At 38.9% G+C, this 112,296-nt stretch overlaps 2 protein-coding genes across 4 annotated transcripts; one reads left to right on the top strand and one right to left on the bottom strand.

Moving 5' to 3' along the window:
- Positions 1–1,698: 1,698 nt before the first annotated feature.
- Positions 1,699–60,592, top strand: LOC102221116 (dedicator of cytokinesis protein 3-like). Of its 3 annotated transcripts, none has more exons than XM_023335471.1 (54): positions 1,699–2,361; positions 10,406–10,489; positions 13,312–13,352; positions 15,356–15,411; positions 19,066–19,162; positions 21,575–21,723; positions 22,566–22,650; positions 23,894–23,935; positions 25,414–25,568; positions 25,748–25,829; positions 26,654–26,714; positions 26,801–26,948; positions 27,947–28,035; positions 29,566–29,691; positions 31,638–31,762; positions 31,861–32,023; positions 32,128–32,234; positions 33,442–33,613; positions 33,696–33,793; positions 34,819–34,902; positions 35,005–35,105; positions 35,214–35,295; positions 35,707–35,877; positions 37,177–37,369; positions 37,470–37,597; positions 38,374–38,520; positions 38,636–38,734; positions 38,875–38,969; positions 39,145–39,220; positions 39,349–39,449; positions 39,551–39,609; positions 40,304–40,452; positions 40,563–40,648; positions 40,747–40,773; positions 40,867–40,962; positions 41,041–41,101; positions 41,182–41,275; positions 44,897–45,045; positions 46,643–46,729; positions 46,982–47,086; positions 48,186–48,327; positions 48,586–48,752; positions 53,574–53,660; positions 53,743–53,922; positions 54,023–54,106; positions 54,192–54,308; positions 55,142–55,263; positions 55,864–55,999; positions 56,147–56,228; positions 56,719–56,834; positions 56,966–57,056; positions 57,153–57,275; positions 57,467–57,549; positions 57,858–60,592. In XM_023335471.1, exons 1-54 carry the CDS (start codon positions 2,325–2,327, stop codon positions 58,464–58,466), a joined length of 6,246 nt encoding a protein of 2,081 aa, XP_023191239.1. In that variant the 5' UTR covers positions 1,699–2,324; the 3' UTR covers positions 58,467–60,592. The 3 variants fall into 3 exon arrangements, with proteins under 3 accessions (XP_023191239.1, XP_023191231.1, XP_023191228.1); XM_023335463.1 differs by having other exon boundaries at positions 55,139–55,263; XM_023335460.1 differs by having other exon boundaries at positions 55,121–55,263.
- Positions 60,593–62,988: 2,396 nt separating this feature from the next.
- Positions 62,989–105,566, bottom strand: LOC102235564 (poly(rC)-binding protein 4-like). The gene is made up of 14 exons (XM_005801675.2): positions 105,145–105,566; positions 88,530–88,719; positions 88,356–88,379; positions 86,364–86,396; positions 84,781–84,897; positions 79,834–79,965; positions 78,598–78,726; positions 77,161–77,235; positions 74,104–74,175; positions 70,649–70,690; positions 69,742–69,817; positions 69,239–69,288; positions 64,913–65,082; positions 62,989–63,919 (listed from the first exon to the last, which is right to left on the bottom strand). Exons 2-14 carry the CDS (start codon positions 88,635–88,637, stop codon positions 63,574–63,576), a joined length of 1,374 nt encoding a protein of 457 aa, XP_005801732.2. The 5' UTR covers positions 88,638–88,719; positions 105,145–105,566; the 3' UTR covers positions 62,989–63,573.
- Between the last annotated feature and the right edge of the window lie 6,730 nt (positions 105,567–112,296).

The raw sequence follows: 112,296 nt of genomic DNA, 5'->3' as shown, positions 1-112,296 counted from the left end.
TTCCCTGAGCCTTATCTATAGGACGAGCGCGCAGGGGTTTGCAACTTTTACAAGTCACGACTCCATGGATTAATCAGGTTTCGGTTGTACTTCTCATCACAGGGAGCTGCCCACAAAAACACAAATTACAAACTGTTCCAGTACAACGTTTATCAGAAGAGCAAGGTGAAGTAACTTACAGAGAATTCCCCACTCTGAAAAAGGGCCAACTCGTGGCCTTTTGTATTATTATTTATTTTTTTATTAGTACAACCCGACACCTATCAAGTAATGAATGAGATTTAGGTCTAAAATGTTCCTTCTTGTGACTATCCTGTCCTGAAATTAGCCTAAATGCATATTTCTGTAGTGGATGAAGAACATCAAGTCTTGCCACTGATCCTCATTTGGATTTGTGTCTTGACTTTGAATGTGCCATTTTAACAAATAAATGTGGTTTTACCTAAACAGCACCATCGTAGCTCTTTAAGTTTCAGTTCAGTCCAGCTGGAAGATGCCCTAATATCAAATCTTTTGTAAACTTATAACAGGTTTTCTTCCAAAATTGCCCCCTTTTTTTTTCTTTTTTAACCTAGATTCAACTGAGCAGCTTTCCTGTCTTTGCTGAAGATAGAGATACCCTCAGCATGATAACACTACCACCATGATTCACCAGGGGGATATTTTATTTAGTGTTAGTGTTGAGTCATAAAAATTTCAATTGTGGTTTCATCTTTCTTTCACTTATTTGCTGTGTCATATACTTGGCTTGTGGCAAACTGCAAGCCATCCCTCACAGCTATCTCTCTCATCACTCTCAATACTAAAACGGCATTGGTCCATCCTTAGTGGATTAGCTATTACTCTTAATTTTTTTTTTTGATGAATACCAAATGTGAGATCAAACACTGATGTTGGATGAGAAAGTCCAGTTTGCACTCTGTGTTCTAATTTATCTTGGTAGTATTCTGTCAGTCAGAGGGCAGAACTTTGTGCAGACCTGTCCTTCTCCTGACTGATACCTTTGTACAGTGTGGACTGTCTGAAGTAGTGTAACCTCTACTGAAAACTATTAATTTGGTGGAAAGACAGAATCGAGAAATGTCAGAAAAATATTCAAAGGATTTTAAGTGTTTATGATGATGATGATTATTATTATTGTTGTTATTTATGAAAGTAACAACAACATTATTACATTTTTGATCTAACATTGTTTTTTCTCTCTTGGTTGAATTAAGGACTTGTCATGCCTTTTGTCACATTTTGGATTTTACATGTTGCACAAACTAAGACATTGAAAAAATATCTAATAATAAATGCTAATATAGATTATTTATTACAAGTGGCACCTTAAGGAGAATTGAAAATGATGTTGTGAATAGTTTCGTGCGAAATTCATCCTCACAAATCATTAAATCGAACTTGTCCTTAGAAATGAGTTGCACCCCATCAGTGTGTGTGTGTGTGTGTGTGGAGGGGGGGTGACTGCACTATGACAAAGCATGGCTGCTATATAGTGGCTCTGCTTTTTGGAAATGACTCAACCAGGAGGTGTTTCCCCACATGGTGGTCTGGCCTGATGTTTAACACCGGGAGCTACTTTATGGCCAAGCAGCTGCCAAAGTAACAAGTCCAGTCAGTCACACAAAAGGCAGACTGCCAGCCAGTATCCCTCCCCGCTAGAAGAAAAAGCGGTTTGTGATGGACGGATAGAAGGGGCGCACAGGGAGGAAAAGAGGAGGCGCATACATTTGCAAAAGCTTGACACATCAGTGTTGACAAAACAAGTCATGTGACGACCATGAAGATGGCGCAGCTTATGGTATTTTTGCTGTTTTCTCAGTAATTTCCTGCCGCAGCTCTTCGCTACATCCAATATGTTATAATTACCGAGCGATTAGGCCAATTGTCGCTGCGCGGAAGCCCCAGCCGAGCAGCAGCCGAGGAGGAAGCGCGAAGGAACGACGCGAAGAGGCTGCGAGGAGAGCCGAAACCCCTTAAAACAGCGGCTGCAGTAACACCTTTTTGTGGCAAACAGAAAACCGATCACCGTGTGCGTACGTGCGTGTGCGTGCCTGCGTGTCTCTGTGTGTGTCTGTGCGCGTTGCATGAGGTGGACAGGGAGACTGCATCAGACTGGAGACACACGCCGGGACATAATAGAGCAGAGACACTGAGCCTTTCAGCCTTTTCCCCAGCGCATATTCCGCTCGAAACATGTAGTCTGGACAACCACAGGATTAGCCGAGTCTATTTCATTTGTAGCTTTTTTCCCCCCTCCAGCAGCATCATCTCACGATAACGACATAATGTGGCTTGCTCTACCAGAGGGGAAATAATCAAATATGTGGATACCAACAGAAGAGGAGAAAATCGGAGTTGGTGAGTTAATGGCACTTTTTCCTCATCGTTATAGCTCATTAAATAGCTTTGGTTTTCTATAAAGCTTCCCATATACGTCGCTCCGCTAGTTGTTGCAGAAAGAAGCGCATAATTTGCCTGTTCTTATCTTGAACTGACTATGGAGCGCGTTATTTTTCATATTAGTAAGCCAATTACATCCAGTAATAAAAATGATAATAATAATAATAATAATAATACAAACACAGCCACTTATAATGGCTGATATACGCGGCAGTGACTGCATTGGAAGGGAAATTGCGTGGGATGATACAGATTACAGACCCCACCACCTTAAAGATGCCGTCGCAGGCTGAAGGCAGCTTCAGGTGGGGCTGAACTCCTGTTTATTAGATTTTGTGATTTTGCAGTAAAAGAAAAAAAAAAAAAAGGCGTGAGCTTGGCATCTCAACCCCCCCCCCAACCCCTCGTTCTTCTCTCAGACGAGTACAGTAGCGATGTAGACGAGAGACGCGATTCGTGTTGAAACCACAAGGGGGCATCGTGACTGCGTCCCTCCAACAGGTGTAGGCAGGAGTGATGCTGGAGTCTACCTGTAGACTGGGGGGGAAAGCTGCTTTTCTGCTACTGCGGCTGCTGCGACACTGTTTTACAATCAACACGCACCAGGAAATGGATCTATAGGAGAACATTTATTCCTATAGATGAGCTGCGGGGCCTCACGTTTAAAAGGAAGATCTTAAATCCACCTATTTATAACTGACGATGCCTCCGTGTCTTTATAAATCGCCTGCGTGGCCTCGCTATCGCAGCAAAGCTGTGCAGAGTGTGTGATTACACTATAGAGGGTTTTCATTAGGAGAATGAGTCATGTCCAGATGCTCCACAGCTTGTTAGGGCTACTCACGCTGGCTCACACATGATACTCCCCCTTACATGCACACGCCCACGTATGAGCACTTTTCTTTTTCTTCTGGAGGCATCGCATTCGTCATGAGCGCTTTATAAAGAGCCTCCAAACACCACGTAGAGCCGCCACTCCCGATCCTACGTGTCATTTTATGTGTTCGTCCATCTGTCACTGAGGCACTGCGGCTCATTTCCCGAGCAAAGATATATTTACGTGGGCTTTATTGAAGCAAAAGGCAGCAGCAGTGCGTGTTTGTGTTAACGTGTGGGGAGGGAAGCAACAGTTCGGCGCAGCCTCCGCATCAGTCTGCGCGGAGTGACCTGGCGCTCTCCGCGGTGCTGAAACCGTGGATGGAGATGACGCTGTCCGCGGTGCTGAAATGCGGGGAAGTGAAGTGAAGCCCGCCACGCAGAGAAGTACACACTGTACTTTGCAAAAGGCAGCACGAATCACCGCTGAATTCCCCTCCTCTGCTCGGGTAACATGTTTGACACAGGATCAATATTTTCCCAGTATCACTGCAGAAGACAGCCCACACAGGTGGATGGGTAGCATGCGCCGGCACTGTCACCGGCCTGTTATCAGTTCCCTCTCCTACCTCACCTCTGATATCATTGGCACCATTCTGCACACCTCCACAGCTTATTTGCTGATTTTGTCATTGCCTGTTTATTGCCTTTCACACAAAATGCCCAGCACAGACAACCAACAGAGCTGTGGTTCTGCCAGCGGCCTTGCTAAAAATTCCTTGTTCTCCTACTTTTCCGGTATAGTCCCGCTTCCGAGTAAAAAAAAATCTGTACTACGCTTTTGATTCTTCTCAGTTTATGGCGAAACATTTGACCAGGGGTCTGCAACCTGCTGCTCCAGACCCACATGTGGCTGTTTGGCTCTTCTACTATGGTTCTTCCAAATCCAAAAAGGAAATGTTTTTGATTTTGGACGCAGTGTATTTTAGGAGTTTTTAATTTTCTTTTTTTTTCAGTAAATTCTTTTGCAAAATCTGCATACAATATTCACAACAGGCTTTTAAAACCAACTAGCTTCAAACTATGGTGCCTATCTTTCTTCATTTTCCATATTTCTACAATAGGCTCACTTCATTGTACAAAATTGTTATTTTTTCCTCTTGTTTTAGACAATTTATTTTGTTCTAAAATCTAAAAGTAGAGATGCATTTTAGTGCAATTTTCACAGTAAAACATTTGATTCTGTACATAGCCTATTTAGGAAATAGTTTTTTGCAGCTCTTGGCAAGTTTTATTTTGTAAAAGTGGCTCTTTGAACGTAAAAGGCTGCTGACCCCTGAGACAGACTATCATAATCTTCAGTTTATCTCATGGTTTGTGTTTTTATCCCATCTATTTCACACTGATGAGACGTAACATTTTGACCACTGACAGGTGAAGTGAGCAACACATTTTATCTTTTCATCATGACACCTGTGAGTGGGTGAGATATTCCATGCACACCTTAAGATTTTTTTCCTGCTTTTGCTTATTTGCTACATAAAGATAATAATAACCCGATGAATTACATAAAGTATCCGTGACAACCTGGAACATTAAAAAACAAAGAAGCAAACAAAAAAACAAAATTGTGCGGCACTCTTGATAGAATCGACCACAACAAGCACTTGAGAAAACAGGCAACGACTCTTTTATATCATAGTGGAGAAATTTTGACCCTCAGCCTTTCTTGAGCATTGAGGTTTCATAGCTGCTCACCAGTTGGAGTGGAAGTTGTATGCCCTAATAGCTGTGGCATTTTTCAAGAGAACAATGATGTAAAGCAAACTTGGTTGGCTCCAAATTCCCCAGATCTCAATCCAATTGCATCTCTACAGGATTCCTGGACAGAAGATCTGATCTATATTGGACTACTTCACAATTTACAGGACTTAAAGGTTCTTCTCCAAATATCTTGGTGCCAGACACCACAGCCCACAGTTGCCAGAAACTCCAATGGAGCCCAGGCCTTGACACTGTAGGGCTGCTTTGGCAGCTAAAACCAACACCCCATTAGTCGAGTGTTCATACTGTTATTCTTCATCCTAATGTTATTCATTTTAAAACTCAGATTCTTTACCTCAACTGGGGTGTGTTTTTGATTCTGAACCACCTATAAGCATCAACATTTCTTACAGCTTACATTAGATAAATATTTGTCTTTAATTCAACGGCCTCCCACATGAGAGACTGAAATGAATCAGATGACTTTGGCTTCTGCCACACAGATATCACTTGAGCAGCGTCATCACAATCGATGCAGTCGATGTGGCATTTTATGAAATTAGCGAATCACAATAATGCCATTCTTGCATAAACTATAACACTGAAATACAAACTGTAGGTACTGCTGAATATTGTTCTTCTGAGAATTTGAAAAGAAAAACAATCTTAAATTTTCTTCCACAACTTGTCAGTATTAATTGGCAGACTTCTTTAGCTCAAACCTCATATGTTGAAGCATGTTGCAAATGTCACAAAAATTGTATTACAGACATGCAGCTCTAAGGGGTCAGCAGTGTGACAAGCATATAAAGATTTGATAGATTATAATGTTGTGCTGGACATAATAAACTGACCAAGACTGAATCAAGGTTAATGGATACATTTCTGACAACTTTTAATTGTGAAATTTCAAGAAAATAGTACTCAGTACATTAACTGAGCAGTTTTTTAAATTTATTTTGGTTTATTCAAAGACAGCTGCAGGTCCAACTTAAATTTCAGACCTGACATTGTAGAAAACAAGGTAGTTGGAGTGCAGCCCTTTTTTTTGGGAATATTTTTGGAAAGGTTTTTTTGCAAATAAATTTATTGAGAACAAAAATTAGTAATCAGTTATGCATGTCAGTAAATTTCTGTACAGCATTGAAAAGATTGACAGGCCAAGATTTGGACTGATCAGCTTTTAAAGGTTGAATGAGGACATGAGATTTAAGAAGAAATAATGTTTATCTTCAAATAATATTAAAATATAAAATCAATTTTCTTGGTAAACAAAAATGAGTGTCTCTGTCATGCTTATGTCCTGGGACACCAGACAGTTGTGGATTTTTTAATTGTCTAATATTCAAAATGTTAATCAACTTAAAAAATCAAACAGGAGTTAGTTACATAGATTTAAGAAAAGTTCCTAGAAATACAAACAGCTGAGCAAGTAGTGATTTAGTTAAAAGAAAGCATCAAATATTTTTTCTCAAATTAAAGATTGGATTTTTGTCAAGATTTTGGTGTGAGATTATATCTCTGAAAATAAAGATAAATGAGTTTAAAACTTTTTACACATCTTTATCAAGAGTGCCAACGAATTTGTGTTCTTCGGGATGTTTGGTTGTAATTTCTACCAAGATTTTTTCAGGAGATTTTTTTAATATGCTAAATGCTAATTTTAAACTTGTAAAGCTGGGCTAAAAATGCTTATATCCTGTGACGACTTTCATTTAATATTTAAGAGAAAAATTGTTTCAAAATTAAATGATTCTTCCTGTTTTAGGTTCTTGTTTTGCTCTCGAAAACATCACATGTTATAATTATTAGATGCTTTCCAGCTTTTATGTTTAACAGAGAAGGAAAACTGGGATTGGCAGATATTTTCTGTCAACCCAATTTTTTTTCACGGCCACTGCTATTATTCAAAATTGACGGCCAATATTCAGCACTCTGTATTTGGCAGATCATTTTATTTATCTATTTATTTATTTTCTTTAAAAAAAAAACATTTTAGATTTCTTTCCAATGGTGAAATCTGGGATCAGAATTTTGCCATCTTCTCCTGTTCAAACATTGCTTAGAGGCAGAAATAATCTGACTGAAGCAGCAGCTTCTTCCTCCTTCTCTGCCTCTACAGAGGTCTGGTAGTGGAGATATTTAAGGTGACTTATGTGAATCACACTGGCACATCAGCCCTGTTTGCACACAGTCAAAAAACGTTTCTGCATGCTAAGCACTTTATTTTACTGTTTTGTTGTGCTAAAACAGTTTTTTTCATCACCTATTTTTTTTTTTCCTCTAATATGCACCAGATGGATAAGCAGTGCTACAAATCTTATTCTAAGCTCCAGCTTCAGTGACAATAAAGACAGCAAATTTGGTACCACTTCCAACTGGAATTTGCATAAAAAATTGGTGCCTTGCACTTTTGCTTTCTCCTACATAGGAGCAGCAATAAAGTCATACTCATAGGTAGATGTTTTTGTTTAACAAATCAAAGTTTATTTATATATCACCTTCTAATGACGCCTCACATTGACTAAAGTGCTTTGCAAAGTAAAAACGATTAAAAAAACAGTATAAAACAGAAATAGTGCTAAGTGAAAGTTAAAAAATGCAACCATGTTAAAAGAAAGGAAAGAAAATATAAATATACAAAAAGTTAAACAACAAAAACAATTTAAATAAATGGGCCTTAATGTTGGCTTTAATCCAAACAAGTCAGGGGTGGCGTGCAGCCTATTCCAGGCTGTTGCACCAGCAACAAGATAAGACCGCTCCCCCCTCTGATAACCTAGACTGAGGCACTTCCAGCAGATAGTGACTGGCAGACCATAAACCTTTGCTGCTGCTGGTGCGAGACCATTGAGTGCTGTAAAATCAAACAGCAACAGCCTAAACTGTGTCCTAAACTGAACCAGGCGCTGGTGCAGAGAGGGGGGAGCTTTATTAACTAATTACACTCAAATCGGTAATAAACAGGAGACCCGAGACATCCCTCTCCCTAGCAACATCCAGTTCATCCTGAGGCTTCCCAAGTGCTTCCTAGACCAGACATGATATATCAGCCCTTCAGCAAGTTCTGGGTCTTCCCCGGCGTCTGAACCCAGTGGGACCTAAGGGAAGCGGCTTTAAGAGGCTTCCTGATCAGATTTACATTTGGATGGTTACAGTAAATCAGTGCAGATGTTCACATACTTACCGCTGTTGATGGAGAGCCAGCCAGTGCCTTGCAAATGTTTTCATATTCCATAAGCCAAAAAACCTGAAACATTTAGAGTTCATTTGTATTCAGTTTTTCTTTATCTGGATTAATAAATATAAACTAAAGCTAGCAACTGCTAATTATATATTTGATAGAGTCTACCTATGAGTAAGTAGTGAACAAATACCTTATAAAGAGCTAGAAACACCACAGACAGGTAGATAAGTTGAAAGCAGAGTTTAATTAGCACCGTTCAGTCCATCACCTGAAAATACGAATATATCTACAAACCTACCAGGAGTTCACCTAAGTACACCATACTGTCAGTGGAACATGGTGCTGGCAGCATCATGCTGTGGGGTTACTGATTCTCATCAGAGACAGAGAAGCTGGTCTGCAGTCAAAGTTATGATGGATTGGTTTAGATTAAAACATATTCATGTGTTTGGATGGCCTAGTCAAAGTCCAGACCTACATCCATCTGAGAATCTGTGGAAATGCCCATACTCTTTCAAATTGCAATATGACTACAGTACTATTTCCACTCTGTCACCACAGTTTTTTCTATCCATCTCTCTGTCCATCCATTATCTTCTGCTTATAAAACAAAACAAAACATTAAACTCCATGGATATTAATATTTTGCATGACAACATTTTGTGATGGCCACAGAGGGAGCAGTTGAGCACGGGAGGTTCCTCTTTCTGTGCTCAGATCCCAAAGCTCACTTTAGTCAGTTGCCGGTTACACAACAGTAGCCATTGGATCCCATGTGACCGTCAAGTTCAGCTAAATGCAGCGACAGTCTGGACTGGAACGCTGTTGCTCAGTAGAAATGTTTGCTTTTGCCAACATTTTTTTTTTTTTAACTCCATGTCCCATCAGTCCTTCCAACATCCTACGTTCAACATGTTGAAGACTAATGAAGAAATTTGTTGGTTTTTGTAAATCTCCATAGGCAAAATTAGCTGTGTGTGTGGCTGTGTGCTCGTACACAAATTGTAGTGATAAAAGCACGAAGCCCATATGGTGTTTGAAAGCTCTCTTAAATGTCTCATCTTCTCCTGGTGTGACCTGTATTGGAGAGTGTTCAGATGGTGTGCGTGAAGGTTTTCAGTTCTAATGAAATAAAGGTCACTGTAGAGCAGGGCTCTCAAATAGGAACTATTCAGTCATGGCTGGTAAAACGACTGGTGCAGAATGGAAAAGGTGACGAGATCCTTCGTAAGGACATTTTTACCTCTCTTCCTTTAACACATGCCCGTCTAAAGTCAAGGGACAGGCAACGTTCGTAAGCTTGCCGTCTTGATTTGTAAAATGCCCAGATCCCTGCAGCGGTTACAGTGAAGAAAGCCCTCCAGTTTGTGGACGATCTGTTCCCATAGTTACCCGAGCACAGGAACTGAACACTTGTTCCCCTCAAACAAGCAAACAGAGCCGAGGCAAGCCCCTCCTCCTTCTCCTCCCCCTCACTAAATCCCCTGGCTAGTTTGTTGCCATAATGATTCACACCAAACTTTCCTTTAAGGGCCTCCATTTGTAGGTTTTTTTTTTTTTTAAATCATCAGTGGCACAGCATCCTTGTCAAACACGCCTGTCTTTACTGAGGCTTCTGTGGCGTTTTGTTGCGTAGCTCATGTTTCCCGAGCCGCAGTGCTGCACAGATAAAGGCAGACTCCAGAGGCAGTGCAGTTGTCAAGGCCTTTACTGTAGCATCTATCCTCTGAAGAATAATCATGTCGTCAGCATTTCAGTCACAGGATGCTTCTTTATATGGTCAGAGGCTGCAGGATGCCACAAAACGAGGTGTCATGGAGGATTTATGCTAATACCATCCTGTGAATAATCACCGTTAAGCCTGATAATCTAGCACTTTGTGTGGGCTCTATTTTGGGAGGTAGTTAATTTAACGTAACATGGCTCAAAATCAGGTTTCTTAACAATTAATTACCTTGTAAAGTGGCAGTTTGTTTACAGTTCACCGAGGACTGGCTTCAATGTGGCACCGGGTGTGTTTATATTTTTGGATGGATCGGTTTAATAAAAAGCTGCACCGACTGCATTGCTGCAATTTAAAAAAGAAAAAAACAAACACTTAAAGACAAAGTTCTTTCTCAGTTAAGCTAAAAGCAAGATTTAGCCTATTACCAGTAGAGTTACTGATATTGGCTGCACAAAGTTTTCTCACCAGTTTTGTCTGTCCTGTTTCTCCTGCCCCCCCACTCTGCACAGTGATCTGCAACTTCCGGTCACCAATATGTCAGGCTCTCGTCCTGGAGCTGGGAGAAACCGTCCAGATCCTGGAGAAGTTTGACGGTAAAAGCATTCAAATATTCAGTGAAAGCATTTGAGTTTATGAGATAATTTAACTCTGACTGTGTGCACTAATAAACAGCTGAGTGAATTACCTTATCCCCCTCAACATTTTTCACATTCTATCGTAGTAAAAACACCACTTGCTGATAGAAAAGCACGAAGTGTAATCATGAAGAAAAAATATACAAGTTTGGCATTCATTTATATTCAGCCGCCTTGGTGCTGATGCCTCTAATTTAATGGCAATGCAACCAACTGTATTCAGACATTATCTGGTTAGTGAACAGAATCAATCTGTGTGTTATTCTAAATATATCTATCCTGCGAAGTCCTCACATGTTCTGTGGAGAGCATTTGTAAACAAAACAGCATAGGAATCCCGTGTGCAGTTTGCTACATGCAAGCAAATATGGGGAAAAGAGTCCAAAGGTCAGGTGAGACCAAAACATTATTTATGGTAGAAAACCAAAATCTGAACGCCACCCTGAACGCACTTTCCCCGCAGTGGTGGCAGCATTATGTTGTGTGGAGACAAATGAAAAAGCAGTGAGTCACTCTTTACATTTTGAATTGCCAAAAACATTCAAAATGCATCATTTTCTTTCCTCTTCATAATTATTTCCTCTTCATAATTATTTGATATTGGCCCGTCACATAAAATACCAGTTCAGAACATTGAAAAAAAAAAATGTATTCATTTATATGTTAAAGGCTTATGCCTCAATATTTATGAGTATTATTTTCATCAGTCTAAGGTCCAGCTTTAGAGCCTTTTTAAAGTCTGGACAGTTAGACACTGCTTATTTCATATGAATGGGATTATGTGTCAAAATATTGCACTTGTACCCAGATCAAGTTTACTCTGTGCATCCAACTCACCTTCCAGGGCCTATTCTCGGTATCTTTCAACCAAATTACTAATACATTTACTTTAGGGTCTATTTCCAAATAGGATTTTCTTTTCAAAGTTTATCATTTAGCAATAAAAAGATAATAACCTTCATTAAAAATATGTTGTTTTTTTTTCGCTTGTTTGGTGTGTATAGTACTCATCCAAATAAGCCAGTTCACTGCAGGTAGTATCACACAAGTCATGATGACTAACCGAAAGTCATACTCTTTTTGTCCCAACTCTGCCAATGCTTCAAATGATGCGCAGAGTGTTTTTTTTTTTTTTAACAGTGAACTGGAAACACTGCTCTCTAGTGATGAGTCACCTTTTGGCAGGAACAGCAATTACTTGGAAGAATCAGACACTACTGGGAAAACAGAATCACTTCTTTCAAGGAACAGGACAAAAGACATGCTGGCCCACATAGTGGCTACTCAGATTCATGCACATCAAACCCTTAAAGCCTTGTTTTATTAAGTCATTCCTCGTTCAAACGTGGACCAACACAGTCCAGTTCAACACAGCAGAGTCGGGTTATGAGTTTGACCCAGCTCAAAGAAAAAAATAATAAACATTCTCAAAGAAAATTACAAAGAAATATAAAGACAATAAAAATAGTCTGTTTATGTTGACGTTAGATCAATATTTTGGTCAAAGTAAATGTTTGACATAGCTAGCACTATGTTGTGCTTACTACTTAGCAGGTAAAATGCTAATGCTAATGAACAAACACATTCTCTATTGTCATCTAAAGTCATTCACACAACTGACTCACATTAACATTGCGCAGCATTCTGTGGAAAAGATTCACTAAAGTTTCACCAGCTTGTTGTATCATTTAGGATGACCACCTGAAAAGTCGAATGAAACCCCTTTAAATTTCACCTCTAACCCAGCAGACTGAATCACAGCTTTTGACCCAATGTTTCATTATAAATAATAGACCTTATGTTCCAGCTGCATTTGGACTAAAGAAATAATATTAATTTTTTAGCGTATGAGCTAAGAGAATAAGTCTTTCCAAAATTTGACCACCTTATTTCCACTAGTTATAAACGTAACAAGTTGCAGCTGTTTCATGTAGAATCTGTTTAATTCCACACAAAACTGCAAACTCCAAATTACTACTATGATTGAATTATTTTCAAATGTGTAAATAATAGTGCAATGTTTGTGTAAAGTACAATACATGGGTCAAGTTAAAAAAAAAGTATTTCAAGACATGTGGGACTTGGAGTCATGTTCTCTTTGTCAGTTTAGAAGAAAAATAAATCTACATTTGATGGCACAACTCAAAGCAGACAAATGTTGCAGTATTAAAAAGAACTAATGGAGCAGTCTTAAAAACCAGGGCTGTCAAGTCTCACACATTTCACACTTTTTACACTCTGTCACGTCGCACATCCATTTTCTCCCACAGTGAAGAACAAATTCACAACCAAAATCATTTTGTGGGATTTAAAAGAAGAGACTGACACTACTTTCTACCCAACAACTGTGAACCATCCGGCAAAGGCAACACATCAACTAAATAGCTCAAAAACAAAGAACGGAAGTCAAAACATTAATAGTACTACTTAATGCTGCTGAAACGCTACACAGCCAGAATATGAAGACATGCATGCTGTTAACGGCTGTGTTTTAGATACGACAGATTAAAGTGTGAAACTGCAAGAAGCATCTAGAAAGCTATTACACTTAATGAAGCTTTGCTAACAGATGACATAGCATATGTTAGGGATCTGTCTGTTCTGTCTATGTTTTAAGAAAACTTAGCCGCCTGTAGAAAAAAGTACAATAATATAACTTATATCTTCCAAGAAATAAACTTTTTCTTTGACTGTGAAAAAAAATCAGTAGAATATTTTCAGTTTCATTTTCCTCTCAACAAACTTGCTTCATGTTTGTCATGCTTCTCCCTTTTTCTTAGGTTGGTACAGAGGCTTTTCCACCAAGAAGCCATCCATCAAGGTAATTAAACCACAATCTGTTTTAAATTTCAATTTCAACTATATTTTGCAAATAATAATTAATTGTTTAATCACTTCTAATTATAAAGGCTGGGTTTTTCTGCTTAGGCCGCTGCCCCTAGGACCCGATCCCAGATTAAGTGGAAGATAATGATTGGGTTGATGGAAATATTTCTCAGATACGACACTTATTGTGTTTAGATTGTCAGCAGCAACAACAGTCGTTGGACCAATGATTCTGTGGAAAGCATTTATTTCTTAAAGTAGGGTTTTGTTTTTCATGTCTGCTAAAATTTGAGTTCAAGTGTCGAATTTTCTAAAAATTTACAGTATGACATTATAGTTCTGCAATAATAGATGAATTTATTTAGTAAGAGTTTTTTTCTGCACTTTGAAGGGGGTTGCAAGTAAATGTGGAAGACTTTGTATCATTAATATATTAATAATGCTCACTTTCCTAGTAAAATGTAATTTTCTTCTGTGACACTGTGATGTAGGGACTTGAAGCACAGAAATAAATCTGTCTTTACCACAGAGACCTTGTGACCAGATATATTACACTGTAAAAAAATCTCTTAATTTCCCGCAGCTGTGGTTGCCAAAGTTTTACTGTACGAATATGGTAAAATTTTACTGTATGTATGCGGTAAAATTCTGGCAGCCAGAGCTGTATTTTACTGAAAATTAGAAACATTTTTTACAGTGTAAAGAATGTAGCTTTCATTTGACAAAAATAGAAGTTTCCTAAACCACACTTCAAAAGTTGCATTTACAAAAGCATAATTTTAATCACCAGCCTTTGATGTTATATTTCAATGCAAAGAATACATTTCTTTTTCATATTGGTATAGATTAAGAAAAAAAATGCTTGCTTTAGGAAGAATAAGAAAAACACAGACATTTTAGCATATTTTTCTGGTGCTAACATGGGCTGTCGTGGGGAAAAATATTTACCTCTGAAATTTGAAATTCTACCACAGAATTGGTTTTATAGGGGGGCAAAAGAAAAAAGAATGAGCTTCTTTTCCTTAGTGACTGCTGCAATCCAGATGCAACAATATCTGTTGCATTGTCATGTCTTTGATCAAGCAAAAATAAGGTTTGAATACAAAGGAGCCCACATTCAATTCTTGTTGTTCTCTAATTGTGAATATAATAGTTTGACAGAGGCAGAGCAGTTTGGTGCTTTAATGTTCAATATGAAGACATTGATAAAGAGTTTAATGTGAAACCCAAATAGCAGGTTTTTTAAATCCATCGAAGGGCTACATACGTACATTTTTTTCTGTCTGTACGTACTTGGCTTGAGTCTAAAATGGTAGAGGCTGAGCTGTTCTGTTATGTGCTGGACTGTTTTAAAGACAGCATAAAAACTGTCAGGTCCTGGTAAATGTAGGTGTTAGCAGCCACATGCTGTCCTTCTTTACTCCCATCAGCTATTTACAGTTCTCACCAACACCCGTCCATTTTGTTATGTACTCTGCCCACATCCATTCGCCTGTGTGGTTTCACTGTTCTGAGAGAATTTTTCTCCTTTTTTTTGTTCTCACTTTGGCCAACTCTTCACATCTGGCAGATTAGAATACAAAAAAATAAAAGCATGAACTTCAGCATCTGCAGCTGGGAACACTCAATCTCTGAGGCCTTTCCCCCGCTAAGCTGAACCACAATAGGAATCCTGCAGGCTGCTCTCCCTCCTGTTTCTGCGATTTGTAAAAGCAGTTTGAGCTTTTCATGTGTTTCCTTTTGTGCAGAAAATGTAAACAGGCAGGAGAAAATGTCAGAATATAGAAAAAAAAGAGCTGGAAACCCGAACTCTTCTCATATGTTTTGGGTCATTAGCTAAAATCAAAAAATCCATTATTGTTTCTTTTTACCAGTGCAGCACAAAGCACATTAAGCTATGACTCTAACATAATAAATGACTATTTTGGTTTTATAAAGCAGGGGCATTAATGTAGGCCTGTCACTCTATAACAGCTCTGCTCTTTTATCCATCCACAGGGTATTTTTCCTGTCAGCTATGTCCACTTAAAGAAATCTACTGTGACAAATAGAGGGTAAGTCGCTTCATTCATATAAATCTTTAGAAGAGGGCATGCAAACGTCAAACCTCTTGGTTTGTGCTTTGTTTTCTCTTTTTGGTCAAAACTGCTTCTGAAAAGTTATAGAGCTTTTCTCTGCTAACCAAAAGAAAGAAAGGCCAGATTTCCAGGTTTTCAGGTTCTCAATTTATCAAGTGACTAAATCCGCACAATAAAACATGTCTCAAAAAATGTGTCTGAAAACCACACAAGGCCAGTTTTGGACAGAAGATGAAAATTGAACTCTAACATCAAGAAGAACCAGACCAGCTGCTGATAATGAGTGTGGATAGTTCATGTTTCTGGTTTGTTTTGCTTCTAAAGACACATGGGACATTTTATGGGTTCCACCAATCAGAGTTAAGCAAAAAGTAAATATAATGTGTTGTACGTCAAACTGAGATTAGTAATCCACTTTTAATCATAAGAAACCATATCTTTATTATATATTCTTGAATATCATTATGAGGAAAGTCACTGGTTTGCAGATAATTTTAGTCATTCAACACTTCAGAGACCCATGCAATTCATTTGATTTATATAGCAACAAATTCACAATTGATGTAGTGTCAAGGCACTTTACAAAAAAAAAAAATAAAAAATTCAATTCAATCACACATACAATTGATTCCAGTTGAACAGAACATCAGCTGTCAGTTCCACCAGTGTCAGCTCATTTTTGACATATGTTACAGACAAGCTAGTATATAGATGCTTTTGTTTTTGCTGGTCACCTGCAGGAACTCTTACTGGCTCAGTATATGTGGGGTGAAATACAGTACAGACCAAAAGTCTGGACACACCGTTTAATTCAATGAGTTTCCTTTATTTCATGACTATTGACATTGTAGATTCACACTGAAGGCATCAAACTATGAATAACACATGTGGAAATATGCACTAAACAAAAAAGTGTAAAATAACTGAAAATACCCCTTATATTCTAGTTTCTTCAAAGTAGCAACCTTTTGCTGTGATTACTGCTTTGCACACACTCTGCATTTTCTTGATGAGCTTCAAGAGGTAGTCACCTGAAATGGTTTTCACTTCATAGGTGTGCCCTGTCAGGTTAATAAGTGGGATTTCTTGCCTTATAAATAGTCATGAAAATAAAGAAAACCCATTGAATTAGGAGGTGTGTCCAAACTTTTGGTCTGTACTGTAGGTCCATCACATTGCATCTACTGTATATTCTCTCTTTGCTTTCTGATTTGTAGATAGTTACCACCTCATTGATGTTGGCATGACTATGGGCAGGCCTTTTCATTCTTTGACTTAATTTGACATCACTTAACAATCTGAGACTGGGTGTTCTCTGGGACGTTTGACTTTGTAGAAGTTTCACGTCACCTTGACGCCACAAAGGAGTATCCACACTTTGTGTTCAAGGGGTAGGAACACTTTACAAGGCACTGTAACTTTGTCCTCTAATTATGCTGCAACAAAGGAAGACTTCTCACTCAAACAAGTAAAAGTGCAGACTTTTAGATACACATTATACTTCCTCGCTGCGGGAGCAGTTCTTTGGGAAATCTGCTCTTTGGGAAATTTGCTTCACTGTTTAATGAAGTTAATGAGGTGACGCACCTACTGCATCTGCGTAGTTTTCCCAAAGCATCCCTGCCAAAGACAATCAGCCACCCACACTGTGTTACAGATGGAGATGCTCGCCTGGTACCATAAACTTTATGCAGTGCTACATTTCATTCTCTGCAGCACACTCAAGAGTTTTGCGAGCAAAGTGCAAAGCACCACAAGAGATCTGACCTTTACTGATGTGTTTCCTGTTACCAAATTACTCATACTTTCTAGAAAATAAATGAACCAAACATTTGGAGAAGTCTCCTCTTTGTCACATCATCATATCAGAAAAGTGAAAGATGCAAGCTAAGGATGAATGTTTGCTGTGGTCAGTATTCTGAGCGATCACGTGATAAATGTGGAAACACGGAAAGGACGCAATATATGTTTTTTTTTTTTTTTTTGTTTAGCGCATTGTTAAATATTCTGTCTGTAATCAGACTAATTAATATTTCTGTCTAGCGATATAAGGTTTTGCAGCATTTGTATTGGAATACTAGGTTTTATTGTTTGATAGGTTACACAGAAAGCCTTTTATAGATTTCATGAGACCACAGTGGTCACATTGGTTCAGAAAGAAGAGCAGCTAGTGCTGTAATGAAAATGATTTAGACACCTCTTGCCTTCTTAATCTGCATTCCAGTTGAATATCATTATGATAATGTTAACATTTCAGGCAATGGCGAACTCCACAATTTCATGATCATTGTGTGTGCATATGTTAGAAATTATACCATACAATGAAGGTTGAGACTTAAGTCGCATTTTTATGCAGGATCATGTTTTGACTTTTTTCTCTTTTAACAATAAACACCTTCATTTAGGAACTGCATTTTGTGTACTTATGTTGTCCTTTAGTTATATTTAAAATGGTATGACGATGTGATGTGACCTTTTTACATCACTCTATGTTTTAGCTTATTGATTAGACTGTAGCTCTGGCTGTATGTTTAGCATAATTGTCCTTAAGGAAGGTAAACATTTTAATATGGCAGATGAAAAAAAAGCTCTGTGAGTTGGTCAAAACCTACGATATTGTTGTTATGGATTTAATAAAAGTTGAGATATTTTGCATTTGCACAGTATCAATTGTAGTCGTTCTGTCTGCGGATTCACTAAGTAGGGTAAGGAGGCATTAGCAGTGCATAGGTAGATAACTTTTACAACAATGTAACTACTGGAGAGTAATCAGTGTTGATTAAAAAAAATGTTTAAGCAAGATTGTGTCCATGTATTACAATAATACACCTTTAAATCAAATTGTCTTAAATGTACCTGAATGTAGGTAATGTAGCTGTGAGAAAAATCTCTTTTCCTCTAAGTTGCATTTTATGTAATGTTTGGACGCTACAGGTAGAAAATCAGTCATCAGCTCATTTCTTTACTGTACCAGAGATGTTTGTTGATGTTGTTTAAAGTTTGTAATTCAGTTAAGTGTAAAGCAAACCATATGCCTTTAAGCTGAGAATCCTCCCTGTATTGTTATCACTTCATAAGGTTGTACTTCAGAGTGTTCCCCATATAAACAAATGTACTGAAGTTTGTATTGTAGCAAAAGTGGAGAAGCTTAAGGACTATAACTTGTAAGTTACTGTATCTCGACACACACACACACACACACACACACACACACACACACACACACACACACACACACACACACACACACACACACACACACACACACACACACACACACACACACACACACACACACACACACCTAAGGGGAATTAACAGTCTAAAACATTCATGGTTTTAGACTGTGGGAGGCAGCCGAAATCCTTGGAGAAAATCTAATCATGCATGGGGAGAACATGCAAACTCCATGCAGAAAGATCCCAGGGTCTCGGTCCCGCGGGTTTGAACCCAGGACATTCTTGCTGCAAAGCAACATTTCTACCAGCTTTTCCACTGTGCAGCCCTATTTCTTCACCAATTATTACCATTTATGCATATTTTATTGGAATACTTGGAGTCATCACACACAGCATGTGAAAAGCAATGTGTAATTTAACAGATTGTTTTTCTTCTCCATTTTCACTCCAGGCTGTGTGAGACAGTGGTGCCTCTGGAGGATCCCATCATCACAGAGACCACCGCTACGCTGCAGGAATGGGGCATTCTGTGGAAGCAGCTCTATGTGGTCAGTAGCTATGTGTTACAGCACATTTTGCTAAAGAAAACACATAAAACAATAACAGTGAGTTCGGTTTTAACTCTACTCAGATATCCAAGGGAGCTAAAACATCAAGGGCAAGGAAACTGCATAAATTGTTGTGTAATTTGCATTTCTAGGCAGGATAAGGGGTTCTGATGGAGGCGTTTTGCTTTACTTAAACTGCAGAATTAGGTATTTACATAAAATATGACAGTGGAAGTCCCTTAAGTTTCCATCTCACAGCATATTGATCTGACCAACGCGCTGAACTTTCTTTACAATAAATACCTGAAAAATATGTATCTATATTTACAACATGGGAGTAGAGATCATGTTTGGGCAGATAATGGCCGCCGTGTCCTATTTCATGCTGCGTCTTTCCGACATTGATTGATCCTGGGCTGCTTCGTGCAGTTACTGCATCCTCTTAAGATCCACTGACTCTAGTCAGGCTTTACTTGTTGGGGAAAAAGTGATTACTGGGAAACCAAAGCATCTTTAATCCCACTAAGTGTCGAGGGGGCAGGCAGATGTGGTTGGTGGGGTTTAGAGATTGGAGCTGAGTGGCTACGTTGCAGAGCTGGCTCTGGGTTTTTACATAACCTTTCACTGAGGACTGCTCATGCTTTGAGCAGCTAAGCAGCCGGAGGCATTGGTGTGATGATGTAACTTCCACTGAAGCCTGACTAATGTGAAGCCTTGATTTAACTGTGCTTGTTTTGTGCCCATCCCCTGAGTAGAATGGGTCATGTTGCTACAATTCCATCCATAATAATAGGATGTTGCACTGGGTAGATGTTTGTAGGTTTCACCTCACTGTTGCCTATTAGGTTTGATGGTATTACTTCAGGGAGCAATGACCTAAGCATAACTGTGTATTTCTTACAATGTGCGTAATTAGCCCTACAGAAACAAGGTCCAAAAGGACTCATCAACCCTGACAATTTTCTTTGTTTTCACCAGCTAGCAGCCTATGAGAACATGCAGTGTTTATCCTCATTAAACTTACATGGCCATTGTGGAGCACTTAATCTTTGCATTTATGTAAACAAACCTGGGTGGTAATGTGGCTTGACGTACCATTAGGGAAAACAGAACATAAAGAAATTAAAAGTGTTGTCCTTGGTTTATGAGAAACGATGATGAAATTATGTTGAGGTCAGAGCAGACATGTAAGGGAAGTTTGTTCTGCTTAATTAGTTCATTAGCAAAACCTGTGGGCTCAAAACACAGTTATACGACTTATAGGACTTACATAGCCTGGCAGAGGAGTGGATGAGAGCATCTTAAATGAGGCTTTATTGTCTTGATTGTGGACACAGGCCTACTTAGATACAGACATGTTGTTGCCAGTAACAGCTTCATTCATACATGCAAAAAAGGACTCTTCCCATCTACTTAGAAGCTATCACCTGTAAGTTAAACAACAGAGACCTAACTATAAATATACAGTCTCTTTAAATATGGCATTCTATGGAACAACAAAAAACTTTAAATACCTGCATATTTTATTGCAGAATTATGATCACAGAAAACATTAACATGACAGAAGTTTGATTTTGTGTTTGTTGAGTTGTTGAGACTTTTGGTGTCGATTTGCACATGTGAATTAATATTCAGCAGCTTTAAATGTTTGCTAAATATCTTAAATATCTACATTAGTCTCATTTGAACAAAACACATGGTTACAGTGTAAATCCCATTTTTAGCAAACTCCACAGGTTGCAGTTTGTGATATTTTGACAAAAAGTAATTTTTTCTAGTATGCCTTGGAAAATGCTGAAAAACTATCTGATGTGGCTGAAACAATTTAGCAAATGATTTACCAAATGGTGGGCTAAGTTCTTCCAAAGTGATGCGAAAAGGATTCCATTTTTGCAGGTTATCTTGGTCTAACACATTTGTTTCACGGTCTAGAGCACATATTTCAAACTCAAGGTTCGGGGTCCAAATCCAGCCTGCCATAAGTTTTTCTGTGGCCCTTTAGTCTCAAGACAGCCACATAAATAGAAATTTCAAGATTATAGTTTAGTGCCTAAACACTATCTGTATACTGCCAAATTACATCAATATTAAAATACCATTCAATACCATTCAATTTTAAGATGTACTCATCAGATGCAGAGTAGTCTATTAATATTTTAACAGTTTGCTTTTAACAATACATTCTGTCCATTGAGGACATTCGTGATCTTGACATGGCCCAAAAATAAAATAAGTGACACCTCTGGTCGAAAGCATTTAAGTGTGGCAAAAAAGTAAAAACTTCTTTGGGTAAATTTACATTATATAGTGATCCTGCTGCTGTTACATAATTACAGTTTTCCTGCTACCATTCTTTAGCTTAGTTTAGCTTAGTTTATGTCTTAACTGAGCCGTCTTTGGCTTCTTTAATAGAAACACAAGGTGGATCTGTTTCATAAACTGCGCCATGTGATGAACGAGCTCATCGACCTGCGTCGGCAGCTCATCCAGGGCCACCTCGCTCAGGACCAGACTCGCGAGATCAAGAGGCACATCACCGTACGGCTGGACTGGGGAAACGAGTGAGTAATAATTTAACCACGGTGTTTAATCAAGTGAGTGGCAAATTGACGGCATCCTCGACTGTAAACATTTGTTTCTAGTTGTTGGCTCCAGAAGAATCAGTTTTTATATTTTGGCAGCAGGGTGATGTACAGCACAGGATGTGGGTGTACGGCGGTACCTCACTGATGGAATTTCATGGTCATTTAGAAGATCAGTGACTCTGAAGCTGCTTATAGTCAAAGCAAATCCGCCTGCAGGAACTTTACAGTCATCTTCTTCAAACTCCAACTGAGCTTTCTCAGGATTCTGTAAGAGAAAAAAAGATATGAGGGATTCAGCTCAGGAGCATTAGTTTGAATAAGATTGTACATTAATACACTCTTTTGTCCAACTGAAGTGCCTGGAAGAGCAGAAAAAGTCACAAAGTCTGTGATGTGTCATACTTTGCTTGTAGCATCGCTGTAGTATGCAATGAACAGGGATCAGAGAATAGTTATGATCTGATTTTATGGTTAAGAAAGGTAATGTCTATATAGATATTATTTAAGCCTTTGAAGCTACAGGAACTTGCTTACTTTAGGAAATTCATTATGCTGTATAAACTTAGACTGTATGTGAATGTTAATGCACCATAAAATTTACATACGGTTCCAGGTTTATTTCCATGAAGTCTTAAGTTGTTCACTTCACCAGACACTACAGCACACTTCTGGGATGTTAGTCTAGCTTTTACTGTAAAAGAGGGACTAACACACAATTAGCCTGGTGGTCACAATGTCATGCCTGATCAGTGAACATGTTCTCTAACACCTGCAATGGGCTTTTTTTTCTCTCGCTTGTTTTTTTTTTTTTCCATCAGGCACCTCGGCCTGGACCTCGTTCCCAGAAAAGAGTTTGAAATGGTGGATCCAGATCAGATCAGTGTGTCGGAGTTATACAAACTGGTAAAAATTACTGCTCATCTTTCACTTTTCAAATACGTGTCCTCTTCTTGGACTGTGAAATGGTGGTAAAGTGTCCCTGCCGCTTGCATTAAGTGTATTTATAGCAATGACTAAGTGACTAGCACACTATGAGCTCTTGTACCTACAGTGTACCTTTGTGCTATTGCACCACTGGGATTTTCAGACAGGAAAGTGTTGTTGGATGTGTATGGATGTGTGAATGTACTAATTATCAAATCATCCATAAGAAGATGACTCAAAAACAAACAAAAAAAAAACAGAGAGTGAGAGAGCATGATTTTGCTGTCGGAACCATCTCATGTTCTGTCAGCTTGTCCCTTTATTGCATGCATGTGATTCTCGCAAGTTTGATGGTTTGCTATGAATACAAACATAATGCAAAGTGACAGTTCCAAGTGGAGCTATAGGAAAGCCCACACAAACATTTTTAAACATACATTACATATTTTCCAAGCTAACAGCTGCTTGAGAAACACGCTTCTATAAATAAATAACGGCTCAAATGTAGTTTGGTTGTAGTGATGTGGGACTTCCAAACCTATACACAGACAGGGAGAGAAGACTTACTGAAGCAGATCCAATTTTAGAAACATTACAGCACAGATGTTATGAAATCTAATGTAATTCTGCTGGAGACTGTTATCTAGGAGGGAGATCCTTTCTGGTCAGTAGCTGCAGCTCCATATGCTGGTGAAAACATTGTCCAACTGCCCTGCAGCCTTCCATTATCCCATTGCCATGTTTCTCAGCTTTACACGCAGAATGTTTGTGCACTAAATGCTCTGTGCAGAAACAACAGTGTAGCTGCTCATTGCCAGAAAGCCTCCTGACTCTGGTGATGAAAGTGAGCTTGTCTTTGGCAGGGCACAAGGCCTTGGCGCCTCTTCGGATATGGGTGTTCTCTCAGGCTGCCGAGCAGAGAGCGCTTTGCCTGTGAGTGTATGTGTGGGGGCGATGCCGGCTTTGTCCTATTCCCCTGCCCACATGCTCACGTTTCGCCTCGTGTGGGCTTCTCTTTGCTCTGCAGGAACACTAGTGTAGCCGTTGTGCAGCATACGTAGGTGAAATCTTGTCAGATATGAAGAATCGAGAGAGGCATCATCAGGCCCTTATAGTGCTTCTGAGGCTGCTGTAATGTAAATAAGTTTAGGGCTGTGTGGGATGTGTAAAAACTGAATAGAGGGATCTAACACTTCTTCCCTTTGAAATGTACTCTTTTTAGCATGTATCCAGCAGACACTGTGGTCAACAAAGCACAAACCAGGTACAGTTGTTTTAACGCTCTTTATCAAATTATCACACTTTTTATCCTCTTCATCTCTTCTCAACTTCCATTTTAAATCTGTTTTCCTAAAGAATATGCAACAAAAGAATATCCATATCACTTCTAGACTTCAGTTTTGGTTTTCCTACAGTATATTACTAGTGGCCTCTGAGTTACTCAGACCAAAGGGTGAGGGCATGGATTCCCACTGGGATCACATATGCCCCAGTTCATGCCCCCAACTATGAATAGTTTGTCCACTAAATTTTTCTGGTGTGTGACCATTTTGTGGCAATATGCAGCATTGTGATCTCAGTTTTCTGTTTTTGCTACACGTTTTGTGTACGCAAATCAAACATGATGCAATATTTTAACCTGTTATGTGTTTTTCCTTAAATCTACCTTATACTGTGAAATGAAAGTAAAATTAAGAAAACTTTATCATTTATGATTGTTATTGTTTATAAAATCAAAGTAATACAGAAAACAAAACTGGAGATGCACCAGTCAGCCTTGTCCATCAATTTACAACTTTAATCTGTTAAAATTTTCTTTTTATGTTCTGTATGCATGTAAAAATATGTTTAATTTTAATTATTAAATGTAACGAACACTGATGATAAAAAGTAAAAATAGATGCTCCAGGTTCTTAGTTCATTAGCACTAAGTACCAGTGCTAATGCTAATAAAAATGCCCCAAAGAATAAGCTACTTCTTCATATATTTTTTTTATATATATGTAGAAGCCTAAACTTTAATCATGTGTGTAGGACATTAAAACTTCATGTCTATATCTTTCCAGTCTGGAAAATGGACAGATTATGATGTCATTACTTACAGTATGTAATGACAAACTGTATATATGAATCTCAATGCATAAAAACTTAACAAAACAGTTTGCTTAACGAAAGCAATGCGTTCTTCAAAAACAGAACAGGGCTTATTGTTGCACAAAATGTTATTTTTTCAATATTTAGACCTACATCTGTTGGTTGTGTTCTTTAAGAAGTACAAACTAACTTGTAAAATGAAAAAACTGCCTGATTATCACCACTTATTCATCAAAGCATGTTTTTCTAACCTTCATGTGGTTTTTACTGATCTCAAATCAAAGCGAACCAAAGAACAAGGAGTTTGATGATGCATTTACAAACCATATGAGGTTGAATTTTTCCGTTTTTCTGCATTCATTTAACAGGAAAAAGAGGCTGATTGTTCCATCAGGAATAGCTGATCAAGGGAAAACTTTCTGACTGATTGGTGCATCGCTGCTCAAACAAGTCCTTAATCAGAGCGTATCATGTTTCCATGAGTAGCTGCTTAATTAAATGACTAATTTGGGTAAAACTCAGTGTACAGTATGGCAGAAAAGAAAATACACATATATTTATTTATTTCATCATATAAAAAGGACAAATGTGTGACTGTCTTTGGCATAAACTTGACTTGTTAGCGGTCACTTTCCGCTTAATTACCAGGGTGACAGCATGAGGCAGCGTCATGGCGATGGTTGTCGCATCCCAGTGTCACACCACCTCTTCATTAATCTGAAGAGCTTCACCTACAACAGCATCAGTGAAGATGCAGACGTCTTCTTCTCTCTATATGACTCTCGTGAAGCCAAACAAATCAGGTACACATACCAATCCCAATTCTAATAGAGCAGCCTCCAATGGTCCCACAGTACATACTGTATGTGTGCATAAGCTGACAGACACAGTTAGACACACACACTGTCTCAGTCCAGCAGATTGACTTAGGCATTTCGTGGCTGACAGACTCTCTGAAACTGTGAACTGGCTTCTCTTGTAGTGAGAAGTTCATGGTGAAACTGAATAAAAATGGAGGACCAAAGAATCCAGAGAAGGTTGATCGCCTTTGTGCACTCTTTACGGTGAGAAACTTGATATTTTTACATTTGATGACTTTTGAAAAATGTTCACAGACTTTGAAATTGATCATATTTTGTCATGGCATATTTACATGCCATATTTTTTTTTCATTCAAAAGGTGGCTGAGGAGATAAGTGAACATGTTTAGTTAGGGCCTCCGGACCAGTAGAGGGCCTCGGAGCTCTTAATTTTCTTAGACAATGTGTATCTCAGAATTTTGAGTTAAAGTTAGCAAGAATGAGCAAATTTTGACTTTAAATTAACATGAACTTGTACAGCATGTTGAAAACACGGTTCACTGGGTATGACTACAACATCAAATGAGTAAGTGGGAAATAACCCAATCCCTAAAATACATTTTCAACTTTTACCGTCGAAACATGTCGCTATACAGTCTGTAGAGAATTCATTGTTCGTCTACTTGTTAAATCTATAGATAATATTTGCAGGTGGGTCCTCCAAATCAAATTCTGCTGCAATTCACATAAAATGTATTGTTTTTGTAATGTGATTAAATGTGAAAAGTTCAAGGTATATTTTTTTCCCTTTCTTGTTCTAATAATCCAATATACACTGCTCAAAAAATAAAGGGAACACTCAAATAACACATCCTAGATCTGAATGAAAGAAATATTCTCATTGAATACTTTGTTCTGTACAAAGTTCCATTTGCACAACAGGAGGTGAAATTGATTGTCAATCAGTGTTGCTTCCTAAGTGGACAGTTTGATTTCACAGAAGTTTGATGTACTTGGAGTTATATTGTGTTGTTTAAGTGTTCCCTTTATTTTTTTGAGCAGTATATTATATTATTTTTCTTCCATAGGACCTAAGCAGTAAAGACTTGAAGAGGGACCTATATATTGTTGCACATGTAATAAGAACTGGTAAATACAAAGAACAAAGTCAATTTCTGAAGGATTAAGATCTTGTTGTATTCCTCTCAGGCACTGTCTCCTCGTTTGGTTTCCAGGTCGCATGCTGCTGAATGACTCAAAGAAAGGCCCGCCACACGTCCAGTATAGACGACCTTATGGATGTGCCGTGCTTGCCATGAGCGATGTTTTCCACACCATTACAGACCTCAAAGAGGAGAAGGACTTTGTACTCAAAGTTTACACGTGAGTATGCCGCTGAAGCTACTTGTCTGCTTTTATTTTTCTCTGATATCCCTGATGAAAATGTTGTTCCTCTCAACTTTGCTTGGCTCACTTTGCAGTTTGGCTGTGTGTCCTTTTGGAAATAAAAGTTATAAACTCTCCGCAGTAATTAATGCATAAATGTGGATTTTTTTTGTGCGTGAAAGCCTGTTTCTTCAGTGTTGGTGCTGGTGTGTTTTGACCGGAATGATAATGAAGTGTCCTTTGGAAAATCAATAGCTTCTCGCCCTGGGTTGGGTATAGGGCACCTGGCATGTTGTGAATCTGGCTTCTGCTGTTAGGCTACGCCACAGATAGCTGTTCCTTTCCACCGGCCAAGAAAGTGGAGGAGGGAGATAGAGAGGAAGAGGCAAAGAGATGGAATGGGATGACAGAATGATAATTGAGCAAAGTTGGAGGACAAAGCAACATAACACCAAGCTCAGCATATTTTCTCATGAGTCAACAGCTTAAATGTCTCCTTGTTGCCTCCTCTGTGGGTCAGAGGTCATTCATGCACTTATTCCATTTAGTTGCATTAGGACAACACCACAGCTCCGCATGAAAGAAAGATTTCTTGAACAGAGAGCTTATGTCTTTATTGGATTTCTCCAGCAACATGAAGAGCTCCTCCTTTTAAAAAAGTAAGCAGTGATTCAGTGCTGCTGCCTCCAAACTGTCGGCTCCTATAAGGCTCCAGTCTGTGCATTTCCTCGTGCCTTTCCCAGGGGCCTTTGGGCCCTCAGTAATGAAAAAGGCTGGTAGAGAGCTGGCTGTCAGGTTTGCTTAGTGAGCTGTGCATTTAGGCTAATGTGCTGCTTGATAGCAACTCCCCCTGCTGCTACCTTTTCTCCAAGAGGAAATCTGCTCTGGGACACATGCTGTTCATGTGGTCCCCATGCACCCAGTCCTAAAACCTCCATCTGGATTTAGAAGTGGGTGAGCTGTAAACAGCCCTGTCCGACTCTTTTTCTCCCCAGTTGCAACAACGAAAATGAGTGGTACCAGGTCCACGAGAACATCATCCGCAAGTCCAACACCAAGTACTCAGCTCCCAGCACCAATTATGGTAAATGTGTTTTCTGATCACAGACCTTCTAGGTTATTGTTAGGAAACACTTCTTGACTCATCACTTATGTACTATGCACATTTTTCCATCTATAGGTTTAGTCTTAGATTATCACACTGTAAAAATACAGAAGAGATTAATATTGATTTAAATATGATTATCATATTTATAGAGAAAAAACTGAATTTATACATTTGTGAAACTGTAAATCTTTTCTTTTATTACAACCACCCTGACAACTACCACTGTAGTAGTTACTTAGAAAAACAGCTGTCCTAATAAAAACAACTAGTTTGCTGACATAGCGGATATTTGATTAACAGCCAAGTATTGACATCTAAAAACATGAAATAATAGAGTTTATGTTGGAGATGGACACAGTTGAGCGTTTTGGAGCCAGTGTAAGAGTTCATTGACCCTACGCTCTTTCTAATTACCAGCAGGGGGTTATTCTGCTGGTAGCAAAAATAAGTCAGAACACATCTGCTGCATTGGCATGACTTTAAATCACAAACCAGCTTGATATTATAAATAGTTGTGCCTGGGTTTATTATTTGCTCTATATTACCATTTTAAAATGTTCTTTATAGGTGTAATTAGTTTTCCCATTTAGAGTAAAAGTGGTAATAAAAAATTTGGTTTCCTTGACTTTGACAAGAAGTTGCCATGTGTGCATCATGGAGACTATCTGGGATCAGTTGCAAATATTCAATGATTTCAAATTTTAATTAATATTTATAATTAAATTCCTTCTAAGTCAAATGAAAATTAGAAATTATATCCAAGAATAAATTCAAATTTACATGCCTGCTGATCCTTTTCACAACCTGAACAGGACCCCAGACTTTCACAGGACTCAACTTCAACTTTAAGCAAAGAAAAAAACACACACTCTTAATTCAAGGTCAAAAATCTAATTCTAATTTTTGATTTAGATTTCCAATTGTATTACTTATACATAAATTTAAACTTCAATCAACATTAAATGTCAAATTCCAACGTTATTTCTGAATTCCAAAATTACATTCAATTTGAAATTTAAGGTGCAGCTTGATAGTTTTGATTCTACATATTTTTTTTCAACTACAGCTTATATAATATCTCTCAACATATAATTCAATGTAACTGTACATTAAACTGATCGACCTATGTAAAATGCCAGTCTTAAGTGTCCTTGATGTAAAATAATGTTTCATTGATAAATATTAAAAATGGCGTTTCTAAAACAAGGGATTTTAAAATGTTTTATTAAAATTATGATTCAAACTAGACAAGAATATGGCAATAATTGATAATAACTTAGCATTTTCCCCTCTCTTTGTTCTGGCTCTGATCGTATCTCTATAGCCGTTTCTTCTCTACCCTGACTGATGTCCTTTAAAAATTCCACCTCTTTCTTCTTTTCTGTTTTTGTTTTATCTTCCTCAATTTTTTACTTTATCTTTATTTGTCCTCTTTCCTCAACCCTCCTATTCACCCTCCCACATCCACATGTGGCCACTAAAACCCCCTGCTGCCACTTTCTGCAGGCCTCATCATTTCGCTGCAGCTGCTGCGAGGTGAGCTGGAGCAGATCAGACGGGAGAACCAGGCTGTGTTCAACAGGGCGTTGGCACTCACACGCAAACTGGGTTTCCCAGATGTCATCTTGCCAGGTAAAGAGGCAAAGAGCAGTAGGGGTAGGGGCAGCAGACAGGAGGGGGAGCCCAAAGGCCAGATGGCTCAGAGGAAAGGAAGGAGGGGAAGGTCACAGATGCTGGTAAACAGGAAGCACTTGAATGTCGAAGTGGATAGAGCAGGAGAGATGTAAGACAGAATGGGGGAAAACAGCAGGAAACAGAGGTCCGCAGAGAGGAACGCATAATTGGAAACAGTAACTTAAATTGTTTGGTTTAGATTTATGGAGATTTTGTTCTAACAATGCATGAGATTAAAAGCTATAGCTCAGCTGCTAAGCATATTTACAGAGCTGTGAAAAGTATTTGATCCCCAAACTCAACAATTGCTTGTTGTAACAACTGTCTTCAGGTCTTTACAATAAATCTTTCATAAGGCCCAGACCACCATACAATCACCACTATGTTAGACTGTAGATATGATACTTTAGGCTCTTTTTCCTGTTGTTGTCTCCCATACTCTCTCAATCCCTTGCTCTATCAGCTTCCTCCAATGATGTTCTTTTTCTGAAGTGCTGTGCCAGATGCAAAATTTTGAAAAAGGTTACACTTTCCTTGTTTTGTCAGTCAACGTAATAATATTTCCAAAGTTTTGAAAGGTCATCACAATATATTTTTTTTTTTTGGCAAATATTAGACAGAGACAAAGCCAAGGTTTTTGCTTTTGATATCTCTTATGGAGGCCATTTTTGTACAGTCTCCTCTTTAAAATTACAATGTAACTTGTCAATGTCATGAACATTGACCTTAAATAACTGGAGCAATTGCAGCCTCCAGTTCTTCAGATGTCCTCGGTTCTTTTGTAATATCCTGGATTAGTTGTCAATGCACTAATGTTGGTAGGTCAAGCACTCCTGGGGAAGGCTCACCTCTTTTCTATGATTTCTCTTACTAGAATAATAGCCTTTTGTATCTTACAGCCTTCATAGCTTTGTAATCCTTTCCGGACTGATAGTTATTCATGACATTGTCATCTTTTCTTGACGTTCTTTAGATTGGGGCATGATGTGCTGTTGTTTTTAGATATCTTAGCCTACTTCATGTTGTCAGACAGGTTCTATTTAGGTGAATATTCATGCCTGAGTGTGGCTTGTGAAACTGGACCTAACTTAAACAAATGTGGTTTATCACAATTAATTGATGATGTAACATGAGTAAACTAACACTGATATTTTCAACTACGTTACAGATTTTCTAAGGTTATAAAGTTATTTCGGTCATCCAAAACACGTGTGACCAATAAATAAAAACAAAGAAAATCTGTAAAGAGGCACAAAGGGAACCGGTCCTCAAGCTCAAAGACAGTGAGGCTTGAGTTTATTTAATACAACATTCGTTCACTATGTAGTTCTTTGTTTCTACTGACCATCTATAATTTGTTCCTTTCCTCTCCACTCCAGCTTCTCTCTGCTTCACTTGAAATACCTGCCCAATATCTCTCCTTGTGAGTCATCTGTCCCAAAGGAAATGACTTGGATATAAATAACAATAATCTGATTTTATAAATAACAGCAATATCTTTCTCCAGTGTTGCCTCTGATGTTTGTCTCAATAAACACTGACCTTACAAAAGGTGCTGAGACAGTCATGAGTCTGTGCGTGCTTCAACTCAGCAGGGTCATCTTGAATTAAGAAGAACAGTGGCGTAGAATGTAATTCACAAATATTATTTATTTATGTTGACCGCACGGAGTTCATGTGTGGAGCAGATGAAGGAGACATTTTCACGGTCTACTTTTTTTAGGAAAGGTTCTACTTCCCTAATGTAGCTTTAATCCAGTTTACTTTTTAATTACATCTTCTAAAAAAAGAACATCAGTTGTAGCTCCCTCTGGAGCTATAAGAGGCTCAACATTATGGGATAAATGTGTAAAATTAGTGCAGTTGCCTTTAAACAAAGCATCTCCAAACTTTAATTGCCTCAGGTGATACACGCAATGACCTGTATCTGACCCTGGAACGAGGAGAGTTTGAAAGGGGTGGCAAGAGTGTCCAGAAGAACATTGAAGTCACCCTGTATGTTCTCTACGCTGACGGGGACACGCTCAAAGTATGACACACACATGCATCACTTCTCATGTCCCATATTATCAGTATATGAGTAAGAGTGAGCTTGACCTTCTTCTCATGCTTCTTTTTCTTCTACAGGACTGCATCAGCTTGGGCACTGGTGAGCCGAACACCTCAGAGTATCGCTCGTTTGTTCTTTACCACAACAACAGCCCTCGCTGGAGCGAGATGGTCAAGCTGCCCATCCCTATCGACCGTTTCAGGGGGTCTCACCTTCGCTTTGAGTTCAGACACTGTTCAAGTGAGCCACAACTATAGCTCTGTCACAATCAAACCCTCTGAAAAAGCAAAATTGGCGCTATCCAAATATGTGCATGAGGCATGATATCATGTTCTTCTTTTCAGCTAAAGACAAAGGAGAGAAAAAATTGTTTGGTTTTGCCTTCACTCCTCTGATGAGAGAGGATGGGACCACACTCTCAGATGAGGTCCATGAGCTGTATGTGTACAAGGTACGGTAATGCCATAACACTCACATTGGATGTATATTTAGCTTGAATGAACTTGTATCGTCTTCACATCTTATACTTTTTAAATCACGCTTTGTAATGGGAAATATGAACTTTTTTAAAAATCAACTTCAGATCCTTTCTGCTCTTCCCTGTGTGAACTCAACAGCCATGAATGACTGATCCAAAAATATCTCACAACAAGCTTGGCCTAGAGCTGTTGTCTGTCATTTTCTTGTGTTATCCGTCTTCCCTTGTGTAGTTTGATCTCTCTCAACTCTGGACACTTTGTTCTGATACTAAAGATTGCTAAGAATGCTCAGAGAGACGGGGAAGGTGCTAACATGCTACAGTGTATGTATTGTGGCTCTAAGAAGTGGTTCAAAAACATGCTGAAGCAATAAAATAAATAATTGTATATCTATAGTAGTTGCTGTGTAATTACTAACACTATGAGTATTCAAGTGATTAATATCTACGTTTTAGGTACCAAATACTTCCAATTTGTTTTGCTTGTTTTTTGGAATCCTAAATGATAAATATTTAAACGGTGTACTTACTTGAAAATGTGTGCATTGCTTTTTCTACAGTTAGTCTGTGGCAACCCACCAGTTTTCTGCTGAAATTATCTGGTTCATTGAATAAACTAAATGTTTTTGAACTCACATGCAACTCACAAAGGTTTATTGACTTTATGGCCAAAACCAGAGAACCTGTTACTTAATAACTGCTAGAACCAAATATGTCACGAACAATTACCTGCTTATTTTATTTTTGTGTATATAAATGAAAGTACATTGTTGCTTCTATTTCTGAATTAATAACAGATAACGTACAGGTTCTTGGTCTATTGAGTGTAAGTATTCTTTACACTCTTTCAATGTGTGCATATATTAGGATTTTAGATTAATATCTATTTCTTTTCTAAAAATGTTAAGTCTTTATTCAATTCATGTTTAAAATATATTTCAATGTCACATTTCAAATTACTTTCAAATTAATCATTTATTTTTTTAGTTTTTCAGTGGCACACTACTAATACTACTACTTGTAGGGTACTACGAATTTGCCCTACAAGCAACTATGAAGCACATAAATAAAAACATTCAGAGCTCTGATTCATGAAGTTCCTATAAAGGTCATTTTGCTGTGAAATTTCTCCAATTTTTCCAAACATGAGTAATCCTTTTCTGTGTCTGTCCTTCATTAGTGTGATGAAAATGCCACATTCAGTAACCAGGGGCTGTACCTGAGCCTCCCCTGCTGCAAGGAGGACTTCAACAGCTGCCCCAACATGCCAACCAACCTGCCTTTCCAGAGGAGCCCTAAAGAAACATTCTGGGTCTCCACCATCCTCTGCTCCACAAAACTCACTCAAAATGGTAATTTACCAGCTACCACACCAGTCCTCTATATTTCATACTTGATTCAACTCAGCAAATGTTGGTTTACTTTAATTTTTAGTGGATCTCCTGGCTCTTCTGAACTGGAAGGCCCATCCGGACAGGGTGTTGGACATCCTCGGTCGACTGCGACAGATCAGCGGAGAGGAGATTGTGAAGGTCATCACACCATTATTTCTGACATAATGAGGAATGAATGGATTATTTACCTTCTTTCTTAATTTTATACAGCGGTTCTAGCCATCACTGGCATTCCTGGTAAACATGTTACAACCTGGAGAAACACGTTTGTCGGTTTTACTGTCAAATAATCTTGAGCAGAAAAAAAAAAAATCAAACTTTTGAGTACAGTGGGAAATTTTACATTAAATAAAATGTAATACATAGAATTATTGACATTATTGCTATTTATGTCTTGAAATCTCCTTTTGTCAATAGAAGAGAGCTTAGACCAATCTTTAACATTTCTCAAGAAAGTAATCACTCACCTTTTGTCTTTGCACAAACTCTCTCAATCATGCAGAGATTTTCTCTCATACTGCTTTCTCTTCAACTCCGCTCACAGGTTTTCTATGAGATTTATATCTGGGGGCTGTGAAGCCAATTGAAAAAGGTTAATTTTGTGCCCGGTGAACCATTCGTGATCTGAATTGGCCATATGATTTAGATCGTGATCCACCTGAAAGACCCAGTGAAGACCCATTTCCAGTTTTCAAATACAGTAGAGTCGACCACATCTTTATGTAAAAAGTCGTCTTACCCTCCAGCAGCCTTAGCGTGACACTCAGGAAGAGAGCGGGAAATACAGCAGGGAAGCGGGGGGCTTGTCCCTGCGGACCGTCAATTTCCAAAACCACGCAGAAAATTTTGTAAAAGCACACTCAGGGTCAGTACGACGAATGGCTACGAGAAAATTAACATCAACATTCAATGACTACTGATTGGAAACTCACGGACACTGATGGGATTAAAAAAAGTGTTTTCTACATCTTTTATATTCTGAATACATGGGTTTCTAAAGGAAATGCATTTAAGACTCCTATTAGGTCATATTATAATTTCAGAATAAATTAAAACATGTTACATTTTTAACCAAAGGGCCTATAATTTTTTTAGGTTCCTTTGATTCTGTTTTAGATCATGCCACAGTTGTTTTGACATTATTATTTTTCTTCCCATCGCAGTTCCTGAGAGATGTCCTGGATACACTTTTCTGTCTTTTAGACGACAACACGGATAAATACGGACCACTCGTTTTCCAGTCTCTGGTAGGGGCATTCAAAGAATGCAGCTGCGCTCACATATTAAATCATGTCTTGCGACTTTTCTGCAGAGGAGATGGGATGTAACATGTGTATATGTGTGCTCAGGTGTTCATCATTAACCTGCTCAGGGACAGCCGGTTCTACCACTTCAGACCAGTAATAGACTCTTACATCCAAAACCACTTTGCCGGCGCTTTGGCCTACAAGTAAAGCAAATCTGACTCTATTCTTCTCCGAATGTGCAGCTTGTTTAAAACTTTTTTCTTCATTTATGATGTCTGTGAAGTTTCTTAACTCAGCTAATTTGTCTGCAGAGAATTGATTCGATGCCTGAAGTGGTACATGGACCGCTCGGCTGAGGTAGTCCGACAGGACCACATACAGGAAGCGATGAGGGTAAAGTATCACACTCACTTCCTCCTTCTTCTGATATGGCTCCTTCACTGGGGATTAATTAGCTCCGAAAGAGGAAATGGTCAAACAGAAACAGAGCTGATAAGAAGTAATGCAACACCACAGGAGGAACTCGGGAGTAAATTCCCTGCACAAATTATTTGAAAGGAAGTCATTGGGTATTGATGGGAAGAGTGTGGCCTTTTCATGTGGCCTTTGTGACAAGATAATGGTAAAAGATATTTCACTGCACTGCCTGATTGCAATCATTTCTTTCATATATTGACTTTTAACCTTAAACTGATTTGGTGGTCAGGCCTGCTTCCTCTGCTGGGGAACTAAAAGTATGAGATGACATGTAAGGTACAATCTGATTGTTTGTTTCCATCTGTATCCTGCACTTAATCACCTCAGGCACTGGAGTATCTGTTCAAGTTCATAGTCCAGTCTCGCATCCTGTACTCGAGGGCCACCTGTGGGATGGAGGAGGAGCAGTTCAGGGCCAGCATCCAGGAGCTTTTCCAGTCCATCCGCTTTGTCCTGAGTCTGGACAGCCGCAGCTCAGAGAATCTTGTCTTCACACAGGTTAGACAGATCCTGTCAAACATTTTTACTGTTTGGGGTTCAAAATACACACGGTACAAATGTATAACAGCTTCGGAGATGACAATATTATTACAAGCACAGTGGTACATGTCAAGTGTTTGCATTTCATGTTTCCGACTGATTTATCATTGAGTATTGCAAATAGAAACATATTCTTATGAAGGTTGCTTTATTTATAACAGCATCCAGTTTGTCCAGATTAATTGGTCTATCATTCCTCTTGACTGTGATGCTCATCTGAAAACATGATGTTAGATCTCTGAACAATAGTGTAGTCCTTTTTCTTCTTAGCTCAGGTACAGTGTTTCTGACTTTGTCTCTAGTTCAGGAGTGGTTTGACATGAGGATGGTGACAATCGTGTCATACTTTTTCCTTCCAGTCAATTTTCCAACAAGACTTAGTAATCTTATTATCTTATTATTAACTTATTATCAATGACATGTTGTTGCTTAGCCTCCTTGTGAAGGATCTCAATGACTGTGAAGGAAGCACACTTCTCCATAATTATGTTGACCATAACATGACATTTATGTTTAAATGCTTTTGATTGATATTCTAGTAAACTTTTTTTAATTCGATCTAAACCCTAATCAGCACTTGAAGTATATCACTCTATGTGTAATAAGTCTTATAAAATGTATTTTTTTCCTTCTCTACCATAAATGATCTTTTCAGTGATGTTCTAATTTCACAAAAAGTCCTATTCCTCTTTTGCCAGTTGTCATTTTGTTGTATATTTCCTTTGGTTATGGTCTTGTTATTGAATGATCTTTGTTAATGTATGTTTTGTCATATATGTGTTGGTTTAATTTTTATTTTATGTATTATTTTAACTGAGGCTTCATTGCCTTACTGTCACTGTTGCTCCATCCATGGCTTGATCCTGGACACCTTAGAGTTGTGACCAGCTGCATGCTTTTCTGTGGTCATAATTCTTGACTCTCCTCCTTTTTGGTAAGTTACAGCGCCCCCCTGTGTTGGATTAACAATGCAGCAGTTGGTGAGAAGGCATCAGCCCTCTCCAACAGGATGTTTATTTTTCAGAAACTGGTTTTATTTGAAACAATATGGATAAACTACAATTTTGACTTTTATTGAAGAAAAGTAATGTAGAATCGATCTGCTTGTTTTGCTTTTTTTAAGTATTATAATGTTGCTGTATATTTTATATCTTTTTAAATGTTAAGTGTCATTGTTAGAGTGTTCATACAGACACTTTTTCATATTTGTGTGCTGTAAATTATTTCTTTGTGTGTCCCCACCTCTTCCCCCCATAGGCAGCACTGTTGAACAGTTTCCCAGACATCTTCGATGAGCTGCTGCAGATGTTCACCGTTCAGGAGGTAGCTGAATATGTCAGGGGCACACTAGGGAGCATGCCCAGCACAGTGGACATTGGTCAGTCCATGGACGTGGTCAAACTTCAGTCGATTGCTCGTACAGTTGAAAGCCGACTCTTCTTCTTTCCTGGTGAGACAAACATAAATGATTTTGAATCTTTTTTTACCCCCCAATAATCTTGTTTTTCGCTTCATCTCTGCTTGCTTTCCCCCCCTGCTTGTTGCCTCAGAGTCCCGGAGTATTCTGCTGCCAGTCGTCCTGCATCACATCCATCTACATCTGCGCCAGCAGAGGGAGCTGCTCATTTGTTCTGGGATCCTGAGCAGCATCTTTTCAATAATCAAGACCAGCTCCATGGTGCAGTACTCTTTACTAAGTTCATAATTACAGGGTTACTTAGTTCTACTAAGTTTAGTATTCCAGTGTGTGAAAGTACAGAAAACTATTGGACTTTATCTAAAGATTTTCGAGGTCCAAATATTATGACACATTTTTATTTCCATACTCTATTTTTTATCCTACTGTCTTAATCTGCTATCCTTCCTTCCTTCACTTCCATTTGCGATACTAAATTAAATACGTAGTACATGCATACATGGTTTTCAAAGCATCTGCAGTCAGAACGATCAGGTTGCATTTATCTGACCTTTACGTCATCTGACTACATTTCCAAATAGACTTCTCTACAGAAGTTGACACCAGTGCTCCACAAAAGGCCATTGCTATTAGTTATACTTTTATTTTCTCTCAGTTTCTTCATTCTTTTCATGATCTTGTGACAATACTGTTGGCTCCCGTTGTTCAACAGCTTTAAAATTGATCAAATTAATCGATCCATTATTACTTTTGTAAAATGTGCACTGCTGTATGACGTCTCTGTTCTTCTTTGGAGAATGCGGGTTGCTTTGGGGTCATAAATTGTTCACACAGAAGTGTGATTGCAGTCGCAATAAACTATTAGTCTGATTGCCCATCCAAAAAAAAAAAAGGATTTCAGCAAAAAATCGGAACTGACACTAAAGACGTGCTGTGTGAATGTAAGCCAAGTTCCATACTTAAATTTTTTGTCAATCACATACTTCATGGTGGTTTAATGTTTTCCTCATCTTCTTTTAATTTGTCTGTCTCTTCAGGAGTCCTCTGTTCAGGAAGAAGTGGAAATGATGGTGGAGAGCCTTCTGGATGTGCTGTTGCAGACTCTGCTGTCCATCATGAGCAAATCTCATTCTGTGGAGACATCCAGAGGACAACGCTGTCCCCAGTGCACCGCGGAGATAACGGTAAGCCTTCACTCGATCTGCCCCTTTGAAGGATGATAACAAAACTCTGCAAACTTTAGTCATTATTTTGAGCAGGTTTATTTATGTGTTTTTGTACTTGTTCTTCTCTCTGCAGGGGGAGTACGTTTCCTGCCTCCTTTCTCTCCTCAGACAGATGACAGAGATCCACTTCCACCATCTTCTCAACAGTTTCCATAGCAAGGAGGAACTAAAGGCGAGAGAGTCTAAAAGTCTGATAACGTCTTTGCTCAGTTCTCAGTTTCAGTCCTGAGCTGACATCAGGGAAAGTTTGTACTGCCGTCTGTTAGCTGTACACTTGGACTGAGCAGATTTTTGTTGCATCTTTTCCTGCAGGAGTTTCTGTTGAAGATTTTCTGTGTTTTTCGAAACTTGATGAAGCTGACTATCTTCCCCAGAGACTGGAGCGTCATGCGTCTTCTAACCAGCCAGTAAGTCTGCTTCTTTGCTTCTGTTATACGGTTTTTATCCCGCAGATGGTGAGTGAGCAAAGCCAGCTCTCTAATCCAGGGACTTATCTGAAGGTGATGCTTGTGTTGCAAGTTTTTAAGTAAAATGTTTGGCAGCCGGCTAGTTTTTACTTTACAATGTGTTGTATTTCTGCAGCATCATCGTAGTGACGACTCAGTTTCTGTCTCCGGCGCTGCACAAAAACTTCTCTGAGGGAGATTTTGATTTCAAGGTGTGTCTGTGCATTTGCAAACGATGAAAACCTTCAACTCCATAAAACCACTAGATATTTTATGCTTTTTGTGTAATCATTTAAATGATATTACTAGCTAATTATGTGGATTTCTCTTTGTATTTTAGGTGTGGAACTCCTTCTTCAGCCTCACTGTCCTCTATATCAACCAACCCAGTCTGCAGCTGGAAGCACTCCCTCCTGCCAAGAGAAAGAAAACCCTGGACAAGTAAAAGCCTCCCTCAAATTCTAAAAATAAATGTGCATTTTTTTTTTTTTTATCAGATAAATGTATCTTATTACTCACTTCTAAATCTTCTCCTTTTGTAGGCATGGCGATTTGAGAGTAATAATGGCATACGAGCTCTTCAGCATGTGGCAGAAATTAGGTGGGTCAGCCGTCACTCCCTTCATCAATAATCATTTAAGTGAAGTATTTGCAGTACATTACAAATGTATTATGATTTATTTAAATATTTTGCTTCCAAAGTTAGCTTAATCACAAATTTGGAGCAACATTTCTCTGTTTTTTAAATTTTTCACTACTTCATGTTGAAATAGGAGTCACTCAGTGGTTACAAAAGGCTAATAAATTGAAAGAGTGAAGCTGTTTCCTGTCAATACAGAAATATTAATGTGAGAGAAACTTTAAGCAGCATCTTTAGGCATTTTGTTTGCAGCAGTCTTTGACAAAAGCACCATTTAAGACAAATTCTTTAGGAGCTTTCACATTGCTTCACAACAATGGGAAGCAATGCAAAGTCTTAGGCGTGACGTTTCTTCTTTTCTTATTTGGTGCTTTTGTTCTCCACCTATTTACATATTTAATTAAGCGTACGCATGTTGTACTGAATTCTGTTATAGGCACAGAGAAATTATAACTCTGAAATTATAACATTAAGGGATTTTCAAAACCCCTTAAAGAGCTTAAGGATCAGTATCATTTTAAAAAGTCTTGAGGCCTCATAAGAACGGTTTAAAGAAATTCAATGTGGCTTAAAACACCATTGTGTGTGTATCCTGTATATATTTAACGGAGTTGTTCAACAAACACTTCTGTCTGTATCAATCAATTTCAACCAGGTGACAACAAGCCACACTTCATCCCAGGAATGATGGGACCCTTCCTTGGTGTCACCTTAGTTCCTCAGACTGAGGTCCGGAATATTATGATCCCAATTTTTCATGATATGATGGACTGGGAGCAAAGGAAAAATGGCAATTTCAAACAGGTTAGTATAAAATGTATTTGTTATAAAATCCAGAGTGTGTGCCTCATCCATATGGCCCACATAGCTCTTTGTCACAAAATGTGCCTGTTCCTGGACGTTCATACCTTCAGGTGGAGGCAGAGCTGATGGATAAGCTGGACAGCATGGTGTCGGATGGGAAAGGCGATGACAACCACAGAGAGCTCTTCAGCTTGTTGTGAGTGTCAAACAAATGCTTAGTGAGTCTATGAAGGAAATATTCTGTTTCTTTAAGATCTTGCAAATTGTTTCCCTGTTGTTTTTCCATCACAACAGAACACAGCTGTTTGGTCCTTATCCAAGGTGAAGAATAATCTTTGCATTTTCAAAAGCTGAAAAATTGTGGTATTTGCTTCCTGTACTTAATATCTGTGGTCAATGTGTGTTTTCCTCCAGCTTGCTGGAGAAGATTGAGCAGGAGACATGGAGGGAAACTGGAATCTCATTTGTGACATCAGTAACAAGACTTGTTGAGAGAATACTTGATTACAGGTATGCTAACGTAAAGCATACCGATATGCTATAATGATGTTGTTTTCAGGGCTTTAAAAAGTCAACTTGTACTTTTAGGGACTGCATGAAAGGGGACGAGATGGAGAACAAGAAGATCGGTGGTTCAGTCAACCTTATGGTGAGATATTCATTACACTTCCGGTCTTATGTGATCATTTTGTAACCTACTTTTTATTTCTTGTTCTATTGCAACATCAGAACTTCTATAAATCAGAGGTGAACAAGGAGGACATGTACATCCGCTACATCCACAAACTATGTGACCTGCATCTTCAGGCGGAGGATTTCACAGGTAACTTTCAGACTGCAAGTACATTTATATCACATAGTTTGGTACGACTCAACGCTCACTTTGATACTGTAGAACCTTTTAGCAGCGGATTTTTAAAGTACAACTACGTTGTTTCATTTTGATTGAAGGTGATCTCTGTTTTATTGACCCTAAAAATATTGTGTCTGTTGATATCAAAAATAACATAGCCGAAAACAAAAGCAAAACAAAGTAAAATAAAAACATTCTAAGACAGGTGTAACTTTTTTTACTCGAACGTGGGTATCGGATAGATTTCTTTCTTTATTTTCTTCTTTCTTTCTGTGTGCCTCTCTCTTTCGTTGTCTCTGTTTTTTTTCTCTCTTCATGCAAAAGGAAGATGGAGCATCAAATTATAAAACCTGGTTTAAAACCCCCATTTTATTATTTGCTCCCACGCAGATGAGCATGTTAATAGATAGGAGACTTCCAACCTTAAAAATCAAACAAGAGTACAGAGACTCCCTTGATTAAATTCATGGTCTAAATGTCAGGTAGATAATTATGTGCTTCTGGCATTTACTCTTTTATTCTTGGATTTATTATTTATTATTGCTTCTTAGAAAAAGATTTACTGTGCATTTTGTATTTTAAAGTTCCCCTTTCAGTCCTGTAAGCAGAAAATCAGGGGAACTTTGAAGATTATATCCAACAGGCTGAGTAAGTGGCATTAAAGAGTGTTACTCACAAACTATAGCTGCTTCATTATGTATAAGTATCCATATGAGTCATTAAAAACACGTTGGTCTGTTACACAGCTCAAATATTATCAACACTGTATATACTCGTTGACAAATATAACATTATGACCGTGAATTTATTGATGCTTATTTTGTGAAATACAGTTATTACGGTGATAACACATGACATAATGAATTTTGTAATATTTTCCTGTTTATTTTCAGAGATTAGCATAATAATAGTAAACAGTGTAGTTTATATTATTTTTCTCTACTACAATTAAATAAATTTGTGCTTCACAGTTGCAAAGGGTACCGTTAAAAGGCGGGCATCTCAAATGATAAAGATTAAAAAGAATCTGCTGGTAATCAGATTGACTGGCCCAGACCAGTGTCCAGCAATTTGGAAAATCCCACCTTTTTCCAATTATTGAATTCACCATACCCAAGCATTACAGATGTAATGCTTTAGACCTGAAAATTGCCATGTGAAATACCCTCAAAGTTACTTATTTTTAACATTATTGAGATATTTGAAAGTAAAATCATAGATTTATTTAAAAAATTAAATTTCCTTTATTTAATCAGGTAAACCCCGTTGAGATCTAGATCTCATTTTCAAGAGGGACCTGAAACAAACTTCACTCCCCGTCGGGGAATTTATAAAAGCTATTAAAAAAACAAATACTATCTCCTACGTGTTGAAAATTCAATAGGCTCATATCATGAGAGAGCAAGACTTTCAGCAGATAACAGGGAGGACTGATCATAGTATATTCAATCAGGGAAATGATGGCAGCCTGTTGGAAATGTCAGATTGAATGTAAAAATACAAATTCCTTGAAGAAATTAGATAAAGCTTTTCTGATCCCAGTTCACAAAATAACAGTGAATCAGATGTCAGACGTACAAGTAAGTTAAACATTTGCATATACCAGTATAGCAACCAATATATTTATTTTACCTGTTACTATTTTTTAATCTGTTGTAACATTTAGAGCACAAACATTGACTAACTGTTATAAGTTTTGTTATTTGGTTTGATTTTTTTGGACTGTAGGATATTGATTTTTAAAAAAATGACTAAACCCCTGTTTGTACGGCAAGCTCTCTCTCACACAAATGGCATAACAGCCTATTTGTTCTGATATAAAAACCCATGACTCCTCACCGGATAAGAAAGGCTAAGAAAGAAGTCGTGAATCCTTTTATCTTTAATCAGCTGAAATTCATGTTGGCAGGTCAATTCTTACCAGAACCAACCACAAAATTCTGTTTGCTCCTTTCCTACCAGAGATGTTGCTCTTCCTCCTCTCTTTTGCATGTGTTAGTTGTGGCTCTGCTGACTTGATTTTGCTGCAATCTGCACTTCTCAACTTCACTCTAATGGCGTGTGCTTTTACCTTGCGACTCTAAAGCTGTTCCAGGGTGCCTTACTTGATGTGTCAACACACTAAATGACACTCATGCAGTTTTCCTCATGACTGGGCCTGATTTTCTTTTTCCGTGTCACTGCTTGAAACACACATCAAGGGGTCCAGGGCACAAACACAGCCAGAAGTAAGCCACATGGCGAACAGTAAGAGACACAATGGTGGGGGATGGAAGCTATTCCCTTAAGTGAACAGTGTGTGTCATGGAGGGTGGCTAACAAAATACATTCCAGGCTTGTAACACAACAGCACTGGATTATTTATAGTAGGTTATATTTTTTATGACTGCGTATTTTATGCATTGAACCAATGACCAAGGCGGATCACAGTCTCTCACTCTGAACTAAAACAACATGAGGACTCTTAATCAACTTGACACCACGCTACCAATTTAAAGCTAATTCTAACACAAAACATTTTGAATGGAAACTCTTTCGAACAGATGGCATTTAATCATGTAATTCACCAGAATAGAAATGTTGGTGGACGTTTTTTTTTTTTTTTTCTATGAGATGCTGATCTGCAGAGTAGGCACTCATGTTCTTAGATTAAAAATAGACCTTTGGTTCTAATTTAAGCACAAGCAGTTCTATTGTGTTGAAACAGCTGAACAGACCTCCTCCCACCTGGGCGACAGAAAGGAAAGCTTCAATTGTGTGCCTTGATTGGTTCATTCAGATATTTCCTACAAGTAAAGGGGGCAAATGTTTATTTTTAGAGACACCAAATTATGTCTAGTTTCATCTTTCAAGCCCTTGGTGTGTGCATAGAGGAATGTTAACCAAGATCTGGCAGCACAGATGTACAGTGTTACGGTTGTTTTTACTGCTGCTTTGTTTAAAGCATGAATGTTCTTGGTTCATATCAAAGCTTTTCAGGCTAAAGTTTGCATATTATCATTGAATCTTTCTGATTTCAATGTACTGGTTTCCTCATGTTAGGTGTTCATAGAAGCAAAAAGAAGCTTTTAAGACATAAATAATGTGCATTTAGTGCACTGCTATATGAGACATAAAGAGATGTAACAAAAGGTATGTAAAAATATAAATAAATGGTAGAATATTTTAATTGGACCTTTGGAACTCTACAGAAAATCTCCAGTCTTGGAAGAAGTGGTTATTGAGATCTTGTGTGCTAATGCAAGTTTAAATGACCATTTAAAAAAAAAGTCTGATTTTGTTTTGTGTTTTGAAACATTTTTTACATTTTAACAACTTTCTGAGCCTGGAAATGAAGGATTTAAACATCCTTAATGTTCTTTCCACCTCTAGTTACCGTCTTGCCAGCATACAGTCACGATGCTCAGGCCATCTTGTGTATTTTTGCCACTGACTGTGTTTCATGTCATACGCCATCTGTTCCTGAAATAAATGCTAATTATACATTTCTGCTTCTCTTTAAGGCTTAGTCTCTAAAAAAGATCATCCCTTCATGTTACTTTGCTATATCAAGCATTGTTATGTATTTGTTCATTTGTTATTCGTTTACAGAGGCAGCGTTCACTCTGCTGCTGTACTGGGAGCTGCTGCAGTGGGAGGACCGGTCTCTGAGGGATTTTCTCCACTACCCCTGTCAGAGCGAGTGGCAACGCAAAGAAAACCTGAGTCGTAAAATCCTCCACTACTTCAACAAGGGAAAGGCAAGTGATTTTTGTTTTGTTTTTTACAGCTGTTTCTTTTATATTTTACATTTCCTATTGATTTAATTACTTTTCAGTCTGAGTCATTTTACTGTCTCTTTTTGTGAGGAAAGGGAAAAATTGCGGTGAAATAAATTTGATCTTTTTCCAAATAAAACTTGATTTGTGTGTTTAAACAGAAAGGAGAAGGTTGAAACTCAGGGGTGCCTCAGTCCAATCTTTGAAAGTTATCATCCTGCAACTTCTCCAGCACCTGAATCAAATGAACTACTTGTTAGCAGAACTTTGCAGAGCTGAATTACTGCTGCTGAGGGAATTCAGCTATCTGACTCAGGTGTATTGGAGCAGGGATTGCAGGCTGGTAAGTCTCAAGGAATGGACTTGAGAACCCTTGTTCCTGGTACCATTTCTGTTTAAGATTCTTTGTCTCTGTTGTTGAAGGGTTGTTAAATTTTCATCATGAACGTGCAGCTGATTAATTAATCACTTATTAACTTTTTCATTCTTCTTCCTTAATCATTTCCAAAGGGTTTGCATGTTACTAAAACAACATTTCTTAGTGGATTATATGCTGCAGAATTGCATAGTTTACACAAGTTAAAGAATCTTTTAAAGTAAGTTAAATTTCTTAGTATGAAACTTACAAATATCTAATCATATAAACAACTACTTAATGTATGATTTTAATGTTTTAACAGATCGATATGGAGCTAATTTCTGATGTATTTGTATATTTTGTAGGGAGCTATATAAATAACTCATGTAAAAGTTTTGCACAAATCCAGTGCTTCATACTGAGGAAGAGCAATCAGTTCAAATGTAATTTTCTTTCCCAAGTCTCTCCTCCCTGGCCGGTGTTCATCCGAAAAATTAAATTAGTTGACCGGCCCATATGCTCTGCAGAGGAAAATGCCCAGTGGACAAAGGTAGCAGCTGAAAAGAAATAAAACCGTCATCTTTCATTAATTTATTGCTTTCTCCTGCAGTTATTGCTATATATGAAGGGAAAAAATATAGAGCCTCCTCAAGCAGTGAGTGTTAAACTTTTTTTCCGGATAAAAATAGCCCAATTGGTGGTTAAAAAGCACCTGGCAAGTTGGTACCAGAAGTAATGTAAAGATTTGGAAATTAACCCTGCTGCTTTCCCTTGGCACAAATTAGAAACTGCTATTTGATGAAATTATGGAGAGTAAAGAGTTAAAACACCAAGATATCATTGGTTCTGGTATTTTTGTGAAAATACACCATCCACAGCCAACCCCAATGGAGGTCAATTTACAATTTTAGAATACACAACTCTAATTACTTCCCTCCTAATAAGATGACCTCTTTTGCCATGAACAAAGATGTTTCTTAGATTGCCAGTTAAAACATCTTTGTTCTTCATTCAGTCAACCTCCTAACAATGGGTGGAGTATCCCGAAATTTTACTCAAGTAAACGCTTCTGTACGATCAAAACCAACTTCCTCAATCCTTACACGCAATAGACAAATATAATAACAAAATTGATCATTTTAATGGTGGTTTTTGGCCAATGCAAACTAAAATTTTAGATTCATTTCTCATTCTTCCATTATCTCTTTTATATGTCTACAGTGCTGGGAATATGGGATCTCTCTCTGCCGGGAGCTGGCTTTCCAGTATGAGACTTTATATGATTATCAGAGTCTCAGCTGGATACGGGTAGGTAAAGTGCCGCACGCAACGCATTTCTGCTGCTGCCATCAAACAAGAATTCTCTGTGATGCTGTAAAGGAAAGATTTTCAGCTCCCTCTGTCACTGTGATGCTCTGTTGTGGGGTGTGAAGTGCAAACACAACGTCCCAATTACCTGAGCACGCCCACGCTCCTCTGGAAGCGCAGGGGATTCAGTAAAGTGTGTGATTAAATTATTATTCATCATGGCTCCGCTGCTTGTTTGTCTTTGTGTCACAGAAAATGGAGGCAGCATATTATGACAACATCATCGAACAGCAGAGGATCGAGCCGGAGTTCTTTAAGATGGGCTTCTACGGGAGGAAGTTTCCTTTCTTCCTCCGGGTAAGAGACTGCAGTGATCGGAAATTGGCAGGAGACCATGTCTGTTATTCCCACATGTAACTATTGGGATAGCGGACATTTCTTGTGTAGAAAAGATGGACTGCAACTTGTTTAAATGTAATGTTAAACTTGTCTGCCGCTGGTACAAAATGCTGCTGTGCGTATTTTAGCAGAAACACATAAAGGAAAATCCTACTATTTGTTTTTAAGGTCTTTAACAACCTCGCCCCGCCTTATTTAATAGAATTTTTCCACTGCTATGCTCTCACTCGGTCACTTGGTTCTGCTGACCAGCTTCTTCTGGTCATTCCGAGTGGAAGCTTTGACGGATCAAGACCTTCGATATCGAGACCCCTAAGTTAAAGAATGCTTATAAATTTGACAGGTCCTTTCACTGTCCAGTTTTAAAACTCGTCTAAATATATTTTACTCATTTGCCTTCAACTCAAATGAGAATAGAGTTTACTTTATTTTGATAAAAAATAAAGCTTTGTTTTATTATATTTGGAACGTTTTTGTTTTTTATAGTAATTTTTATTGTTGAGTGTTAAGCTTTGTCATTTTCTTTTAACGTTTTCTTTTATCTATCTCTCATGTTCAGCACTTTTTTTCAGCTGTGGCTGGTGTTTATGTGCTTTGTAAATAAAGTTGTTGTTGATGTTTATGGTTGGGGTTTGGCTGCAGCCAGTTCAGTGGAGGATTGGAAAAAAGTAATTGTTTTAAATTTGATGCATACAGTCATTAATAGCTGCTTCTTAACTGCTCTAGAGAAAAGGATTTTCATTTTAAAACTACAACCTTAGTGTAAAATATATTATATTATGTTAATGTAATATTAATATTAAGCTTTAAAAATTAAATCATATCCAGATTCTTTCACACCCTGTGAATCACAGTGGAGTCTTTTGGCTGTTTTTCTTTTCATAGTAAAAAACTGGAATTGTGAGTATTACCATCACTGCAGCTTGTGCTGTTGGTGCTGAAACGGTAAAAAAAGATGAGGTTAAGTTATTTTCAGATCCAGCAGGCTTGTGCTACAGATTTTAAACTGAGTGAGAGGTACAGTGAGGTTTGAACACTTCCCTGCTTTTTTCTGCAGAATAAGGAGTTTGTCTGCCGTGGTTACGACTACGAACGGCTCGAGGATTTCCAGCAAAGGATGCTGGGAGAATTTCCACAAGCCATTGCAATGCAGCACACAAACCAGCCTGATGACACCATCCTGCAGAGCGACGCCCAGTGTATCCTTATAACTTTCCTACTGCTGGTGCCGCCACTCAGAGATAAAGATGTTTTGTATTAATAGAACAAGTTAATGATGACTGAAAAATGTTGCATATTAAATAAAAAAGCCCCAACTAAACCTCAATCTGTCATTGTTCTTTCCAAGTGAGGCAGTAAAAGCATTTCCCTTCCATCTCCCTCCTTCTCTTCCCCCTCTGTGAACATGTACCAACATTTGTCTCGTCTGTCTCTTCCTTGACATGTGGCTTCCCTAGACTTGCAGATCTACGCAGTGACTCCAGTTTCAGACATCTCTGATGTGCCTCAGCTGGAGCGTGTGCCTGAGAGGATCAAGAGTTTCTACCGCATAAACAATGTCAGCCGCTTCCACTATGACAGGCCTTTCCACAAGGGGCCTAAGGACCGGGAGAATGAGTTCAGGGTATGAACAGGATTGACACTCTCAGCTCAACTCAGCCTTTACTCAAAAGAGTAATAGTCCAGGTGTAGCCTTTTAACACTTGAAATGGATCCAAGTGTTGAAACAGCAGGTAATTAAAGCAGCAGTGATAAACGTCTCAATTGATTTAGGTTGGTGTAATGCCCCCTGGTGGCCACAGCGGAAGCCACCAGCTTTTTTTTTTTCTTCTTCACTTAGTTTATCCCTGTTTTTCAGTTAAGCCACTATATTAACAAGCATTTAAGATATGCAGTTTTGGAGGTGAACTGTGTTGGATGTTTTTTTATTCAGTGTTTGAAAAATAAAGACGTCTTCATTAAAATAGAGTTCAAATGCAAAATTGTTTTGATTATTCTGGACAAACCTAATTTCTGTAGCATCTAATTGGATTCAGTTTACTTAAGCAGTGTCAATTCACAACAAACATCATTTAACATTACAAGACAAACAGGCACAATTAATATCCAATCATAATCTAACATATAACCTAGCCAATCCAATTTTTGCCTTTAAAATCCAGTCATTTAATCACATTCCTCTATATGTTGTATAAATATAGAGTACAGTTGTAAAACTGTACAATCAATTGGCTTGGGACCATGATTCACAACAGGGCTGTAAAGGGTGCAGGACTTATAGATGTTCAATTGAAACTTCAATGAAACAATACTTCATCTAGCAAAGCCTAGTTTGAAGTTGTTACATTATCAAATAAATGAGTCAGTTTGCTTGTGAAATTAAAGACTAGAACTGAAAGCCAATGAGAAGTGGTTTGTCAAGCTATATCACAAACCAAAGAATTGTAGTCAAGGATCATTTTACTTTAGTTATCAGGTATTTTGGTCTTCCTTGCTTAAGCACTGGCTTTAAAAATATCGTCAGACATTTATGAAATGCAAACCATATATGTGTATATTTTACCTCAGTATGTTTGAAAGTTTTTCTTTTACTATTAGCTGATATTTCTGATGTTTTTCCCAGAACTAACTGAGTTGTTATAGGAACATTCATACCTTTATAGTAATTTTCACAGCCTTTGGACACTGATTTTGGTTCAGAGATGAAGAGTGGCATTAGCGGATTTCACAAACATCTGTAGAAACATTTAATCTGTAAAATATAGTTAGAATCTTAGTTCTTTCAAAACTGTAAATAGTGTTTACTACAGATGCCATCCATCCATCCATCTTCTTCCGCTTATCCGAGGTCGGGTCGCGGGGGTAGCAGCTTCAGAAGGGAGGCCCAGACTTCCCTCTCCCCAGCCACTTCTTCTAGTTCCTCCGGGGGAATCCCGAGGCGTTCCCAGGCCAGCCGAGAGACATAGTCCCTCCAGCGTGTCCTGGGTCTTCCCCGGGGCCTCCTCCCGGTGGGACGTGCCCGGAACACCTCACCAGGGAGGCGTCCAGGAGGCATCTTGACCAGATGCTCGAGCCACCTCAACTGGCTCCTCTCGATGTGAAGGAGCAGCGGCTCTACTCTGAGTCCCTCCCGGATGACTGAGCTTCTCACCCTATCTCTAAGGGAGAGCCCAGCCACCCTACGGAGAAAACCCATTTCGGCCGCTTGTATCCGCGATCTCGTTCTTTCGGTCATGACCCAAAGCTCATGACCATAGATGAGGGTGGGAACGTAGATCGACCGGTAAATCGAGAGCCTCGCTTTTTGGCTCAGCTCTCTCTTCACCACGACGGACCGGTACAGCGCCCGCTTGACAGCAGACGCTGCGCCAATCCGCCTGTCGACCTCCCGCTCCCTTCTTCCCCCATTCGTGAACAAGATCCCGAGATACTTAAACTCCTCCACTTGGGGCAGGACACCCCCCCTGACCCGGAGAAGGCACTCTACCCTTTTCCGGCTCAAGACCATGGCCTCGGATTTGGAGGCACTGATCCCCATCCCGGCCGCTTCACACTCGTCTGCGAACCGCTCCAGCGAGAGCTGCAGATCACGATCTGATGAAGCCAAAAGGACCACATCGTCTGCGAAAAGCAGAGATGAGATCCTAAGGCCACCAAATCGGATCCCCTCAACACCTTGGCTGCGCCTAGAAATTCTGTCCATGAAAGTGATGAACAGAATCGGTGACAAAGGGCAGCCCTGGCGGAGTCCAACTCTCACCGGAAACGAGCCCGACTTACTGCCGGCAATGCGGACCAGACTCTGACACCGGTCATACAGGGACCTGACAGCCCGTATCAAAGGGCCCGGTACCCCATACTCCCGGAGAACCCCCCACAGGGCTCCCCGAGGGACACGGTCGAACGCCTTCTCCAAGTCCACAAAACACATGTAGACTGGTTGGGCGAACTCCCATGCACCCTCCAGGACCCTGCCGAGGGTGTAGAGCTGGTCCAGCGTTCCACGACCAGGACGAAAACCACACTGCTCTTCCTGAATCCGAGGTTCGACTATCCGACGGACCCTCCTCTCCAGGACCCTTGAATAGACCTTGCCAGGGAGGCTTAAGAGTGTGACCCCTGTATAATTGGAGCACACCCTCCGGTCCCCCTTTTTGAACAGGGGGACCACCACCCCAGTCTGCCAATCCAGGGGAACTGCCCCCGATGTCCATGCGACATTGCAGAGTCGCGTCAACCAACACAACCCTACAACATCCAGAGCCTTAAGGAACTCCGGGCGGATCTCATCCACCCCCGGGGCCCTGCCACCGAGGAGCTTTTTAACCACCTCGGCGACCTCGCCCCCAGAGATTGGAGAGCCCAACCCAGAGTCCCCAGGCTCCGCTTCCTCAGTGGAAGGCATGTTGGTGGGATTGAGGAGGTCCTCGAAGTACTCTGCCCACCGGCCCACAACGTCCCGAGTAGAGGTCAGCAGCACACCATCCCCACTATAAACAGTGTTGGTGCTGCACCGCTTCCCCCCCCTGAGACGCCGGATGGTGGACCAGAATCGCCTCGAAGCCGTACGGAAGTCTTTCTCCATGGCCTCTCCAAACTCCTTCCACGCCCGGGTTTTTGCCTCAGCAACCGCCCGAGCCGCATGCCGCTTCGCCCGCTGGTACCCATCAGCTGCTTCCGGAGTCCCACAGGCCAAAAAGGCCCGATAGGACTCCTTCTTCAGCCTGACGGCATCCCTCACCGAAGGTGTCCACCAGCGGGTTCGAGGGTTGCCGCCGCGACAGGCACCGACAACCTTGCGGCCACAGCTCCGATCGGCCGCCTCGACAATGGAGGCACGGAACACGGTCCACTCAGACTCCATGTCCCCCACCTCCCCCGGGACGTGTTCGAAGTTTTGCCGGAGATGGGAGTTAAAGCTCCGTCTCACAGGGGATTCCGCCAGACGTTCCCAGCAGACCCTCACAACACGTTTGGGCCTGCCAGGTCTGACCGGCTTTCGCCCCCACCACCGGAGCCAACTCACCACCAGGTAGTGGTCAGTGGACAGCTCCGCACCTCTCTTCACCCGAGTGTCCAAGACATACGGCCGCAGATCCGATGAAACGATGACAAAGTCGATCATCGAACTGCGGCCTAGGGTGTCCTGGTGCCAAGTGCACATATGGACACCCTTATGCTCGAACATGGTGTTCGTTATGGACAATCCATGGCGAGCACAGAAGTCCAGCAACAGAACACCGCTCGAGTTCAGGTCGGGCGGGCCGTTCCTCCCAACCACGCCCCTCCAGGTCTCACTGTCATTGCCCACGTGAGCGTTGAAGTCCCCCAGCAGAACAAGGGAGTCCCCAGGAGGAGCACTCTCCAGTACCCCCTCTAAGGACTCCAAAAAGGGTGGGTAATCTGAACTGTCGTTCGGCCCGTAAGCACAAACGACAGTCAGAACCCGTCCCCCCACCCGTAGGCGGAGGGATGCTACCCTCTCGTTCACCGGGGTAAACCCCAACGTACAGGCGCCGAGATGGGGAGCAACAAGTATGCCCACTCCTGCCCGACGCCTCTCACCCTGGGCAACTCCAGAGTGGAAGTATGTCCAGCCCCTCTCAAGGAGACTGGTTCCAGAACCAGAGCCGTGCGTCGAGGTGAGACCGACTATTTCTAGCCGGAACCTCTCGACCTCACGCACTAGCTCCGGCTCCTTCCCCACCAGAGAGGTGACATTCCACGTCCCAAGAGCCAGTTTCTGCAACCGAGGATCGGACCGCCAGGGTCCCCTCCCTCTGCTGCCACCCATCCCACACTGCACCCGACCCCTTTGGCCCCTCCCACGGGTGGTGGGCCCATGGGAGGGGGGGCCCATGTTTCCTCTTCGGGCTGAGCCCGGCCGGGCTCCATGGGTAAAAGCCCGGCCACCAGACGCTCGCCATCGTGCCCCCCCTCCAGGCCTGGCTCCAGAGTGGGGCTCCGGTGACCCGCGTCCGGGCGAGGGAACACCAAGTCCAAAGTTTTCCTTCATCATTGGGGTCTTTGGGCTGCTCTTTGTCTGGTCCCTCACCTAGGACCTGTCTGCCTTGGGTGACCCTACCAGGGGCATGAAGCCCCAGACAGCATAGCTCCTAGGATCATTGGGACACTCAAACCCCTCCACCACGATAAGGTGGCAGCCCATGGAGGAGTTACAGATGAAATGTAAAAAACAAAAACAGCCTGGGGCACTTCAGAGACTTGCTTATGCATAATATTGTAGTTTTGTGTGACACAGTAACCCAGATTTAAAATCAAACCACACAAAGTGTTAAGCATGTAGGTCACCAGTCTACAACTGTGTTTCTGCCTGCCAGGTTTTTTTTTTATCTGCAAAACACAGTCAGATGCCCACTGGGTTTAACTAATATTAGACGATGCCGTTAGAATAACCGCAGCTTTTTATCTGCATGTTCAACAGAGTCTGTGGATTGAGAGAACAACCCTGATTCTGGCTCGTCCTCTCCCTGGGATCGCCCGCTGGGCAGAGGTGGAGAGGAGAGAACTGGTGGGCTCATATCAAACGTGTAACACATCGCTTCGTTCAGACATGTAAGCAGCTTTAACATCGGCTTTATCTGTGTTTTCAGGTGGAGGTGAGCCCACTTGAGAATGCCATTTATGTTGTGGAGAATAAGACCCAGGAGCTGCGAACTTTGATCAGCCAGTACCAACACAGGCAGCATCACGGCAACATCAACCCGCTCAGCATGTGTCTCAACGGCGTCATAGATGCTGCTGTGAACGGCGGCATCGCCAGATATCAGGAGGTAGAGCTTCAGGGCAGAGACGAAGGGGAAGCAAGTGAGAAAGTGAGGCGTGTTGAGTTGTTGCTGTGAGAAATCTTTATCTTTTGATTTTCTGCAAAAGGCCTTCTTCGATAAAGACTACATCAGCAGTCACCCCGAAGACACAGAGAGAATCACGCATCTGAAGGATCTCATGCAGGAGCAGGTCAGATTCAATTTAAATACTTTAGTAGATTTAAGAATGCTTTGGAAATAGAAACATCTTGTTTTCTTTTCTTTTCTGATGTCAGGTGCATATTCTTGGAGTGGGGCTGGCAGTTCATGAGAAACTGGTGCATCCAGAAATGCGTCCTCTGCACAAAAAGCTTGTGGACCAGTTCCACATGATGAGGACAGGTTTACACCATGTGAGTTTTGATTTTTCTTTTTTAAATATACTTAACATGCTTTGTAAAAAAAAAAAAAAGAAAAAGAAAAAAGACTTTTAAACTTTTCCACATTTTGTTTTGTTACAATCACAAACTTCAATGTATTTATTAAAAATGGGAACAGGGAACAAAATGATATCTGGCTCTCAAAATTGTTTACCAAGAAAAACTGAAAAGTGTGGCATATGTATGTTTTCAGCCTTCTTGAGTAAATACTATCTATATAATATCTTTCTCTACATGTGAAGCCCCAAATCTTTTGAGGCATATTTCTATAAGCTTTGCACAGCAGGAGATCAAATTGTTTGTCTTGCAAAATAGGGTATGCTCAGTTAAAATAGATGGAGAAGATTTGTAGTTGTCAGGTTTTACTTGGGTTTAAGTTTAAACTTTGACTAGGCCATTCAAACATTCAGTTTTTTTCAGGATGTCATGTATTTAGTTCTATTAATTTTCCCATCAGCTCTTGCCAACTTCCCCATTCCTGCTGAAGTAAAACATTAACACATCACGATGCTGCCACCACCATGTTTCAATGCGAGGGTGATTTGTTGTGCACTTTTAGTTTTCTGCCACGCGCTTTTGTATATACATCAAAAACTTCAAGGCATTGAAGTTTGTGGTTGAAGCATGAGAAAATGTAAAAGGACTTTCACTCTATCAACATTCTGTGTTCAGTTGGGGGTTCCTGCTGGCACACAGACATCTTTTCATATAAATATTATGCTTTTCCCTCGATCCAGCATGTTTGTGCTCATTGCTTGTGTGAGCAGTGTAAATATTCAGAGTAGTATGTGATTGGCTCCCAGCAGTGTGTGCCCGGCATGGATCGATTCGGCCCTGCAGGCTGCCCAGGGGTCAATTCTCCCAGAGGTATCCTCTCCTCGCACAACCACATGAGCCCTGAGAGCGTCCGGCTGATGCACAGACACAGGTCAGTCACTCAAACTTTCATCCTTTCATTTGCGCCGCATCGCTAATTTTAATCTGGGATCGACACTTCTAGGTGTGGTCTGGCTTTTTAAATTGTTTCTATCTACCAATTTTCTAAGCTATTAATCTAAGAATCGATCCCAGAGCAAACAATGTTTACAAGTATTTTTCCACTTCAACTGGGTTACATGTTGAAGGGATTGGTTCAACTATAAATAATTATTAATACACGCCAAAGGCAAGTATCAGCTAAATTTGTAATATAGAAAAAAGTACCAAGTTGGAGCACCATTTGGTTATCAGGGAATAATAGCCAAATAGATTTTAGTCTTGGTTATTGTTTGTAAATACCTGCCTATTAAGGCTAAGATTAAACACAATATAAGATTTCATTACCACAAATAATTCAACCTTCAAAAGGAGGCCAAATTAACATTGAACTAATTGTGAATCTGGGATTAATAGTTTTATAAATACATTTTTCAAACTTTTATAAACCAATGACTTCAATGAATCTTAAAATGTTTGAGACCTCTGAAGAAAAGCAACATTTACAGTAAATGTCATTTTTATGTTCTCAAACAACATGTTGGTCCTGCAGCCCTCTGAATTTGCAAGGCTCGATCCGTCACTCATCCTCCTCCCTGTCCTCTCACACATCGAGTGAGGCAGGAAACCTGGTCATCATGACTGACGGCCTGATGGGGGAGCACCCAGAGGAGTCCATGCACATGCAGGCAAGACTTCTTAATCTCATTGAGATTGTGTGCGGAATTACCCATAATTTCTCATCTATCTGTGGTTTAGAAATGCACATAAACTGTCTATTGTTTTCTCACGTTACAGTTCAGTTTTTTAATCTTTAGAACATAACTTTTTTTCAGCCGAGCCCGTCGTCTTCTAGTTTGAGTTCAATCCGCTCCAACTCCTCCCAGATTATAAACTCCGCTCCATCAAGTGCCAGAGGTGAGAGGCATAAATCCAGAAGGTCATGCAAGAAAATTATTCACTCACAGATCTGTTCACCAAACTTCTAATATTTCTTTAAATTGGTGACGTTTGTGGCATGAGTAGGATCTTGGACACACACTCACCCCCTCGAGACACGTACCTCTCTACTAATAATTGCTGTAGGAATATCAATTAAAATTTCAATTTCATTAAAATCACATGTTGAAAATTATCTGTACCTTTATTAATCAATAGAAAAGTTTTTATTTACATCAAAGCTGTCTAACTTTTTGCATGTTCCTATTGGAACAGCGAGGCATGTTGCCCATATAAAAAATGCCCACTGCTTTTAAATATACAAAATAACAATAGTTCAGCATAGATTTAATCCATATGTTTATAACTCATTAACAATGTGGGTCAATGAGTAATTAACAGGGTAATTTTTTCTGTTTTAGTAGAGAGATGTTGATTAACACTTTTTAAAAAATAATTTTCTGTGTAGGCTCTCCGTCTCTGCCCGATAAGTCTAAACACAACCGAGAAGTGATGATGCTTCTGCCGTCTCACCGTGAGAGGGCCAACAACTCGATGTATTACAACGTGGCAGAGAATGGACAGGTATGGACGATCAACGCTACCCTGAAAAACATAATGCGTTACAACACTGCCTGTGAGATCCTCTTGACTTTCTGATGCAACAGAAAAGAATATATATGTTTTTTTTTCTCTCTTTTAATTTCTCATCTTAGCAACAGAATAACCACATGCAGCGTGCCTTACTTCAGCAAGTTAGCCCCTGTAAGCCTTGTGCTGATCCTCACATGAATCTACCAGAGAAAGGTAAGTCAAACAAAGCGAAATCTTACAGCATAGCTGAGTTGCTGGTGGTGTGTGTTTTTTCTTTCATGCGAGGCCTTGATGTCGTTCTTCCTCCAGTGTTTTCCAATGCTTCCAGCAACTGGAGTCTGGATGGAGAGAACCGGGAGCAGATGAACTATGTCCCGTCTTCTACCGGAGGAGTGATCATGCCCCCTGTTCCTCCCAGATCCTTCCCATCAGGTACCGTCTCACTGCATCTCAGAATTTAGTTTTTAACATCTCGTTTTCAGTTGGGATTGAATATTCTGTGTGCTATGATGGCTGCCAGCAAATACAGACCTTATTGACTTTAGAAATGCTCATAAATTTCTTTTTTTTCTTCACATCAGTGTAATTTCTTCCTAAATTCATATATTTGTTTTTATTTCCAGGACATTTCATGATGCACTGTGATGCATTTCACCACCAAAACACTGATCCTCCTCCGGCTTTGCCAGTTCGATCTCTCCGAAAGGTATCAGCGACTTTTGCTTCAGAATTTAAATACATCCAGTAATGTTGGTGGTTGAAGATTGCAGTAGATTCACAGTGGCAGATTCTTTTTCTTATATTTTTTATTTGTACGTTTCACCTGCTCTATAGTGTGTCTGGCTCTTTTCACCCTCCAACGTGTTTGATTGAAAGAAGGATGTCTAGTGTATGATAGAGAGAAGGAAAAATGTATATATTTGTGTCTGGAAAAGTCTAGAAGTCAAAAATTGCTAATAATTTTTGCTATGCAGAACCTCACTCCTGACAGCTGCTGCTTTTTTGTCTCCCCAGTCTCCTCTCCACCCTATCCCTGGTTCCCCCACTAGCCCTCAGTCAGCTTTAGGTGGAAGTAACTCCACGCTGTCAGGCAGCGCCAGCAGCGGCGTTTCGTCTCTCAGCGAGAGTAACTTCGGCGGCCAGTATCCCGATCCTGGTCCCATCAGGAACGACGCCTTGGAGCCACTTCCCAGCCATCTGTGGTCCCCCCCTGATGAGTACATGCCTTCTCCCTACCTTCACATCCACTACGGTGGCACAGAAATTGACTCCATTGACCCCGTTCGACCTTTTCATTACCGCAACCCCGCTTCACACCCACACGGCCACCCTCACAGTCACCCTCACTCCCACCCTGGGCTTGAGAGCCACTCCCATGGCCCCTCCCAGCACCACCACGTTCCCACTCACGTTCCCCATCACATCCCCTACCGCAGGCCACAGCCTCCAGCCGTGCCGCCCAAACCCTACCTGAGAGAGGGCTGCATCCCCGAGGAGGAGCTAACTCCTCAGCCCATCCCACTGCCTCGCAGGATCTTCCACTCCCCCCACGGCCACAGGGAGGACCCAGGAAAACATCCTTGGGAGCAGTGCATCAGTGAGGAGCACGAGGAGAACCAATGAGGGGGAGGCTCCAATCAGGGCGATCTTGTCTTTATCTCTTCATCTGCACTGAGCCATGACTGCAGTACCAGAGCGTTTTGTGTGAAGCATGTGTGTGTACCGGGTTGATCCCTATCACCGTGTATTTTATCGCCAGTGCACATGAAGGGATGAGGAGTGAAAATCCACCAAGCTGCAGTCCGAGGCACAAACTACCTTCGCCGCTCCACATGGCCTCCGAGGCAGGATTCAAAGAAGAATCTGCAGAACAATAACACAAAAGTACTCTGTTCAAAAATTGATATTGATTGTACACAGCTGTACAATTCGTCTGTGAGCATGTTTTTTCATTTGACAATTATATGATTCAACGGTTTTTGTGGAACATTGCAACCAACACGGTGCAGTATTAGCTCTGAGCGACCTTAATTTTGCTTTCCATGCCAGTTTTCACAGCAAATAAACTGTTACTCACAGTGGATTGACTTCTGTTGTTTAAACGCTTCATAAATATGAATAATTTTTTTGATAAATTTGCTACATTGTAGTGTTTTTGAAGGCTTAAACCCATTATGTTTTTTTCAGACAACACTGTTAAGTGCTCCTTAATAGTGAATCATATCAGATGGTGCGCCGCTATGTGTGTTGCTGCTGGACTCCCATAAATCTCAGCTCATTGAAACTGAGCCTGCAGCTCTCCGTTTGGACATGAGCTACCAATCTCCCATCCGTACCACGTGTATGGACAACTACGTGAATGTATTCAGATGAGATGTTCTTCTTGTAACCGCACAAGCTGCAAATCCCAGTTTTCTGTTCAAGTGCTTCAAGTCCAGTTCTTATCTTAAGTCTTCGTTAGTTCGTTAGTCCTATGTACGTGGCAAAGATATCTACAGATGAACAAGGGACTGCTGGGAAAATGGAGGACAGAGGCAAACTCGTCTCGCGCCTGTCGGCTTTCATGTTCATGGCGAATACAGGAGGAAGACTCCTCTTCACCCCCCCTCCCCCGACACTCGTCTCTGCTGGACTCCAGTCACTAACCTTCCTCTCCACTTTTTTCCTTCTGCGTTTGCCGTCAGGTCAGCGGTGAGGTTTGAACCCGCACAGCTGCTGTGGCACCATCAGGTCTCTCCTGATGGTGTTGGAATCGCCTACCTGCCTTAAGTGCACTCTAATGCAGTCTGACCTCTCACCGTTTAGCGGCAGCCATGTTTTTTTTTCACTCTGTCCTCTCGCTGAAGGAGAAAACAAAAACAGAGCAGATATCGACCTAGTGATGTTTTTCTATGGTTTCATTCTGCTTTGGTTTCAGATTGCTGTTTGTTTTGTTGTGCTGATACTTCTGCCCTGCCTGAAGCTCTTTCTCATTCACCTTCTGCTGTTTGACTCTGATGAGGGAGAAGGCTGAAGATCAACAAGGTGGAGAGCAATGCTCCTTTTTTTATTTATTTTTTTGCTTTATTTTTGTGAAGTAGGAGAAACTGCGTTGTTTTTTGTTCCTTTGTTGGTTGGAAGGATATAGCTAATATTTTACTAATTCCTTGTTTTCCTGGCTGATTTTTGCAGGTGGATGCTTTGTGTTTGTGTACATCAAGTTGTCAGCTGACTAGACAAGATCTATTTTTGTATGTGAGATCATCAGTTGTGTGTGCATATCACAGGAACTGACAGAAGGTATCAGACAGGCTGCTGTAGTTTGTATGGATTTGAGGTTACTAGTTAAATGCGGCTTTGAGGATAACAGGCGACTGAAGTGATACTCAAATAGGATTTTTCAATGTACATTCTGTTATTGTACATACAGCAGTATTGTGAAATATTTTTTTGAGATTTATTGCAAAAGCCCTAAAAAAAAAGATTTATTGTTGTTTTGTGTATATACATGTACTCAAGAGATCAATGTAATTGATAAATATCTATAATCGGTGTTTGGGAAAGGACAAATTCATTAGACTGTGGCCTGTCTCCACCATACTTCTCATATAAATACTTTATACACTTTTCAATGTGCTTTCCTGTACATATGGTGTTAGCATGATCAAAAAGTGTTTGGTTGTAAAAGTGGTTTTCCTACTCCCATAACTGCTGTGGTATGGAATTCATTAACAATGCCAAACATTAAAGACAATCTTTTATCAGCTCTACCTGCTTTCCGATACTCTTTCTTCTGTGCTGTGCTTGGAGGGCGCAGTGTGGCCAGCAGAGGGCGCTGCTTGTTGTTGGTTGGCTGGTACCATCCTGCCAGCCAAGCCCGGATTTGACATGCGTTTCTTATTCTGCATTCAAACTGTTATTTCACAGTCAGTAAACACACAGGAATGCTGAAAGGTGAAGTTATTTTAGGTAAAAAGGTTCCTTCAGTCTCACCCAGGTCTGATAAATGATACTAATTTTATCTAGAAAATAAAAATTTTAGTTAACAGGTAGTTTTCAGCATTAAGCCTTCATATTTTTTGCTCACACTTAACACACAATTTTTCTACCAGATACAAATTTAGACATGTATGTGCTTTCTTCAGCGCTTTTCCAGGCAGAAATAAAAAAAGATTTGTGGCTGAGTCGTAAAGGGAGAGGAGCCAATTTTAGAGCAAATTTACATAATCTAAAACAACTGAAATCAAATTTTTTTTTCTTTTTTTGGACTGCTGCAGGTGCTTTGTTGCCCAATTTTACACCACAGTGCTTTTCCATCAGATTTTTTTTTTTTACACTAAAATCTGTGTGCTACAGAAACACTGTTACAATTTAAAACATGACAAGTGCTTCTTGTGAAATGTCAAAAACACACCCCACAGTATTCATCTGACAAACCTCTGTTAGCATCACAATTATAGATCTTCATCATGTAAATGTGCTGTGTGACCAATGGAGACAATGAATGTAGAGCCTTAGAAAAGTATTCAAACCCGTTGAAATTCTGGCAATGTTTTTATACACTAAAGCATAACTTCAATATACCTGATTTGTGTTCTAAATATACCAATGTAAGGTAAAGCATAATTGGGAAGTGGAATGAAAATTACAAATTGTTTTCAACGTCTTCCAAAAAAAAAATTAATCTGAAAAGTGTGTTGTTGTTTTGTTTTTAAAATTTGATTAAAATAATTTCATTGGATCTGTCTAGTTTAGGATTGTTGTCCTTCTAGAACCTTCATTCCAATCTGAAAACTTTTTTAAAAACCTGTAACAGGATTTCTTAAAAGATTTCCCTGGACCTCGCTCCATCCATCTTCCATTAATGCTGATTAATGAGACAACTTCTGAAGGCAATGCACTCAATTTTATTCAAGGATTTCAGGTAGAAAAGGGGCTTTTTATTTGCAAAGAAATTATAAAGTTTGCATCAGTCAGTTTTGGATGAAGAATAAAAAAATAGATTTTGGTCACATCTCACTTATGCAACTTCTTCCACATTGTTTGTGTCCCCTGGATTCTGACAAAAAAAAAATCATTTGTTCAACAACTTCTTTATTTTTGTATGTCTCTGACAAAAGTTGGCATTTGACTGACAGTTGCTACGTCAACAAATTCTCCCACCTGAGTTGTGCCTTGCTGTAGCTTGTCCAGAGTTGCCACGAGCCCCTCGGCTGCTTCTCTGATTAATTCTCTCCTTACCTGTCATTTCAAGTGGACAACCATGTCTTGCTAGATTTGCAGTTGTGCCACACTGTTTCAATTTTTGGATCATTGATTTAATGTAGGCCCAATAAACAACCGAAAAACCCAAAAATAGTAGGAAACACAACAAAAGAAACCAAACACATAATTTCAGAAAGGAAAATCTTGTAGCAGTAGTTCCCTTTTAGTGTTTGAGTTAGTGTATCTCCTTATTAGCTATTGTATGGAGGGAACTGTTTTCTGAAAAACCTTAACATTTAGTAATAGAAACTTAATTTATTCACTGACGTTTTGAATTATGATGTACTGTTTTTTATGTCCAACATTGTTGACACCCTTTCAGTTTGACTTGTTATCTTCCAAGATATGTGTGTTTTTTGGTCAAGCAAGGATTGTAACCCCAGTGTTTCATACATTTGTGATGCAGGCACAAGAAGAAAAAGAAGAAAGGAGAGTTCGGATAAAAGGCAGCCAGTTCCTTCTCCTGAGGATTATGTTGCTGCAGCACATGCAGATACTTCATGTTTACAGCAGCAATGTTCCCCCCCTCCCTCATTTCTCTGTCTTGGATTGTGCTTTTTTTTTTTTTTGCTTGAAAACTCCTCTGCCTTGGACTCTGACTATATTTTGTCCTAAGGGACCTGAAGAGCGAGTTGCACATAAAAGAGGATTCTGAGCATTCGTACATTAATATCATGGCGGCTGAGATATTTTCTATTTTGGTGTTTATTCTGCAGTCATTGTTAGGGGCATGCGAGCCCCATGATGAAAAGCCCCTCTCATGTGTTTGTCAACAAAAACAACAAACTGAGCAACCTCAAATCTGATCTTGCATCCTCTGTTTCCTAAAATATACTCTATTGCATTTATTCTGAAATAGGATCGCCTACTTGAATGAATTTGGAGACAGATGCACCTGACGTATCAGAAAAAAAAGACTTTTAATAAATGAAACAATACTAATAAATAAAGATTAGCCAAGTTTTACGTTCAAAGTGAAATCCAACAAAACAGACATAACACCGAAGTAAAGTACAGTACCAGAGCAGAAATTATATATATAAAAAAAGACACCCTGGGACATTTACAATTTTTTTTAAAAACCTCTGGAGGCAAACAGACATTGTATAAAAGCATCAAACAGTAGACAGTAATTTGATTCTGATTACAATTTACAAATTTATTGAAGGATAAATACTTTGCTGATATTTTTTACTTGAGGTGCACATGTAAACCTTTTAAACACGTGTCCTTGTGGTGAGTTTTTTTTTTTTTTTCTTTTCCCCAAAATGATCAATAACACTAATGAGGCAATGATGAAACCAGTCCATAAATTCACGGAAAAATGACAAATTATAATTGTAAATAAACCTTTAATGGCATCCTCCAATGCTCTCCATTGCTGCATCATGGAGTTAAAATCCGGAGGATCTCTTCAGGTGGATATGGCTACATCAGGCGTTTTTTCTGTGGAGGAGCACTGCAGCTGTCTTTCAGCCGACTCTTGTCAGTAAGGAGCAAACTTCTGTCTCTCTGGCTTTTTGATGCAGTTTGCTGAGGAGATCTTGGCGGTGTAGGCGGCAAGGGTGGTGTGAGTGGGTGCCGCGGTGGCGGCCACAGTGGGGGCGGGGCCAGACAGAGTCAGAAAGGGGACGGATTTCATCCCCAGGAGGCCAGAGAGCGGCACGGCACCGTATGGGGTGCCAAGCATGTGAGTGGGGGTCAGCGTGCTGACAGCGGCCAGAGTGGGTGCAGGAGAGGCGGTGGGGGAGGTGGGCTGGGTGAAGGCCATGTTGAGGTCAACTGGAGAGGCCATGGTGGCTGCTTGGGCTGTGGATTTCGCTGTCTCTAAGCTGAGACGGTAAGAATAAAGAGACATAAAGATGGGAAAATGGATTACTGGATTGAACTGTATCACTATTCTGCATTTAAAGGCAGAGCAGATGTGTTTTATGATTCCAGCATAGATGGTATTCTCAGTCAGTATCTTAGCAGTAGATAGCATTCTGCTTCGTCTCAGTTTTTGTTAACAAAAATAAACTTAAACCAGCAAAAGCAAAAGTTTTGTCAGAGCAAAGTCATTTATATAAGCTAAGTTATTTCATATTTGTACTCATTCTAGTTAATAACTTTTACAGTATTGTCACGCAAAAACCTAGAAAATCTATGTGCCCTTGTGAATATGATGAGAAAGATCAAAACATTCCTCCTTTGTCCATTATTCTGACATTTAGCAAACAGAATTACATTTAATAATCTTAACTAAAACATTTAGTCTGATTTGATGTCTCACCACGAGAGAGTAACAATTTATTTGACGGGTTGAGACTAAGACTGTCGTTACACCGTCATAAACATGATATAACACCTGTCACGAACATGAGTAAGTCTTCATGAATATTTATGACTGTTGTCATAAAGTGTCATCCGGTAAATCATGACACATTTAATACAAAGTTGACATTATTCAAAATGTCTTTGTTATGACATGACAGTTTTATTCACAACCCGTCAAATAAAGTGTTACCAAAAAAAGTTTTAATTTGTAATTTTTTCTCATTTTTTCACTTTCCTTAAATAAACAAATCCTGTTTGCAAGTATTTTGTGTTGTGCGCAAAATTCAAAATGAGTGTGATTTGAAGCTATGTTCTCAAATATAATACTACATTACAAAAAATATGTCACCACAACCTAATTCAGGTTTTCTTCACTGCCTTTCGCAACATCACGAGCAGCAGAAGGCGGCACCTCATTAATACTTATGACTTCTGACCCTCTCAAGCCAGCCAGTGTGCTCGTCCTGTGGCAACTCATTAGATGACTTTTTCGTATCTCTGGGTCTTACCAGGAGGTAATGAGGTACTGGGCCAGGTTGATGCTGACTGGTGTTCCTGTGATGGTGACATGGCGGTCGCTTGTTCCATCCAGCTGGCTGCCAATTTTAATCTGAGCTCCTGACACCTGCCGGATCTCGTTGATTTTGGTTCCTTGACGGCCGATGATTGAGCCAATCAGCTGCAGAGGTCAAAGGTCAATCAGTTTGCAGGGTTAATAATAACCTTACACAGGGGCGCCGTATTGGGGGGGAAAGTTATGACAATTCCAAGGGGCTCTTGTTTCTGCTTTTTAAAAAAAATCAAATATGTTTTTACTTTAAGTTCAATGAATTTTTGGATGACTATTTACTTGAGTAAAATATGATGTATTGGATGCTCTATTCTTTTGGACTGTGTTTATCTTCAAATATCTTAAAAACCAAAATAGCCAAAAAGTTGGGCAAAAATTCAAATTATAAATAGATGAATTACTACAGCAGCAAAACTTTCTGACTGAAACATGCTCATAGTTACTGTTAACAAAAACAGCGAGCCATGAAAAACCCAGAGTTCTGTTTGGCTGATCTGATGCTGACAAATTCAAATATTGCAGTTAGGTTGCTGCTCTATAGTTGTTTGGCCATCCATCATGAATGTCAAATGCACGTTTCTACCCTGCCGGGGTCTTGCTTAATTGCTACTGCGTAATAACGGTAAAGGAGACAGGATGAGGCACATTTGCCTCTCATTAATCTGAGCAGCTAAAAGGTTATTGATTCCTCAGAGTGGTGACGGCTTCCCAAACAAATCACTTCCCAAACAAACACTAGCTTGATGCATCTCTGCACTAATGGAAAAACATAATGGGAAAATAGCTCAAATGCATAACATACGTTCCTGTTCCCGTCGGCCTGAGCGTTCTCTCTGCTGGAAGCAGAAGAGACAACGACCAGACCTTCTCTTGCATCCCAAAAAACGTTATTACTTTTGTTCTGCTTTAGTCATCCCCACCTGGACCCCAGGCTGTTTAGTGACAATGGATATTTAGCGGGAGAGGAGTTAGCGGCTACGTATGAACTCAAGTGCAGGTGTCAGGTGCTCAAGCAGCAGAGTTTATGTAGCCAAATATACAGCAACTGAGGCAGACAGTGATGAAATGCTTGTAGGATGAGTGTGTGGCAAGTTTAACAGCTGCTGATGTTTACTGAAAATTGACTTTGTCTTGACGTGTAACACACAAACTCTGGACTTCTTCTGTCTGTGTTTCTCATTTCTTTTCTGACAAGTAAGCGCCGTGGTCCAAAATCTGTCAGAGCGACTTTGCCTGGCTATTATTGGCTCATTCAGGTGGGGGGTGAATAGAGAGCAGCCAGCCCAAAGAGCCACACTACAGACAATGGTCGCCACAGACCATATATAGCTGATAAAGCCTCTTCCTAACTGAGAGCAACAATCTCTACTGGCTATCAATAGCATACAGCTGTCATCAGCTTGCCTGCTTTGGTGTTCATGACCTCATACTGTTATCATTTCTCTATGAACAACCTGAGAAAAAGAAAATCTAAATATACGCAGGTGTGATTTCACAGATGATTGCATTCGTTAAAAGCGACGCCGCACGGTGCCTCTGGACTACTTGTGGCCTATATATCGATGAGTTCCTGCTGAGACATTCATTTAAAAAGGACACAGAAAGAAGGATGGGGTGGCGACGGGTGCAACCATTTTTCTTCCTGCTAAATCTCCCCTCTTCCGCAGAGACACAGCAGCACAATGCTGACTGGGTGTAAGCAGTTTCTGAGAGCATCTGTGAGCCTGCGTGTATGTGTGTGTGTGTGTGCACACATGTAAGCCTCCTTCAGGGCTTCAGTGTGCGATCACAGAGTGGGTTTGTGCGGCCCTGAGGAGGATGGGGGAGCGGGGATTTTACGGCGGGCCGAGGAGGGTCAGTCACGGCTGTAAGTCCTCTCTTCTGGAACAATGGCTGGAGCTCACAGCTGTCCCTGTCACGTACCGCGCTGGACTCCCTCGGTCCTCTGGTACATTGTGTTGTTCGGTATGTGGGGGTTTCTTTGGGGATGGGAGGCGGTAACGAGGGACCTGCTGGTTATTTAGAAATGATTAAGGCATCTAGCTATATCCTACACACTATCCAGACAATGAAAACAATGGTTCTATTTTTATTTATTTTTTCTGTCTTTGGCGCAAATTATGTCCATTGCTGATTTGTCATTGCTCCTGCTAAATAATGTCATAAACCTACACAATAGTGTAAACACAGGGCCATGCAAAAGTATTGATAGCCCATCATGAAACTTTTTAACATTTTTTTACATTATCTCACAATCTTCAACAGGACTATATTCAATAGGGCAAGACAAAGCTGCACACATACTCAGGCCCCTAATATGGTACCCATAAATAAAATCCAGTAGAGATACCTACAGAAGTCAAATATTTAGTAGAAAGAGTCCAAGTGTTCCATGAAGGACAAGATTAGTAAACAAACAGTTTCATGAAGACAAAAGGATCACTGCAGACAAATCATGAATAATGTTCTAGAGAAATTTAAAACAGGGTAAGGATATAAGCCAATATTCAATTTTTAAACATCTAACAGAGAATTGCTCAGTCGAGTAGCTAAAAGTGAAAGGAGTGCAGCATGACTGCATACCTAGCAACAAATAGATATCTATCTAGATATGTATCTAGATAGATCAATAGATAGATAGATAGATAGATAGATAGATAGATAGATAGATAGATAGATAGATAGATAGATAGATAGATAGATAGATAGATAGATAGATAGATAGATAGATAGATAGATAGATAGATAGATATCTTAGATATAAGAAGAGCCTTAATCAGTCACTCTACATGAGATGTACAAGGCCACAGCTCAGGTGGGAGAATCTGTCTAAAAGACCACTCTTGCCACTCTTTACGGAAGAGTGGCAAGAAGAACCTCATGGTTTAAAGAAAGCTGTCTTCATCTTAGTTTGCCACAAGCCAAAAGTGAAAGACAGCGTGAACAGAGCTCTGGTCAGACAAATGCTTTTATATTTTTCTTATTTTTTTGGAATACCTGCAGCAAACAAATCCCTGCCCCCTCACTATCTACTCAAAACCCTCAAATAAGACAATGGCAGCATCAAGTTCTGGGGAGGCTTTTCTTCATGAAAGACAAGGAAGTGTCACAGTTGGTGGGAGGGTGGATGGGGAAAACTGTAAGACAATCTTGGAAGAAAAATGTTTGGAGTTTAGAAAACACTTGAGACTGGAGTGGAGGTTTGCCTTTCAGCAGGACAACAACACCAAATGTACAGTCAGTGCTACAATGGGATAACTTAAATCAAAGCATATTCATATGTTAGATCCAAATCCAGTAGAGAATCAATGTTCACAGGCACTCGCCATGCAATCTGACCGAAACAGAGCAATTTTCCAAGGAAGAAAAATGGGCAAAACAAGCTGCTAGAGATATTCCCCTAAAGATTAATATCTGATTCCAGCATGCTGAATGAAATGCACTAGATATTTGATATTTGTTTGCAAAAAATAATGAAAGCCATGAATCATTTCCTGTTCTATTCACAATTATCCACTACTTTGTGTTGGTCAACCACATAAAATCTCAATAGAATACATTTTGAGACTTTTGAGCTCAGTGTGATAAAATGTGAAAAAAGCTCAGTGGCTTGGAATACTTTTGCAAGACACTATAAACACAGACCATATTGTTTAACATACTCTGCAGCTTTTCATTTCAGCTGTTCTGAGGATATGAGTGATAAATATTCATAGAATTCATTGCGGTATTTACTTCTCTTATTGTTTGCAGGATGCAGCTATGTAACGGCAGAACTGACATCGAAGCAGCCACGCCTAACGCCCGACTGATTATTTCATTGTGATTTTTGCTCTGAGATCAGAGAGTCTGCTCATCAAACCCAAGCGGAGGCTGAGCAAGTGAAGAGGGAACGGATCTTTCTCTTTCTGTTTTCTTATTGGCTCTTTTGACAGCAGACAGCTTCTAAGTAGGTCAGGAAACATGAGAGGATTTTACTGATCACTCATGGGAGTGAGTCTAAGACACTGCAAGTGCAGCCCGCACAACAATGCAAAAATGGATCCATATCGGCTCAAAAATCCTTTTAACCTTGACGTAGTCCGAGGTTAGGATAATGAGGGGATAATTAGTGAGTTGCCCACATTGCTTTTATCTCTTTTGAAGTCACACTGCAGCATCTTCGTGGTTGCATCTCATCACCTGCTGCAGAGCTGTGTGAATGTGAGATGAGGACTGGATGTGGAAATACAGACACTTAAAAAAACAAGTGGATTTCTCTTACATCATTGGGAATAAGAAGCTCCTGAGATGTTTGAGAGTTTGAGTCCAAACCTGAGAGAGAGAACATATAAGCATTCAGAGAATAAAACCAACATATCAGAGGTTTTACAGAAAAATTGAGCTCCCTTAATTTGCATAGCTGCACAATCCACCCCTGATGTGCTGCAAAAAACTTTATCAGTGGTAAACTTGCAGATACAGCCATTTCCATTTTAATGGTACCATGTTTAACACGGCACCATTCCCCCCCCTCCCAGTTCTTTGACACTGCAGAACATATCATTACACGTAATACTTTCTCAGTCAGGCTGTCGGGTTCAAGATAGCTACGAAGCCTTGTCCCCTCCTGGCAAACTGACAAGGCTCCAAATCAGCTCGGCTAATAACAGCCGTCCTTTACCTCCCATAACTGTGGGCAGGTTAAAAAGCCACATATGGTTACAGTGGGGGACGTGTCAGAGCAATGGAGCACAATCAAGAGAAGTCCTGACTAATAACAGATACCAGGCATGATTGTCGAGGCAGGCTGGGCAATGGGACTCAGGCCTTGCTGCATGGACAGCTGGTGCAGCTTGGCCAGCTGGAAAACAAAGAAGAAGAACTTGTACCAGAGACATGTGAACCACAAACTCAACAGGTTGTATAAAATTTAGACATGGGCCATTGTGATACTCTCACAGTTAGATTCCTTGGCTAAAAGTATGTTTTCATTGTTCCTGTAAAACATGAATTACATGATCTAATTAGCTATAGATTCAAAAGGGAGTAGCAACAATTATTCCTACTGCTGCAGAGATTATATAACACACTGCTTATGAAGCAGCTGTCACATTCTTCCCCGCCCTCCTACGTTTGCTAGTACACTGAAAACAATTCAGGTCTAAATGTGATGAAATGGACAATTTGTGGAACATCAAGTTCTGTCACGTCTTTAATCTGTATGTGTTGCATTTGATGCACTCTGAATAGTGTGTATGCATTAGGATGAGGAGTGTGGAATTCAGTGGTCAGCTGTGACAGAACAGGATGGCAGGATGTGCTATTTCACGTTTCATACTTAAACATCAACTGACCATCTGGAAATTAAATATGTGTAATCTAGAAGTGGCCTCTAGTGGTCAGATAATTATTAGAAGAATAGATATCACATTGCGGACAATGCAGTGTAGTATGAGATTAAGTTTCTTCAATTTGCTGACCACCAACAGAGAATTGAGGGTCAGCATTGCAGTACTCTACAGCATGCCTTCCAGTACTTTCTCTAAAATCTTAGTCAAAGGACCTAAATATGCAGCAATGATAGGACAATAGGAGCAGTTTTGAAACTCAACATTTTAAAACCTCTGTATAACTTGTTACCATAACTGGCCCATGTCTAGTTAAATCACAGTTCTCCTAGAAGCAGCCATACCTCTGAATGTGGAATGCCATATTGATTTTGCAAGGTGTAGGCCTGTAACAGAGCATTCTGCATCAGTCAAATTATAGCAGTAAAAACGTCACACAGGCAATAAATTTGCAGCTTCCTAATGAAAGTGCTTCTCTGTGCATACAAGCTGTTTTAGCTAAATAACATACAGCAGAAAAAGAAACAGATGGCTGCATTTCCACTAAAAAGAAACAATCATCGGATAAATCTAAAGTATAAATTCATTTTTGTGTTCATTGATTGATTCAGACACAACTGTTAGCTTTGGTTTGACCCAGTGTGAAAATGTCCTTTCTGTGTATTTTTCAGAGCTGTTGCCATGATAGAGGTCAATAGTATCGGAGTTGTGTTGCCAGCAGCATTAAAAATAGCTTATTAAAGTTTTATTAAGAACTGCTCTGTCTGCAGTTTTCTGTTTTCCTGTACAATCTACACATATGAATAGAGACATTTCTATATCGGGTCTAGAGCTTATTCCAACAATGATGGGTTTATGGTTGCACTGAAAAAATATATTATTGGATCTTTTGATCCAGTTCTACTACAACTATGTTATAAAATAAATGCACTTTAAATGTCAAATATTACACACAATAATAATAATCCACTGTGGTGCATGATGTACCATCACTGCAAAGATGGGTCGAAAAAAAATATCCAAATGTATTTTTTTCACCATGCTTTAACTCCAATTACCTAATCTGAAGTAATAAATTAATTTTCCCCACCTCTTTTACTGAAATCCATATTAAAATAAAGGAAATGGTTATTTGTAATGAACTGTGTGCCTGATAACACAATGTCAGGCAAATGGACAGAATATTGAGATTATTACATTTTTCAGAGCTTCGTGCTACACAAACATAACTGTCCTTATTGCTATAAAGAGTTTAGTATATTACTAAACATCCAAAAGCATAAATATTTCAAACCTGGTGAACCCGACAGTGTCTCATTGATTAATATGTGCATTTTCAATGTACTATAGAAGAAAGAAACCTTTGAAATTGATTCATGTTCAATATCCAAATCCCACTCTCCTGGAGTGAGACTCAAGCTTTTGCTTTATATTTTGCTCTTGGTTCTCCTATTGTAACTGGACCAAAATCATATGTGTACTGAATTGCAGTTAGTGTGTCCTAACACTAATAATGTTTAGTTGTGCTATGCTAAACATGATTATCATTATGTGCTTTCCTGGTTTTGATAACTGGCAACACTAAATTGCCAGTTATCTGTTTGAAACAAGCATAAAGTTACAAAAAGATTACAGTCAATATGTTTTTAAATATTTATTGAAAAATATATATTACACAATATGCATAACATATGTTTTATCAACGCAGGTTCTAGCCTTATTAAACAAATGAACAAGAAATGGCTGAACACCGACTATTTATGTCATAGCAACAAAACTATTGAAAAGGATCAGAAAAAATATTATCCTAAAAACTAACATTTTCAATGAACGTCAAGAAAATCGCATAACTCTATGTTCTGATTCAGCTTGTCCTCAACATTATAAAATAAGTACCAAGGTCAGACGATTGCCTTGATAGCACAGTGAGACAATTTTGCTCAAAGTTTGTGGCAGATTATTATTAAAACTTCAAAAAAGAAATCCAAAGAACATCCAAAGTGCTTTTCCAAAGAGCAGAATAAATCTGGAATCTGGAGTGGTTTTTGGCACACGACGCAGGTTGTTCACTGAATCAGATAAAGCTGCACTAGGTAAGGCCAAGGACAGCAGCTGGATGAAATGGCAGAAAAGCAGCTGAAACAGTACTGTAGATTCACTGTGTGTTTGGCTTCATGTTGTACTGACTGAGAGTCATACAAAAACTCCTTCGAAACGTCTTTTTTTAGGGTCAGCAAAATGTTGCACATTACTGAGAAAATAATCTTTAGTTGATAAAAGCGAAATATTTCAAAATTCTTGCGGGAGAAAACAAAGATGTCAAGGGAGAAGAAATTTTATTAAAATAAAATTCATTGCTAGCAGTGAATTGAAGACAATGAATTCATCAGTCAAATAATTTAATAATGTCAAATTTCTGGTCTTGTATTTGAGTCAGGTTAAACAGACCTCTCGAAAACGTGCACATTTATTGTAAGATGATTGATCATGTAATGGTGTTCCATTGTGAGTTCCTATTCCAGTCAAGCTCAGTCTTGATTTGTATGCCTGTCCTTACAGCACCAATGCTAATTGTTAGCAGTGAATTGAATTTTTAATAAATAGCAATCTTGCTGATCAACATTAGTAAGATTTCTTTAGCCATCTTACTCAAGTTGTGATAATTAAATAATAAAATACTGCAATATTTGTGCATAAAGTCATGTTTAATTTAAATTATCTTTGTTGTTCTTTCAGTGAATCGCCTTGAAACATTCAGGGAGGGCAGAATGACATCCTTAGTTGTCTGTGGTTATATGGTGATAATGTCTCAGGATCTACTTAATGAACTCTGCTTCTAAGGGCTACATTGCTACAGAAGCATTAAAGTTGCACTTGATCATTGACAAGTGATTACAGACAGATTTTATTGCTGAGAAAGCAAAATGATACATTTAGGTAGAAATTTCTGAATAAAAGGTGAACTGCGGAAAACAATAGCTGAAGCCTCAAAACTCAAGAGACCACCCAACAGCTGAAAAGTAAAACATGGATCTATGGATGTATCTGTCCATCTGAATAATTAAGGGGGTGTCTTTATAGCCCTCCCTCATTACAGTTATGGCCCTACCAGACAGCACTTAGCTTAACTCAATTTTGTCTGACGCCAGCAGTCTGGAATCTATTACCAGTCCATCCTATATGGTCATAAATGGGAGAGGAGAGCTCATCCTTGAACTGTATCAATGCATCAGAGCTGCGTCTAACTCCAGAAGATCAGAAACAGTGTAAATTTATGAAATATTGTTAGAATTTACAAACCCACTTAATGTGTTGAACGTTTAGATCTTACTATCCTCAGCTAGAAGCTGCCCTTTCCATGCTGATAATATAACAGCACCTTCCTCTGCTGTCATGGGACGAATATTCCTAAAGCCGAAATGTTTGTGGTGCACAGCTTGGCGGGACAAAAAAAGACATGGTGGATCTGCGGTGGTGGTGCGCAATGGCATCAGGTTTCAGCACTGCTTATAGCTCCTATGAAAGGCAAGAACAATAGCTGCAGCTTTACGCTCAGCTGTTGGTTTTAATGCCTCATACCGCATGTTGGACTGTGTTTCTGTGCACCTACAGCACAAGCCGTGCTCTCTATCATCACTCAGATCCTCACAGAGCTAACACTCATTCCTCCGCTCTACAGGGGAGTTTAAAGACTAGTGCTTGAAACAAGCTGGCTCCCACAGCGACGGGTTTATTCAAGAGATTTTAAGGAGAATGTTACATTTTACACAGACTGCACATCAGGGATCAGTCCACTTACCTGTTGGAGGTCCAGACCACCCTGGGTGACTGAATAGAGAGGGTGGGGGGCGAATTCTGAGGCGTCGAAAACCTAAAAAGACACAGAAACAAATGAGGGAGGCAAAAAGAGATTTCAACTCCATGCTAAAGTATTCACACAAGTTGAATTTTGCTAATTTTTTTAATGTTCTATGTTGCTGGAATATTGTTTTTTTTGCAAAATGCAAACAGGTCTTGACATAGTTTTTTTTTCTTCTTGCTGCTCTTCCATTAAGGCCAGAATAGTTGAGTGCATGGCTGATGGTTGTTCTGTCAGTTTTCTTCCACCCGTGCTGTGAATTTCTGAAGCTCCTCTGCAGTTAACATGGTTGTTTTGGCTGCTTCTCTGGGTTAATCTCCTTTTTCTGTTTAGGTGGAAGACAGTTTCCCCTGTTAAGTTTGCAGTTGTGTCGTACATTTAATATTTTCTGATGATGGATTAAATAGTGTTCAGTGAAGAATGTAAAGCTTGTAATGTTCAACAAACTGACCCAGTTTTAGTCTGCTCCAAAGATTTCCCCTGATCTGCCTGCTATGTTTCTTGGTCTTCATTATGCTGTTTGTTCTCTAATATTATGTAAAGCAGCTGTAATTCACTGAGATTTAATTTTGGACTCTGAAGGCCTTTGATCCTATTGGGGTATCAGGGTGAAAGGGACTAAAAACACAAACTCTCTGCACATTTATTTTTCTTCCACTTCACAGTTGTGTGCCACTTTGTTTTGGTCTATAACATTAAATCCCATTATAGCACATTAAGCTTTCTGGATCTAATTTCACAAAAAGTGAAGAAGTTCAGGGGAATAAATACTTTTGCACTCCAATGTGTAGGTTACCATATTGTCATGCCTGCAACACTGCAAATATTTTAGCTTGGAGTGCAAGTGGGTGGAAGTAAACCTGTGCATACTAGCCACAAGTTTGAGAACGACATATGATGTGAGAATAATAAATAGAAGCCTAAAATGTTTAGTTTATTTTTAGCTGTTGCCACAGATCAAATTTGGTCCGCGATAGCCTCTCAAGCCTGCATTTCTGACACTTTTACACACGTAACAGGCTTATGGGCTATGACTCATTCCATAGACCCTTTCCCACCCTATTTCATTTCCCTCAGAGATTTATGCATCCTTATCACGGCACAGCTTTCATTAAAGCCTCCTCTCGGTGACCGGCCCCATGCCCCGGGTTTAATTTTATTGCCTATTATGAGGAATATCAAAAACACAGAGCCATTCTGTAAATTGACTCGAGTCTGAAGCAGCACAAACAGTGTCAGAACTGCTGACAGCTATGCAGAATATCTGGCTGCTGCTACAGCCAGAGGAGCCGGCAGGCCTCCAGCCTCACTTGCTAATCTTGTGATTCGCTCCACGGGGAGGGAGCGGGGGGAAGGTGGTCTGAGGGTATCTGCCCCTTCTCAAACAACAGCATCTTTAGAGCTCCAGTCATTTTACACATGCAAAATCCACTCAGGCCCCCACCAGTGACCTTCAATAGGATTCTTGTCTTTACAGCAGGGGTAGCAAAAAAACAGATGAAAAAGAAAAAAATGGACCATGCAAGTGCCACCTCCAAGGATTCTGTAGGAATTTTAGGAAAAACTCAGCCTGGTCATTGCCTTCCTACACAATTCCACTCGATTCTTATCTCCCTTCAGTGCTACATCTGGGATTTCACCCATTGAATTCAATTTATCTGCTTGAATTTCAATTGGTCAAATCCTCAACCAGAAGGAGGAGCTGTGAACAATGATGATCTTCTGAGTTGTTTTAGGATTGCAGTTTGCCATGACAGCAGGCGAATTGAACAAAGCCGTTCAGTCTATGTTGGCCACACTTCCAAATATCACATTAACATTAACGACCGCTTCGTTCAACTCAGCACTTCTCTCTTCGCAGTGGGGGATGGTTGTTTGCAGCACACGCAATTTCCAGTAAGCTTCATAGCATCAAGCTGGCACATTACATACTGTATGTCACAGTCAAATGTTAGCGGCTAGGAACAATTTAAAACTTCTTCAGAGTCCACACCTCCAGCAAGTTATTGTTTCTCAATAGTCAAAGGTCCAGACCCTCAGTATTAGAAATGCTTTTCGTGTTTGCTATGTTTTACTGCCACAAACAACCCTGACCGTACCTTGATACATCACAACAATCCACCATGAGATTTATTGTATTTGTGTTTTTTTTTCTGATATAATTAAATATGAAAAATAATGTTGAAATGCAGATTTTTATTTCCAAGTAGTTATCATGGATTTCCACAGTAATAAGCAGATAATTTGCTAAACAATAAACAAATCCAAAGAAAGACAAAAAAATGCCATAACTTTTAAAAGTTAGTCTTTTAAAGTATTTCTTTCTTTCTTCCTTTGTTTGTTTGTTTCTTTCTCTCTCTCCTTCTTTCTTTCTTTCTTTCTTTCTTTCTTTCTTTCTTTCTTTCTTTCTTTCTTTCTTTCTTTCTTTCTTTCTTTCTTTCTTTCTTTCTTTCTTAAAAGCGTAGAGCACATAACTGCAAATGGAGCTTAAAATAGAAATAACTTATGCCTCATAGATGAAAACACTTAAGCTGATTTATGGTGGCAATTATTTTAGTTCCTTGTCCTCTGTAGTTTTTTTTTTGTAGCAGACATTTGTTGGTGTGTTGGTGGACAACTTGAAAAGTCAACTAATAACTTACTGGTAATTTTCTATTTATTTATGGTAATTTTTTCTGTCACGATGAGGAATTTTTCATTTTGGTGAAATACTTTGATAACAAGAAAGTCAACAAATTTTCATTAAATTAAAATACGTTAATTTAATTAACCTCATAAGAAGAAACAAATCTCCTTATAATTTATTTGAGCTATGACTCATAACCTCTTAATATAAAATGCAACAGAAGTAGTCATTTAAATGTCAAATTTATTTTACTGATAATTTTATTTCTTTCTGCATTATTTCCTCTATTCAGGAATTATGCAGCTCACACGTTTTGCAAAACTACAGTCTGAAGCCATCCTAAAACCAGTTTTAATATTTCAATTTCTTACCTGGTTCCCTGCAATAAGGAGAGCAGCTGGTGAGGGACTCGGTCGGTAGGGGATGGTGGCACCTTTAGGTGGAGACTGAGGAGAGAAAACAAATAACCAGAGGCTGAAACCTTTACCAAAGGGAACATAAAGTTATACTCTAAACATGAACCTCATTAAATCATTGATTGATAAAAATAATCATTCTAAAAGAACAAAATAAAGACAAGCCTTAAAATATTAGCAATGTTTCCTGTATTTGTTTTTATTCTTTTTTTTTTGTTTAGTTTTGTTTTACATTGACTATGTACAAATACATCTAAAATTATATAATAAGAGAAATGTATTTATTTCATTAACTCAATTCAGAAAGTTCATGATTATGGCTTACAGCAATTGAAACCTCAGAATGTAATTTATTTTTGAGCTCGTCATGCTTCCCTCTTGATTTAATTTTCCAACAGGCTTTCCCAACTAGAGTCTTTGTCTGAGTTTAACTTTTGTAATTAAATCAGCAAAAATAAATCTGCAATAAACTACAAGAATAAATGTCATATGTTGATAATAGTTGTATTTTATTATGTGACACACACCGAGGTTGTGGACGGGCTTGCCTTTTGCTTGGATTAAGCTTCCACTGACACAGAGTTATTTCAAGATAAAATTATTCAAACGCTGATAAGAAAAACAGATTACAAAGCGTATATGATAGTCTGCATCTTAAAAGGCCTCTTATCCTGCAGTGTTGATGATGCGCCTTTGAGTTGAAAATGTAGAACAGTCATAAAATCTTTGTATAACTTTGCATAATTTAAATCTTGGGAGCCAAAAGCAAGATGCCGCTGGTACAGAATCCTAATGAAAGTTACAAGCCTTTGAAGAAAACTGGTTCAAACTAGTAATTAGTCAGCCAGGTCCAGCTGCAGCGCTAAAACAAAAAGCCGCTTGTGCACTTCCATTAACACACATTGAGAAAACCGGGCTTGGGGTTGTTTTTTTTTTTTTTTTTTTCTCTTTCTCTGCCCTGTCAATTTTCTCAAGAGAGATGTTGTCTGTAGAGGTGCACAAAATGTGCTGCTGGCCATTTTATTTTTTGTGAGCAAACTTCTGTCTTTAAGCTTTGACCTCAGAGCCAGACCTCCCCCCTCCATATGATGTCCTGTTTTCAGTACAAGTCCTAACATTAAAGAAGGTTGCTCTTTTCTAACTGTGTGACCCCCACTACACAAGGACTCTCACTGTGGCTGCGCCAGCATCAATGCAACACACTCATAGGAATATTGCATAACAAAGAGGTCATGCAACCAACGAGAAATATGTGAACTACTGCAGCAGTGGAGCTAGAAGCTGTGGGGTGAAATTCTAACCTGCATGTCAACAGCAGTCGTTACCTTCCCACTGCTGCAGCAGGAAGACTTTCACAAATGTCAGCAAAGAGAGGAACCGTGTGCCTCCTACCTCCAGGATTACTGTGCAGATGAGCTTGACGCACTGGATTACTGAGTCCTGATTCCCAGATATCGTAACCCCTCGCTCAGTAGAGTTGGGCAGCAAATCCCCTGCCACCTGTATCTGAGCGCCTGTGCTCTGTAAATGTTACAGGATACAAAGATCAATTTGATTGAGGAGATAAGGCCATTCATGATCACGCTGCCGTGACGCTTCACTTTGCTTCGACTGGATTCAATAACAATAAGTTTCTTAATCTACCTGGAAGGAGACCAACCGCAAAGGTTGTTAATAAACATTAGTTTTGTTGGCATTTACAGAATGGTCTTTCAATTTTCAAGAATTCTTCATTTATACAAAATAAAAAACTTAAAAGCAACATTTAAAAGCTAAACACGTTGCTAGAAAAACAAACCCATTTGCAGTAATACAAAACTTATGTATGTTTAAAAGGAAAATACAAATACAGACACATTAAAAGTGCAACTTCATTATCTTTTATGTGTTTTTCTGACAAGTTTCTGTTTTAGAAAATGCTGTGATTTTTAGCAAGTTTATTCTATTCTATTTGCAAATACAACTCAGGCATAAACATTTTATGTGCATTGTCTAAAAATGTAAATGTAATCAATACTAAAAATGGGTTCAATGACAAATACCACAGTAATTAAATAATCAATAAATAATCAATAAAGTATTAATATTAATGTGTGGGTATCTTCAAATGTAGATGATTTTAGAGTCCATTCCACTAGTAAGTGGCAGAATACTTAGATGCTTTTTCCCATCTCGCTATTAGCCTTTGACACAATAACTCAAAGTTGTTGTACTTGTTGAATTTAAGTTTGTAAATGCAAAGAGATAAAACCAAATTTAGCTTTATAAACGAGGACAAGATATTGATTTATAGATCATCCAACTTAGTCAGGGGTTTGAAGTTGGGGAAGAACCTCAGTGGTCTGGGGTAGATAACTCTCAGACAACAGGGCAAAAACTGCTATAATACAGCCCGTAACTGCATTCATTCATTTGCTTTTTACTATTTTTTATGGCAACCTGGGTAAAAGCTGGACTTTTTTTAATAGCTTACTGCTTCATTTGGATGGGACTCTAAGCTTGAAGGACTTTAGCCAGGAAACTACAAAAATGAAAAGGAAGGTCGCTACACCCTTCATCTCTCATTTCCAGAAGCAGATTTGCTCTTTTTATATTTCATATATTCTTTGAAATAGATTCATTTCTCACCTCTCTGATCTCCTTTATCTTTGCGCCTCCCTTCCCAATGAGTGAGCCGCACTGGCTGGCAGGGATGACCAACCGAAGAGTGACTGGTGGCTTGGAGCTTATGGTGCCATTGGCCACCAGTGCATTCAGGTCCTACGGGGGGAGACGAAACAAGATAGGGAAAAATAATTATTGGAATGCCGAAAACAAGAAGTGAGAGGAATATATTTCTTGCAGCAACCCTCAAACTATAGCTAAAGTCTGTTGTGTCCATGCTGGTTGAATCATAAACTGTCAGTCACAGGGGACATTCCCAGGAGGCTGGGAAGGAGTCTAGCTTCTCTTCTTCACTCCTGTCTGTTGTCTTTAATGACATTTCAAACGTTGAATAAAACCACAGGAATCTATACAAGAGAGAAAGCAGTAACCACATAGAAGATTGTGGGGAAAATGTGCTGCTCACTTCTGCAGCCTGAGACTGAATCCAGGAGGATCAGTTTGAAAGAGCTGAATTAAAAAAATATATGTAAACACTGTTTTATATGTTTTCAGAGCATTTTATGGTATGTTTAAAATCGTGATGTGTACATACTGCTACTTTGATTTTCTTATGCATTTAGTTCTGAGGCTTAGTTAAAAATCTAATTGAAACAAAGGGTAGACAATCATTTGTTGTTTCCATTATTGTTCACCTGTTTATTGTGCTGAGACAGGCTGACTGACAGCTAATAGCTTATTTTAAAGGCTGAAAAAGCAGACCGCGAACCACCGACCGGCAACTCTAAATCCTATTGATCAATGGGCTCAATTGGTGAACTGACAGCAATTCTTTAGAACCAGCAGTTATCCTCCTGCTTTCAGTCATCTAGACCAACTGCTAGTGGACCTGAATGCTGCAATTACATGCAACTTACAGTAAAAATTTAGTAAATCTCTTTATCAAAAATGTATAATTTTCATTGCTTGATAGAAAAAAAAAATCTCTGGGCCAAATACCTTGTTAAAATTTGGAGTAAAAATGGAGAAGATACACCTGTCGGCTGTCTATTATTAAATGACAAACAGGATATAAAACTGTGAAGTCTGGGAGTGTTTGATCTTGTAGCTTTCAGCTAGTTGATGTGAATATTGTATTCGTAAAAAAAAAAAAAACTCTCAAAATTCCTTACTGTTTAATTCAGGTAGACAGAAATGAGTCTCTCATAAAGCACAGATTTATTTTTTACCTCTTATTTTCCAGCAGTATTGATTTGCTGGAAGGCGATGCTTTTATTTGTGTTGCTCCTTCATGCTACAAACATAACCTGTGCAAGTTGTCATGGTGATGCAGCAAGGTAAAAGATGAACCACATATAGGGCTCTAAAAATCCAGAGTTGAGCCAAAAGTTATCTCGGCGAGCAACAAATTCTGCATTATTTCATATTTTCATTCAGCAAATGAAAACATTAATATTTGTAGCGTCTTGCAAATGCACTCATTGATTTTGGTAGAATTGAGAGTGATGCATAATATCATCACTTTACCTTAAAATAATGGCCTTTATCATGTTTGTACCAAAGTTAAAAATGCAGCCTGAAACTGAATTTTTAGATATTTAGGTATGGAACCAATGCAAAATACATACAGAGCCAGTATAACAGATAATAACACCTTTAGTTGTCATTATTTAAGTTTGAAATATCATTAACTTCTAACATTTAGGTGTTTTTATGTTGAGAGAGAGAGACTTTCTGTCAACACTGGCTTTTTTCTTGTCACTCTTCTATAAAGGCTAGATTAGACGTCTGCATGACTGCGCTGGAAATTTCTGCAGCTTCTGCAGAGTAATCATGGTCATCTTAGCTTGTTTGGTGTGGGTCTTGTTAGTAGAGGTAGTTGTGCCTTTCTTTCTATTTTCAGATAACAGAACAGTTTTCTGTGAGATGTTCCAACAAGGGGAGATAGTTTTATCACCCATCTTGTTTTAAGCGTTACCCATGTCTAACCTCGGTCTTCATGATGCTGTTTTTTCATTAACAAACCTCTCATGCACTGACAAAATGACTTCATTTAGTTTTCTGGGGGCATCATTGTAAAGGGAACTGAATCCAAATGCACTATGACCTTTTTTGTGCCATATCACAATTACTTGTTACTTTGTATTGCTCTTTGTCTAACATATTAAAGGGAGTGGTTGTAACACATTGTAAACATTGCTTTATAGTTTTCTTTATGATACAAATATGAGCATATTTATTCAGTCTAATTATCTGAAGCTTGATTTATACTTTAAAATGCATAGTTGTGGTAAAAATGAAAGTTATAAAACTTAAAGTGTCCCACCTTCTGAAGCTGCACAGTGTGAACAATTCAACTACATCTATAACCTGGTTCTCGACACAAAATATAAAACATTTATTTTTTGCTGACAGGAAGTTGTTAACATGTTAAAGGTTATCTGATGAAATAGCCATCTAAAGTTAATATTTAAAAGTTACAATGTACAGAATTGGAAGAATGTTAATGTATATGTGTTTTTGTTGCATTTGTAGTTGAAAACAAAAACTTATTAGTTATGCTGTGTACTTACTATTTGAGTTAAATATTTTATTTAATGAAGAATTTTCCCTTTCAACATTTGAAATGTAAATGTTTGGTAATTCTTTATTTGACAAGTTGTGAATAAGACTATCATGACACCGTCATAAACATGACATAACACCTGTCACGAACAGGTGTTATTCAGCTAGTTAGACTTAAATATTCATAAGTCTTCATGAATATTTATGACTGTTGTCATAAAGTGTCAGAGTAAATCATGACACTTTTAATACACTTTTAATACTTTAATATTTTTATACTTTTAATACAAAGTTGACATTATTCAAAATGTCTTTGTTATGACAACTTGACATTAACCAAGAAATCATGATCTGACATACATTTGTTATAAAAGTATTACTGATTAAACTTTAAAAAATGTGTAGCTTTATGCTATTAAAGCTAACGTTTAATCAGTAATACTTTTATAACAAATTTATGTCAGATCATGATTTCTTGGTTAATGTCAAGTTGTCATAACAACGACATTTTGAATAATGTCAACTTTGTATTAAAAGTGTCATGATTTACCAAATGACACTTTATGACACCAAAAATATTCATAAATATTCATGAAGCCTTACACATTTTCATGACAGGTATTATATCATGTTTATGATGGTGTCATGACAATCTTATTCACAACCCGTCAAATAAAGTGTTACCAAATGTTCCACCTCACCTTCAAAATCCCAGCAAAAATGGATTTCTTCAGTGGTTGGTATTGGTGTCAGTTTGCTGTTAAAAGAGTTTAACTCATCAGGGGAACAGCTATGGATGTGCAGCTGTGGGGGATTTTACTCATGAAATAAATCACACAATAATTCTGATAACTGTGAACTTTAAGTGGAAAGGGATATTTTGATGAGCCTTTTGTGTCTCCATGCTTCATGGCTATATTTAGTGAGGCGGATCGAGCTCTCTTGACGTCTCATCTCATTAGAAGAGGAACACGCAGACTCTGGGCATCCTTTTCCTGATTTGATCTAAATATAATCACCACATCTAAATAGTCTCGAACATTCCTATACGTTTTTAATGTGATGTTGAAACAAGGCTCTTAAAGCAAAGGCAGCAGTTCTCACAGCCTCTTCTGAAGTAAAGCTGGTCTCCACACATGCATTTCTTAAAGTGTAATTAGCAAATCATTCTTTATGTTAATAAACTGTCTAAGGAGGCTAATTAGGGTTCTCTCATTTTGTGCAAATTTTGACATTTTTGTGTAAATTTGTTTAGTTCTGCAATATTTAGTTTTCAGAGCGAAGTTACACTAAAAAGTGTTGTATTCCTGACCTGGCACATGTTGATTCTGATCACTGAGTATTAGTATTTGCAAAAATATGACTGAAACATTGTTAATTAACAGCAAACTAAGAAGTAAATTAACTTGCACTGATGTGATAGAGACAGAAAAAAAATCTAATAATCAGTTCAAAAACAATCTAATTATTCCCTTTGTTTTTAATGAAAGGTGTCAGCCATTCAATAACCCAACTATACGGTGGAAACCGCACACAGTGGGTAGGCCAGTGCATTGCCATGGAAACTCAGGAGTTTCAGGGATGAAACGAGGTGAATGTGAACGATCTTTAATGAAAACTGCACTGTGCTCCTGCAGTGTGTATTTTTACTGTGGGGTGTTGGCCTGAGCATCTGTTTTCTTGTCAGACTTTGCTGTGAGGCCTTAGCTGAGAGGAGATTCCACTAAATTAATTAACGTTGTGCTAGACAATCACCAGGGGATGTTACAGATTGTGAAGCCTAGATCAGATATGTGCAATCGCCTCGCATCAGCAGCTATACATTAGTTGCAGTTACTATTTTTTAGGCTGAAACCAAAATGTTTCACCTTAATGGGTTCGGTAGTCAAAAGTTATCTGTCATTATCTGTCAGCCATACATAAAATGTACAAAATTTTTCTACATTTTGTCATACGACGATCACAAACTTTAGTGTATTTTATATAGATTTTATGCTACAAAGTAGCATCTACACAGTTTACAATACAATCTCGTCTGCAAGCACATTAAATGCTTTGAAATATTGAAATAGTACTTTTTTCTTTCAATGTTTTACACTGGACTGTGATTGGTAGCTTTAAGAACACATTAAGGGAAGAACTTGAGGTGAAGCTCATGAGGTGATATCTTGTTATCATGTGGTTAAATTTGTCTTTGAACTTCATCCAGACTTCAAACACAAGCTTTATTTATTACTCCATTATGACTATGGCAACATCCTAACATCTCACTGCAAGTGTTTTCCGCTCTTATCTCAATTTGTTCCATAAATCTCCCTCAGAAGGTTGAAATTATGATTGATCTGCTGTTTTCATCTCTCTCAAATTAGCAGTAAATTGTGGAGATGTTGAGTGTGTCACACCAACCTCCTCCAGTTTGTACGTGATCATGGTGAAAGCTCTGAAAACGCTCTCCGTGGAGCCGGTGATGGTGATGATCCTCTCCGGACAGGAACCCTCTGAGATGTTGACACGCGCACAGCTCTGTGGAGCAGTCAGCAGACACCATTTCAACATTTCAAACATTATCTTTAAGACAACTGAGAAAGAAAGAAACAAGGAGACATCTTTACTTTTCTTTCTTGCTGAGAGTAAGACTACTAATTTCATAGCAGAGGTTAAATAATATGTTGCAGCCAGAATATGGATTTGATCTTCATCTTACATCTCAGAATTTGATGCAATAACATCATAATAATATTTCAGATAATAATTCAGATTTTCATAGAGTAAGCTTCTGCACAGTTCTGTGAAAATAGAGCAAGTAAGACAACTTTGAGTTTTTATTCTTGTCATACAAAATAATCCAGTTCACCTGTTTCTGTTTTATTTTTTTTTTAAATAAGTATTATTATTTTAATGAAAAGAAAAGGTTTTCTGAGGTTGTTTAATGTTTCTAAATTAGGTACAGATACACAAGCTTCATCCCACAGTCCAAAACTGTGCATGTTAGGTAAATTGGTCTCTCTAAATTCCCCTCAGAAGTGATTCTTTTGTGCCTGTCTGCTTGTCCTGTGTGCCTCTGCGTTGCCTTGTGATAAACTGCCAGCCTGTCCAGATTGTACTCCAATGACTACTTAAGATTGGCAACAGCTTATTAACCCTCATTTAGACTTTAAAGATTGTTTCATCCTTCATGAAAATTCAGGAAAAGCTGAATTAAGCTGATCCTTCTTTATGGTAGAGCTCAGGCTTGAACAGCTTTTCAAACGTAGATAAAGAATGAAAGTGGATAAGATATTTTACTAAGTGCAACTCTGATCTCCATTAATTATGACTCCTGGGACATTTTGTCTGTGTTTTCGAAAGTTTTGTTTTTTTCTTTTGGCTTTTAAGGTCATTCAAAGTTTCAAGACAGGGTTTAGAGGAAGATGTTCTTAGAGAAACAGAAGCAACAAAGGTCAACACTGCCTGAGTGGATGGCTGGAAGGCTACCATGGCTGACTGCTTCATCCTGCAGCTCTGCACAGCTGCATTATCCAATGGCCTCACTGTTCCTCTGTTTATCCTTCTGCCTCATAAAGCACAGCATTAAACCTTTTCAGTAGAGAAGGAATCAAATATGCCACCATGAGTGTCAGTCTAATTACTTCTTAATACTGAGAGCTAACCAAGCGGCATTAGTTTGGCTGCACTCTTGAGATTCATAAAGAGGGAAATCGGGGGACTAGTAGAGAGAAAAAGGGAGGCTACTTTAATTGGGAAACGGAAAGACGAAAGGGATTTGTTGAGCTTTGCTTTGGGAGAGTGGAGAGAAAAGGTTTAGATTGAAAATGTGTTTTCATTACCCAAAAGGAATTTCAAGGAATGTATTTGTTAGGAATGCTTTTCAGCTTGCTAAGTATGAAAATGTGATTAAAAGTGAAAGAGAAAATGTGTCTTCGTTGGTCAGAACACGAATTATATAAAAAAAACGTCACTTAGAAGGTCTAAAGTCATGGATAGTTTACCTCCTCTCGTATTCGCTTCACGGTCTCTCCTTTCTGAAAAAGATAAGGGCATCTTTAAACCAAGATGAACATGATTCAGCATCAACATAACAGCATATTCAACCCCTTAGTAAACCTCAAGCTCTAAACCTTTAAATTCAGCAGAAAGAAAAAATCATTCTGCAGCGCATGATGCCCTCTGCATAAACATTATCAGAAATACACTGCTTTATAAAAGTAACTCTATCCTCTGAAACTTTTTCACATTTAGTTTTAATCACAAACTTGAATGTATTTTACTGGGATTTTATGTGATAGATATTTAGGGTATACCTAACTCCATTCCATTATAGCTAGATATCTTACTAGGTGTATCTATTTATTTATTTTTTGTTTTAAGTTGTGAAATGACATGAACAGATATTCCTCGATTACAAGAGATTAAGTTATGCAAAATTTTGCCAAAAGACTAAATTAGAATAAAATGAGATGTGAAAATTAAGATTTGTTCAGGATGATATACTGTTTGACATGTAAGGGAAAATGTTACGTTTTGATCTGATATGACCAGAGCATCTCTTTCCAGATGTGGCCCTAAAATGACTTCTGTAAAATGCAGAATATGACAACAAATCCACCTTTTTCTTGCCAGTATTCCATAAATGTCCCATTAATGAAATGCATTACTAGTGTTCATCATGTTAACAGACTCTGAGCTGTGAATCTCAAAGTTAACCTCTTGGCTGCTTGTCTGAGTAATGCTTTCCTTCCAGAACTTTTTCAGTTTCATGTCTCAGTAGGTTAACAGCTGTGCAAAACTCTTTTCTGTTTTCCATAAGACACGTACGTATATAAACTTTAATCCACATCTGGTTAAAGAACTGCCACTGTCTGAGCACCTGCAAGGGAAAACAGCATGTGACAGATTTGTGTCACACCCTCTGCAGGCTTTTTGAATGCTTCTTCTACTCCATCTCACTTTTTTTTTTTTTTTGTCTAATGTCCACCCAAACTATTCTCGCCCTTATCATCAATCTGATACCGTTCAAAAAGAAGATCAACAGAGGCATCAACTCACAGTTCAACAAACCTGTCAGTTTTTGTGTTCCTGGAAAAAAAAAATCTAGCATTTACAGTGTATTTGTTGGTAGTCTACAGATGGGGAAGAGATGAGATGTTCGTCCCAGAGATGGGAAGGGCGGAGACGTACGCTATCAGTTCAGCTGCTCCACATCAAGTGCTTCTCTCTGACAAGCTGCACTTTACAGACCAGACTCATCTCCATCTTTCTTCATATCTCCTCCTCTCTGTTGTTTCATCCTTTTTTCCCCCCCGACTTATTGTTTCCTGCCATACACTTCGCATCCATTGTGACATCTTTCTTTCCAATCAACTGCATTCACTTATTTTTTTTTTCTTCTTCCTCCCACTGATGTCTTTTAAGGCTCAAACTCAGGGGGTAGCAAATGAAGCAACCCACCACCGACACACCTTTCATGCCAGATGCTAAAAGAGCTCACATGGGGCCAACGCTAATACGCCTTTGGAGCTCGATTTCAACAAGAGGCTTGCGGTCAATGGACTAATGGTTTTGTTTGATGGATTACTGTGGTGCTTTATGGGAGGAAGGGGGTTGGTGAGGAGGTCTAGAGAGGCTTGGATGGAGGCAATTATATTTCGGATGGGGATATTCAGAGCGAGAGCTGTTCATTAGAGGGTATTTGTATACTTTTGAAAATAAAAACAGAATCAGGATGCAGTGAAATGTTACACAAACACTTCAGTTGACATGCAGAGTTCCTATTTAGGCTTGGAAATGTGTGCAATTTGATTTCACTATTTTTCATATGTGAAAAAATGATAGAACAAGCATGTTTTCTATCTTCTTTTTTCCAACCTCTCTTGTACATGAGACTATACAGCAGGAAAAAACACTTTAAAAACAGTATTAACCCTGTCAGAGTGATTTTAACTCAAATAATGTTCAAATAGAAGTAAATGAAAAATCCTCACCTTTCCTATGATGCTGCCTACTTCCTGTACACAGATAAAAAATAATAATTAAATAAAGCCATAAAAGAAGCAAAAACATAACCCAACATTGGGAGACAAATGTATTATTTATGAAGCTGTCGCAAATCTTGTGTTTGCAAACTGGCTTTCGGCATACATTTATTCATGACCAACCTTTCCGTGCATGAGCAGTCGTAGTGTGAGGGTCACTCCCAAGCCCCCGTCTCCGAAGTCCTGCTCACAGTTCATGACGATGTGGGAGTGGCACGCAGGGAGACGCATGAACAAGGCTCATTCGCTGGTCACGTGGGCGAGCGAAGGCCACGACTCGTTCTCTGGCTCGCCGATGTCTTTCAGTTCTGATCTAAGAGAGAAAATGAAAGTTGAAATGATGACGTTCCCAGCTTTCATTTATGCGCACGGGAGCTTTTCATTGCAATTGTTGCTTTTCAAGGACTCAGAAACATTCAACAGCCTCCTCACTTATTGGCACCCAAGACAAGCATGTGCAAAACCGCATCTATCTATTAAAAATAACCCCACGTTTCATTCAAGCATATTTATTCAGTTGGGGAGAAGGGCCGTGGCTCGCCAGGCTTCCAAAACTATCTTTTCAGAGGCACACTTGGAAATAAATAGGGAAGGTGCTCTTGCTTGCAATAGTCAAGTTTATTTTCTTATTTAAAATGTTTTTAAAGTCACAATGACAATTGTTTAGTCTAGACCATTTGAATATGCTATGCTTGTTATAACTAGTAATTAACAAATAAGAACAAAAGTACAATAGGTAACAACATTTAATGCAATAAAAGATCGATTAAAATGTGGCGGGTTGCTGTATAGATTTGATATGATTCATGCTCATCATTTATTGAACATTATATGGCCTCATTAAGACTACTGGCTGCATTGTTGTTTTTGGAAAATGGATGTTTGTGCTGCTCCTCCCTGCATCAAATCAAAGATAAATTCTAGTACATTTATAGAATCAAAAGGCTCTGAGGCTCCATACTGCAGTTTCATGTGTAGAACTTCTTCATTAGTCGAAGTTGATTTAATATTAATGGAGATATTTATAGCAAAGTCATAATGAACGATACTCTGTGTGCAGGATATTGACCAGAGGCACCAGCAGAGTCAGCAGTGTTCCTGTTTGGGGATCCAAGCAGTCTGAGTATAACCGGGAACACCAGAGTTATCCGTATCTCTGCAACATGTTTCTCCCACAGTGAACATTGATATTTTTGTCAACAGAGTAGCAACATATTATTTTCTTCTTCAGATGCGTGGATTAGATTCATGCAAAGTTAATCTAACTGATTTTGAATTGTGATAAAAGTGAACGTGTTTAGGGCTTCAGTCAAAAGTTGGATTTTATCTGCCCCATCTAAGTGACCTAGATCAAAACGAATTAAAACAAAACAAAGACACAGCAATTATAATCAGGCAGTAAAATGAGAAGCATCTGTTCTGATTCCAGTAGCAGGAGCTCTGGGCGCGTCAGCCATGTGCCACTCTGTGTGGAGATTAATGTGGGAGTCACCTGGCTGCTCACACTTTCAGCGTGATGTGTATAATTAGTTTGTGTTCTCACTGATTTATGTTTGTCAGTGGGAACATGGAAAGAGAACAGTAATCAGAACCTGCATTTAGCTGTATTCTCCGACTTATTGTTGACTTTATGTAACCAATATCTATCTCAAAATGCAGTTTGAGTTTTAAATAACAGCTCTGTTTAACTCAGATGAGACTTTATTGGGCCCCAATAACTTCAAGGAAACCCATAGCCCAAAATGAACAAAAACAGGTTGATATTAAAAGGTTGTTATTGAAAAACCAACAAACAACAACAACAAAAAAAGTGTTTAAATCTTTCAGTTTATTAGTTTAAAACCACTGCTGTGGTCTTCACTGTTGACTCAAATATATCGCAGGATATGAAACAAACAAAGCTATTTAAACTTATTAAAAAGTTTAATACCTACTATCTTTCATCACCTTGACAGTATTCCTTACTTGCAAAAATGTTCACACAGATTCAGTTTCTATTGATTTTCTAGCAGATTTAAAACTAATCGAGTTGAATTCAAGATATAAGCAAATAAAAAGAGTAAAACACAGCAAAAAAAGAATGACCTTTAATGCATACTCTCACATTATAACACAGGGAAGGAGTTCCAGTGACAATATACAGTTTTCACTTGATTTCTAAAAGACACACCAGGCTCAGTAATGTTAGAACAACAAAACTGCACCCAAACCTCAGAATTAAACATATTTTTAAATAAATAGATGTATTGAGTATACAAGATCCTTGTTTGAGATTAATGAAGCCTGTATTTATGCCTGAAAACACAAGACTGTTGTGCGTTTTGTCAGCTTTGGACAAGATAACCTGGCACGGTGTCTGTATCTGTGAAAACAACCAGTGTTTCCCTCAGTTGATTATTGTGTATAATGCTATGAGCTGGATGTATCGTCACACTGCTTGTTTCAAGTTAGAGACATAAAAACTTTCCATGCGCCATTATAAAACTGAGCGTTTGTTCAAAGCTGCATCCCTGACAAAATGAAAACAATTTCTAGGTATTTGATTGACTAATTGAACAACAGACTAATACAATTCAGTTACACATAATTAGATAAAACGAGTCCACAGCCAACAGTGGAATCCTTCATTAACATGGATCATATGAACCACAAATAATTGTTTTCTCTCATAATCATTGAGTTGCTTGTTTGTCTGCCAAATGTATTCCAACCAGCCTACAGTTGAACTGTATTCCAGCCTACTGCTGCAGTCCTGCTGCCTGATGAATGTGAGCCTTTTTTTTTTATGAAGCTCCAAGCCATCTACTGAGCTATGTGAAAACATCACATTTAATAAATAGCTGTTATTTTAGATATGAGATTCAGTTCCTGAGAGACCTGTGCGTGGGCAGGTTCATTGTTTTCACTTAGTGCAGCAAGGCCACCGCTATGTAACTGATTTATTTAGTTTATGTGCAAGCATCTTTCTTAAGATGTCACCAAGCCTGACACTTCCTGTGAGTTTTATATTCCCGCCATGGTCGTGAAATAAAGCGACATGCCAGGCCATCACAATGCGGCTTTAAAGCACATATCTGTGGTGTTGCTTTGCCAGGGTGAATTCCAGCGAATAGACCTTGCTCTGCTTTATGAAAGGCCTGCTTATTGGATTGTCTTACTCAAGTATCACTTTGAGACTCATCTTCTTTCACCTTCTCATAAATATCCAACAAAATCCGACTATTTGACTCAAGATAAGTGTTTTTTTTTTCTTGCTCTTAGCTACTAATGTATGTCCAAGTAATCAGAGCTTTAAGCTTGATCGATGCTTCCTGAACACGTGTTATCGCAGAGCACATTTGAGCAGCCTGTGGGCTAACTCAGTTCCATTAGGCACGGAAAGGCATGGCTAAAATGTTAGCACTTTATTGTATTAGGAGTTAATGGTTGGAGGGATCATTATGTGCATCTCTGTGGGTTGATAACAAGGCATGTGCTTTGTGTCTCTGTGAGGGCGGTGAGCCTCTGAACTCCTCATTTCCAGAATCCCAAGCAGCAGCGTTCCACGATGAACAGAGGCCCTCTGTTCTAAATTAGACCTGGTAACGCAGAACAGAAAATTAGCGAAGTGCAGACCTTGGCGCAGGCTGCCAAAATGCAGACAGACCCGGAGAAGAAAGGCAGAGAGCTTATCCTCATCCTGCTCCTTATTCACAGACTTTATAACCCTTTTGTTGCTCTGACTGACTGAACACATTATACATGTGAGCTCCAGTTGTGAGTCACCATTTGTAGTCATCTGCTGCACTCCAAATTAAGCATGGCTGTGATGACACACACAAAACAAATGTCCAAAGGTGGAAATTATTCATCATATTGCTGACTAAGTAAGTTACACTCAGAATTGCTACCGAATTATCTATCAACAAAACAGCAAAGCAACACAGTGCTACAATGGTGAAGGTTAGATAACCGTTATGTTAAGTGCAGGACATATGAGGAACCAAGCAGGACTCAGCTTCACGGCTAAAATGGATGAACTCCGAGGAAGTGATGAAATAAGAAGATCATTTTCCTTCCTGGAGACCAGACAGCAGAAAGGACCTTTAGTGTTTTAAAGCAAACTTAGGTTTGGCCTAAGATTTATTGCTAATTTAACTTTAGCTTAACTGAAATATGCAACTGCAACCAGGTATTTACATACAATACTCAAAAACCAATTTTTTTCTTTTACTGTTCCAGGTCAGTTAGGGTATTACCACAATTATTTTGTTTGCTTAATGCCAGGATAAAGACAACGATAGTGTTTGAGAAATGTTTAACTTTCTCTAAATTTACAAGTTCAATTTCAAGTTCTTAGTGTTTAGAAAGATTTCTATGATGGGTCAAACATTTTAGGCATTTTTTCTAAGAATCTCATTAATTTTGCATTCATTTTGACTCATTTCTTCTGACGGTGTAACTGAGTCAGGTTTGTAGGTTTTCAGCCCAGTTCTCCCAGCTGTCTGTGGGTCTGAGATCAGGGCCACTCCAAAATATAGAATTTTTGATTTTAAGTCAATTTGTAACTAATTTAGCAATATGCTTAGGAGTCATTATCTATTTGAAAATTATATTTTTACCCAAGCTTTAGTCTCCTGGTTGATATTTTGAGATGTTTCTTCAGTACTTTCACATGATGTTGATCTTTCACGATACCATCTATTCTGTGAATCCCTCCTGTTGCAAAACATCCCCATGAGAAGATGGTCCCTCCCAGTTAAGATGGTGTTTCTAGGCTTGCAAGCTTCCCTCATTTTCTTTCAACTATATCAATGCTCATTGTGGCAAAACACTTAAATTTAATTCCCATCAGACAACAGAACATGTTTCCAAAAATTAAGCTGTGTGCATTTGAAAACTGTTGTGGAATCCATGTGTGGTCAAGTCACAGGTCTTTTTAGGACTATTTCTAATAACAGATAAAACTAACAGAAACTCAGACTTTAAACATATTAAGACCAAAAACTTCCTTTCTGTATTAAATGTTTAGATGTGAACCCAGATTTATTACAGACAGTCTTCCCTGAAAGAGACCTCTAAGGTTTGGCATAATCAGGGTCTGAATAATCAATTTAAAGCCACACAAATAAGTTTTACAGATTTTACTTGTTGCTGTTGTTATACTGCTGATGTACGCATTTTTGTTTGAGTCATTTTTGATTAGTTTAGCAAATTTAACTATCAGTAACAGCTCTGGTAATCAACTCTGGAATAAAAAGATTGGTTAAAGAGGTCAAATCTTAAAAAAATGTATAATTGTACCACAAATACCAGAACTAGAAAAGTTTTATATTATTATTTTTATTCAACAAAAAGTTGAAAAAATAAACAACCCTGAACAAATAATAAATAAAACTCAGTTTTTTAAAAGTGTGTCCTCCCATTTGTTGTTTTGATGATGATAAATAAAAGAGTTATCATGCAAATAGCCAATTATCTGGAGCATCAGGAGCACCTGCCAAGATTTTCTTTCAGTTTGGAGAAAATATCCAAAGGCAGACTGTTTATTTTAAAGGAACAGATTTATAGAAAAAAAAAAGTTAAATCTGAAAAAAACTTTTTTTTATTTGAAAATTACTTTGAATTGAGGGAAATAAAAATCTTTAACATTTATTAAATTCAGCAAACACTTTATGTGATGAACTTTTTTCTGAGAAATAGTCTCAAAGTTTAATGACCTAAGTAATTGAAATGCAAACATTCAACATAACATTCAATCTAATATAATGACCTTGCTAGTAAATGAGAGTCAGAAACTAATGCTCTGTTTTTGTATCTGACTTACATCAAAGTTGTGATGGATAAAAGCAGCCAGCATACATCCCTTGACAACCACCAACAATATTTTCCTTCTTGTCATGTTTTCAGTATCTTGCACTCCAGAGAGACTGCTGAGATTAAAAGGATCTGAGCAACTGACTTGTGTGGAGATTCGGACACCTGTTCTGAGGCAACCGCGTCCCTCAAAGAACTGGTAAACAGACGGCTACAGGCCGGATTAGGACACGAAGGAGGTCTGAGGCCACGCCTTGTGAATGACAGAAACAAGCTCTGCTGTCTGCATGGAGGGGCAGAGAACCTGCGCAATGGACAGAAAGGTTGAGAGGACGAGACGGCCTCTTGGACACGTAAGGAGCAGTAGGTGAAAGGGTGTTGATGTGTGTACACACGCACAGCAAGACATCGCAACCATTCACACACACCCCTACACGTCCCACCACTCTATACACACCCAAGCATACCGCAATATTCGCAGCACCACCACCTCACGTGCAGCTGCTGGGATGAAAGGAGCCAGCCATTTTTACAGCACACACATGTATGGAGAAAACGCGAAGCTGAGACACAAGTGCAAACATACTTTGATCTGCTGAGCAGTTCCTCAGGAAGACTCAGCGCATCAATCTGTCATGAACCAATTCGAGCTACAGCAAAAGCTCGAGCACATGCAGTGGCACAATGACAGATGTCCTCAGAAGATGATGATGATGATGAAAAACATGACGCGAAGAATAAGCAGGCATCCAGGATGGTCTTCAACCAGCTCTTTGCTAGTCTCCTCTAAATTTAAATGAGATGCTTAGGGATTACACACATTCATACAAAAGGTCCTAAAGTTGGAACTATGTATGTAAACATAATTTGTAACCTGACCACATAGTGAGGGCAAACACTGCTGGAGAATGATTGCATGTAGCATCACAGTAACAGTATATTACAATGTACAAAAATGTTCACATTTTTTCAACCACAAATCACAATGTATTTTCTTGGGATTTTGTGTGATAGACGAACACATGGTGTAGCCTGTAATGTGGAAGTGAAAAGATTCACAGGAAGTGAGTCTTCCTGTAATGTGTCTTCCTTTTATTTATATTTTTATTTTTATACAAATAAAAAGGAAATAATTTGCATTACCCTGATACCCTTAAATAAAATACATAGCAACCATATGCCTTAGCAAGTAGAATCTATTTGGAGAACAAATTCTGATTCTGTTCTGTAAGTAATTGGCTCTCAGCGTAAACATTGTGGTTCTGCGAAGGTCTCTGGAGCTTGGTAGAAAACCTTAGTGAACAAAATGGAAAAAAAACCCACAAACTTAAACTTTTCTTTCAGGAAAACAAGGCAGAGGCTGCAAAAAGCTTGGTTAGCGGTTCCCCTTCTGTCAGGACAAAGTCTCCAAATACACAGCAACAACTGGATGGTTTAGATCGAAGCATATCCATGTGTTAAAATGGTCCAATCAAAGTTCAGACATAGATCCAATTTTTAATTCTTGGTTGTAATGAAAATGTTCTGGTCAAATATGCTGTCCATGCAATCTGAATGAGCCTAACATATTTTGCAAAGATTAAGCAAATGTTTCAGTCTTGCTATGGGAAGCTGGCAGAGACATACCCCCAAAGATTTACAGCTGTGATTCTAAAAAGGGGATGTTATATTAGTCATTGACTCAGGGAGGCTGAATGCATGTGCCACATTTTTCAGATTTTTATTTATAAAAGATTTGAAACTGACATCTATTTCTTTCACTACACAATCACGTGTCTATCACATAAACACCCAAAGAAAGACTTTAAGCTTGTGGTTGTAAAGTGGCAAAATGTGAAAAAGTCCAAGGGACAAGAATACTTTTGTAAGGCAAACCAAAGCAAATTTATTTGTACAACACATTTAAGCAACAGGGCAATGTAAAGAGCGTTGTATTATACAAATTAAGAACAAACAACAAAAAAGGCAGAGGATGGGCTTATACTGAAAAGAGCTGTTCATAAAATGTCCATGAACATAACTTCACAGACTGTGCTATTTGAAGCTGCACCAAAAATCATCTTCATGGAAAAGTCTGCTTGAAGAAAATGAAGCTAAATCTCTTCAGAACAGATTTTCAATAGACTTTCAAAACCTTTCAAAAAACTGTTAAACAGAAACCAAAGGCAGAACTTACTCAGAAAAGGCCCAACATACAAAAAAAATTATATTTCATCTGCTTTTTAACATAAAAGTTAGGATGCATGTATCCATTATGTGTCAAATATCATATATTTATAATTTACGAGCACTCGAATTGATCATAGAGAGGTTACAACAAAGCAGCTTCAATTTCTCAATCTCTACACTGACATGAGGGTTTTAGTTGTGAAACAGGAGAGGCTTGAAATTAAAAAGCACTGTTTCATCTCTCGGCATGTCTGTCTCAGCTCTGTCACATATAATGAGACGGGTCAGGCCTTGGCACAGAAGGGACCATGTGCTCCTATCTGCCCCCGGCTTCATCTGTTGTTAAAGCGTAACGGTGTCAGCCTGCAGTGCAAGTCGCCTGTCAACTGCAGGGACCTGGGAGAAGGCTATCAGACCCCCTGTGCCCGCTGCTCTTGGAGCTGCCCGGCAGAGAGGGGGCCCAACAGTTGTGTTTGCCACAGCCACGGTGCCTGAATGTGGGAGGAAGCTCGTGACTAACCTTCGGCAGTCAGATTTTGAGTCCACTATTTCCTTGTCTGTGGGACTAAATTAGCTTTGAAGGATTTTAGGTTTGTTGAAAATCGGTTCTATATTTTTGAACGAGACTAAGATTTGCTTGACTTTTAGATTTAGAGATAAATGTTGAGAAGATTAGGTTTGAACAGTCATCTCAAACAACACTTGAAACCCAACGGTCATTGCAAGTGGAATTTATTTAGGCATTCATCACCCTCCAAAAAATGGCTTTTTAGATTGTGACGAGGGACCCAGTGAATATTAAACTGGTGTCTTAGACGCTTTAGATTATAATTTGCTACATAAATAATATATATTTTCACAATGCTTAATGTTGGATTTTGTATGTGCTTTATTTGAAAATATTTGAATCTTTTTTTTTTCTTTTTTATATTTATCTCTAAGTTGCAGCATGGTCCAGACATTTTGGTCTTCTTTCCCTTCTCAACTCGATTTGCTTTTGCTGCTTATTAAATAAATTAAAGCTAACAACTTTCCTCATTGCATGTAGTTTGCAGTTTTTGAGTTTAGTTTGCAATTACTTCATTTCATGTTGGATGAAACAATACCTACGGCAAAATGTCAGCAGCACTTTTCTTCCTCTTTTGTTTTACAGCCCTTAGAAATAACTAAATTAGATTTGGTCAAAAATCAGATTCAGAAATAGGCAAGGGAACACCTGAATGTCCCATCTCTAATTATGCTCAAGCTATCAAGTTGTTGCTGTAAATTCACAAGTAATAGCCAGAGGTGATTTAAATGCAGGAGAAACACATGACATCACCTGTAAAACCTGTTGCAGAGCATGATGGCCTGAGCATGCAGAACTGCCAGAGATCCCTGGTCACTAATGTTTATTGATTAAATGACAAAAAACAGGAGCAGCTGGTGGAAACCTGTCAGCTCACATTCAGCCATGTGCTGTGAAGCTGATTGGGTGGTGCTTCACAGAACAGATGTACAAAATTAAAAGCTGTCACAGCAACCCAGTATGTCCTAAAGGTGAAGAAGTGGGCTATTTTAAGCGGGCTGAATCCTTGAGTCACTTGAACTGAACACAATCAAAGTAAAGTTTTCTACTCTCTGAAGGCAAGACTAAAGATTCAAAGATCCACAAACAACTGAGCAAACAGCTGCAGCATAGGCCTGGGGAAACATCACAAATGAGAAAACCCATTGTTTGATGAAGTTTCTCCACATTTCATAAAGTCAGTGCCTGCACAACCTTATGATAAAACAAATTGAAATATCTTTTCTTTGAATCAATGTTGACTTATATTTAAATCCCTCAAAGCTGTGATTCCAGATCTTCAATTCATATTTTCACAAATAAATGTGAAATCCACTAAGTTAAAGCTGAGAGTCTCGACTTTATGACTAATTGCCTTTTGTGCGAAATTATTTTATTTCTCTGTATTTCTATTTAACAGGGTCCTCCTCAGAAACACATATAAATTAAGATAACAATGTTTTTTGAATTCACGTTGCTCAGGACGAGGGTTTACTGTGAAGACAATTACTTGAAACAGTCGGCTTGTAAATACAGGGGCGATAAATACATATAATTACACACACTGTATAAAAAAGTACACCACATTTTTTACTGTCTGGATGTAAATCTGACAAACAGTTCTTTGTTTTAACTCAGGTGTAATCATCAGATTGTTTTCCTACCCACTAACTGCCAGAAATGATGACAGAGAATCTCTGGGGTTGACTTTTTCATTACTTTTTCTAATTCCTAAGCTTGCATACAGTAGCATTATTATACCTTAAAGTAATTTCGGGAAGCCTAGATGATAATGTCATAACTTTGCAAGCTTCTGACAGGTTAATTTTTAAGGCAACTCCTCACACATGCAGCTTATTCTGTGACATAAGACAGATATCCTGTCTTTTCAGCATAGACAGGGCTGAAGAGGTTTGAGAGAGCATGCTCTACATTCAGTTACACCAGTTCTGTTAACAGGAAATTCCTACAACTATTATGAGAAACTTAAGCAGGAATGCCAAAAATGTTTGACCCAATAAAGTTTAAAAAGCACTGCTATTACATTTTCTACTATTTCATTTTTAGAAAACTTTTGAATTTAAAGTAAAAATAATCTATCTCCAGCAGTCATTGGACATTGGACCCCACTCCAGCAGTCTTTGGGCAAGTTTGCCAAAGGTCCAGTTTTTGGACTGTAGGAGGAAGCCGGAGTACCCAGAGAAAGTCATTGCATACAGAGGCAAAACATGCAAACTCCAGGTTGAAAGACTCTTGACTAATATTCAAACCTTGAACTTGCTGCAAGGCAACAGTGCTACCAACTGCATCACTGTATATTCAAGACCAAAAATCATTTGAATAATTCCAACTGATGTTAAACAGGATAAGGTTAGTTTCGTTTATTGGAGACGATCTGGTCTTGCTTCAGACAGCAAGGAAAATTGATATCATACCAACACATCAAAGTTGCAGAATGTAACTTTTATTAACATATTATGGACATATAATATGAGACAGATATCCTGAAATGCACTGCTCCTGAACAGAAACAACCAATCCGAAATAGGAGGAGGATTTTAGCACTGTCAAACATATATTTATATATTTTTATAAATTTTACCTACTGCAGCTTACTGTAACTTTTTTATGTATTGAATTAAAAAGAATAAATGAAAATTAACTTACGCTCATGCCAAAGGGTTTGTCATATGCAAGCAAAAGCAAGCTTCACTGGCCTTATCTGATGAGGAGTTAAGACACTTTCTCACTCTGTTATTAATGTCAGTTCTTCAAACGACATCAATCCTAACTCAAGGTTACTTTAAGCACATACCTATTACAGAGCATTGAGTCATGACGTTTTTACAGAAGATGCCATCTTCTGATTAAATAAACAAAACGTTCTTCCTCCTTCTTCTTACAGCCAGCAGAGTGGCAACTACTGAAACATGTGGATAATGAACCTGGCAGAGCTCTGTTTCCAAGTTGTCAGTTGTTATCTCCAAAAGGGCTGCTGGTTCCAGACACAGAGTGACAGAGTCTGAGCCTGAATTACAGCTGGTTTTCGTTTTAGTGTAGGTGGCCTATACAACAGTTGTCAGATTGGTCTGAATTACCAATTTGTCTAAAAGTAGAGGCTGTTTTAAAAACCTTTGAAAGATTTTGAGTAAAGTGTTTCCTTAGCTTCTCTGGAGTGTTTGTGCTTCCACGCAAAAATCTGGAATTTTCTGATCACTTGCTTTGCTTCACAAAAGCATCCCTCCTATTATCAGAGAGCCTCTATTAGCTTCATATATCATTTTCAATGGTTTTCCCCCCTTTCTCGTACTGCAGAGAATTCTCCATGGCAGGGTATTAACTCTAGCTTTTATCCCATCCCTCTTATTGGATGAAGGTCACTCCCTATATCTGCAAAATGACTTTTCTTTCTCCTCTTTCATCCTGCTTTCCTCCCATCCTCCACACCAGGGCATGAGTCAGAGAATCTGACACCTCAGGAGGAGAGCGGAGCGCAGAAGAGATGGAGGGAAGTAAAAGGGGAGGCAAATAGAGAGGCAAAAAAGGAGGGACAGAGACATTTGGAGGGAGAAGAGATGAGCTGATCAATATCTTTTAGAAACAAGGAACTGGAGACGATCTGGTCTGGCTCTGCTTCCTTGACACATAAGATACTGTATCAAACACGGCAATTCAATTTGTCAGTGAACAGTTGGTGGTGGGACTCATTTTCTTCCCTCTAATTCCAACTCTTTGTGTTTTATTTGGCTTGAAATAGTACTATTTCAAGCATTTTTACACTCTCAAGTTTGCTGAACCAATGGCGTGGAACTTGTGATAAAACATTGCCATGCACGTTGAGCTAAAACTACATATTACATAAGCTTCAAAACAAACTGAGCACAAACCCAAAAATAGTGCCATCTCTGTTAAATATTTCATAGCCTTGCCAGCTGAAGGGGGATAAAAAGCTTCTTTCCCTCTTAGTCGAAACAGAAAACACACACACGCGCGCATACACAGAGATGCAGATGGCCAGCTGAAAAGAAAAACCTCCATTTAGCGTACTGCGGAGCAAAGCGGATTACTGTCGCGAAGGCAGTCTTTTAGCTTTCTTGCTTGATGTACAAGACTTATTTTAGAGAGCTGTACTTAGCATATACATATCGCTATTTCCTAACTGATTATCTGTGTGAGAGTCAGCCCAAGATTATGAGGCCCAAAAGAGAATTTAAATTGGGCACCCTACTACCATTTAATACTATTCCCAACCAACATTAATTCCTCTTTAAAAGTTTTCTCACCCTAAATGTTTGCATGTTTACCATTTAACACATCTACATTTTAAGGTTTAAAACGGCCATGTCACTACAGTGTATAAAAATTTTATCCAGACTTAAAACCGGTTGCCGTGGACGATTTTGGACAACACTTCACCGCTACAGCTCCCACACACCATGTGTAGTACACTTGCTTGTCCCTGCTACAAATCTTATGCAGCTGCTTAATTTATTATTAACTCACCTCTGTATGCCAGACGCTTGAAACTGAAACTGATGGCTTGACCGACTTTCTCATCAATTTGGCTAAAATTTAGCTGACCCCCCAGGGGGAACTAATAGAGCACTGAAATTACATTTACAGCAAATTATCTGGTTCTTAATTATGTAGTAAAACAAATACATAAAATCAGAAGGTGACATGGCAAAAGTGAAAAGCAAAAGTAAAAACTGGGGGAATGCTTTTAATCCAGGTTTTGCCTTTAATGGTGTGTAAATATTGGCAAAAACGTTAGAAAAATTTAAACATTAAACATTAAAGTCCTTAACAAGCCTTTCTGCCATGAATAATAAAACCATAGCTGTATATATGCCCATGAGACATGGAGACAAGTATGTTTAAACATCACAATAAAAAAGAAGTTTCCTAAAAAAAAAAAGACCATATGATGGTCACATTTTAAGCTTATTTTAACTAAATTTCATAGTTATTAGCATGTAAACATTGGGATCAATATTGATAACAGTAAAAGCAGCCTTGGGATATAACTTATGGGTTATCTCTAAATATCCACATCCTGTAACAGTCTTAAAACAGATTCCCAATATTTCCAAATTATATGTTTCATAGCAAATAGAGTCAGAACGTTGTTGCTGTTCTGTAGACTTCCAGAGTTTTGTGGTGAAAAATACATCTACCAATGCATTCAAAGCATTTTATGTACAGTTTATAGGATTGCTATATTAATTTTGTTTAGGTGTGCAGCAGGTTTGCTACTGACAGACAAAACTTTCAGAGTTAAATTGCTCAAAATATGATGTCCCGTCTCATAAGAGCAGGCTGTCTGCAACAATGGAGGAATTGGTGGCCTCGACAGTCGGTACCATCAACAAAACTGAAACCGATCATGCCCAACTCAAATGATTATAACATATACATTTGTTCCAAAATTTAAATTTGAAATGTAAAAAAAAAATATTCTACTGTACATTTATAAACTTTTGATTTAAAATTTAAAGTAAGCTCATCAGTCATAAATATTACTAAGTTGTTGAGTTGTGAGGACTCTTGGCGGCCCCCTGCTGACTTCACAGCCAGAACCAGGCCATTGTTTGCTTATGACTTTGGCTGGCTCTGCTCGGTACAAAATGGACAGAATGAAGCAGCTCTATGGGGATGACTTCTGAACTAAATAAATCATGCTCATGAGACTCTTTGAAAGACACAACAGCAGGGTCACGCGGCCTGCGCGGTCAATCCGTAGAGCTCAACACAGAGCTATCTTTTCATAGTTGGGACCGCCTAAAGCCCAGACGAGAGTCACATTGTGCCCCCGAAGAATGAATCTCCTGTTGTTTATCAGTATTCAAGCTATACAGCTACTAATCAACAAGTATTCATGTTAAAACAGTACCACAAATGGTACAGAAGGCTTATTTGAGCATCAATAGTCTGTAGTTATTAGAGTCCAACAAGCTCAGGATAATTGTTTGAATGCAGGTTAATGTCTATGGAGGGATTTCGTTGAAATCCTACAGCGGAAATTAATTTGTATCACAAAAACACTCCTTTGACAGCAACATAGAATTTCACGTCTGGGTTTAAATGATTATCATAAATTGCCTCATAAAAGGTGCAGCTCCATAACACAGCAAGATGTAATTGTGACCAATTTTACACAGTAGAATGACTCAATTCCAGAAATATGTTGGTGATTTGTCTAAATTATCCTGGATACTGGGTACATATCTATAATTTTTATTTCTCTCTACAGAATTGAGTAAAACATTCTACACGTGGTTACATTTACTTGATGAGTTCAAACTAAAATATCCCCCACCGCCCCACTTCCCTGCCCCCTCGTCTCCTTTCAGTCGGCCAGAACAGCAGCTTAGTAGATGAGAAGGATTATTGGCAGTTCCCAGATGCTGGAGCAGCACATGTCAGGATCTGGCCTCTGTTATTTATGAAGCCTCTCAGCCCCCAGCCTCTCTCTGCACCACAGATGCAGGTGGGCTTTCATTATTGAAGATGTTCTTCCACTTCTTATTAGATCTCAACCTCTCAGAGTGCATTAAGGAATTGAATCTGGACAGGGAGGCAGCAATATGTGATGGTCTGACATTGCACCCCCTGGAGTTCCTCTAAAATACAGTGCTGCCACACATCAGCTAAATTGTTTGTTCTATTCAGTTTCCAGGAATAGGCTAAGTATTGTGTTTGCACTCCAGCAGACGCCCTTTTAACCGCACACAACCACAGAATAAAATCGTGTTCTGTATTGATTTCTCCTCGGTGCTCAGGAGGACAAATCTAAAATGAGGTATCCAATTTTTTTTTGTAAAAAAAAGACCATGTTACGTGTTTCATCCAACTCCCAGAAACTGTTATGTGATGGCTTCACATTTGTCTCTTTCTGGTTAGACAAATGCCTTACCAACAACCACTCAGTCAATCAGGGTTTTAATCAGCTGTTTTTGCATTTAAGGTAAGCAGTAGCTTATTTTATTAACTATCAGATTCAAGTGTGGATAAAATGCTCACTTACTAATAAGAACTAGCAATCACACCATTGGGAATGTATTAAGAAATTGGCTGTTGACTGGAAATAGGAAATTTTGTCTTTCCTGGATATATCTATCTGTTGTGTTTTTGCTTTGGAACAGTGACAAAATCCTGTTTAACTGTAAGCTATATTACACTCAGTGTGAAACTGCCTCTAGTCAAAATATTAAAAGTTACATATTGGATTGTATTGGATTAAATTGAGAACATGTGTTATTTCACTTGAAAGCATATTTTAGAAAAATAAAAAATACTTAGTGACATTGTACACTAAATGTTTTATTTTTACTTGTTAGCAGAGCTAAATCAGAGCTTTTCAAAATTAGTGATCATAAATTTGTATTGTAATTTGATCATTTTTGTAGACTATTTTAAATTTAACTAGGTAAAATATATCTACCAGTTTGCTACAGAAGGAACTGGAATAAAATATAATTATTCTGTATTGTGACAAAGAATCAAATGCTGTGTATATCAGAGTCTCTGAAACTCAATGCAGCGACAGATATTTTTTTTCCCCAGTCTGATAATAATAAAATTAAAGAGCAGCTGTCCAGCCAAATGCCATCAGCACTTAGTTTCTGCTTTAATTCTCGGCTCGTTATCATGAAGACAGTGCATCTATCCAGTGCGGCATGGTGCAATTAGGCATCTTGGTGAATAATGGTGCTGTCACACACACTCGCTGCCTCAGCACCAAGCAGGCGCCCACTGTACTGTACTTGTTGAGAACAGTCTTTGTGGTCAGGACTGGCCTCGTCTTCAGCAGGGTCCGCTTTTATTACCATAAAACCGTCAACACACACACTCACACACACGCCCCCCCATACACGCACACACACTCAACAACAGACCAGTTGTCCCCTCATTTGGACACTTTTCACCATGTGCTGGATTTACCAGCGCAGGCAGTTAATGGAGATTATGACTTCAATAATTAAAATATGCACACAGAAGATTTATTATACAGGCTACAACTCAGATAAGTGCGACAAAATATGACAGATGATTTAGTGGATGGATAGAAAGATCTGATTAATTTCAGTAGTTTAAATTAACACAACTTCCCCTCTTGTCGTTTAAAAAGACATATTGCAAGAAATAACAGGAGATCAGACCTAACATTTCACTTTTCACAAGCGCGACCTCAGTTGTAAATTAGACACCAAAGCGTCCACTTACCCGTTTTCATGAAAGAGGTCTCGGGCTGCTGTTCTCACTGAACTATTCCCCTGGATCTGCGTTTATCGGCCTTTGTATCCACATATAGTCCGGTGACTCGGAGGTGCAGAGCGGACTGTCCTCTCGGTGTGTCAGCAGACTGGAGTACAGGGCGCCTGTGCGCTGAGGAGGGGAATCACACGCACACACAGACACCAGCACACGCTCTTTCTCGCACACGCACGCACCCCAACACACGCACACATGCAGACATATGCGATTAACGCGTTTTCTCCAACACCAACAATCTCGGGAAGAAAAATAAAAATCTCTGGGTTCAGCTGCTTTCAGCTGCTATGCTCTGTTTGAATCCCCGCCTCTGCCGGCGAGTTGGTGGGGTGTGTGATTCCTTCTATCCCCGCAGGACCACGATCTGGGAGTGCTGCGCACTTCTACTGTGCGTCGCAGCGCAGCTCCCCACGTTCAGTATTAATGTGTTGGAAGTTTATCAGCAGTATATCAGCATACGCGTGTATTTGATTCAGAAAAGTTGCAGTGTTTGGAGCTTTTGTTCACCGTCTAATTTTGCTTCTTCCTCCCCTTTTATATTCTTATTATACAAAATACATTTTAAGTGTAAATCTCATAGCTATTACCTACAAACTGCAGCCGAATACAGACTTAAAAGTACAAATACGTGATACAAGATCCTCTTGACAGCTTTTGAAGTTTTAGATGTATCAGATCAGTAGTTTTCTTTCACTTGGCGCCATCTAGTGTAGCTGTCGGTGTACTGCTAACACTGCGATGCATTACGTTTACATTTATTTAAAGGGTCTTTAGCCAAGGTGGCTTTAACATCATTCTTCGGCGAGTCCAAATTGTTGGATCCGGTGTCTCTTATCTTAAATTTCCATATATTTTCTACAGGGTTTAGGTGAGGAGAGGAAGCAAATTCCATTAATACTGGTACTGATGGAAGCGTCCTACTGGAAAATGAAATCTACATCTTTGTAAAACTTGTCAGCAAATGGAAGGATGACGTGCTCTAAAAATTTTAAAAACACACAGTCAAACACAGTTCAACTGAAATGCATTACTTTCACCCCACAAAAAGGTTAAAACACTGAGACAGACTTCTGGCATTGTCTCCTGTTCAGAACAGACCTACGGTCAGGATTGTGACCTGGATACGTTAGAGTTTTATGACTTTTTTGGCTTTTAGTCCAGCTGGACTTCACATCTTGTGAATCTCCCACCACCCCTTGGATAGGTGTTTCTCCACAAACTTCCCAAGGTTGTGCATTATCCCTTTTCTTCTGCATTTTTTTTCTATCACACTTTTTCCTTCCATTCATCTCTCTATCTCTAGGCTTCCTGCAGCACTGAAAACAGACAGCGTTTTAGCAACGATCTTTAGAAGCTCACCCACATTGTAGTTGGAGTCAATGGTAGCTGGACAAGTATCAAGTCAACAGTCTTCAACAACAATAGAACAATTTAAACCACAGCAGTAAAAACAGACGAATAGCTTTGTTTGCAACAGAAACTCTCCTACAGGGATTTAAAAAATGTTTTACTTATTTTTGTAATTTTGAACCTTTCCATTCACAATCAAAAGTACAGAACGCTAACAAAACAATATTAAGTCAGACTAAACAATATTTGAATTCTTGTCACTGACAAGAACAGAAAGTAAAAAGGATAAAAAAGGGTAGTTTTTTATACTTCCTCTTTTTCTACACGCAACATTATCAAAATCAAAACAGCAGCATCTTTCCCTTACATTTTTCTGAGAAATATCTCTAAGGAATTCTAGGTGAGTCTGTAGACAAATTCATAAAATAAAATAAACAACCATAAACAAGCCTTCCTTCATTTGTTTAGCAAATTATTTTAAACGTTTTTTTCAGTTTAGATTGAAAAACACAATTTTTACTACTCACAACAATTATTCCGCATATGAATCTCTAACAGAAGTTCTCTCCCAACAAAGTGAATCAATAATTTAAAGACTGAGCTAGACTTCTTGACAGCTCCCACTGCTCTCATGTGAAGAAGGAGCCATCTGTGTAATGGGAGCTTCACACTGCCATCGATTTCACAAATGATCCCAGGTGCCTCTCATTTACACAAAGCAATGAAAAATGGGGAGAACACAAAGTTTAGTTTTCTCCTCATATTGTTAGAGATCTTAATAATTTCCTTTTTAAATTGTCGTCTCTGCAAGCTGTTGCAGTGTGTATCATTTGTGCATTTGATGGTGACATTTAATTTTGATTTGAAAGACTGAGGCACAGCAGTAAAGACTTGATGGCTGAAGTGATTGCAGAAAAAAAAATCACACAGTTGGTTAAAGTTATTAAGTGCTTATTTCCCAAAAGCACAAAAGAGCTGCTGGTTTTCAGTCACTTGCTGAGATGAAAGAGCTGCAGATATTGCTGCAGTGAGACGGATCAACGCAGGTGTGAGGACACAGTGGCAGAGACAAACCAGACAAACAAGAATGTGTTTTTATTAAAACGCAGGTTTATAGGTGCAGGTGACATACAAGGTATTAAACTTTTTTTTTTCTTTTTTTTTTTGCAATGCTGTACAACATCGGCACATCAGAAACAAGAGAAATACAATCTGTGCAACTCCAGGTAAAAGGCAGTTTTCATTAGAATCCATACATGACAAATCTTACGAAATAAGAAATTTAAGATTATAAGCATCTCTTATATCACTGGTTCGATCCCCTGTCTGCCTCCCCTCATCATTTGTGTCCTTGGCCAAGACACTTCACCCATCTTGCCTGCTGATGGCAAGCTAGTGCTTGCCATCAGCAGCACGAGCTGCTGATGGCAGCTAGTGGCACACGGTGCTGCTTGCCATCAGCACCGAGTGAATGTGCACTTTGAGTTTTCAATTTGATATTTAAAGGGCATTATAAATTAAATGTATTATTATTATTATTATTATTATTAATAACATAAATAAGCTCAGATATTGACATACTCGTAGGTCATGTGTGTAAGATTGAAAATGCAAGGCTTGATTAGCTGTAAGAGTAGAATTTAAAATATAAAAATTGTTGCACAAGAACATTACCTTTCAATTTGACCATATTTACTGATGCCTCACTCCTTAGATCTATATTAGGATCAAAGAAAAAACAAGCATGCTGTATTGGTTAAATTATTACTTCATTTAACTAGGAAAATAAACAAAAACCTTTAAATATTATTTAAAGCAACAATCGTCAAATTGTAAGTGAAAAACAAAACTATTACTCTGCAGTGATCCAAAATGTTACATGATAGTCAAGGGAGCACTAGTTTGTTTTTAATGTGGGGCCCACATGAATATTGTGGGATGGTATTAGTGCTGATTAGCACAGAAAAGACAAAGATGGAGATTTAATTTGAAGGGACCCACATGGTGTGGATCTGTTCCTTTCTTATTTAGGTTCAAGACTCAGGATGTTCTATTGTTGTATTTCAGTTCCTTGGAGATGATTTTTTTATTATTGTTGTTCATTATGTTCTTCATTTTATGAAGCATCTGTTTTTTATGGGTTTTTTTGCACAATCATCTCTAGAGGCTCGAGAGCAGTCCCCAGAGGAGAACCAGCTCTCCTTATCTCTCTGCTCAGCTTTTTAGGCCCCTGGCTCTTATAAGTTAAAAAGGCAGAGCAAGCTGATAAAGAGGGAGAGTACAACCCCCAACCAATCATTTAATTATTTGCTTTTCTAACTTAAGTCAGTTGATTATGATTATGACAAAATACAGGACAACAATTTTAAGCAAATACGTGTTTTATTTTACTAACCAACTACAATACAACACAATGTAGCAGAAAATAATTAAAATAATTTAATTTCTACCACACAGTCATTTATTAGGATGACTGTAATCTGAATAGAAATGATTTTCCCTACAGTATTTAGCAGAAAAGCATAATAATACACAGCCATAAAAATATTTCACACCTGAGGTATATATCTTTACATAAGTGTATATTTTTTTGTTTCAGGAAGATGTTTTCAGCTGCTTGAGGAGAAAATCACAATTTAAACAAAGAAATTGCAACTCCAATCACAGTTTACACTGTGAAAGCAGAGAGAGAGAGGTGTGGTGTTTGCATAGACAGTGTTGGAGCGAAACTCTGCTTACAGGGGAATTAAACAGATTGTATTTGAAAGAAATCAGACGTCTTGAATGCAAACATTACAAACTGAAAATATAAGCTCTTGATATTTGTCATTTTAATTCCTGCATATGTGTTGGCGTAAACTCTAAATTCTGGGCAATTTGCTAGACATAAAAGAGAAACTGCAAATAAAAGTACTGATCTCATCATGCTAGAATCCATCCGATACTAATGCTCATCTTGGAATCCATAATATCAATATGTAGATCAATATGCCCAGTATTGTGAAGAATCCTAATCTCCATTTCTGTCTCCTTCATCAAACACGTTTTTCACTGGATCTTCCTTTTTTTTTGTCAAAATTATGATTTTGTTCCTTGTGTGTGTTACCCTGTTCTCTGCTGCTCACCATCTGCAGCACCAAAGGATTCAAACTTTCCCACAAGACAGACTCAGACACTCACCTGCCGAGAGCTGGCAAGACTATTTCTCTGACTTCAAATGTGTTCATTTTAAAAAGAAAAACACTTCTATCTCACTTTAGCTGGAAAGTTGTATCTACGTTAGCTCACTATTAGCCACAGAAATTGTAAGGAAATGTATCTAAACAGCGTGAAATAAATGTTATAAAGTGCAATTTTGAAATAATTTCAAAATTTTTTAAATAATAAAAAAACATTAATACGGAATGATAGATTTATGAATAAAATAGAGGAAAACAGATATGTAAATAAATATCATGATTCTGAGGATTTACAACAAACAATCTTTACTCTTAATACCAATCCAAGTCATTTAAGACATCTCAGACTATTGCCACTGAAGTTTTGTCAAGATGTCAAAATATCTAAATTTCATAGTATGTTCATTTTATATAAATCTAGACCAAAGAGAAAAAAACAAAACTTGTCTGGAGAAAAAACAAGTAGGGCACTTCACCAAGGACAAAAACAGAAACTCCAACTCTGCATGAATGTGATATTTCTCCTTTTTTTTTGCTCTTAGCCGTAAACAAGCCACCTGAAGAGAATGGATTTCTTCAGCTTTATGCTCTCTACCTTCTGGGACAAACTCTCTGCATGTGAGACGTCCAGACAGTTTAGTCCGCTTTCAAAACAGCAGTTTGAGGATGAACCAAACCAGACAATGCATGAAATTTTACAATAAGGTAAATTACTTACTTACAGAAGTATGCCACAATGTTTTCACACAGTCACGATAAATAGAAAGAGCGCATCATTTAAATTTATATGTACCTTTGGAATCTATGGGTCCCGTCATTCCACAATATTTGCACCTCTTTGTGTAACTCACTGTTGGATCTCCTCACTGAAAGATCAACTTTAGTTGGTCAACTGCCTATCCACATAATTTATTTCTTTTATTTATTCCTCTTTACAGGATGGACTCCCCTCATCCTGTAGAGAGTGTAGACAGAACGTCTCCAGTGTTATCACCCTTGCAATGACATTAGCAGGGTTTTGTTTCAAGCTTCCGGCTCTTTACCCTGATTAAAAGGCTCTATCCTATGGGTTGCCACTGGTCAGATTAGATGTTTGCTGACAAGAGAGCAGTGGTGGTGGAGCTCACTGGGGACAACAACAGGAAGCGAAGAAGCTGGTTGGAAGACCATGTCGCTGATAAAGAGGGAGGCATAGCATCTACACTCCCTGCACAGCATGAGGAGAGTCTACTTTCTCCTGCCAATCCTCAATATGTCATACAGAAGTACCATAGAGAACGTTTTGACCAGATTTGTCTCTGTATTTTTTGGGAGACTGTAATTTTTCTTGCTAGAAAGTGATGAGGCGTCAGATGTCCCTCTGTTCAGAACATTGCACCTAAATACTGCATGTGTTGAGCTAGAAACCTCATTAATGACCTCCAACACTTGAACTATGGATTTTTTCTCCTGCTGGCCGCTGGGAATAGACGTTGCTTTATTAAGTGCAGGACCAGCAGATTTTGCAGAAGCTCTTTACCAAAAGGTCATTGGATTACTGAACTGTATATCACAATATACCACCTATACTGGGACCTATTTACAGTTTGTTTATGCTATGTTTTTGTGATGTTAGAGCAGAATTAATGCTTTCAGAACATGTTCCACGGTGATACACACCGTTAAGAATTCAACTGAAAAATAAAAAAAAAACAGAGGAAAAAGGAGAAAAAGAAAATACTGTTCAACCAGTGATTGAACCTTCCACACACGTGTCTTTTTGATAAAATCACTTGATGCACACTCATTGCATGCAAATGATCTCCATTCTACCAGCGCCATTTGGCTGGACCTCTGTTGTACAAAGTCAGTCACTGTAAGGGAATAAATATCCACATTATTATCCGTGCAATTGATCATTTTATGTAAAATATCATTTTTGGCCTCAATCCTCACATCGACATTAACATTTGTAATGACATTTGTAATATTTATTACTATGCACACCCACACACACACACACACACACAAACATATATATATATATATATATATATATATATATATATATATATATATATATATATATATATATATATATATATATATATATATATATATATAAACTACAAATCTCCCCCAAAGGAGTTAAGCATGAAAACTCTTAATGTCTCTCAAAGAAATGCTAGAAAGATTTTACAGAAATATAATTTTATCGACACCAAGAACTATAAAAGCTTCACCTGGACTCTGCTCAGATCAATCTGTTACACTAGTGCTTGTTCCTTGAACAGTAGGAGGTGCTGTGTGATTGAAATCCTTCATTCTGAGAGAGAGAGAGAGGCAGAGAGAGGCAGAGAGAGAAAGCAAACTGATTGCGTGGGTCGGACCAGGTACTAGCTATCAGTCAATGTGATATACTAAGACCCATTTTAGCATATGACACCTCAATCACCTGGGTGAAGGGACTCAGACTGCTTTAAAACAAGTGTCACAAACAATGGAGCAACATGAACACAGTCAGCAGCCCAGAAAGTCATCAAAAGGCCTCCCTCTGTGTGTGTAGGTGCATTTCTGCCTGCCTGCACAGTGGGAG

The sequence above is a fragment of the Xiphophorus maculatus genome, chromosome 1 (genome assembly GCF_002775205.1).
Source record: "Xiphophorus maculatus strain JP 163 A chromosome 1, X_maculatus-5.0-male, whole genome shotgun sequence".
NCBI lineage: Eukaryota > Metazoa > Chordata > Actinopteri > Cyprinodontiformes > Poeciliidae > Xiphophorus > Xiphophorus maculatus.
The sequence above is the reverse complement of the archived record's forward strand: the minus strand, read 5'-3'. Positions and strand labels throughout refer to the sequence as shown.

Bases quoted from the DNA above. Each gene is read 5' to 3' on its own strand.
- LOC102221116 (XM_023335460.1), top strand. From the start codon at position 2,325: ATGTGGATACCAACAGAAGAGGAGAAAATCGGAGTTG. The intron at 28,036-29,565 runs GTAAATGTGTTT...CACTTTCTGCAG, and splicing joins AGCTCCCAGCACCAATTATG to GCCTCATCATTTCGCTGCAG. The intron at 39,450-39,550 runs GTAAAAGCCTCC...CTCCTTTTGTAG, and splicing joins AGAAAGAAAACCCTGGACAA to GCATGGCGATTTGAGAGTAA.
- LOC102235564 (XM_005801675.2), bottom strand. From the start codon at position 88,637: ATGCGTCTCCCTGCGTGCCACTCCCACATCGTCATGAACTGTGAGCAG. The intron at 86,397-88,355 runs GTGAGGATTTTT...TATCTTTTTCAG, and splicing joins TAGGCAGCATCATAGGAAAG to AAAGGAGAGACCGTGAAGCG. The intron at 74,176-77,160 runs GTAAGAAATTGA...GTGTCTTTTTAG, and splicing joins TCCTTATTGCAGGGAACCAG to GTTTTCGACGCCTCAGAATT.